Source organism: Pleurodeles waltl, chromosome 4_1 (assembly GCF_031143425.1).
Source record: "Pleurodeles waltl isolate 20211129_DDA chromosome 4_1, aPleWal1.hap1.20221129, whole genome shotgun sequence".
Classification (NCBI taxonomy): domain Eukaryota; kingdom Metazoa; phylum Chordata; class Amphibia; order Caudata; family Salamandridae; genus Pleurodeles; species Pleurodeles waltl.
In genome coordinates this window covers 310,475,414-310,619,592 of record NC_090442.1, presented here as the reverse complement: position 1 = coordinate 310,619,592, position 144,179 = coordinate 310,475,414, and positions in this window count along the sequence as shown.

Genomic DNA, 144,179 nt, shown 5'->3' with positions numbered 1-144,179 from the left:
GTGATGCTCCAAAGTATTGCATTATGCAATACGTTGGAGCATCACTGTTGGAGGAACTTGACAAGAATTGGTTGTTGTCATTCAGACCAGTTCTCTACTGCATGCAGCCTGCCTTCTGTTGTTTATGGGGCCCTTTTGAATGCGCACTGAAAATGTGTCTTGTTTTGCAACTGTGGACATTGAGCTGATGATCTTCTCGATGAGGGTTCATTGCCGGAATTGTCCCATGAGACTGCAGTTGCTCCGTCACACTTCTCATGAGCCACCCTTTGTGGATCTATTGGCTCCTGGTGCCCCAGCATCAGGCACAGCACAGAATCCTACCTCCCCAGCTGTGACTATGGCTGAGACAATGGAGCACGTGCACTCCTTCCACCTTTTTAATGAGGCTTTGGTGGTTTTATATTCTGCCAAAGTGGGGTCTATCCTGGATTCCATCTCCACTGATGTGTTAGAAGACCCCATGTGGATTCTGATGATTTTTAGTTGGCATCTTTTTCTTCACATTCACTTGTTTAAATTTGGCCTTATGCTTTCGCCTAGTCTGCTTGTCAACATGGACATTTGTCCTCTTCAAGTGTATATATTTTATATTACGCTTGCTTTTAGGTGAGCTGTTTCATATTTTTATTCATTTTAGGTCCTGGATCCTACACTCCTGTACTGACCAGAGGAGGGTGTTGTGGGTTCTTTTTAGTGCCTGAGTTAGACACCCCTAATTTCGCATTGGGCCCCTTGTTGGTGCCTCAACACATAGACACATTTTATTCATTTCATATCTTTTTGCACAGCCAGCTTCCAGCTTGTTGCTTTTATATTTTAATCAGCTGCTTCTTTCTGAGAAGACATAGTTGTTAGCACTGCACATTTTATCAGCCCTTTGCACGCATTTCACTTTGTGCCCTGTTCAAGGCTGTCATGTTCGGTACATGATATTCTAACTTGTGTCGCCGCTCCAGGAGCTGGGGAGCCAGTCTCCAATTTTAGATATATTAGCACTTCAGGCCTGTTTTTGGACCACTGTAAGACTTGTTATATAAGCACCACAGAGGCCTAATGGGGGCTGAGGGCATTCCAGTCATGGCCGTCCTGCGACCTCGGCCATTCCATTAACAGCTTTGCTGATCCCGGCGCAGAGTCTTCATCCAACTGAAAGGATTGCCATCCAGACAACAGGCAGACCATTGCCAGCCTTTCCAGGTATGGAGTCATGGTAGTTCTCTTAGACCGGGATAAGCAGAAGGGTTATCACAGCTGTGCTGTCAGATTTTAGACATAGGGTATTCGTATGAATCATTTAGGTTTTTAGGATCCTACAAAGGTGGTGGGATTGTTTATCTTCTTTACCCTAATTGTAATGATGATCACTGTTTTATGTTTCATTTGTTTTATTATCTCCACCCATGCTTTTTATAATCAGGTGCAACTGCTCCAATAAATGTATTGAAATCCATCTTGAAACTTTTATTCTGCTTTGGCATGTGTGAGGCTTTGTAACTGAACGAAAGGGGTATGCTTTGTTCACCATGACTTCCCTGAGGAGTCAGAGTATCATGTTTAAGTTGCCACCAATCACCTTTACTTCCTAGGTTTGGGTGAGGCACTGCGGGATAACCAGGAATCAGGCCAACAGCCTCCAAATGGCATGGGACCAACTCAATCACTCATATGCGGTGGTACTGCCACCCTAAAACATGCAGTCTTGTTACCATAACAGAAACCACATGACAAAGTCACTACTGATCAAAAGTACTGAGGTCGTGAGGGATCAGTGCAAATCCAGAGTTCAGGCTGATTGCGATGGAGGGTAGGCCAGCTACAGAACCCATGCAGGGTCTGCTGAAACAGTCCTTTGATGGAGCAAAGTTTGACGTCACAGTGCATCAGTTTTTGTAGAAATCAGCTGCAGAACCCACTTCTGAGGCTCAGGACTGGAAGGGGCACCTCAGGCAAAGGTACAGCTCACAGGTGGCAGAGTCCAGCAGCACCGTGAGAGTTGCAGGCAGTCTTTGATGTCCCTGAGACTGCGGAGAACAGGGGGCAAGCCAACAAGCCCTAGGAGAATCTTGGGGCCAAGGATGTAGAAAACAGGTCCAGTCCTTCTCACTGCTGGCAAGAAGCAGCAGGCAGCAGGCCAACACAGCAAAGCAAGTAGCAAAGTGGCAGTCCCTTTTACAGCACAGCACACAGCAAGCAGTAGGCCAATACAGCAATGCAGTTGCAGAGTGTCAGTCCCTCCTGGCAGCACAGCAGTTCTTCTTCCTGGCACAGAGTCCTTGGCTCCAGTAGAGTTCTGATTTGGTGGGGTGGAGACTTCCAAGAGGCATTTGAAGATCACAAGGTCCCTGCCCTTCCTTCCCAGGCTCCAGACACTCTGCAGGGGCGTTATGCAGCCCTTTGTGTGGGAAGAGGCACAGCTCTATTCAGGTGTAAGTGAGGCATTGCTAAGTTCTACTCCCCCATCAAGCCAGTTAATGGCCCATTAAGGCCCATTATGTCACACCTACGCTCCCATTGTGTGTGACTGTCTAGAGGGAATGCCCAAAGCCCAGCTGTCACCATCCCCGGACATGTAATTCAGAGACAGGTAGAGGCACAGAATGGTTAAAGTAAGAAAATGGCAACTTTCTAACAATTTTAAATTCTACTTCACCATAAGTTGTGATTTTAAAGTGGGAGCCCAGAGACAGCAGACTCCATATTTCCATATTTTTCCCAATTGAAAGTTACACTTATAGGATGCTTCAAGGTAACCCCATTGTTAACCTATGGGAGTGATAGGCCTTGCAGTAGTGAAAAGTAAATTTAGCAGTTTTTCACTTCCAGGGCATGTTAAACTTAAATGTACATGCCTAACATTTTAAATACACAGCACCCTTCCCTTGGGCTAACTAGGGCCTACCTTAGGGGTGACTTACATGTAATAAGAAGGAAGGATAGGGCCTGGCAAGTGGGTTTAAATGGCAGTTTAAAATTGCACACACAAGCTCTGCAGTGGCAGGCCTGAGATATTTTTGAAAGGTTGCTGTAGTAGGTGGCGCAATAGTAGCATTTAATTTACAGGCCGTGGGTACATATAGGCCCACATTCGGCCGCGGGTGACGAAAGCACCGCCAACAGGCTGGCGGTGCTTCCTTGCCCATTCTGACCACCGCGGTCAGAAAACCGGGTCCGGCGGTTTCCCGCCGGATTTCCCCCGGCTGGGCGAATCCGCCATGGCGGCGCTGCAAGCAGCGCCGCCATGGGGATTCTGACCCCCTTACCGCCAGCCTGTTTCTGGCGGTCTTTACCGCCAGGAACAGGATGGCGGGAACGGGTGTCCTGGGGCCCCTGGGCAGTGCAGGGGCCCCCTAACAGGGCCCCAGCATGCTTTTCACTGTCTGCCTTGCAGACAGTGAAAAGCGCGACGGGTGCAACTGCACCCGTCGCACACCTGCAACACCACCGGCTCCATTCGGAGACGGCTTCAGTGTTGCAGGCCCCTTTCCCGCTGGGCCGGCGGGCGCTACCTTAGGTAGCGCCCGCCGGCCCAGCGGGAAAGTTGGAATGGCCCCAGTGGTCTTTTGACCGTGGGCGGGCAAATGGCGGTTCCCTCCAGGAATAACCCCCATAGTGCACTTTCTAGGCACTTAAAAGTAAGTTAAATATGCCAATTGTGGATAGGCCATGTTAACATATTTTAAAAAGAGAACACAAGCACTTTAGCACTGGTTAGCGGTGGCAAAGTGTACAGAGTCCTAAAGCAAACAGAACAAAAACAAGGTCAGAAAATGAGGAAGGCAAAAAGTCTGCCAGTGACCCTGAACAAAAAAGGGCCATTTCCAACACAGTGCATGATAACACGTTAGTAAAAGTCTTTATTTTTCATCATTGGTAGAGCAGCTAGTGCAGTAGATGTGTTTCAGGATAGTTGTCTTTCATCTGTAGAGAAAAACAAGTTTTTTAGGGGTGCTGGAATTGCTGCTTGCAGTTTTCTCAGCTCTCTGTACTACTCACTGAGTGCAGATGCATCAACCAAAGCCCATCAGCTCAAGTTAGCCTTGTCAAACAATGGGGTAAGGGAGCACACTGCCACACATTTCAGCATTCAGTTTGCTCAGATGCATTATGGTAAATGCAGTGCCGGGGTAACACTTCAGTCAGTTCACTAATATTTGGATAGTTGAGTCATTCACAAACTCTTCCTCTATTTCAGGAAATCAGTGCATACTGTTGCCAAGCACAGATAAATATATTTAGAGGGAACATTGCTAGTGGCTTGTGTTGACTATGTGAACAAGTTTAAGGTAGCCGGGTTACATTCTAATTGTCTTAGAAAATCAGGAGCGACAGTGTTATCGTATTATCTGTTGTTCAGGAAGCACCTGGAGTTACTCCATGCCATGCTTCATGAATAATGAGGGTAGATGTTCGGCCTATGTGACTGAAGTTTATATTTATAAGCAGCAGCCTTTTAAAAGTCTGACGATTCTATACAGTGCAATGGTACTGACGAGTGAACCATAAGAAAACGGTTATATTGAGGAAGACAGATAATACAGCACTGTCTTATAGTTGTCATCCTCCATTAAGCACACTGACCTCAAAATAGAAGAGTTCCTTTTTTATCAGCAACAGAAGGTAAGGAGTTTACATCCAGTAAGTCCTGCCGGCCATAACTTACCAAGAACAAAAGAACGAAATAAAACATTTCAATTATGCAAAAATGGAGATTGATAGAAAGGTGTGTAACTTGTACACGCTTAGACTGCCCCCCGCCCCCCCGCCCCCCTTGCCCTTAACGCACAAACCATGCAGGTCATACTAATGTGCATGAAATGCTATGTTGCGCCATTTTACACATTTTAGGGGCGTACTGTTTTGCTCCACTTCTTTTTTTACGGTACGGTGCTGATTTTAGGTACCAACATCATTTCTGTGTATGTAGGCAAAATACAAATATCTTATTTTTTCCAAAATAAACCCAATGAAGCATAGGGAAATTGAGCATAATATCGTCGGCGTACCATTTAGCACAATGTTAGGTACGGTTGGCTATCAAGATCCATTACATTTTACATCGACTATTGCTGTTTTGCGGCAGGAAGATTCGGTATTTCTATTTTATCGCGGCTGTACTGGTTGGTAAAAAAAAACAAAAAAACACAAGAGCTAAATCACTCATAAGAAGGGCGTTATTACAACTGGGTAGTGAGTTTGACATCTGGGATTGTAAATTTTATAATGAATATCGTAGTCGGAGGCACGCACGCGCATGTGTGTGGGTGGGGGGGGGGGGGGGGGGGGATTGGGTGGGGGAGGGGGGCTAACGTCCCCAAATAAATCATTCTTGTCATTCTTGGCTTGGTAGTTGGGGCTGGCGACCCTGAGCCTGTCTGTGTCGTTTGTCTCTTCCTTCTGATTTCTCCAAGAGTTTTTAACTTTTTGATTTCTTGGGCCATCAACTAAAATATAATTAATAACTGGTTTAGAAAAAAAGCAGCAAATTTGCACCCTTAGAAGTACTCCTGAAATGTATAATAATGTAGATTTTGCTAGTAATTTATGAAGGAAAGTCCTAATTTTATTAAAGACACGGAGGCGAGTATTATGTTTAAGTCTTTTCTTTATTTTTAATAGCAGCCGCAGTCAAGAAGAGAACTACAGAACCCATAAGGCCAACAACAACGGCCAATGAGGATCAAAAGGTAGTTCTAAGAAATGCACCAATCACCAACAAACTAAGCTGATAATACCTATCTTGACTGAGAACAGTCCTCTTTTTTTGTGCGAGCTTAAACCGTAGAAAATAAAGGAACAATAAAACCACAAATACAAATAGCTAAGCCTAGTGCTAAAAGTTCTTGCAAAGAGTAAATCAGTCTTTGAGCCAACTCTGGAAGGGTGCTTTGATTGGACGGTTGGAAGATCGTAGAGGCAGAAGAGGTAAAGAACGAAGTAGCCGAAGAGACAAAGGCAGGAACCTTATGCAGTTGACTGTTGTCCCGATGAAGAAGCTGAAAGGGAGGGAGACAAAATCACAGTGTTAATTTTGTAGCGGCGGGATAATACTCGCCTCCGTGTCTTTAATAAAATTAAGACTTTTCTTCATAAATTACTAGCAAAATCTACATTTTATGTCAAGACCGGAGGTCTAAAGCGTATTAATCACATTGAAAGAGGCATGTTCAATCGGTTTACAATAGAAAACTTTAAAAACATTGTCATTGGACCAGTCAGCCGACCTGAGAATATCCTCTAAGCGGGAACCAGCCCAAAAAGCTTTGGACGCCATGGCCCCCGTAGCCGAATGGGCCCCATAGGCAGAGACATCAATACCAGCTAAAGACATAATCCAGCGGACCCAACGAGATAAAGTTGGAGAGGACACAGGTTTGAAAGGTTTCCTGAAAGATATTAGGAGCTGGGTAGAAGAGGAGTTCCTCAGACCGGCTGTCTTTTGTTCATAAACTTTTAAACATTGACCTACACAAAGTTTAGGGTGATCTGGAAAAAAGGGGTAAAAAACTGATGAAAGGTTAGTTTTTGTACGTCTGACCACATTAAATATAACACCAGACGGAGTGAACTGACGAGCTGTAATTTCCAAAGCTTTAACATCAGATAAACGTTTGAAAGACACCAAACATAAAAGCATGGTTAATTTAGCTGAAAGCTGCTTCAACGATAAAAGGTTATTATCCGGCCATGACACAAACAATTTTAGTGCAGTATTAACATCCCACAATGAACTATATTTTGGTTTTGGAGGATTCGAAAATTTTACTCCCTTTAACAGGCGACAAACCAAGGGGTGTTCACCAATAGGTTTTCCCTGTAGAAACACATGTGAAGAAGAAATAGCCGACCTATACAAGTTAATGGTACGGAAAGATTTACCTTTGGAAGCTTCTGCTGCCAGAAAATTAATAATCATTGTTACATCTGCTGTAAAGGGATCAGCCTGTTTTCCCACACACCAGCTATGCCAGAGATCCCATGCTGATCTATATGCTTTCCTTGTTCCTGGAGCTCTAGCCAGGTCCAAGAAATTTGAAGCTTCTGTCGAAATAGAAGCGCTAGGCTGGGATTTCCTGAGATTTTCCAGGCTGAGAGAGTGAGAGCGTTCTGGAGAATTAGGTTGTGACATAAACCTTGAGGATTGGTTAGAAGGTTTGTGATCGGAGGAAGTAAGAAAGGAGGTTCTATTGATAGTTCTAGGAGAGATGGAAACCACACCTGGGAGTGCCAGGAGGGAACTATGATTACTATTGAAGCCTGTTGGCGCCTGACATGAGCGAGGACTCTGGAAATCAAAATGAAGGGAGGAAAGGCGCAATTGAGGGAAGAGGACCAGTCCTGAGAGAAAGCGTTGAATGCCAGAGCTAGGGGATCCGGATGCCAACTGAATAACTTCGGTAGTTGTGCATTGAGAAGTGATGCAAAGAGATCTATGTCAAAAGGTCCCCACTTGTGAAAAATGTTTTTGAAGACCTGCACATTGAGCATCCAATCGCTGGAATCCTGAAAATGTCGAGAGTACCAGTCCGCTACAACGTTGAGGTTGCCCGGTAGGTACTCCGCTTGAACTGAGATTCTGTTTTGGAGACAAAATTCCCAGAACCCTTTCGCCAATTCCACTAAAGGCTTGGACCTTGTGCCTCCCAAGCGGTTGATGTATCGGACCGCGGAAATGTTGTGCATCCTGAGTAGAACAGAACAGGAAACCTTGTCTCTTGCAAGGCTTCTGATTGCAAAGGAGCCGGCAAGCATCTTTAAACAATTTATGTGCAGTTTTGACTCCTCTCGAGACCATAAGCCTCCAGTCGAGACTGTACCACAACGGGCCCCTGAACCCAGAAGGCTTGCATCTGATTCTAATACAAGATCTGGGGCTGATGCGAAGATGGTCCTGCCGTTCCAGCCAATCTAAATGGTCTATCCACCATTGAAGTTCTGCTCGGGAGTCCTGATCCAGCGTTATGGAATCTGAATAGGCCAACCCTCTTTGAAGGTGGTGTATTTTAAACCGTTGTAAGGCTTGATAATGGAGAGGGCCTGGAAAAATAGCTTGAATTGAGGATGAGAGAAGTCCTACGACTCTTGCAAGGGATCGGAGAGAAAGTCGAGAATTGCGAAGGATGAGAATAATTTCTGACTTGATAGATTTTATCTTTGAAGATGGAAGAAGAAGAGAAGCCGAAACAGAATCCACGAGGAAACCTAGAAATTCGATCTTTTGGGTCGGCTCTAAGGAAGATTTTTCGTAGTTTATGATAAAACCTAGGTCTGAAAGCAGCGTGCAAGAAAGACGGATTTGAGCGAGAAGGGAGGAACTGTTTTGATTCATGATGAGAATGTCATCCAGGTAGATAATTAATCTGACGCCTCGAGCCCTGAGAAAAGCTGCTACTGGTCTTATTAGCTTTGTGAAACACCATGGAGCGGAGGAGAGACCGAAAGGGGGAGAAGTAAACCGGAAAGTCTGACCGGCCCATTAGAATTGAAGGAATTTTTGGAAGTCGGGGTGTATGGGCACGGTTAGATAAGCATCTTTTAGATCTAACCTTACCATCCAATCTCCTTGGAGTAGGGTATCCCTGAGATGTAGGATGGTTTCCATCTTGAAATGTCGATAAAGAACGAACTGGTTGAACTGCCTGAGGTTGATAACCGGTCGCATCTTTTTGTTTTTCTTCTAAACCAGAAAAACCGAACTGAGAAACCCTGAAGGATCTAAGGGACAATGGATTATCGCCTGTTTCTGAAGCAGAGCTTGAATTTCTCAGGAAATTAGGTTTATCATTTGTAGAGAAAAATGAGGGGGAGGAGGAAAAGCAGTTTGAAAAGGCTCTGAGAATAGCTCTATAACATATCCCTGAACGGTATTTAACACCCAAGGATCTGGCGTGAGTTCTTTCCATTTTGCCAGACATGTTGAAATACGACCCCCCCAGAACATGAGAAACAATCGTTTGACTTACCGGCTTGTGCGGAGAACCTGGAGCCTCGGTTCCCTTTGTTCCTGAAACCCCTGTTCCTCTGGGGGTAGAATTGTGGCCTGTAGTCTTGAGGTGTTGTATTGCCGTAGTAGCCCCGGGAACCTTGGTTGGCATAGGTACGTCCGGCAAAGCGGTTCCTGCCTCTGCCGGCCCTGGCAAAAACACGTGCCGAAAACATCTTCTACAGAGATTGTTGGGCTTTATCAAGGGACGAAAAAGTTGCCACATATTTACTCAACTCCTTGATAAAGGAGTCGCCAAAAAGCATGCCTTCTGCTTTGACCCCGGGGTCTGTACCAGCCAGGTTGACCAGCTTCGGGTCAAGTTTGAGAAGGAGACCCTTCCTACGCTCGTGAGTGATGGAAGAGTTGGCGTCCCCCAGTAAGTAAATGGCCCGTTGAGCCCACAAGGAGAGTTCCTCTGGGTCGACCGAAGACTGTTCTAATCGAGCAGATTCTGCCAAGTCGAATATCCGTGTTAGGGGACCCACCACATCTAGCAGTTTGTCTTGGCAAGAAGACCACACTTTATCAACCCCCTTGCGTGGGTCCTTGCCATATTTAGTAAAAAAGGTGATCAGAGAAGTGTCAATAGATGGAGTGGCAGTCATTTTTGAGGAAAGAGCGGGACGCGGACATTACGATCTGAGTTTCGCCCGCACTTGTTTATCAAGGGGGGTACGCAATCTGGCCGTAATATACTCTGCCACATGGTCTGTAGGGAACCATTCCGTCGAGTTAGGATGCTGGATTTTGGAAGGATCGAACATTGGCACCTCTTCAGCATCTAGAATTGTGCAAGATCCCATAAAATCTTGTGAACCACTTTTGGCTTTTTTGGGAGGAGGAGGGGAGAAGACATCTCCAATGTCCCTGTCGGAAGTATCCGAATCCGAATCAAGGTCTTGCACTTCCTCATCGGTGTCCAAAATCTTTGATATACAAATTGGCGAAGAAATATGTTTGGCTTTAACCATGCATTTTTTCGGTGTTTTATTTGACAACCCCTCCTTTGTTGGAGGCCTTTGAGGAGCCACGTCCTCTGCCACATGTGAACTCTTGTCACTTGCCATTAGTGTCGCTTTAATGTTTTTAGAAGGATTGAGACGCTTTCTGCCTTCCCCCGCAGATTGGCCCAGCATGGTTTTTGACACCAGAGAGACTACCGAATTTTCAAGATTTTTTGATAATTTCTGACATGAAACAGACATAGCCTGTTCAACTGAGGACTGAATCAAGTCATTCAGATTTTCCTTGAGGACGTCTTCCTCCTCCTCCTGAGACAGCATTGGGTGGTTAGAGCTGTCCATGGTATAGAAAAAGGAATGAGAGTAAAACTAGAAAAAATTGCCCAAGAAAGGGTTAATATTCTTTTCCCTAAGAGAATTGAACAGAGAGTCCCACCTCTAGGCGGAACCGGCAGGTTGTCAAAAAATAAAACCGAAACCGAAACCTCCACTGAATTTGGAGTCCGGCGCTGATAAAGAAAGAAACAAAATGAAACTAGCCTAAACAGTAATAAAAAATTACTGAGCCGTGAAGAACAGAACCTAAAGCACTTGAAGTGTAGCGGGTAATTAACACCGCGCTGCCGGTGTACAATAATAAGAACCCTGGAGCGCGACAGGGATGAAAGAACTAAAGCGGCCGTCAAAGGAGGAGCGCAGCGGAATTACCTGAGCGCTGCCTAACAGCAAAACAGCCCAGGGAGACGCGCTCAACGAAGCGTTAAATCCAATAACGATTTTCTCCTCAGCGGGCACCGAGATAATGGGGCGCGCCGAGGAAAAGCCGTTATTTGGAACGGACGCGGCTCGCTCTGTCCTGCAAACAAATGCTGCGGCTACAAGCCAACTAGAACACGGAAATGAACACAGTATAGCTGAAATACACAAGTTCCTCACTTTTATCTATAAACATACGTAACAAAGGACATATGAACATACAGTATATAATGGATATGAAAAGTAGCTGTACTTATCTTGACTGCGAGCAGCAAGAAAAGAGGGCTGTTCCCAGTAAAGATAGGTATTATCAGCTTAGTTTGTTGGTGATTGGTGCATTTCTTAGAACTACCTTTTGATCCTCATTGGCCGTTGTTGTTGGCCTTATGGGATCTGTAGTTCTCTTCTTGACTGCGGCTGCTATTAAAAATAAAAAAAAGACTTAAGCATAATAGGAGCCTCCGGTCTTGCCATAAAATTCACTGCTGTTTAGGGTCGAGCGCACAAGCGCTTGGTCCCTGTTGTAAACTCTGTTTGGGCTTGTAACCATGCCCATGTTATGCTTGTCACTTTCATTGCTTCGTGGGCATGCCTTTTAAAATCCACTTGCTTTCATTAGTGAAAGGCATGCATACATCATGCCTTTTCCGGTGTTTAGCCCTCCTCGAGCGCACCGGGCAACTACTGAAAACCTACAAAGCTAGATGTTTTCAGCCTGGTTTCTGCACTACTTTATCTTTTTATTTTCCACGCAGTGCGATAGCGCTGGGTTTTACATAGCGCGATCGCGCTCATTTTTTTTGTTTTCAATTTCAGCACGATAGCGCTGCGTTTTACATAGCGTGCTCATTTTTTTTCTTTCAATTTGTGTGGCGAGAAAAGTCCGGTCAGGAGTTTACAACGCTAATAGCTCTAACTCGAGAAAATGCAAGACCTGTTGCATTGCAAATTTTAGTTAGAATTTGCAAATATTGTCAGTAGTAGACTTGGAAAACTGCACTAGTCTCAGGTTTCCAGGCATACTACTGGCAATAAAACACCCAAATGCTGATGGGAGGAATGCTTGTAAATAGTGTAACCACTGGCAATAGCTCAGGGTAACATTCCAAACCATCTTTTGTTGCCCACTTTGCCATGCTAGACAGAGGAAGTTATTTAGTGTTTGGCAAGTGGAGTAAAGGAAGACGGGGGGGTGGAAGTCTTCATGTCCACTACCCTGCCTATTCCGTCCGCCAAATTTAGAGATATCTGCTGGCCCCACAGGACGGGAGATTGTTTTAGAAAAATGAAAAAAAACGAATGACCTTCACACCATGGAAGTTTTCTCCCATGGTATTGGGGTAATTTTTAGGGTCGATCGCACAAGTGCTCCGTCCCTGTTGTAATCTCTCTTTGGGATTTTAACCATGCCCATGTCACTCCTGTCACTTTCATTGGTTTGTGGGCTTGCCTTATAAAATCCACTTTACTTCATTAGTGAAAGGCATGCACACGTCATGCCTTTTCCAGTGTCTAGCTCTCTTCGAGCGCACTGGCCACCGGCCAACTACTGAAAACATACGAGGCTCCATGTTTTCAGCCTGGTTTCTGCACTGCTTTATCTTTTATTTTCCACGCAGTACGATCGCACTGGGTTTTACATAGGGGCAATCGCACTAGTGTTTTTTTCTTTCAATTTATGTGGTAAGAAATGTCCGGTTAGGAGTTTACTACGCTAATAGCTCTAACTCGAGGAAATGCGAGACTCGTTGCATTGCAAATGCTCGTTCTTTTTTCCATCACTGTCAGGCAGCGATGGACAGTAAAAAATGCCACACGACTGTCTACGCTAAATAAGAAGGACAGTCAGATGACTTGCCTTCAAAGGCACCTTCTACATCAGGCTTTCATATGAAGTTTTACACCAATACAGTACATTTTACAGTGTTGTTATAAAATTTGCAATCCGCCCTTCTCTAAGTTGACTGGGTGGACCTTGAATTTGGCATACAGGTTACCCTGTGGCTGTTGCAATGGGGTGCATGTCCACCAAACTCTGGCCCAGAGGCTCAGCTAATATAAATCAGTACTGACTCTACTTGTGAGAAAAGTTCATACTGAACCTTGGTCATCTCACCCATTCAGCCTACTGGCCACTGGGTTTTAGCTGGGGAGTTCGATATTTACCCCCCACCGCCCCTGGAATCTCAGTGAATGAGCTGTGCCCATCGTCTTAGTCCTAACCCGAGTAAACCTACTGAATTCTACTGACTAAAAAACAAGCTAACTTCTGATTCATGCTGAATTTGTGGGTGGAAAGCTCAAATCCCTATATGCAATTCGATCTTTTCCATGTGAAAACTCAGAATTGGATTCATTTACCACATCCACAAATGTGTTTACTGGTATTTACCCTTCCTAAGCTCATTTGGATTTAGAATGTAGTTAATATAAAGCTAAAAGCACATTGTCAGTAGTGAGCACCCATGTTAGACTTGGCCCTCTTTGCAGGGTCACCCTCAAACTTTTTGCCTTCACCCCGCCTGTTTTCTGAACTCATTTTTGTTGGCTTTTAGGACATTGTCAATTTACCACTACCAACCAGTGCTAACGTGCTTGTGCTCACTCCCTACAACACAGTAAACGTGGCCTACACCTGATTGGCACATTTAATCCACTTGTAAGCCCGTAGTAAAGTGGTACAACATGTAACTAGGCCCTATCAATTAAATGCTACTAGTGGGCTTGCATCACGTATTGTGGCACCCACTTAGGTATCCCCTTATAACATGTCTCAGGCCTGCCATTGCACCCTGTGTGTAGTGCAGGTTGCATTGTATATACAAGGTTTGGCATTTGCTTTCTGTTTTTTACATGTCCTGGTAGTGAAAACCTCACACATTTGTTTTTCATTACTGTGAGGCCTACCTCTCCCATAGGATAACATTAAGTTACTTTATTACATTTAATAAGTGATGACTTTTGTTAGTGAACATGTTGAAATGTCAGGTTTGTGGTCTAAGGAATTGCACTATAAAATCCTCTTTAACGATAAAGTTGGATTTTAAGTCACAATTCCAAAAATGCCACTTTTGGAATGTTGGCATTTTGTTGTCCTAACCATTTGAAGCCGGAAGCGTGTTTCCTGGGTCATTTGACTAAGTGTAGTTGGCCATAGTGTATTTCTTCTAGACAGCCACACAATAGGGGGCGTGGGTGTTGGTAGGATGGGGTCATCCTAGCTGGATGGGAGGGGAGGAGTTGTGCACAGCCCCACTTGCACTTTAAACAAGCTGCCTCAGCCCACAAAAAATAACCTAATACTAGTCCTTTGTGCCCTCAGACATCTTGTGACCAGGACAGGGACAAAAGAGGTTCCAGGACCATCTGTGGGGGAAAACGCTAGAAGTTTCTACCACTTCAAATCTGCCACCAGGTATTAAATTATGACCTTAAGACCCATTCATCAGTTCACTTCTAGTTCTCCAGTGGACTCTCAGAGGAGTGCCATGCTACCTATGACCTGTTGTGTACTTCAGAGGTCTGCTTTTCTGCTCCACGTGGGCTGCCCTGCTGCCTGAAGCTGGCCCTGTGCCCTCAGAGGACTGTCTTGCTGCTCAAGACCTGCCTTTCTGCTTGAACTAAGGAAGTCTAGAGTGACTCCAAGGGCTAGTTTGCTGGCCTCCTGATCAGAGCTGCAGACATAGAAAAGACTCCAACCATCTTGAACCTGCACCTGGACTCAGGGTGGGTGAGTTCTGACTCTCCAAGATGTGCTTTTCCAGTCTTAGCCCCTTCAAGTGGTGCTAACGTTGCCCAGATAGCCCAAATATAAAATGTGCAACCAAAGAAGCGAGAGGAACCCTTGATCTATCAGTTCGCCGATCTGCTCAAGGTGCATTGCTAGTTGGCCAACCTACATGGTAGCTCCCACAATTTTCTTCCCTGCAACAGCAAATCCTGTTCAATGGCTCCTCGCAGAAGGGGGTATCCGCCCTTGTGGAGCCCTCATCTGCTTCAACCTGCAGCTTTGTACCGCTGGAGATTCCAAAAAAGATACTAAGTCCAAACATACATTTTTTACCATGACTTCATCCAGCGGCTCCCCAATGACAATGCCTCAGATACCACAGGCTGCTTTGCCCCCCTGAATGCTCCTTTCTCAAACATTTTCCTTTAAAAATTATTTTAACTCCAAAGGGATGCAAGACGGGGCCCATCCCACTTTATGTATCTGAACCGCGTGTGATCGACCATAACTTTTGACTCTGCCCTGGTCTCGTGCAACCAGGTGGCCATGGCTGCTGCTTCGATCTTTTAGGAGGTAGTTTTCACTTTAAACTTTAATTATTTATAACTCAAGTTGTACTGATGGGATTTTTGTCATTTTAATGTCAAATAATTTATTACGTTACTCTATTTTTCGAAATTGGTGTACAATTTTTCTTTTGTTGTGTTCTTACTTTATTGCTGTTTAAGTGCTGCATAAATACTTTACACATTGCCTCTAAGTTAAGCCTGCTTTTGTGTCAAGCTACGAGAGGGTTAAGCATGTTAAGTTAGTGACTTTTTGCTGTTCACCCTGAGAAGGAGTTTGACTGCTGCTTGAGAATGGCTCGCACCCCCTTAACCAACAACCCAATTTCTCACAGCCCTCTTTCGTTTCATGTAATACTGACCCTAGTAAACATCAGATGAAGCTGAGGTTTTATTTTACCATGTCAGCCATGCTGAATGAGAATTTGATTATTCCATCAAAGTTCACAATTTAATATTGTTGACTGAAATCATGTAAAATTGTGAAGTTCAGAAAGTATATACATTTTTATCATTATTGCCATTTCAAATGTGCTCTGTTCATGAACTTAGATGGAACTTCAAAGCACAAGAAGGATGGCAGAGGAGACCGAAAAGGGAAACATTGGGGAGGGCAATAGGGATTAGAACATGTTGCCAATTACAAATGTCTTCATTTCTTGATTTATAAGTTTGTTAGGATACAACAAAAGCATGTGTTCAGTCCCAATAGCAGGGGAAAAAATTAAATCCAAAAATAACTGATAACATTGACATAATTCCTAAACTAGTGAAGCAGGCATTTTTCTAAACAAAAACAGCAATAAAGTGGTTTACATGGTCCAATTTTATACAAAATGAAATGCAGTATCATGTAGCCAAGCATATCAGTAAAAACAAAGAATAGCCTTTTTCCAGGAGTGTCTGTTGTTTGTGTGGGTATTTGGGATGCCTGTTTGAAGGAAGCTGGCTCTCTATATGGTGATCTAAAAAGAAGTACACTGTGCAAAGAGTCCAGTGGTTCCTCAATTGGTTAGCAGAGACAAACGTATATAGTACTAATGCTCTATTTTGTGGTAATGTAGATGAGCAGTTAGGCTTATCCAAGGGTAGTTCTAAGCATTTGTTGTACTGACAGAGGCAATAAATGAGATAAACACTAATACTTTTGTTTATATATAGTTTAAACCCAAGAACTTCATTACAAGGTAAATATGTTTTCAAGCATAAATACTTTTTTGTTTAAAAATTTTACACACTGCAATTTCAGAGTTCTTCAATGTTAACCTATGGACGGATAAAAAGTTCAGCAAACACACGGTTATCAACGACTTACAAATTTAAGGCCAGTTTAGAAAAATAATACTTTTGTTTATATATAGTTTAAACCCAAGAACTTCATTACAAGGTAAATATGTTTTCAAGCATAAATACTTTTTTGTTTAAAAATTTTACACACTGCAATTTCAGAGTTCTTCAATGTTAACCTATGGACGGATAAAAAGTTCAGCAAACACACGGTTATCAATGACTTACAAGGCCAATCTCAGAGAGTTAAGGAAAGTACTAGGCACTGATCAGAACTACACCAGCTGGTCACTCTGAGCAGCACTGGGGCAGCCAAGTGCAGGGGTGCAGCAAGGCGTCAGGTGCTCAAGGTTTTCTATGTGAAATGGTCCTTGTGAAGACAGGCTGCAGGATCTGGCTAGGAAGTCAGTTGGGGACAACAAACAGATAGGTTGTCGACTTGGGGTGCTCGGGGATGTGGGTGCACCTCTAGTCCTTTTTGCCAGGGCCCAGGGGTGACGTATGCAGGGGTCCCCTTAGGAATTGAGTTTCTCCGTCAGGCAGTTCTCGCGTTCAAGCGTGCCTTTGTGTTGAGGCTACAGGCATCATCAGGGAGTCCAACAGGGGTGAAACCAGGGTGGACTCAAGCTCAGAGAAGCTGTGGGACATCGTTGGCACCAGTGACCCGCCCTCAGATTGGGTCATGGGCAACAGGTGCAGTGGTTGCTGGAGGTGTCGGGTTTTCTTTCACCACAAGGCAGCGGGAGAAGGGGCATGTGTGCAGAGACTGCAGGCAACTTGTGGGAGCCCAAGATGGCTGAGTGGACCCCGACTCTGGACAGCTGGGGAAGCTTGCTGGCACCATTGGTTGGCTTCACCTCGGGTCGTGTACGTCAGGTGAAGAGGTCATTTCGGGTAACAGATCTTTGCTGTTCTGGAGGCTGCAGAGTCCTTTTTTGAGACTTTATTGCAAAACAGATAGCGGGAGTCTGAATCTTTGAGGAAGGCAGGCAGTCTTCCAGGATTTCTTGGAGGCTCAGCTGCAGGACTAGTGGTCTTTTTGGGCAGAGTACCTCAAGGTTAGTAGGCAGGTGGGTGGAGCTGGTGCCAAGTCAGCTGCTTCTTTTTTTCCTTTTCTGCAGGGACGACTCCTCTGTGGCCATTTCTTCTTAGGTCGTCAGTATCTGACTTCTAGGGTTCAGGGGTGCCTCCTAAATATTCAACTTAGGGGCGTTACAGGGAGTGCCAGGGGGTAGCCAGTCAGCTTTAGGGTGACTACACCATTCTTATGGCCACTTCCACTGGAAAGTGGGAATAATCCTAACCCTAGTGGCCTAATTCCTTCCAAACAAGATGGAGGAATTTAAAAAGTAGTGTCCACTTCAGCTTGTCCACCTTAGGAGTGTGACTGGCATGAAGTGGGCACACCTCCTAATCTGACAACGTTTCCTCCCTGTTCTGCCGCCAAAAGTGGGGTTAGCATAGGGGGCTAGAACTTAGAGGCTCCCCACCCTGGAATGTCCATCCTGCCTGAGTAAGGAGCTAACACCCCTCCCAGTGCAGGTTTTTGTCTCTGGCCCTCAGGTGCACTGATCCTCACCTTGGGGAGGGGGGGGGGGCAGAAACGTGTTTAAGGTGGCCGAACTGGTTAACACCAGTCAGTGAACACACTAGTAGCTGGTAGGATTTCAGGGAGCACCTCTAAGGTGTACTTATTAATAAATCCCTCACTGGGTTCAGTGAGGATTTAGTAATCTCAGATGTTTGATACCAAACATCCCTATATTCAGAGAAGCCATCATGTAGTTGGGAAACTCGCAATGACCAGTGTCCAGCACTTGCCAATCGGGAAAAATGACTGTGCAGTTCTGGGGGAAAGAGATCTGTCACTGGGGTCCTGGTTAGCAGGAACCCAGTGCACTTTAAGTCAAAAATACACCAGAAACCAGGCAAAAAGTGTATGTGTGTGTGTGGGGGGGGGACTATGTAAAAAAATGTCACTTTCCTAGACTGTTCTTCAGTAAAGACCACATCAAAGGGAATTTCTGGAGTGTACAAGTCTCCCCCTAGAATCTTATCTTTTTAAAATGATACATAGCGGTGAGATTTTCAAAATCACAAATAATTTTTGATACTTTTGTTTTGGTTATTTGAAAGAGCTGGAAAAATAGCAGAAAGCAGCAGTTTAGAGGATAGCAACTAGTAAAATGTATGGTTTTTGCCAAGGGACATCTGTGATATTTGTGTCAAATAGCAAAAAAGCACATCGGAGCTGTCACTATGGCTTAAACTCTGTGAGAATTAAAGTCAATTTCATGGAGGGTTTGGGAATTGTCCATTGACTGTTTTTTTTTTCTTCTGGAAATTTGTTATTGAATAGTATTTTTGAAGCACATTTGGTCAGGAACACTGGTGAAAACTTTCTTGAATAAAAAAAAAAGTTAGCACTAAGGTTTCTGATTCATAGACCAAATGTACATTTTAAGCCACATTGGACCATTGAACAAAGAAGCTTGAAAGGTTCTCCAAAGACTGTTTGGAAACAATTGGCCAGATGCCAACTTTGAAATCTGATTTAACAAAAATCATCAATTGAAACTAGAAGAGCTCTTATGGAAGGTCTGAGTATACAGGCACATACAAGTAAAAGCATCAACAGCAAGGGCACACATTCGGACATGACCCAATTCTGGAACATTCTATAGTTCCAGCTCCAGGATCAAGAGCAGACCATGAATGATCCTGTACTCCTCCGAGAGCATGGTAACCAAAGCTCAGGCAGTGACCAGCTGTAACCAGACTGTAACTTTGTTCTGGCCTCACACCTCTGTTCTCTACATGACATTTTCACTTTTGGCTTGGTTGGTACAGCATGTTTCTCAAATGAGAATTGACCTTAAAAAAACAAAAGATGAGAGGCATCTGGCAAAACAGGAAAAGGTTTGTTTAATTAAATATTACGGCCAGGAGAGCAGTTACAGAACCGGGGTGTGAGGACTGTCTCACCCGTACATCGGTTGAAGAGAGTTTTGTACATTTCTCTGGGTGTAATAAAGCAATAAATATGCATACAGTTGTCACAAAATCAGAGATACAATTCCAGATAGGGAATGCAGGTGGGTCTGTCGTGGACACAATATGGGCCAGTGAGTATGTGTCCTGATGTCCGGCCTGAGGGGTGCTGTGTCCTGGTTGGCTAGGTGTATCTAACTACATGTGGAATTTAACTTTATGGTGTTTTGGTAGTGTACGCATCCCTCTGGTCATGTGTGCCTTAAGTGTTACTCCACCTGTGACATGTCAGTCATTACCCTTCAGGCCTGGGTTGATCTTGCTGCCATTGACAATCCAAAGATTACCTTGGACTGCCTGCCTGACCAGGTACCTACTTGTTGGGGTTGATGGAGAGTTTGTGATGGGGTGAATCTAGCAGTGGTGATGCAAATGTGTCATTCATGTATAAAAATATCTTGGTGTGGGCATCGTCATTTGATGAATCCAATATCAACAAGCACAATATACTTCAAATGGCAAATAAAATATTACTACAGAGGGAAGAATTCCTCCTGTCCTTCACAGGCAGCAGGCCAAGTATGCCACCCCCTTTTTGATGTCCTCTGGGCAGCTGCCTAACATGTCTGAAAAGACACTGATATATGATGGGAATGAGTAGAGCCTTTAAAAAAAATTATCTACATGTTCTGGAAATTAAAAGCATTTACCACATAAACTCATCATAGTTCGGCAGAGAATAGGCATACCAGGAGAAGCACCACCATATTGTTGCCAGCCCTTCTCAACAAGTTTCATATATTATTTCTTGCCAGCATCAATACTTCTTAGTGGGGTAGCCATACTTTAAAACAAATTGAACATTTCTCATCTGGAATGATATTTTTTTTATGGACCTTGACAACAACTGTAAGCAGTACTGATGGTGACAGTCCAGTAAGAGCCTGGTACCAGTATTTTGCACTAGTTGGAGTCATGAAAAATATTCTAAGACTCAAGTGGAGAGTGTTCCTATGGACCAGGCAAGTGGAAATCACCGCATGGAGCACACTTTGCTGTCTCATTCGTATGCTGGAGTAGTAACATTGAACACTTTCTACAAATCTGGTGAATGAAACAGAACATAGCAGCCACTTTGATTAATGGAAGAGTGAGTCTGATTAGCCTCCAGGATGTATATGTGGTCTGTGAGTTAGCAGCTGGAGAATGCATAGTGTAAAGTTTCTTCTGCAAACTGTGTATTATTTATCAATCAGATAGAAATAGAGTAAATGTAATCCTTGAACTGTCAATGGCATCAAGACTAACCTCAAGCCTTATTATCCTTAAATGCCATCAGCATAAGTGGAGAATGCAAAAACTAAAAATATCTGTAGTGGCTATCAGGGGCTGTATTACAGAATACGGTGCACTCTACTTGTTTGCGCTGGACACACCTTTCAAAAGCTGTGCCTGTGCAAACAAGCAGAGTGTGCCATATGATAGTGAATGCGCTACCCCAAGGGCAGCCACGAACTCGAGCTGCCCTCAGGCAATGCATTAAAGAGAAATACAGAGCAGCTGTTTAAAAGATTCTCCATGTTTCTCTATGCAGGTGGCACCCTGCCTTCGCTTTTAAGGGGAATTAGCGATCCCTTTGCAGGTGGGTGGGGTGAGTGACTGCACCTGCCAGCAAGGGGATGTCAGAGGGGTACAGAGGACCCCTTTTCTCCCCCCAAAGGGCTGCCTGTGGAAGGCGCATTGTCAGTATGCCACCTGTTTGTGGCACACTTTCAGTGTGCCTTCTAACAGCATGTTTGCCTCTACACTCACAAAGGTAATACAGCGTGAGTGCAGCGGCAAAGGGATTTCCTCATTTGTGTGGGGCCATGACCCCATGCAAATGAGGGAATGTCCTCTGGTGACAGCGTTGGTGCTATATGTGCGCGAGCACTATTGGTATTGAAGAAGGGGCTGCACAAGCATCTGCGTCCCCTTCTGTAAAACCAATGTGCCCCGGAGGTGTACAAAGCAGGCACAAACCCCATTTCACCCCCGGGGCACTTTATGTAATTCGGCCATAGGTGTGCCTCATAGATCCTAAACAATTGTAGACTAAGTGGGGAGCCCTTGGAAGCCTGAAAATATGAAAATGTAAAGGATATTTAAAGGATCATAGCCTGACCTTTTTGATAAAAAAAGGCCTTTATTGACAAATGTATTGCATTTAGTAATTGTTGGGCCAATCCTGTATACCTTGAAAGAGGCAATAATTGTTCTCATATTTAAAAAGGGAACCTATATCATCGACATTATGGACTCTCCTATGCCTTTGACATTGTAAACCACATTATTAGGTCCACCGAATTAGGGGACCTGCTAAAAACCATGGGGGTTGAACAAGCACTGCTTGATCTTCTCTGTCGCTTCCACTGGGACACCTTTGTGAAGGTGCATTACTCCCAGGATGGAGACTGTACCTCATGCATCAGATTTTTCTGAGCAGGAGCTAGACAGTAGTGTGTTTTGGTCTGTTTCCTCTTATGTTTTTAAAGAAATGGCCTGCATGATTATTTAGCGATTTGTGGGAGAGATATGCCCCAGATATGGGAGCGAGCCATCCCAGTCCTCTTAACTGCAGACAATGCTGTCATTATCACAAGAACAGCAAATTAGTTACGGATTTTGTTGGATGGATTTGCCTTTCAAAAAATTGATCGGAGTCATGATTGTCAAAATACACTTTTTTTTATTGATTGCCGGAACCTTGATAATTTATCTTGAATTTCGTAGATCTCATATCTGAAACATATTTTCTCTGACATTGGTGTCCCCCAGTATTATGAGATCAGCCCTATGTGTTTCTGCGATGCTAGAACCGTATTTGACCTTAATCAAAGATTTTCAATACAGATTTTATTCTACTCATTTCTGTATTGGGCATTTTTATTGCTTGTCCAAAAAAGGGTCTGTGCTTCACCCGCTCTCTATATGTCATTGCGATCGACCCCAACCTCAAAGCACATGACACTTAATGTTAGTCTGTACAATTTATAGTGTTCCGCGCAGGCATTTTTTGTTCCTCATCTGCGCACCACGAATATTGGATATCATCATGCTGCTTTGGTACACCTACAGAAACTATCTTCACCTGATACATGTTACGCTATTTTAAATTTTATCTAGACTGCACTTATAAGGATGTGCCAAACATACACTTCCTCCAACCTCCACTTCTTTGTCGAATGACCATCTGCAGTCAGGCATGAAGTGGAGTTAGGCATACAACATGCATATTCAGTACCAGGTGTTGGCAAGAAACATATGACCAGACCACGTGCATGTCCTTAAAATGGTAGTGAACAACTATTTCTAACACCATCATCCATTATAATGTTATAAAGCATTTTTGTGGATCAGGATACATACAACACACACTCCCTACTATGTACAAGGGCTCAAAATCCTTCTATGCACATGTGCAAATGTACGTCTACCCACACATATTACCTCAATCCTTCATTCCACCACATTGCATCTACATCATCATGCACTCTACATTTCAAACATTGGTATTGTATTGCACTTGCCTGCTCCTCTGGTGCACCATAGAGCTTCTCATACAGGGGTAGGACCTCCTCCACAAACCTTTCCAGCTCTTCTGGAGAGAAGGCAGGTGCCCTATTACCAGTAGGACGTGGCATGATTACTCCCAGAGGCAGTACACAGCAGCTCAGGTCCTGGAGGTCTTGCAGGCAGCAGTGTCAGGAGTCAAGTGAGGGATTCAGCAGAAGATGGCGGTCACATCTTCCACGTACAGGATCGTCACCGCTGGCAGACGTCACCATTGGCCCAAGTCCGCCAAAGGCAGCAATGTGTTCCAATGACAGTGTGCACTGTGGTTGTGGACTGCCTACCGCCATGACGACATCCTCCGCAGGAATTAGGTCACTTCCTGATGTCCAGCACAGTAAGTCAGGCTGCTGCCATTTTAAGGCTCATATATGTACGTTAAGTTATGAAAGGTGCATCATTTACTATAAATCGTATTTATGATGTGTTAACTGCTGGCTTTATGCAAACATGTAGCAATGTGCATGTAATATGTAGAGGATTTTAAAATGATGTATCCTGAGTTATGTACATGAAACAGTATTGTCAGCAGAGTAATGATAATCTGAACAGAATATTGGTGTATAAATATGTTTCACCTGTGAAGTAAGTTGGTGCCACTTGTATTGTCAGTGACATGTTTCCCCCATCAAAAAAACATGCAAGGGGTTAGGGGATCTGAGTATAGTAATTAGTCAAATGTTGCCTAGGTAGAATTATGCGTGAAGTTGGTGTGATTATACTTATGATGTATAGATTGAGTCATTCGCATACATTCTGAAGTTATCCCACATAGTTACCCAGGCATGAGAAGAGCAAGACAAACTCCAGTGTACTGTCGAGTAGCAGACCTGCATACCATGGAGGAGTGACATGTTATCCAAATATACCATCTGGATAGGCAGACAATCATGGATCTCTGTTGTCAGTTGGAGCCAGATTTGATGCCTGCCATTCGCAATTGCAATAGCATACCTCCCATTGTCCAAGTCATGTCAGTGCTACACTTCCTTGCCACTGGGCCCTTTCAAAACACAGTGGCACTAACTGCAGGGATGTCTCAGCCCATGTTTAGTCTGGTTTTGAAGGCTGTACTGTCTGCATTGTTAAAACACCAGGACAGCTACATCAGATTTCCCTAATGTAAGGATTTGGCCTATGTGAAGGATGAATTGTATGCTTCGGGACACATTTCACATGTTGTTGGAGCCATAGATGGCATCCATGTAGCTTTGGTTCCCCCAAGTGCCAATGAACAGGTATATAGTGTTAGAAATGGGGTATTTGGTTGGCAGTCAGGTTACCCCCTGTCCAAGCAAAGACCCTCACTCTAGTCAGGGTAAGTCACGCACGACCCAAATTATCCTGTGCCCACCCTTTGGTAGCATGGCACTGAGCAGTCAGGCTTAAGTTAGGAGACAATGTGTAAAGTATTATTGCAATAAATCATGCAATAACACAATAGAACACCACACAAATACACCACACAGTGTTTAGAAAAATATATAATATTTATCTGGTAAGATGCAGGTGAAAACAATTAAGCCAAAAGTATATGTTGAAATATCACTGTAAAAATGATATAAAGTGTCTTTAGTCTCTTAAAAAACAACAAGTGTCTCTTGCAAGCACAAAGTACCTAGTTTGCATTAAAATTCTCCATAAGGGACCGCAGAGAAGGAGATGCATGGAAAACGGGAAGGTGTGCGTTGATTTTTCTGGCTCACACAGGCGATGCGTTGTCGAGTTTTCATGCAGGGCAGGCTTTGCGTTGATTTCCGGCGCATAGACTGGGATCCTCTTCGGGTTGCGGGTTTTTCGGACGCCCCAGGGACAATGCGTTGAAATCCGGCACTGGCAGGACGAAGTCACAGGGGCCGCGTCGATCCGGTAGGTGTTGCGTGGTAATTTCTACCGCACCTGCTGCATCGATTCCTCTCAGGAAGTCAGGCTGCGTCGTTCCGGCTCAGCTTTGCATCGATCCAGTGGGCCATGCGTCGAATTTCCAGTCGCTACGCTGACGCTGCGTTGATCTTCTGCTTGCGAAGTCGGGCTGCATTGTTCTGGTTCGGAGTGCAGTGATTTTCTCACCGCAATGCAGGCTGTGCGTCATTTCTGGCAGGCTGTGCATCGATTTTTGCCGCACTGGGAGTTCTTCTTGCAGGAATGAAGTCTTTTTGGCCCTGAGACTTCAGGGAACAGGAGGCAAGCTCTATCCAAGCCCTTGGAGAGCACTTCTCAGCACAGCCAGAGGGCAGCAAGGCAGCAGGGCAACAGCAAGGCAGCAGTCCTTCTCAGAAAGCAGTCAGGTGAGTCCTTTGGGCATCCAGGCAGCTCTTCTTGGCAGGTTGCAGGTTCTGGTTCAGGGTTCTTCTCCAGGAAGTGTCTGAGTTGGTAGGGGCAGAGACACTGTTTAAGTACCCAAATGTTGCCTTTGAAGTGGGGGAGACTTCAAAGAGTGGCTTAGAAGTGCACAAGGTCCCCTGTCAGTTCCATCCTGTCTGCCAGGGTCCCAGTAGGGGGTGTGGCAGTCCTTTGTGTGAGGGGAGGCTACTGACCTTTGACATGTAAGTGTCAGGCCCTCCACTCTCCCAGCCGAGGAAAACCCATTCAATATGAAGAGGTATGCAAGTGTGACTGAGCATCCTGTGTTTGGGGTTTGTCTGAGTGAATGCACAAGGGAGCTGTCAACTAAACCTAGCCAGACGTTGATTGTAAGGCACAGAAGGATTTAAGTGCAGCAAAATGCTCAATTTCTAAAAGGGGCATTTCTAAAATAGTAATATTAAATCCAACTTTACCAGCCAGCAGGATTTTGTATTACCATTCTGGCCATAATAAATATGACCTGGTTACTCTTTTCAGATCAGAAGCTACCACTCAAACAGTATATGAGGGTAGCCTTAATGTTAGCCTTTGAAAGGAGCAGGCCTCACAGCAGTGCAAAACGAATTTAGGAGTTGTACACTACCAGGACATGTAAACTACACAGGTACATGTCTTGCCTTTTGTCTACACAGCACCCTGCCATATAGGTTACCTAGGGCCTACCTTAGGGGTGACTTATATGTAGAAAAGGGGGAGTTTTAGGCTTGGCAAGTACTTTTACATGCCAAGTCGAAGTGGCAGTGAAACTGCACACACAGGCCTTGCAATGGCAGGCCTGAGACATGGTTAAGGGGCTACTTAAGTGGGTGGCACAATCAGTGCTGCAGGCCCACTAGAAGCATTTAATCTACTGGCTCTGGGCACATATAGTGCACTTTACTAGGGAATTATAAGTAAATTAAATAAGCCAATTGGGTATGATCCAAAGTTACCATGTTTTAAGGTAGAGAGCAAATGCACTTTAGCACTGGTTAGCAGTGGTAAAGTGTGCAGAGTCCTAAAACCAGCAAAAACAGTGTCCAGAAAGTGGAGGGAGGCAAGCAAAAGGTTTGGGGTGATCACCCTAAGGCTATCAGGTCTAACATATAGGAACAGGGAAAGCATCCACTCCTTTAACGTCCAAGTGGTCTGTTTGCGTGACCTCTTCATTTCACAAGTTTGTGCTACATATATTGGGCCAGTCCATGATTACTTCATCATGCGGAACAGCAATATCTCACTGCTTATGACACAACAGTCCACAGAGAGGGCCTGGCTGGTTGGTAAGTCATATATGTCAGGTGTGTCTGCGCCTTTTTTCTGCTACCATATATGTGGATGTCCAAGATTAATGTTTGGATTGGTGTAACTATACCTCACAGGGACTCTGGCTACCCAAACCATCTTTGCTTATTGACACCAGTGAGGTACCCAACCACGCCAGGGAAGGTCTGCTTCAATGAGGCCCATGAAAGGACAAGGCGTGTTGTGGACCGGACTTTTGGTGTCCTGAAGGTAAGATTTTGCAGCATTGACCAGTCTGGAGGAGCCCTCTTCTACTCACCCTACAAGGTTTGTCAAATTATTGTTGCCCGCTGCATGCTTCACAACCTTGCCCTGATACGTTAGATACCATTCAGACCAGACGAGGAGCCAGCAGATCCTGTGGGTGGAAATTACGAATTGCCAAGTGAGGATGAGCATGATGAGGATGAAGCTGGAGACATCAGGGCTGATCTCATGAATCATAGTTCAACTGACTCAAAGTATGTGATGTGATGTAAGAAAAAGTGATTCAGTGGGGTATTGGTGAGATTAGGAATGCCAGATAAACTTCTTATTCTGACCCTCAGATAGGTAATAAGTGGCTCTAAACCCCATGACACAGATATGCTTGCAGATTGTTAGATGGATTTGTGCACAGAACAGTTATGTACATAGCCTAATGTTTTCAAATTACACAAAGTGACATGTGTACATATGATTTGGCAGTGTAATGTTCACTTATCAATTTGGCCTATACCCTATGTTTATCAATTACAGATTGCAGATTGACTGTTTGACTCATCGTCATTTGGCAATATCAGAAAGCATCACAGGCGGATGGGATTTGCAGACTGACGTGAAGTTAACATTGATTAAACCAGGTACTGTCTTGTATGAAAGTTGTGTTGTGTGACTTCTATGCCCAGACTGTCAGGACAGTGGGATGGTAGTGTCTGTTTCCACTCTAAAGACCTGGTTTGTATTGGACGTGGGGCCCATGGTGCCATGTGTGTGTTCATATGTCTCTGACACATGTCATAATGTGGTATCCAGACCCTCGAACATCATAGTGGTTTGTGTTGTATGTGAACTAACTTGTACATAGCTGTCAGAGTGTTTCCACCTTGCAGACCAATGTGCATGTGTCTGAAGACTGGCAAGCCTACAGATACCTGACCATGGTAAGTGGAAGGTTCTATGACTGGAGACATAAGTACTGACCTCTGTCTGTTTCATGGGGTATGGTCATTTGGGAGCTATGGCATGGGTATGCGATAAGGCTTTAGCTGATGATACAATATGCTTGTCTCCTGGGATAGTGAAATACTGTCATGTCCCTAACTTCGTAAGTCAATGTGTTGGTAGTGTATGACACTTATGCTAAAACACTGAAGTTAGCAGCAGTACTTCTACTTCTACTATGTGGTAATTGGCATTCTCCCCAGAAATATGTGGGAATGTAAAATGCAAATGATTTGTGTCATGTATATAATACATTGTTAATGCTATATGTATCCTGGTTACACAGTACATGTGTAATGACCATGACAAATGTTTTACATTGGAGATGAACACTTTGGTGCAACAGTTGTCATACATGGCAGTTGTATATGGTTGATGAATCACACTAACACATGATCTGTGGTTAAATAGTATTTATTGGGTGTGCACAGCAAAATAAGTGATAAGAATCTAATTTAACACAAAGTAAACAATGAAGGGTTAAGTCATGGTGGGTGAAATCATTAAGGTAGCTGCTACACCATTTGGCGACACACATCCAGTGCCCTTGTACCATAGGAAAATGGAGATAGGTTTCAGAACAGTCAACAGGGTGTAAATGTGCCATACAAGGGGAACCAATCAGTAGAGATTCACTTCCTGGCAGTGGGTTTGGTTTTGGCATCTGCTCCTCCTGGGTGTCTGGGTGGATGTCTGGATGGACGTCCACATTTGTGGGGGGTTCTTCTGCTACAGAGGGTGGCTTGTCTGATGCATTCCCGTCCCCTGGAAGGGCCTCCATTCCACTAGCAGCCACAGATTTAGAAGGGCCTGATGTTTCATTGCTAGTGGAAGAGGCCTGATGTTGGGTACAAAACCTACTCGGGATGGCATTCAGGTCCACCACAGCAATGGATGCCAGGATGGCATTTTGGGCCTGCCACTGCTGAATAGCTTCCTGGTGGGTGTCCCTATGCAGCTATTGGATCCCCCTATCATGGTCAGTACCTGGCCCATCACCCCTTGTGAATTTTGGTAGGCTCCCATGACTTGGAAGATTGTGTCCTGGTCAGTTGTATCTCTTGGTGCCCCATCCTTTGGCCCAAACCATCCCTCCCACACACCCTACCCCCACATACCTGTGCCACTGGCACAGTGTGCCTACTCCCACTGGTGACAGGATCATCATTGTCATGAGTATCAACAGGAGACTCAGGTACCTGTACTGGGTGGCATACGATGTAAGACACTCTCCTTGGGACACAGGTTTCGGGGCGAATGGTTGCCTGTGAACTGGGTGCAACAGAGCTGGGAGGAGTCATTGTGGGCTGGGTGAGGATGACAGTTGTTGACTGCCCATGTGTCCTTGATGGGCCAGCTTTGTCCTCAGTGTCCAAACATCCAGGGGTGATTTCCTCACTGGGACTTTCATCCAGAGTGGTATTGTCAGTCTCTGGTATCATCTCCATGGTGACAATGGCAAGGTTACCCATATGAGAAGTGGAGCACACAGTTGCTGAAAGTGATGCAACAAGTAATGTTTAACTTTGACAACTAGACATGCTATGTGACATGCTCAAACTGCCTTTACATGATCCCCTGAGAAGACAATGACAGCTGCTTCAAATTCTGGGTAAAAGCAATTTGGGGCACAGAGTTTTGCAATTGTATACAGCAAGCTCCAGAGTCTATGTTGGTATTTTAGATGACTGCTGATACCCTCATATCTTGTCTGAGTAAAGACGTGACATTGTACATTTCTCTCCTAGTAAGGTGTATGACATCATAGATTCAACTGACAGCTGGACAATGCACAATTGTGACAGAGATGGCAAATAGTATGAGAGTTACCATTTGACCTGGGCCTCTGTATGGATGAAACTGAAAGTACATCCAGTTTGCCATATAGTCCCCCCAGGTGAGTACATGACATTGTTTGGAAGGTTTTCTCAAAGGCCAGTTTGGTAGGGGATACAGCTGTAGCTGTGTTTTGCTTGTAGTAGTACTGGAAGTCGGCCATAGCACTGCTGTCCTTTCCATGGACTGTTAAACAGTGGTGCAGTCCGGAGGGGTTACACTGATTGTTAGTTTCACATGCAAGACATTTTCAAATGTTACACTATTGTTTTCTTACAGGTGGAATTGTGACTGCTGGGATTTGTAATGCTGTCAGTGCCAGTATTACCCATGCCATACACAGACACTGTGCCCACAGGTAAGTTTAGTTGACATGTGTCATGCCAGAGAGGGGTATTTAGACATTTGAACACAAGGGTGGTTTGCTCATTGAGGTGGGCAAAATGGGGCTCTGTGAGCAAGCAAGATTAAACTGTTTGGTCACATCAATGGTGTAGTGACTTACCCGACTCCACTCCCCCAGGTATTCCTGTCAAGCCCTCAGGATCCAGGATGTCTAAGAGCTTCTCCTTCCATGAAGTGAAAGTAGGGAAGGAGGTGGGGGGGCCCAACCCCAGCCTTGAGGACCGCCAGCTGGTACCTGGTAACCATGGAACGTACCTTCCACCTCTTCCTGATGTCATCCCTTGTGCGTGGGTAACTACCTACAGAATTCACCCTGTCAACTATCCTTTACCACAACTCAATCTTTCAGGCTATTGATGTTTGCTGGACCTGTGCTCCAAAAGCGTATGGCTCTACACAAATTCATCCACCATGATCATCACTCACCACCACTCTTCATCAGTGAAACGTGGATGTTTTTGTGGGGACATGGTAGTGGTGGAAGACAGTGGCAGTGAGATGGTGCAAAACAGGGAAAAATATTTTTATTGATGAGGTGTGGGTGCATGATGTGAGTGGGTGACGGATGTTGTGTATTGTGTGGGATACTAAATTGTGGGTTGTGTATGTTGTGCAGGTGTAGGATGAGTGCTGAGTGAAATGTGTAGGGGTGCCTATTGTTCATTTTCCAATATCTTTTTGGCTTGTCTCTGATGTGTTTGGCGTTCTGGTTGCTAAAGATTGTGGGTTGTGTAGGGGTGTCTTATATAGCGCTGTGTGTAGGTGTGTTGGGTGTGTGGATGTGTGTCAGGTGTGGAGTATTCAAACTATCCAATGTGGGGTGGTGTTCTGACTGATGTGAGATTTTCCACTATGGAAGAACCGCTCTCGTGATTTGTGGATCATAATACGATGAGAGGCTTTTTTGTCAGGCTGGCAGTGCTGGTGGTGGAACCGCCTCTCTTCCGTCCTCCAGTGTCCTAGCGGTTTTGGATTTTTGGCTGTTTTTTGTCAGACGTCGGTGTGTGACTCTTAATACGACGGTTGGATTACCACCAACATGGAGGTCTTTTGGCAGCCACCACTGCGGCGGTCTTACCGGCAGACTGCCAAACTCGTAATGACCCCCTATGTCTTTAGCTGTCACATCTGTCAACAAATTAAATGCCCCCTGAAGACACCCCTTTTAATATCAAAGAAGCCTATGCAGTGTGTGTACCTGGACCACTGCAGTCCTTTGAATTCAGATGGTGCATTCAAATACAGTCTACAGGCCGTTGAATCTTGCTCCAGATTCCTGTGGGTGTGGCCACAACAATTGGCTGACAATCTCACTGTTATTAAAGATTACAAGTCTTTATCAGAATGTAGGAAAATGGCTCCCTGTTGCAGTTACCCCCCACTTTTTGCCTGATATTGATGCTGACTTGACTGAGAAGTGTGCTGGGACCCTGCTAACCAGGCCCCAGCACCAGTGTTCTTTCACTTAAAAATGTACCATTGTTCCACAATTGGCACACCCCTGGCACACAGATAAGTCCCTTGTAAAAGGTACCAGTGGTACCAATGGCCCTGTGACCAAGGAAGGTCCCTTAGGGCTGCAGCCCATGTTGTGCCACCCTAAGGGACCCCTCACCTAACACATGCATGCTGCCATTTTAGATTTTGTGTGTTGGTGGGGAGGAAAAGGCAAAGTTGACATGGCATCCCCCTCAGGATGGTATCAAACTTCTCAGCATATTAAACCCACACTGATGCCAGTGTTGGATTTATTAACAAATGCACACAGAGGGCATCTTAGAGGTGCCCCCAGTAGTTTACCCAATCCTTCAGTGCAGGACTGACTGGTCTGTGCCAGCCTGCTGCTAAGAGACAAGTTTCTGACCCCATGGGGTGAGGCCCTTAGTGCCCTTTGAGGCCAGAAACAAAGCCTGCTCTGGGTGGAGGTGCTTCCCACCTCCCCCCTGCAGGAACTGTAACACCTAACAGTGAGCCTCAAAGGCTCAGGCTTCATGTTACAATGCCCCAGGGCACTCCAGCTAGTGGAGATGCCCGCCCCCTGGACACAGCCCCCACTTCTGACGGCAAGTCCAAGGGAGATAATGAGAAAAACAAGGAGGAGTCACCCACTAGTCAGGACAGCCCCTAAGGTGTCCTGAGCTGAGGTGACCCCTGCCTTTAGAAATCCTCCATCTTGATTTTGGAGGATTCCCCCAATGGGAATAGGGATGTGCCCCCCTCCCCTCAGGGAGGAGGCACAAAGAGGGTGTAGCCACCCTCCAGGACAGCAGCCATTGTCTACTGCCCCCCCCAGACCTAAACACCCCCCTAAATTTAGTGTTTAGGGGCACCCCATAACCCAGAAAATCAGATTCCTGCAACCTGAAGAAACAAAAAGGACTGCTGACCTACAAGCCTGCAGAGAAGATGGAAGACGACAACTGCTTTGGCCCCAGCCCTACCGGCCTGTCTTCTGACTTGAAAACCTGCAACCAGCGACGCAACCAACAGGGACCAGGGACCAGCGACCTCTGAAGCCTCAGAGGACTGCCCTGGACTAAAGGACCAAGAAACTCCTGTGAGCAGCGGCTCTGCTCAACAACAGCAACTTCTTTGCAACAAAGAAGCAACTTTTAAAGAACTCACGTTTCCTGCCAGAAGCGTGAGACTTCACACTCTGCACCCGACGCCCCCGGCTCGAGATCCAGAGAACAAACACCACAGGGAGGACTCCCCGGCAACTGCGAGCCCAAGATGACCCCCCTGAGCACCCACAGCGACGCCTGCAGAGAGAATCCAGAGGGCTCCCCCTGACCGCGACTGCCTGTAACAAGGGACCCGACAACTGGAACCAGCACTGAACCCGCAGCCCCCAGGACCTGAAGGAACCGAACCTCAGTGCAGGAGTGACCCCCAGGTGACCCTCTGCCTAGCTCAGGTGGTGGCTGTCCCGAGAAGCCCCCCCTGTGCCTGCCTGCACCGCTAGAGTGACCCCTGGTCCCTCCATTGAAACCAATACAAAACCCGACGCCTGCTTTGCATACTGCACCCGGCCGCCCCTGTGCCGCTGAGGGTATGTTTTGTGTGCCAACTTGTGTCCCCCCCAGTGCTCTACAAAACCCCCCTGGTCTGCCCCACGAGGACGCGGGTACTTACCTGCTGGCAGACTGGAACCAGAGCACCCTTGTTCTCCATAGGCGCCTATGTGTTTTGGGCACCTCTTTGACCTCTGCACCTGTCCGGCCCTGAGCTGCTGGTGTGGTAACTTTGGGGTTGCCCTGAACCCCCCACGTGGGCTGCCTATGCCCAGGAACTGAGACTTGTAAGTGTCTTACTTACCTCACAAACTAACCTTTACTTTTCCCCCAGGAACTGTTGATTTTTGCAGTGTCCACTTTTAAAATAGCTTATTGCCATTTGAACAAAGACTGTATATGATATTGCTTTTATTCAAAGTTCCTAACTTACTTGTGTGAAGTATCTTGCATTTTATGTGTTTACTTAAAATCTTGAACCTGTGGTTCTTAAAATAAACTAAGAAAATATATTTTTCTACATAAAAACCTATTGGCCTGGAGTAAGTCTTTGAGTGTGTGTTCCTCATTTATTGCCTGTGTGTGTACAACAAATGCTTAACACTACCCTCTGATAAGCCTACTGCTCGACCATACTACCAGTACTACCAGAAAATAGAGCATTAGAAATATCTAATTTTGTCACTATCTTACCTCTAAGGGGAACCCTTGGACTCTGTGCACACGTTTTCTTACTTTGAAATAGTATATACAGAGCCAACTTCCTATACAGAACATATGCTCTAAGACATCCAGGGATGCCATGGGAAAAATGGGTGTTACGGTGCATTATTCTTCTCCGTACCAGCCTAAGGGAAATTCGGTTGTGGAAAGGAAAAAACTGGGACTTAAAGCAATCCTTAGCAGCTAGAGTACTGTGCTCAGGTCATAGTTGGCTCCATCACGTGTATGGAGTCCAGAGAGCAGAAGAATCCTAGAATGCCTAGAAGATCTTTGGGAGGTTGTATCCCCTATGAACTCCTGGTTGGCTTCTCTATGTAAGTCCCAGATCTTGATGGTCCTGACGCAGTCGCAGCAGCAGAAACACCTTTTGACATAAAGTGTTGGTGTCTTGCAGGAATGATAACAGCTCCGAGATGAACGTTCCACAACACATGCCTCTACTTCGGGAATGTCAGGAATGAGAGATCCACAAAGTGAATTTCAAAAACTGGGGATCTGGTTTGAGAAAAGATACCTGTGAAGAAGGAGTTTGGCTTATTCTACCGGGCAATGGTGTCAGTTCTTGGAATGCAAGGTACCACCACTGCCTTGCTCCAAATACATCAGCTTTGTCTCCATTGATCACACAAAGTTGTGTCATGTGGCTGATCCTGCACAGCAGACTGGGAGGATTCTGGGGTAATTCCCTTACCCCTCTCACTACCATACCTCTTCAAGCATTAAAAACACTGAAATTGTCTCCCTGAGGTTGGAGAGGTGGGGAATGAACTTTTGCTGATTCCAGTAACCACTACAAGTACAAGGAATGTCCAAAATGTTAATCTGTAATTTACAAATGCAACACAAATTGATGGGTTTGTGTACAATGAACCTCCTCTAGATAACTCTACCAGTTCTCTTTCACCTGTACCGACTCAAGTTTTTGCACAAACTGCTTCTGGTTATTTTGCCAACACAGATGATTGTTGTTCAGCATTGACTATTGCATCAGCACGTGGTATACGTAGGCTCTTTAATTGACTTAAACATACTTATGTGATTAGTCCATGGTACTACCTGTGGATTACATTAACATTGCTTGCTTTCCTTCTATAGATTGGATTTATTACATGTGCGCTACCTTCCTGAACGTCCTACTATTGAACTGATGGATGAGGTTTTAAAGCCGTATTTGTCTTCCCACAAAGTGTAAAGAGACTTGTCCCTTGTGAACATTTCTGCTGTTCAGTTCCTGACAGGATTGTTTTGCATAAAGTTCCATATGATATATTTGGCTCTACTGAAATGATGCAGATACCATATGTTTTTAAAATTTCCATGAATTACATTATTACACCTGGGGTTGTTTCTGATTATTGTGATGTTAAAACAGTTGATTCTATGCTTTCTGTGCTTGAATAATACACGGTGTTTGAAAGGGAGGGTATGAACGTGAACACCTCAAATTATGGGGAATGTTCTGTTACCATTATTATGGACATCATTATTTACATAGAGCTAGTACTGCAAGAGTAGTTTTCAATTACACACAACTGGAAACTTGTCCGACTCCACTAGTGGGGAGTTCAAAAATATATGTAGAAAAGTTCACTTATTTTTCTAGGCTTGATACTACACATCCTGAGTCATATTATTTTAAATTACCCACAGCAAAAGCAAGGAAAACACTGCTAACCAACATTAAATTAATGTATTCGTATTCATTTGTTTCTCAGTTGACCATACAAGGCTATCAATATTAGAAAAAAACAGTTGACTTAAAAAAGGTTTGGGGAACAAAAGATTGTCTGGTGCAAGGCATGGAAGCTTTATTAAAAGAAGATTTACTTCCTCTAAGTGTTTGGAAAACGGAAGCAGTGCTGCAGAGTGGCTTATTTTGGCTGTTATTTGATTCAAACTGGAATTAATATACTCTGACCAAAGGAATAATACAAGGGAATATATTGATTGTAGAGCTTGCAGGGGGTGTAATGGGAAACTTCAACCTTCTGCGCAAATAAAAATAGTGATTCCTTGAGGAAGTTCACTGGTGGTGAACAAAACACGTTGGTTGTTGTCTGTTATATTGAAGAGAATAAAATATCCCATTGGAGCACACATTTGGATGATTATTTCCTATATGAACTTTGTCATTGCCCCTCCAATTGCAATTCACATTTACTTCTTTTACAAATTATTTTCTTGGATGACACTGTTCAGCAAACAACTCGTCTAGGGTTAATAAAAGTAAAAGAAATAACATGCCCAGTATTCCTTCAATAGCTAAATTTTACAATCAGCAGAAGGTTGTGAATTTTTCAGAAGACCAGTTCAATGGTATGGTTCAGAACGGTACATTGTAGTAATCACTTCCAGATCCCAATGAGTGGTTATTGCGGTCAGTGGATGCTAATGGTTGCCATGCACACAATATTAACTACATGCAGGTTTTAGAGTAAGTAGACCGGACTCTCGTTACGTCACCACACAACATTCAGATATAATAACCACATATAGCATGGGTAAATTATGCCAACAATGGTTACAACACTCCACTTTAACAGCCATAAAAGTACATCTCTCTCTCCTTTCAGAAGATGTAAACTTACAAGATTTCTTGTTAGGTCTCAGAAAACCACACTCCAAAAGATTTTTATATGCAATGTATAACTAAATATGGAAGCTTCCACAAATGGAAGCTACAGCTCATTTAAGGCGAATGGAACAGGAAAACTTAGAGAAAGCATTAGCCATTGTCGATAAGGAATGAATACACTGTCCACTCGCATATACTCATTAATCAACATGGTGTCTTCTGCTATTGACATTATTCAAAACAGCGTCATTTTTACATCATCGGCAATGTCAGCTTAGGTCCAGTAGTTGAAACACTGTCATCATTGTGGTTAATACATGGGGTGATATCCCTGTCGATATCCAAATTTCAATTCACCTCATGCTTGAATTTGTTTTTTTACATTTTCATATTGGTAGGTTTGAACTTTTAGGAGGGAGTTATATTCATGAGGTGTGGGAATTGCCTCTCGATTTCAAATGTATGAGTAAGGAAAAAGAGGTTTTTCCTAGCGAAAGCTGATGTGAAACTTCTCCCGCATGCAAGGTGTCAGTAGATAACTTAGCCTGCTACTTGAAGGGGATTCCCATCTCTGTGATCCACCCGGTATTTCAGTTACTCTCAAATGGGAGTTACTTGATGCTGAGTGATCAAGGCTGTTGTGGGATGAGAGCAGGTGTCCCATATGTGATTTCTGTTTCTCAATCAGTGACCTGGACACTGGCAGCAGAGTTCTGTATCCGTTGTAGTTTTTTTCATAGTTGATAAAGATAAAAGATGATCCTTGTTAAAGGCCATTGGCTTAATCAAGTTTAGACAGTACAAGATAAATAGTAGCTTGGACCTTGTGTGGAAATCCTAGGTAAGGCAAGATGTGTTGGATAGTTTTCATAGTAATGAAGATCAATCTTGCTAACTTGTCCACTTTGGCATTCAGTCCATAGTAATTCCAAGGTTTTTTACTATTTATGTAAAATTTGAAAAGCAGGGGTGAGATGATAGAACCTTGATGGGCCCCTGCATTTGTGAGGTACAGTTTTGATTACAAAGGAGGTCTATGTAAGACATTTTTCCTCTTTTGAAGGTAGGATGTGATCCAGTCGAGAGCAGTCCCCTGTATGCCGGCCTCAAAGAATCTTTGGGTTACAATGTTGTGGTCATTTGAAAGATACAAGAGAAGTAGTGCAGCAACCCTGTTCTTGTCTACTGTGTTTTTAAGGTCATCCTAGATGGCGAGGGCAGTTTCTGTGCCTCTTCCTGGATGGACTTCTGTTTGGAAATCAGAAAATATAGAGTTATTTTCCCTGAATTGTGACATATGGGTGAATGCTGATATTTCTATCAGTTTGCCCAAGAAAGGTCCTTTTGTAATCGGTCTGTAGTTGTTTGTGTCATGCAAGTCCTGGTTTGATTTCTTTAATAATAGGCATATGTATGCCTTTTTTTAAGTCTTCAGGAAAGATGTCTGTAGTTAAAGACTTATTGATGTTTTTTCTTACTGGTGTGGCAGCAGAGGCACTTAAAAGACCTCAAATCCTCAGAATTTGTGGTGGATAAAGGTCAGAAGGGCAGCTGTTTTCAATGCTAAATTGTTCTAAATTCACAGGATATAATTTCCAAACAAATATGGAAGGTAAGCAGGTATAGAGATGGAAAACCTTCACTGATAAACAGTTGTTAGCAAATATATGTACATACACCACTGTTTAACAGTGAGATGGCTATGCTCAGTGCACAATTGCAGTACTCCACATATACAATACTATGGGATTCAATAAGCATTAGGTGTCCAGTAAGCTGATTTCAATGTAACCTTTTTTATATATGTCTTATTTCCAACATCCTATAGGTTTATGAATTTAAACAGGTAGGAGTGCCTTATGCCTCCTTTTATGTGCCAGGATAGATAGGGAGGTATAGGTGCCTTGAAGAAGGACCAGTGACCAGCCGAATTGGCTGCAACATGTTGGCAGAACAGAGATCCTGGAACCATTGTATTCCAGATAGGCATCCGCGGCCTTTCCTTTAACAATGGTGTGGGCTCCCAATTATGACATTTTTGGGGGGTAACCCTCAACCATTTTTACTTTAACTGGACTTCCAGAATTATCCAGAACAAATGGATTTATAAGAGCTCTCAAATATGGTTGAGCCCTCCCTGGTGGTATTGTTCTACCATGGTGAGAGAAAAAGCTGATGATATCGCATGCTGCAGTTGGTGGGTGAGACATTTCTTCTTAATATTTTAATATTCCTGTAGGGACAGTACAAAAGACTGCCACAGTAAATATTTGAGCTTCTCCATTCTGTGGTATACATACTTGAAAGAGGTAATTTCAGCCCTACAGGCTCCTTCACAGCTCTCTGAATCTTGACAGGCCAGGGAAAACAGCACTATAAGCAGTTAGTATGGGCGCCAATACCAGCTCCATATTGAGAGCCTGACCATGGCTTACCCCTTTAGGGGAAGAAAAAGGAAAATATGTTCCCAGTGGACGTGTCCTTCAGTCTGAGTAGCAGATAGGCAGGGGTGTGGTTATCAACCTCCTTTACTCTGAGGCAGTTTCCAGAGTTAAATGACATCCAAAGACATGAGGCCCAATTGCGAGTTTGGCAGACGGGACAGCCCACCCGCCAAGCTCCAGACAGGGTGGCTGCCGCCGTAGTGGTGACCACTTCGCCTGACCTATTAGCTTTTTCCCGCTATGCTAACGAGCAGAAGCCTTGGTTTCTGCCATCAGCCTAGTGGGAAACATGCGGCAGCATTATCTCTGCCTCGAGATCGAGCCGGCACTAATGCAGATGCAGCAGGGTGCACCAGCACCTTTGTAATGTTCACTGTCTGCACAGTGCTGGACAGGGGGACCCCTGTACTGCTAATGCCAAGTGCATGGGCAGTGCAGGGATCCCCCTGTGGCTCCCTGAAAATGTTCCCTGTCAGCCTTTTCATGGTGGTAAAACCGGCATGAAAAGGCTGGTAGAGAATGAGGCTGTAATCAGCTGGGTGGTACTGCATGAAGTGCTGCCCTGGCTGATTGCGATCGCCAGGCCCTCAGGATCATGGATCCTTTGCTGTGATGGCAGTACCCTGGCGGTCTAACCACCAGACTCTTAATATGGCAGTCGGACCGCCACAGCAGCGGTGGTCTTGACTGCCACTGCGAGTCTGGTGGTCTTAAGACAGCCAGCCTCGTAATGAGGCCCTTTATGTTAGAGTGTACATATTTCAATGGATCCATAGATTGAGGCTTTTTAGGGTCGAGCACTCAAGTGCTCCGTCCCTGTTGTAATCTCTCTTTGGGCTTTTAACCACGCCTGTCACTTTTGTTGGTTCGTGAGCTTGCCTTTTAATAAAATCCACATGATTTCATTACAGAAAGGCATGCATACCTCATGCCTTTTCCGGTGTTTAGCCCTCCTCGAGCGCACTGGCCAACTACTGCAAACATACGAGGCTCCATGTTTTCAGCCTGGTTTCTGCACTACTTTATCTTTTTACTTTCCGTGCAGCACGATCATGCTGGGTTTTACATAGCGTGATCAAGCTTGTTTTTTTATTTCAATTTATGTGGCAAGAAAAGGCTGGTTAGGAGTTTACAATGCTAAACGCTCTAACTCAACCAAATGCGAGACCTGTGGTGTCTGTAAAGCCAGCTTTAGAGTTTAGTGCTCCATTTATGAATGTTAGAGCTTGCATGTTTTTCTTAGGTCATAATACTGTTGTCTGAAACCCCTCCATACTCAAGCATTGTACTTTCCTGTTTCTTGATTTCAGAATCTACCTGGCATACTCTCCGGTTAACCCAGAACATTGCCGTCGATGATGCCGGAACAACATCTCCCCTACACTGTATCAACCTAACTTGCTTCCCATCAATTCCCTAATCAAATCAGGTCAGCTTAATTCCACTCTTTCAGTCAGAGAAAGGCACATTGGATACAAGGCCAGGGGACCCAAAGCTGTGGGGTGGGACTCCTTTTTACTGGCTGACACACGCACCCAAATCTGATGATTTGGTGCCGTAAACTCAGCTAGGGCAAGTGCATACACGCATAATATATCATTTGGTCACTTATGCTAAAGTATTATCACCCACTTATGACTGAAAGCAGGAGATATCTGCTCTTGGCCGAGTAAGTTAGTCAATATGATGCAATCTGCTTTGTGGATCAATCTCCCCATGACATTGTATTTAAGTTCCTGTACTGTTATTAATGTTGACATCACCACGTCCAGTCTGCCTCAAACAAATGTATTCCTATGTTGTAAGTGACGTAACTTACACCACAGCATTGAATATGGTCTCAATAATGCCTATAAACCTAATGAAGAGCAATTTAAAAAATAAAACTCTTTCTGACAGAGATCTATTTTGGTAAATAAAATAAATTAGAATAATAGTAAAAAATAGGTGCAGTCTATTAGTACAAGAAATAAGCCAAAAAAGAGGCTAACTGTCGGCAAGATGGAGTTCAGTATGTCAATTCTTATTGTAGTTTGGTTGCACTCTGTCTTTCCACCTGAGGCCTCGTCGAGGAAGCTACACGTGCATATACTTACTTGTGCCAGCAGATCATTGTGGCTGCGGTATTTCATATGCCAGAGGTCTTTGAAAGCATCCACATGGAATTTTTGTGAATAAGATGGTGTGTTGTGTATTCAAATATGAAGTGGATTCAAAATTATCTATGCTAGCTGCAACATGCGCTTTGTGACTGAGTTGAGCTGCCATCTCCTTGCCTGAAGTTTGAGTGTTGAAATGTTACTTTGTGCCATGAAAAGTAGTCTAGTTTGCGATAAAGTGATGTTCATGGGTCGGTAACTGGCTCTCATTATTTCCTAGCTGAAGAGTTCAGGCCAGATTATGTTTTTTTGGATTCTATGCTTGTTTTTGTTAGTAACACTCTTCTATCATGAAGATACTGCTTCATCAAGCATTTAGCTTTAGTTTTGCTGAGCAGTTTCATTGGTGGTTTCAAATTTAGATCAGAGACAACTGTGCTGACTTGAGCATGATTTCTTTCTTCGGTTTGGTTGCTTCCCTCCATACAATGTCTACCAGATGGCTTCATGTGCTGAACTGTTACTTTATGGCATAGAATAGAGGGGAATGTGTGACTCTTCCTTCCACCTAATTGTACCCTAGATAGTTTTCATGTGCAACAGTTGTGTTTGATTGCAGGAGGACAAGCATTTAATTTCAGCACCCTCTTCAAAGTGAACGGTTGTTGATAGGTCGATCGTGACTCCCTTGATTTCTGCACCATAGTAGATGATGCCTCCCGTTTTGGCTTGACCAACATTTCCAGATAAAGGCTTTCAATCCATGTTGGCCTGTCTCATTACAAATGTTAGCATGTGTTTTGCCTCTCCTGTGGTTTTTCTAAGATATCTGGCTACTCAGTGTCACTCTGAGATCTGTAAATACGCTTGCTTGTTCGATGACTTGATTCTTTAGCAGGTTTGCACAGGGTCCTTTTTTATTTTAGGCCCCATATTATCACCATGGATATTGATGGATCAGTTTAAGGACATTTTTGGTGCCGCAATTTTCCTTAGTATCCTACTGAAGCTGTAGGGCACTTTGTATTTTTAGTAGTGCAGTCAAATCATCTGCAAACAGGAGTACTGGAATGTTTACTTTCTTTAATCATGGAGACATCTTGGGAGGCCAATTATACAAAAAAAGGGGTTTTTAATATGAGGACGGGTCGCTCACTACCATATCGAACCTAAAGTATCCAAAGGACGGTGCTACCCAAGGTTGTTCCCCTAAACACCCTTGAATTGGAAAGCCAGAAGGCCGTCCCTAATCACATATACCAACGGAAGCACACAAGTCCCTATAATAATATTATTAAAAACCAAATTCAAAGTCCATAGTTCCACTTGGAATGTTCATCATCTTCTTTAGTGTTTCTTTTCAACAGCTACAGCCAAGCCAACACGTGTTTCGTCTGGGTAAATATCTCCCCACAGATTTCGTCAGGGCTTCTCTTGACTGTTAACAACATATGGTATATAATTTGTTTTATATTTAAAATCTCATTTTCAAGTTCCAATTTCAAATAAATCCACAATATTATTTTACATTTTCTTCCACTATAAAACACCCAGTGACATACATTTATCTATTATGTGGTGAGGATCTTATTACGTTCATTAATGGTTCATTATAGTAACTAGTCCCCTCTATTGATTAGTATTTAAGATTGCTCTGAAGATTGCTCGACACTTTGACAATTACGGGAGATGCAGATTTGAGGCGACGCGATGACGTACTAGTAGAAGGTTTGTTAGTATTCAGTTGACATTTGATCACAAGAGGTAACCTTAAATTTGAAAGGCGTGGTAGCGCGCAATAAGGCGGCACGTAATTTTGTTTATCTAAGATAGCGTCTCTTTCTCTTTACAGTGAGAAGAAAGAGATATATTCAATAACAATATCTAGCATTAGACACAAGCAACATTATGTAAGTACAGCAGCGGACACAGATAGTATACACCATATAGTATGCTCTAACAACAATATAGGACAAAAGTGCTTGAATCTTAATTCCTCTCGATTTACTTATATCTACAGATACACTGGATTCATGTTGAGATACAAAGATATAAAAGAAGTACACTACACCGGGTAAAACTAATATTTTTTAATTGGATGGATACACATTGGTGTTCCTGATATGGGATGCGGCACTCGGTGCACGTGAGTTGGTTTACATAAAAATCGCCAGTATTTAATTATGACTAAATACTAATCAATAGAGGGGACTAGTTACTATAATGAACCATTAATGAATGTAATAAGATCCTCACCACATAATAGATAAATGTATGTCACTGGGTATTTTATAGTGGAAGAAAATTTAAAATAATATTGTGGATTTATTTGAAATTGGAACTTGAAAATGAGATTTTAAATATAAAACTAATTATATACCATATGTTGTTAACAGTCGAGAGAAGCCCTGACAAAGTCTGTGGGGAGATATTTACCCAGACGAAACACGTGTTGGCTTGGCTGTAGCTGTTGAAAAGAAACAATAAAGAAGATGATGAACATTCCAAGTGGAACTATGGACTTTGAATTTGGTTTTTAATAATATTAGTATAGGGACTTGAGTGCTTCCGTTGGCATATGTCCTCTTGGGAGGCCCCATGCATACCATTTGTGTAGAAGTTAAACAGAAGTATGGCCAGAATGTAGCCCACTTTGACTGCTCCTATTTGTCGTTAACTTTGAGGGTCGAGCGCGCAAGCGCTTTGACCTGTTGTAAGTATTGTGGGCTTTTAACCACACCCACCACACGCCCATCACTTTCACTCGTTTGTGGGCTTGCCTTTCAAAAATCTTTTGTTATCATTCGTGAATGCTTTTTTAATTGCATGATCCCAAATACGTTTGACTGTGAGCGAGTTTAATTTTCCTTTTGTGTCTCTCCTTCGCGCTCATGGCGGCTATCGCACTTTGAAACGGCTGGCCTAGGTCAACTGTTTTACTTTTCATCTCAGTTTATGTGGCAAGAAGAGTCCTGTTAGGAATTTACAACGCTAATAGCTCTAACTCGAGCAAATGCGAGACCCATTACATTGCAAATGCTTGTTACTATGTGGCATTACTTCCCACTGTTTACTCTCCCTTTTGAGGCACAAAGCGAGAGATAACACACAACTTCAGGAATGCACCCTCAGTAAAATGAATTAAATGGTTTTCTAGTTTTCTCCCCCAGGTGTAAGCATGACAGCACTTTGATAGCTTCTTCAGTTCAACAAATTCCTTTTCTTCGTGCGTTATATTAAACACACCTTGAATATCATTTCCAGCTGATCTTTTTGGATGATTAATGCACATTGGACTGCAGTTCTTATGTTGACTGAACATTTCTTAAATAGTAATACTGATGTTACTTGTTTAGGCAAGCTTCCCTTGGGCCATTCACACAGATTCTCATGCAAACTTGCAGCTGTACAGTGTGATTTTATTCTGCATGATCAAATATCCTATGACTATATTCCCACGCTTTGAAAACACGTTGTGTGCGGAAGTAGTACCGCTTATTAGAATGCTGCATTATAGTAAAAAATGCAACATGAACACTTGCTTCGAGGCAAAAAATATCTTTGGGGTTGGTGTCAATAGCGGACAATTTTCTTTGGTAAAATACTGTTTTTTTCTGAGTACCTTAACTTGGTTTCCTGGATAGAAAATGCCACAGCCCTTCAGAAGCAGCCATTTGAATGAGGTGCATTCTAAAAATGTAAGCATTTAAGGGCCCGTTAGCAAAGCGTTTTCTGTGATTAGTTGGCTTCCTTCTGAATTAGTAGCACTTACTCAAGAAAAAAGGTTTTTGTATTTGTACCGTAAATATGATGACATAGCTATGACCGAAGTTAAAGTTGGGCTAATGCTTGGTGGAAGCATTTGAAGTTGATGGCAAGGCATGCTCCTCACATGGTAGCACTACATTATTCTCGAGCTACTGTGGCGGACATTGCAGACCATCGTGATCATCAACAGAGCATGTCTGGAAAAGAGAGCATCACCACTTCACATTTTTGACAGAGATGAGCATGGATGTTGTTACCAAAATGCTAGAGATAGCAGAATTGTCTTCATGCACTCCTTATCCTACGCTAATCTCCTCAATTGCCTCCTATTTGCGGCCGAACGACTAGATGATGGGCATGGGGTCAAAACTTCAGAAATAAAACAGGGTGTCTATACCCACAATTACTTTCCATTCCTGCTGCTAGCTTCAAGACTCCTGAAATCAACCATACCAAGGGCAAAGCCAAGGCCAGCAAAGGCAGGACAGGGTTAGCTGATCCTAACCTTCAACAAGTTATACGTTTTCTTTCCCGTGTTGAAGGTAATTAACAGACAAAGAATATTCAGCATGTCATACAGAGCGTTTCCTATTGAAGATTGTCGAGGTGTGAGAAAGTACGCCTTTTTGAGTAGTGCCTCATTGTTTTGTTTTGGTTTTGCTTCATTGTTGACTCCGGACATTGTGAAACTGCTATTCGGTCTCACAGGGTATATCCTGTGACTTCTAAAATTCTGCAACATTGGATAAACGTTATTAGTTTCATTAAACATTTAAGACCAAAGTAAGTTGGTGTTGGAAAGCAACCCAGGGCGTAACAATTAAATGCCACATCTGGGCTGCAGAGTACATTTAAACTAACCACATGTGTGACTGTAAAATAATCGCCCAGGCTTACCTTTATAGCATGAGTGGAAGACACAGTCCCCACCCTGTGCCATCTTGGGAAGAAGTGGGGTTACAGCTTGCTCCCTGTGTATGAATGAGGGCATGTAACCTGACGTCACAGAGCCATGCGACTCTGTGACGTCAGGTCACATGTATGCTGTAAACAAATACACTGCAAATTGACTATTATATACAGAGCACCTGCACTGATTACCTGCACTTCCAGATCCACACCAATCCAAACACCACCCTCAGAGGGACTCTCATTTACAGACCCCCTGGCCCCCTACAGCAGTTCAGCGACTCCATCTCCAACGTCATCAGCACACATGCCCTCGCATCCAGAGACTACATACTCCTCGGGGACCTGACCTTCCACCTCGAGAACACTAACAACAACAACTCCACCACCCTGCTCGACAACGTCGCCAACCTCGGCCTCAAGCAGCTCATCACGATACCTAACCACTCTGCAGGACACACGCTCGACCCCATTTTCTCCGCCAGCAAACACGTCTCCTTCAGCCACACCACCGAACTCCACTGGACTGACCACCACTGCATCCACGTCTCCTTCGAGAAACCCACAACACACCATCACCCGCAACGGATTCCCCACCGCAGATGGAACAAGGTCACGAAGACCAGCTGATCACCACCCTCTCCCAGAGCCCACCTATCGACACCGCCAACACAGCAGCCTGCAACCTCACCATCCGACCCCTGCCCTAACCACACCTTCAACAAAGCAAGCTCCATCATCGCACCTCAACTCCGGAAGATCATCAATAGTTCCTTCGAGACCGCCACCTTCCTGGAGAGCTGGAAACACACCGAGATCAAGGCTCTCCTCAAGAAACCCAAGGCGGACCCAGAGGACCTCAACAAACGACCCGCCCCCACCCGACGAAAGGAGAAACGATGCAAGGTCTCGTGCATGAGTGAAATCGACACATCGCAAGCCCGTTTTGACGCACACTCGCCGGTGCGGGGTTATTTTTGACACACCCAAGGTAAATTTTTCACGCTAACAGTGTTAGTGTGTGTTTAAAATTACATGAAGACTCTTTTTGCATTTTTAGTGATAACTTGACTTGTGTATTGTGGACTTTTGTCGTTTTGGTCTTGTTTTGGTTAGATAGATATTTTCTATTTTTCGAAACCTGTGTTGTGTCATTTGGTAGTGTTTTCATTGAATTACTGTGTGTGTTGGTACAAATACTTTACACCTAGCACTCTGAAGTTAAGCCTACTGCTGGTGCCAAGCTACCAAGTGGGTAGCAGGGCTTAACTGAGGGTGATTCTCTTTTACCCTGACTAGAGTGAGGGTCCTTGCTTGGACAGGGGGTAACCTGACTGCCAACACAAACTCAATTTCTAACATTGGTGATCAGCGGATGGGATTGGACTTGTATTTGTACTTGACATACAGTAATTAAGTGTACACTACTGTTTGAGTTCTAACCACTACGTGACCACATACTACTTGTCTTGTGACTTTTGCTTTTCTCTATGGGACTTTCTTTTTGTTCTATTTCAAGCTGATCCCTTGACTGTTTTTTTTTTTAAACGTCATTGGGAACTTGTTTTTCTGCCTTTGGAACTTTGCACTTGTTTTTGACTCTTCATCATGTCTCAATCTGGAGATGCATCAGCTAGAGCTGCTTTTGACATAGATAAATTGGGGAGCTACTGTAAGGAAATGCCTTCCTTGGCATGGTTACCCCTGACTTTTTGCCTTTTGTTGATGCTAGTTATGATTGAAAGTGTGCTGGGACCCTGCTAACCAGGCCCCAGCACCAGTGTTCTTTCCCTAAACTGTACCTTTGTTCCCACAATTGGCACAGCCCTGGCACACAGATATGTCCCTTGTAAATGGTACCCCTGGTACCAAGGGCCCTGTTGCCAGGGAAGGTCTCTAAGGGCTGCAGCATGTCTTATGCAACCCTGGGGACCCCTCACACAGCACATGCACACTGCCTCACAGCTTGTGTGTGCTGGGGGGGAGAAAATGACTAAGTCGACATGGCACTCCCCTCAGAGTGCCATGCCCACCTCTCACTGCCTGAAGCATAGGTAAGTCACCCCTCTAGCAGGCCTTACAGCCCACAGGCAGGGTGCACTATACCACAGGTAAGGGCATATGTGCATAAGCACTATGCCCCTACAGTGTCTAAGCAAAACCTTAGACATTGTAAGTGCAGGGTAGCCATAAAGAGTATATGGTCTGGGAGTTTGTCAAACACAAACTCCACAGTTTCATAATGGCTACACTGAAATCTGGAAAGTTTGGTACCAAACGTCTCAGCAAAATAAATGCACACTGATGCCAGTATGGGATTTATTGTAAAATACACCCAGAGGGCATCTTAGAGATGCCCCCTGAATACCAGTCCGACTCCTAGTGCTAGCCTGACCAGTTTCTGCCAGCCTGCCACAACCAGATGAGTTTCTGGCCACATGGGGTGAGTACATTTGTTACTCTGTGGCCAGGAACAAAGCCTGTACTGGGTGGAGGTGCTTCTCACCTCCCCCTGCAGGAACTGTAACACCTGGCGGTGAGCCTCAAAGGCTCATGCCTTTTGTGACAGCACCCCAGGGCATCCCAGCTAGTGGAGATGCCCGCCCCTCTGGCCACTGCCCCCACTTTTGTCAGCAAGGCTGGAGGAGATAATGAGGAAAACAAGGAAGAGCCACCCACCAGTCAGGACAGCCCCTAAGGTGCCCTGAGCTGAGGTGACTCCTGCCTTTAGAAATCCTCCATCTTGAGATTGGAGGATTCCCCCAATAGGAATAGGGATGTGCCCCCGTCCCCTCAGGAAGGAGGCACAAAGAGGGTGTAGCCACCCTCCAGGACAGTAGCCATTGGCTACTGCCCCCTAGACCTAAACACACCCCTAAATTTAGTATTTAGGGGCGACCCTGAACCCAGGAAATCAGATTCCTGCAACCTGAAGAAAGAAGAAGGACTGGTGACCTGAAAGCCCCACAGAGACGATGGAGACACCAACTGACTTGGCCCCAGCCCTACCGGCCTGTCTCCAGACTCAAAGAACCTGCACAGCGACGCATCCGACAGGGACCAGCAGCCTCTGAGGACTAAGAGGACTGCCCTGAACCCGAAGGACCAAGAAACTTCTGAGAACAGCAGAACTGTTCAAAATCAGCAACAACTTTGCAACTTTCTAACAACTTCCAAAGAACTCTCTCTTTCTGCCTGAAGCGTGAGACTTCACACTCTGCACCCGACGCCCAGGGCTCGAGCTCCAGAGAACTAACACCACAGAGAGGACTCCCAGGGGACTACGGCAGCGTGAGTAACGTAAGTCGACCCCCCTGCAGCCCCACAGCGACGCCTGCAGAGAGGATCCAGAGGCTCCCCCTGACGTGACTGCCTGGTAACAAGGAACCCTGCACCTGCAGCCCCCAGGACCAAGAGGAACCACTTTCCAGTGCAGGAGTGACCAGCAGGCGGCCCTCATCCTAGCCCAGTCGGTGGCTGGCCAGAGAAGCCCCCCTTTGTCCTGCCTGCATCGCCTAAGTGACCCACAGGCCCCTCAATTGCTTTCAATAGCAAACCCAACGCCTACTTAGCACACTGCACCCGGCCGCCCCTGTGCGGCTGAGGGTGTGTTTTGTGTGCCTGTTTGTGTCCCCCCCCCAGTGCTCTACAAACCCCCCTGGTCGGCTCCCCGAGAATGCAGGTACTTACCTGCCAGCAGACCGGAACCGGAGCAACCCTGTTCTTCATAGGCGCCTATGTGTTTTGGGCCCTCCTTTGACCTCTGCACCTGACCGGCCCTCTGTTGCTGGTGCGGTGACTTTGGGGGTTGCCTTGAGGCCCCAACGGTGGGCTGCCTATGCCCAGGAGACTGACTGTGTAGGTGCTTTACTTACCTGAGAAACGTAACCAAACGTACCTCCCCCAGGAACTGTTGATTTTTGCAGTGTTCACTTTTGAAATAGCTTATTGCCATTTTAACCTAAACTGTGTGTACTACTGTTTTAACTCAAAGTTCTATACTTACCTGTGTGAAGTACCTTGCATTTTATGTACTCAAATCTTGAATCTTGTGGCTCTAAAATAAATTAAGAAAATATATTTTTCTATATAAAAACTATTGGCCTGGAGTTGAGCCTTTGAGTGTGTGCTCCGCACGTATTGCCTGTGTGTGTACAACAAATGCTTAACACTACCCTCTGATAAGCCTACTGCTCGACCACACTATCACAAAATAGAGCATTAGTATTATCTAATTTTGCCACTATCAACCTCTGAGGGGAACCCTTGGACTCTGTGCACACTATCTTTCACTTTGAGATAGTATATATAGAGCCAACTTCCTACAGCTACACAGTGGCTCAGTTGAAGCAGCTCTGTAAGGATTTGGCATTCCCCATTAAAAGCTCATCCAAGAGAGAGGACCTGCAAAAGGCGCTGAGAGCCTGGGTGGCAGCCAAAGAAGCTGAGGGGTACGCAGAGGAGGAAGAGGAGGAGGAGGAGGTGCAATCCATCCATAATGGTATAGTGGATGGGCCGGTTATGTCCAAGGAGAGAGTCTCGAGGGTAGGTAGCAGTGTGTCATCCAAGGGTCTGACTCCTGAAGAGTTACAGGACAGACAGGCAGAGAGAGAGTACCAATTGGAACTGGAAAAGCTCAAGCTCAAGATGGAGAGGGAAAGGGAGGACAGGAGGATGGCCATTGAGGAAAGGAAGATACTACTGGCTCATGAACTTAGCTCAAAGGAATTAGATCAGAGGAGCCAGTCTAGTAGAGATGGTGGCAGCAACAGCACTGTGCAGCCTGAAAGAAGGGTACACATCCTAAAAGACCTAGTGAATGATTACAAAAGGGAGGATGACATATACTTGTGGTTCATGGGGTATGAGTCTGCTCTCCAATGAATCTGGTCCCTGAAGCTTATTGGGGGGCAGCTCTGTGGAAGCACTTTGAGGTAGAGGGGAGGTATACACTGACAGCCTTAGGGGATGCTCAGAGTCTCACCTACACTATCATGAAGGATGCCCTACTCACAAGATATGGCCTCACCCCTGAGCAGCATAAGGACAAGTTTAGGTCCTCTAAGAAGGAATCCCAAACATGATTTGAATGTGTTGATTTTTATTGCAGGTCACTGGATGGTTGGGTGAAGGGAAGGAAGGTAGCTCCGTATGAGGGGCTTTAAAATCTGATTGCTTGGGAGCACTTGTATAGTTTATGTTTTCCAGAGCTGCGCCAGCACCTGATTCACAGCAAGCTGACTGATCCCAGGAAGCTTGTGAAGGAAGCAGACTGCTCGGAGAGCACCAGGGTCCAAAAGAGATATGGAGGAGACCACACAAAGGGTGGGCAGGGTCCCTCTCAGAAGAAAGGGGGGGTAAGGGTAAACAGGGGGAGTTCTCTAAAGGGCCCCAAACTGATTTCCAAAGTAAGAATTCCCAACCCCCAAGTGAGGTTCTCCAAAGGGAAGCCAGTGGCAGGTGGTCCCCCACGTAAGTGCTATGCATGTGATCAGGTGGGTCATGTGAGGGAGACCCCAAATGCCCAAAAAGTACACTGGCAACCACTGGTGCGCCGTCCCAGGGTTTGGCCAGTGTAGCGCTTGGGGAGGAGTAGGTTCCAGGTGGGTGGTAGCCAGCTGAGATGACCGTTGTCTCACTAGGGGACAGTGAGATGGTCCAGAGAACCCTTGTGCCTGAGAACACTAAGAAGTACAGGCGGTGGGTGACCATCAATGGACAGAGGGTGGAGGCTCTGAGAGACACAGGAGTCAGTGTGACTACAGTGAGGAGTCAACTGGTGTCTGAAGAGCAGATTGATCCCTGGGTACTTCACCAAGTAGTTGCAGTGGACAACTCAGAGCGCCCGTGCAGAGTAGCGCAGGTTCCCTTTGAATGGGGGGGTGGTCTCAGGTTCCTTGAAGGTAGCTGTGAGTCCAATAATGCCTGTTGATGGTTTGCTAGGCAATGACTTGGACGATTCCCCTTGGAAGGAGGTGGAACACAGGTCTCACTTGGAGATGTTGGGTCTGCTTGGGTGGGTATGCGTATCCACCCGGTCAATGGCAGCCGTCAGGGTGGTCAAGAGCCCCTGGAGCCTGAAACAGTGGCCCAGGGGACTGCCGAAAAGAGGAAGGGCATGGGGCGTGGGAAACCGACCCCAGAAGTTTCCATGGTCCGGGTGTAGGCGGAGCCTGAGGGTGACGCCCCGGAGCCTACAGGGGAATAGGTGGCTGAACTGGGTGAGGTCCCTGTGCTGTCGCAGTGGCTACAGGTAGGGGGACCCACCAGGGAGGCATTCTGTGAAGCTCAGAAAACTTGCCATACTCTAGAGTGACTGTGGCAGCAGGCTGCAGCCCAGGCGGCTGGCGAGGAGCCCAGTACTCACCTAATCTATTGGGAGGATGGCCTCCTGTATAGTTAGCCTAAGGTTCCTGAGCCTGGGTCAGCTTGTATGCTGGTGGTACCCCAGTGCTTCAGGGCCTTCCTACTGGGGTTGGCTCATGATGTGCCTTTGGCAGGACATCTGGGGCAGGACAAGACCTAAAAAGAGCCTTGTCTCCCACCTCTATTGGCCCCAGAAGAGCAAGCATTCTGAGCACACTGTAGGTCCTGCCCAACTTGCCAGGCAAGTGGCAAGAGTGTGGGGAAAAGTAAGGCTCCCCTCTAACCTTTACCTGTGGTTAGTACTCCCTTTAAGAGGGTAGGTATTGACATTGTGGGGCCTCTGGACCCCAAGACAGCCTTGGGCAACAGGTTAATCCTGGTCTTGGTGGACCATGCCACCCGGTACCCAGAAGCCATTCCTCTAAGGTCAGACACTTCCCTGGTGGTGGGTCGTGCACTGATGGGGGTTTTTACCCACATGGGATTCCCCAAGGAAGTGGTATCTGATAAGGTTACCAACTTAATATCCACGTATATGAAGTCTCTGTGGAAAGTGTGTGGGGTGACCTACAAGTTCACCACATCTTACCACCCCGAAAGTAATGGTCTGTTGAGAGATTCAACCGCACCTTGAAAGGCATGAGTAAGGGCCTGTCAGAGCCCTTGAGGTGGAAGTGGGACATCCTCTTGCCATGCCTTCTGTTCGCTTACAGGGAAGTGCCTCAAAAGGGACTTGGGTTTAGTCCCTTTGAGCTCATCTATGGCCACCCTGTGAGGAGACCTTTGAGTTTGGTGAAGGAGGCTTTGGCGAAAGCTCCTAGTAAACCCCCCCAGGATGTATTTAGCTACATGCTGGCTTTGGGAAACCAGACTGCACGCTTCAGGAGTCTCACACAGGAGAACCTAGAAGCAAGCCAGGAGGATATGAAACGGTGGTTCGACCGAAATGCCACTCTGGTCGAGTTTCAACCTGGTCAGAAAGTGTGGGTGATAACGCCAGTGGAGCCTAGGGCGGTCCAGGATAAATGGACTGGGCCATTTGAGGTGGTGAAGCGCAAGAGTGAAGTCACCTACCTGGTGGACTTGCAGTCTCCAAGGAACCCTTTAAGGGTCCTGCATGTCAACCGCCTCAAGCCGCACTTTGAGCGGACTGAACTGTCCATGCTCCTTACGACAGATTATGGGGTGGAGGAGGAGAGTGAGCCTCTTCCTGACCTCCTGTCTGCAGTAGAAAAAGATGGGTCTGTAGAAGGAGTGATCCTCTCCCCCTCCCTGACTGAGGAGCAGCAGGGTGACTGTCGCCACGTGATGGGACAGTTTGTCTCACTGTTTTCCCTGATCCCAGGAGTCACACACTTGTGCACACATGATGTGGACACGGGGACAGTACACCCAATAAAACAAAAAGTTTACAGGGTGACTGACAGGGTCAGGGCTTGCACTAAGGATGGCGTATCCAAAATGCTAACCCTAGGGGTTATTGAGCACTCCAGCAGTCCTTGGGCCAGCCCAGTGGTATTGGCAAAACAAGAACGGGAGCACCCTGCTCACACTCCAGCATACAGTCAGACCCAGTGCATCATGGTAAATATTTTTAATCCATAAAGTAAACTAACGTTTTTCACCTTAGTAGGTGCAACAAGTGCTGTAAATCTCTGGACACGTGTTTCTGGGTAATCCCTTCATCAGTAGAGAACAGCTTTGTCTGTGGGGTTGCTGGAAGTGCTGCCAAAAGTCCTTTCAGGTTTGTGTACCACTCACTGGCATGCAGGTGCTTCAACCAGAGCTCGTCAGCTCGTTGGCTCAAGGGAGCCTTCTTAAACAGAAAAACCAGAAAGGGAGCACCCTGCTCACACTCCATCATACAGTCAGCCCCAGCGCATCATGGTAAATGTTTTTAATCCATAGAGTAAACTAAAGCTTTTCACCTTAGTAGGTGCAACAAGTGCTGTAAATCTCTGGACACGTGTTTCTGGGTAATCCCTTCATTAGCAGAGAGCAGTTTTGTCTGTGGGGTTGCTGGAAGTGCTGCAAAAGTCCTTTCAGGTTTGTGTACCACTCACTGGCATGCAGGTGCTTCAACCAGAGCTCGTCAGCTCGTTGGCTCAAGGGAGCCTTCTTAAACAGAAAAACCAGAAAGGGAGCACCCTGCTCACAGTCCATCATACAGTCAGCCCCAGTGCATCATGGTAAATGTTTTTAATCCATAAAGTAAACTAAAGCTTTTCACCTTAGTAGGTGCAACAAGTGCTGCAAATCTCTGGACACATGTTTCTGGGTAATCCCTTCATCAGCAGAGAACAGCTTTGTCTGTGGGGTTGCTGGAAGTGCTGCCAAAAGTCCTCTCAGGTTTGTGTACCTCTCACTGGCACACAGGTGCTTAAACCGAGCTCGTCAGCTCATTGGCTCAAGGGAGCCTTCTTAAACAGAAAAACCAGAAAGGGAGCACCCTGCTCACACACCAGCATACAGTCAGCCCCAGTGCATCATGGTAAATGTTTTTAATCCATAAAGTAAACTAAAGATTTTCACCTTTGTAGGTGCAACAAGTGCTGTAAATCTCTGGACACGTGTTTCTGGGTAATCCTTCATCATCAGCAGCTTTGTCTGTGCGGTAAACCCTCCCAGGATGTATTAAGTTACGTTCTGGCTTTGAGAAACCAGACTGCTCGCTTCAGGAGTCTCGTTCAGGAGAACCTGGAAGCAAGCCAGGAGGACATGAAACACTGGCATGACCAGAATGCCACCCAGGTCGAGTTTCAACCAGGACAAAAGTGTGGGTGATGGCACCAGTGGAGCCTAGGGTGCTCCAGGATAAGTGGACTGGGCCATTTGAGGTAGTGGAGGGAAAGAGTGAAGTCACCTACCTGGTGGACTTGCAATCTCCAAGGAACCCTTTAAGGGTCCTGCATGCCAACCGCCTCTAACCTCACTTTGAGCGGACTGAACTGTCTATGCTCCTTGCGACACATGATGGGGTAGAGGAGGACAGCGAGCCTCTTCCTGACCTCATGTCTCCAGGAGAAAAAGATGGGTCAGTGGAGGGAGTGATCTTCTCCCTCTCCTTGACTGAGGATCAGCAAGGTGACTGTTGCCACGTGTTGGGACAATTTTCCTCACTGTTTTCCCTGATCCCAGGAGCCTCACACACTTGTGCACACATGATGTGGACACTGGGGACAGCACACCTATTAAACAGAAGGTTTACAGGGTGGCGGACAGGGTCAGGGCATGCATTAAGGATGAGGCATCCAAAAGGATGCTTGCTCTAGGGGTTATCGAGCACTCCAACAGTTCTTGGGCCAGCCCAGTGGTATTGGTCCCAAAGGCTGCTGCACCTGGTGCCACCCCAGAACTCAGGTTCTGTGTGGACTACTGGGGACTCAATGCGGTCAGCAAGACTGACGCACACCCCATTCCCGAGCTATGAGCTCATTCACTGGTTGGGAGCTTCCAAGTACCTCAGAACGTTTGATTTAACATCTGGGTACTGGCAAATTGCCTGAACTTAGGGGGCCAAGGAGAGGTCAGCATTCTCTACCCCAGATGGACACTTTCAATTTAAAGTGATGCCATTTGGGATGAAGAATGCCCCTGCCACCTTTCAGAGGTTGGTCAACCAGGTGTTGGCTGGGCTGGATGAGTTCAGTGCCGCCTACCTGGATGACATTGCTGTGTTTAGTTCCACATGGGAGTAATATCTGCAACACCTCTAGAGAGTGTTAGAGGCCCTGCAGAAGGCCGGCCTCACTATTAAGGTGAGCAAGTGCTAAATAGGGCAGGGTTCTGTGGTGTACTTGGGACACTAGGTGGGGAGTGGCCAGGTGGCACCCCTACAGCCAAAGATTGATACCATTCTGGCTTGGGAGCCTCCCAAGACCCAGACTGAAGTGAGAGCCTTCTTAGGTCTCACAGGATACTACAGGAGGTTTGTCAAGGGTTATGATACCATTGTTAGCCCCTTGACTGAGTTGGCTTCTAAGAAGCAGCCCAGGAAGGTGATCTGGACAGACGCTTGCCAGACCGCTTTTGATGCCCTGAAGGCTGCCATGTACACAGCTCCAAGGAGTTTGTTGTGCAAACAGATGCCTCAGAGCATGGTATTGGAGCAGTACTCTCACAGCTTAATGAAGAGGGCCTAGATCAACCCGTAGCCTTCATTAGCAGGAGATTACTTCCCAGGGAATGTAGGTGGAGTGCCATAGAACGTAAACCATTTGCTGTGGCCTGGACGCTGAAGAAGCTAAGTCCCCACTTGTTAGGGACTCACTTCCGAGTTCAGACAGACCACAGGCCCCTCAGATGGTTAATGCAGATGAGGGGTGAGAATCCAAAACTGTTGCAGTGGTCCATTTCCTTACAGGGGATGGAGTTTATGGTGGGACACCGTCCTGGTGCAGAACATGCCAATGCTGATGGTCTGTCCAGGTACTTCCGCCGTAGTGATGAAAACTCCCATGAGGTAGGGTAATTGCTCCCCACTTTCAGCTCTTAGACTTTTCATCCTTGGCGTGGTCTCCCTTAACTTTTTGCCTCTGTTTCCCAGGTTGTTGATGTGTGCTGGACTCTGTTTTTGCTGTTTTTGTTACTCTGTGCACTTTACCATTGCTAAAGTGCAAGTGCTCCTTTACAAAATATGCATGTAATTGGCTTATCCATGAATGGCATATTTGATATACTAGTAAGTCCCTAGTAAAGTGCACTAAAGGTGCCCAGGGCCTATAAATCAAATGCTACTAGTGGGTCTGCAGCACTGATTGTGCCACCCACATAAGTAGCTCTGTAATCATGTCTCAGACCTGCCACTGCGGTGTCTGTGTGCGCAGTTTTAACTGTAAATTGGACTTGGCAAGTGTTCCCACTTGCCAGGCCTAAACCTTCCCTTTTCTTACATGTAAGACACCCCTAAGGTAGGCCCTAGGTAGCCCCAAGGGCAGGGTGCAGTGTATGGTTAAGGTAGGACATATAGGGGGTGATTCTGACCCCGGCGGTACAAGACCGCCGGGGCCAGGGTCGGCGGGAGCACCGCCGACAGGCCAGCGGTGCCCCGCAGGGCATTCTGACCGCGGCGGTTCGGCCGCGGTCAGAAGAGGCAAACCGGCGGTCTCCCGCCGGTTTACCGCTGCCCTTAGAATCCCCCATGGCGGCGCAGCTTGCTGCGCCGCCATGGGGGATTCTGACACCCCCTACCGCCATCCTGTTCCTGGCGGTTCGCCCGCCAGGAACAGGATGGCGGTAGGGGATGCCGTGGGGCCCCTGGGGGCCCCTGCCGTGCCCATGCCAATGGCATGGGCACGGCAGGGGCCCCCGTAAGAGGGCCCCGCAAAGTATTTCAGTGTCTGCTAAGCAGACAATGAAATACGCGACGGGTGCAACTGCACCCGTCGCACCCCTGCAACTCCGCTGGCTCAATTCTGAGCCGGCGTCCTCGTTGCAGGGGCATTTCCTCTGGGCCGGCGGGCACTCTTTTGGAGAGCGCCCGCCGGCCCAGAGGAGATGTCTAAATGGCCGCCGCGGTCTTTTGACCGCAGTGCGGTCATTCAGCGGCGGTACCTTGGAGGACGGCCTCCGCCGTCCGCCAGGGTCATAATCAGGCCCATAGTAATGTGTTTTATATGTCCTGACAGTGAAATATTGCTAAATTCGTTTTTCACTTTTGCAAGGCCTGTCCCTCTCATAGGTTAATGTGGGAACTACCTTTAAATGTGATTAAAGTGTAGATTCCCTTTGGGAGCGGATAGATATGTGGAGTTTGGGGTCTCTGCGCTCACAATTTAAAAATACATCTTTTAGTAAAGTTGATTTTGAGATTTTGTGTTTGAAAATGCCACTTTTAGAGAGTGAGCATTTTCTTGCTTAAACCATTTCTGTGACTCTGCCTGTTTGTGGATTCCCTGTCTGGGTCAGTTGACAGTTGGGCTGGTTGCACCTCACACTAGACAGTGACACAAAGGGAGGTGGGATGTAGTCTGCATTTCCTGATGAGCCATCTGTGCTAGGAGGGAGGGGAGGAGTGGTCACTCACACCTGAAAGGGCTGTGCCTGCCCTCACACAATGCAGTCTCCAACCCCCTGGTGAGTGTCTGTGGCCTGGCCTGGGCAAGGCAGGATTTCACAATCAAAAGAGACTTTGCTTTCAAGTAAGCCTACTTCAAAGGAGAAAATGGGTATAAGAAGGGCACCCAATACCACAGACTTTAGAACACTTCTGGAAACCAAGAGGAACCTCTGCCTGGAGAAGAGCTGACGAGTTGAGGAAGAAAAGCTGCCCTGCCTGTGACTGTGCTTTGTGGAGCTATCCTGCAGTTGCTGCTTCTGCCAGAGTAAGAGGGCAAAGACTGGACTTTGTGTGCCTTCCATCTTGTGAAGATCTCCAAGGGCTTGATTTAGTGCTTGCCTCCTGTTGTTTGAAGTCTCAGGGACAGCAAAGACTTCTCTCTGCCGGCACCTGGAGTCTCTGGAGAGACTCCTGGTCTGCCAAGTGGTGCCAATCCAGTTCCTGGGACCCTGTAAGGAGAAGCTGGCAGCCTAAGAGGAAGAAATCCATGCACTGACCGGTGTGTGGGGAAAAGATCGGCGCAACTCAAATCTGCGGCTAAAAAATTGTCATGTTGCCGGCTTCGTGGCTGAAAATTGACGCTCGCCTGTAACACGACCTGAAGATCGACTCCCGGCGCTGGGGAAACGACATGCAGCATTGCTGACGGAGGCTGGTGAGATCGCAAACCGCGCTGCGAGGTTTTCGGATCATCGTGCGGCTGGATTTCCGACGCAAGTACCGCTGGCCGTGTAAAAACAACGCAAGGCCTGCCCAGACCCAAGAGTGCTGACCGGATCGACGCATTGCTCTCCTGCGGAGAGAAGAAACGATGCGCCCGACCCGACGAAAGGAGAAACGATGCAAGGTCTCGCTTGTGAGTGAAATCGACGCATCGCAAGCCCTTTTTGACACACACTCGCCCGTGTGGGGTTATTTTTGACGCACCAAAGGAACATTTTTCACGCTAACAGTGTAAGTGTGTGTTTAAAAGTACATGAAGACTCTTTTTGCATTTTTAGTGGTGACTTGTGTATTGTGGATTTTTCTCATTTTGGTCTTGTTTTGTTTAGATAAGTATATTTAGATAAATATTTTTTATTTTTCTAAACCTGTGCTGTGTCTGTAGTGTTTTCATTGAATTACCTTGTGTGTTGGTACAAATACTTTACACCTAGCACTCTGAAGATAAGCATACTGCTCTTGCCAAGCTACCAAGGGGGTAAGCAGGGGTTAGCTGGGGGTGATTCTCTTTTACCCTGACTAGAGTGAGGGTCCTTGCTTGGGCAGGGGGTACCCTGACTGCCAACCAAAGACCCAATTTCTAACTATAGGCAATTCCTTCCTACCTTCATGGGGTACTATAACCAAGGTGGTCTCAAACTCAGGCTGAGGGAGATCAAAATAAACAGTACTGAACAGAAGAGGGCTCCAGAACAGTTAAAGATACCTCAATGTGAATCCAAGGGATGTACCTTTATTTCAGGGGACCACTCGGCAGGGTTTAACAAAACAATTGGATGTATCTAGAGATATAGCTCAGTCATCCTTCCGACCAACATATTGCAGTGAAATTACAGTTTTATTGTACATATGGCTGTTAGACCTGACAGCCTTAGGATGGTCACCCCTAACTGCCTGCCTACCTCCACTTTTTGGACACTGTTTTTGCTGGTTTTAAGACTCTGTGCGCTTTACCACTGCTAACCAGTTAAAGTGCATATGCTCTCTCCCCTTAAATGTGGTAACATTGGATCATTACCAATAGGACTATTTAATTTACTTATAAGTCCCTGGTAGAGTGCACTATGTGTGCCCAGGGCCTGTGGATTAAATGCTACTAGTGGGTCTGCAGGACTGATTGTGCCACCCACATAAGTAGCCCCTTACCTTGTCTCAGACCTGCCATTGCAAGGCCTGTATGTGCAGTTTCACTGCCAATTCGACTTGGTATTTAAAAGTACTTGCCAAGCCTAAAACTCCCCTTTTTCTACATATAAGATACCCCTAAGGTATGCCCTAGGTAACTCATAGGGCAGGGTGCTATGTAGGCAGAAGGCAGGACATGTACCTATGTAGTTTACATGTCCTGGTAGAGTGAAACTCCTAAATTCGTTTTTACACTGCTGTGAGGCCTGCTCCCCTCACAGGCTAACATTGGGGCTACCCTCATACATTGTTTGAAAGGTAGCTGCTGATCTGAAAGCAGTAGGAAAGTCATATTTAGTATGGCCAGAATGGTGACATTAAATCCTGCTGACTAGTGAAGTTAGATTTAATATTACTATTTTAGAAATGGCACTTTTAGAAAGTGAGCATTTCTCTGCAGTTAAATATTTCTGTGCCTTACAATCCACGTCTGGCTGGGTTTATTTGATAGGTCCTTGTGTATTCACTCAGACACACCCGAAACACATGATACTCATCCTCACTTGCATACATCTGCATTTTGAAAGGGTCTTCCTGGGCTGGGAGGGTGCAGGACCTGCTCTCACACAAAGGACTGCCACACCCCCTACTGGGGACCCTGGCAGACAGGATTGAACTGAAAGGGGACCTGGTGCACTTCCAAGCGACTCTTTGAAGTCTCCCCCACTTCAAAGGCACATTTGGGTATATAAACAGGGCCTCAACCCCTACCTACACAGACACTTCCTGGAGAAGAAACTTGTAACCAGAACCTGTATCCTGCCAAGAAGAACTGCCTGGTTGCCCAAAGGACTCACCAGACTGCTTTCTGTGAAGGACAACTGTCTTGCTGTTGCTCTGCTGCCATGCTGCCCTCTGGCTGAGGTGTACAAGTGCTCTCCAAGGGCTTGGATAGAGCTTGCCTCCTGTTCCCTGAAGTCTCAGGACCAAAAAGACTTCGGGGGTCATTACGACCGCGGCGGTCTTGCAAAAAGACCGCTGAGGCCGCGGGAGACAGAATACCGCCATTGCCGGCGGTATTCCCGGCTCCCTATTATGACATTTCCGCTGGCCCAGCGGACGGTAACAGTGTTACCGTACGCTGGCCCCGCGGAAATGTCACATCAACATTGCTGCCGGCTCATAATAGAGCCGGCGGCAATGCTGATGTGCAGAGGGTGCAGTAGCACCCGCCGCGCATTTCACTGCCCGAAATTCGGGCAGTGAAATGCGCGACGGGGCAATGCCTGGGGGCCCCTGCACTGCCCATGCCAAGTGCATGGGCAGTGCAGGGGCCCCCAGGGGCACCCCAAGTCCCCTTTCAGCCAGCCTTTCAATGGCAGTGTTTACCGCCACGGACAGGCTGGCGGTCGGGGACTATGACCGCCAGGCGGAATCCTACCGGGATATTGGAGGGGCCGGCGGTATGGCCGTGGCAATTCCGCCACGGTCATAATTGCTGGCGGAACACCGCCAGCCTGTTGGCGGTGTTACCGCCAACTTACCGCCGGCCGCCAGGGTCGTAATGACCCCCTTCATCTCTTCAAGAAGGACTCCTTGTGCGTTGAAATTCGATGCACAGCCTGCCAGAAACGACACACTGCCTGCACCGCTGTGAAAATTTCACTGCATACCAAACCGAAACGACGCAGCCTGACTTTGCAACGAGAAGATCGATGCAGTGCCAATGTAGCGACCAGAAATTCGACGCATGGCCCACTGGATTGACGCACAGCTGAGCCGGAACGACTCAGCCTGACTTCTGGAGAAGAATTGACGCAGCGGCTGCCGTGCGGTAGAAAATTCCACACAATGCCAACCGGATCGGCGCAGCTCCTGTGCCAACGCAGGAAATCCACGCACCGTCCCTGAGGCATCTGAAAACCCCGCAACCCGAAGAGGATCCACGACCGAGTGCTGGAAATTGACGCACAGCCGTCCCTGCGCATCGCCGTGTGCGGCCTGAGAAATCGACACACACCCCTTTGTTTCCACGCTTCTCCTCCTCTGCGGTTCTTTGTGGAGATTTTTCACGCGAACCAAGTACTTTGTGCTTGAAAGAGACTTTGTTTGCTTTTAAAAGACTTAAGACACTTTGGCCCTCATTACAACTTGGGCGGGCTTTGCCAAAGACCGCCAAAGCTGCGGGCGCCAGTATACCAGTATATCTATTTTGACTTTTCCGCTGGGCCAGCAGACGGTAACAGTGCTACCGTCTGCTGGCCCAGCGGAAAAGTCACATCAACATTGCAGCCGGCTCGTAATAGAGCCGGCGGCAATGTTGATGTGCAGCGGGTGCAGTAGCACCCATCGCGCATTTCAGTGCCCGAACTTCGGTCAGTGAAATGCGCGATGGGGCTGTGCCTGGGGGCCCCTGCACTGCCCATGCCAAGTGCAAGGGCAGTGCAGGGCCCCCCATGGGCACCCCAACTCCCCCATACACCAGCCTTTCCATGGCGATGTTTACCGCCGTGGCCAGGCTGGCGGTGGAGGACTCTTAATCCCCAGGGAAACGGTGCTTATGACCGCCAGGCGGAAGCCTGGCAGTATGTTGGAGGGGCCGGCAGCATGGCCGTGGCTATTGCGCCACAGTCATAATAGCTGGCGGAACACCGCCAGCCTGTTGGCTGTGTTACTGCCAGCTTACCGCCGTCTGCCAGGGTCCTAATGAGGCCCTTTATGTCACTTTTCAGTGATATCTCAACATTTACTTGCATCTTTAATAGTTTTGACCTGCATTTATCCAAATACATTTGATATACTTTTCTAAACACTGTGTGGTGTATTTTTGTGGTGCTTTATTGTGTTATTGTATGATTTATTGCACAAATAGTTTACGCATTGCCTTCTAAGTTAAGCCTGACTGCTCAGTGCCAAGCTACCAGAGGGTGGGCACAGGATAATTTGGATTGTGTGTGACTTACCCTGACTAGAGTGAGGGTCCTTGCTTGGACAGAGGGTAACCTGACTGCCCACCAAAGACTCTATTTCTAACAGCTATGATTGCCTAAATCTAGCCCAATGCTAGAGCTCCCATCACTACATGTTGCTCAAATTAGGTTTTTCAAAGTTGCCAGAGTTGCAGTATTGTAATAAGTCGTGTGACCAAAGTAGGGCCTAAGTTATAAGGAAGTATCAATCATAAGAACGCATAGAGCGTGAGCCAAAATCGCAGTAATGTGATAACCCCATAACAAAGTAGGGACTGAGGCCCTCATCACAACCCTGGCGGTAAATCCCGCTTACCGCCGTGCTGACGGCCGTCAAGATACCGTGGCCACAGCAGAAATCCGCTACAGGTATTACGACCCACATCTCGTAATCTGCCACAATACAGACACCCAAACAAGTCCGCCACACCAAAGGTCAGTGATAATCTGGCGATAGCAAAACCTACACCGTCACGCCAACAGGAATACGCCCACAGTATCACGCCTCAACGTGGCAGTCTTTCAACTGTGGTAATCCATTGGCAGTACACACCGCCACGCTCAAAATACAGGGAGTGCAGAATTATTAGGCAAATGAGTATTTTGACCACATCATCCTCTTAATGCATGTTGTCTTACTCCAAGCTGTATAGGCTCGAAAGCCTACTACCAATTAAGCATATTAGGTGATGTGCATCTCTGTAATGAGAAGGGGTGTGGTCTAATGACATCAACACCCTATATCAGGTGTGCATAATTATTAGGCAACTTCCTTTCCTTTGGCAAAATGGGTCAAAAGAAGGACTTGACAGGCTCAGAAAAGTCAAAAATAGTGAGATATCTTGCAGAGGGATGCAGCACTCTTAAAATTGCAAAGCTTCTGAAGCGTGATCATCGAACAATCAAGCGTTTCATTCAAAATAGTCAACAGGGTCGCAAGAAGCGTGTGGAAAAACCAAGGCGCAAAATAACTGCCCATGAACTGAGAAAAGTCAAGCGTGCAGCTGCCACGATGACACTTGCCACCAGTTTGGCCATATTTCAGAGCTGCAACATCACTGGAGTGCCCAAAAGCACAAGGTGTGCAATACTCAGAGACATGGCCAAGGTAAGAAAGGCTGAAAGACGACCACCACTGAACAAGACACACAAGCTGAAACATCAAGACTGGGCCAAGAAATATCTCAAGACTGATTTTTCTAAGGTTTTATGGACTGATGAAATGAGAGTGAGTCTTGATGGGCCAGATGGATGGGCCCGTGGCTGGATTGGTAAAGGGCAGAGAGCTCCAGTCCGACTCAGACACCAGCAAGGTGGAGGTGGAGTACTGGTTTGGGCTGGTATCATCAAAGATGAGCTTGTGGGGCATTTTCGGGTTGAGGATGGAGTCAAGCTCAACTCCCAGTCCTACTGCCAGTTCCTGGAAGACACCTTCTTCAAGCAGTGGTACAGGAAGAAGTCTGCATCCTTCAAGAAAAACATGATTTTCATGCAGGACAATGCTCCATCACACGCGTCCAAGTACTCCACAGCGTGGCTGGCAAGAAAGGGTATAAAAGAAGGAAATCTAATGACATGGCCTCCTTGTTCACCTGATCTGAACCCCATTGAGAACCTGTGGTCCATCATCAAATGTGAGATTTACAAGGAGGGAAAACAGTACACCTCTCTGAACAGTGTCTGGGAGGCTGTGGTTGCTGCTGCACGCAATGTTGATGGTGAACAGATCAAAACACTGACAGAATCCATGGATGGCAGGCTTTTGAGTGTCCTTGCAAAGAAAGGTGGCTATATTGGTCACTGATTTGTTTTTGTTTTGTTTTTGAATGTCAGAAATGTATATTTGTGAATGTTGAGATGTTATATTGGTTTCACTGGTAATGATAAATAATTGAAATGGGTATATATTTGTTTTTGTTAAGTTGCCTAATAATTATGCACAGTGATAGTCACCTGCACACACAGATATCCCCCTAACATAGCTAAAACTAAAAACAAACTAAAAACTACTTCCAAAAATATTCAGTTTTGATATTAATGAGTTTTTTGGGTTCATTGAGAACATGGTTGTTGTTCAATAATAAAATTAATCCTCAAAAATACAACTTGCCTAATAATTCTGCACTCCCTATATATATAAAACACAACCACATTGGACAATTCAAAATACCCACACCTGATACACATACACACACCACACCCACACACTCACACCATTATAAAACACACACCCACATTACCCACAGCCCCTTACAACGACTTTTATGGAATAAGCAGAGAGAGAGAGAATAGCAAACACAACACCAGTATCCACAGGCACACAACACCATCACTCATACAACATCCATGCACCTCAAAGAACACACACCAACACAACACTTCACACAGCACAACAAACATCACCTCACACATCACCCACACCACATTATGGCACCTCAAAGACACCCGAGGTTTTCTGAGGAGGAGCGCATGGTCATGGTGGAGGAAATCATCCAGGTAGAGCCACAGCTATTTGGATCACAGGTGCAGCAGACCTCCATTGCAAGGAAGATGGAGCTATGGTGGAGAATTGTCGACAGGGTCAACGCAGTGGGACAGCACCCAAGAACACGGGATGACATCAGGAAGAGGTGGAACGACCTATGGGGGAAGGTGCGTTCCGTGGTATCAAGACACCAGGTAGCCGTACAGAGGACTGCCGGTGGACTCCCACCTCCTCCCTCACAACTAACAACATGGGAGGAGCAAGTCTTGGCGATCATGCATCCTGAGGGCCCCGCAGGAGTAGCAGGAGGACTGGACTCTGGTAAGGCAAATATTTACTATTATATCCCCCCATCCTACCTGCATGACATCACAAACTCCTACCCTCACACCCATAGCCCCAAAACCTCACAGATACCACACTATCACAACCCACACATCCCAAAACCAAGCCCTGCATGTAACACCAATGCATGGACACCCATTACAGACCTGCATGGACATCCATCACCAAAGCATGTCCAGTAGAGAGACTCACCCAGGCCACAAAATCACCAATCACACAAGGGCCAAGGCAATAATGCAAGCACAGGAGTAGAGGGAAACTCACCCATTGCACAAGATGGCACACACAGATACAATAACAATGAATTTTCACCCCAACAGGACCCCTACCCAACGTCACTGGACAGGAGGTGCCAGCCATATCCAGTCCCCCTAAAGAAGAGTCCCACAGTGACAACAGCAGCCCTGCACGCCTGGATCAAGATGACCAGCCTGGCCCATCAGGGACTTCTGGACATTCGGTTCCCCTGCCACAGTCACAAACCACCACTGAACCTCCCCCTCAGGAAACACCACCACAGCACCCACCCAGCTGGCCCATACCACTGTCCCCAGGACATGTCAATCAGCAGTGTGTCCACCACTACAGGGACCCCAGGCAAACCCACTAACCCAAGACAATCAGGTTCAGGGGCAGAGGCACAGGACAACAGGGAAGCTGGGAGGACTGCTCTGCGACAGGGGGAGGACAGGCCCAGGGAACCCACTCTCCACGAGGCACTCTCCAACATGATGGGCGCATACCACCATTCCCAGGAGACCATGGGCACAGTACTGGCCAAGTTTCAGGAGACCCAGCGGCTGCAGGAGGAACAATAACCTGGGGATCAGGGAGTACTTGAAGTCCATTAACACCACCCTGGTCACCATTGCAGGGGTGCTGGCAGACATGGCCAACACCATGAGGGAGACGGTGGCACACCAACGGGCCCCTGACACTACCCTGAACGATGAACAGCCCTCCATATCTGCCGGCGCTAGTGGACAGGAGGTCCCTCCATAGGACCAACAGGCCACCAGCACCCCACCCCATGCAGAAGAACCACCCCGCAAACGGTCCCTGTGATCCAGGAACAAGACAGAGAACATTGCCAAGACCCCCGCCAGGAAATAAGACTCTCCTGATTGTCACCCTTCTGCCCCGCTATGTCACCCTGACCACCTTGAACTGCCATTACTCCACTTCCTATGCCCCCTTGGACAATGCACCTGTGATACAAAGAGACTGGACTCCACCATGGACATTCCTCCACCATCACCCCAGCCCATTGCACATACCCCTCCACTAAATAGCACTTAAATAAAGACCCTTGAATCACAAAACGATCTGGAGTCAGTCTGTACTTTCACAAGTGTGTTATTACAACCTCTCTGACAAATATCAATGGCAATGTTCATTTGCACATACCAATGTATGACAGTTGTTGGGCAGCAGTAAACATAGCAGAAGGCAGAATGTGGTACCCAGATCTGTGAAAAGTAAAGGCAAAGTGAACTGTCAGGGTTACACACAGAGGTAAAAAGACAGAATCATGCAATGTCCTACAGTAGTCTGATATGAGAGGAGCAGTGCCAGTCTCTTACCTGTGTCTCACTGGAAGTATTGCATGATGATGTTGTTTTGGTTGTCTATATCTTCTTCTTCTGCCTCCACTTCTTCACTGTCCACAGGCTCCACAGTTGCCACAAGACCAACATCAGGGCCATCCTCCTGCAGAAAAGGGACCTGGTGTTGCAAAGCCAGGTTGTGCAACATACAGCATGCCACGATGATCTGGCACACTTTCTTCGGTGAGTAGTATAAGAAGCCACCTGTCAGATAGAGGCACCGGAACCTGGCCTTCAGGAGGCCGAAAGTCCGCTCTATAATCCTTCTAGTTCACCCAGGTGCCTCTTTGCCCTTTGCCCTTGTCCTGGGATTCCTCACTGGGGTCAGTAGCCATGAGAGGTTGGGGTAACCAGAGTCACCTGCAAATATCGAGGGGTATCTGTTAGACACACACCAACCCTTAGGGACTCTCCCATACCCAGACACCTATTCAAACTGTGTGGGGCCCTTGGGCTCACCTATTAGCCACAAACAGTGCCTCTGGAGTTGGCCCATCACATAAGGGATGCTGCTATTCCTCAAAATGTAAGCGTCATGCACTGAGCCAGGATACTTGGCATTCACATGGGAGATGTACTGGTCTGCCAAACACACCATCTGCACATTCATGGAATGGTAGCTTTTGTCGTTTCTGTACACCTGTTCATTCCTGCGGGGTGGGACAAATGCCACATGTGTACCATCAATGGCACCAATGATGTTGGGGATATGTCCCAGGGCATAGAAGTCACCTTTCACTATGGGCAAATCCTCCACCTGGGGGAAAACGATGTAGCTGCGCATGTGTTTCAGCAGGGCAGACAACACTCTGGACAACACGTTAGAGAACATTTGCTGTGTCATCCCTGACGCCATGGCCACTGTTGTTTGAAAGGAAATGGAGCACTGACAGGACCTGCACTAGAGGGGGGATTCCTGTGGGATGGCGGATAGCTAACATCAGGTCTGGGCACACAGTTCATGGATTGTGGCACGATCAAGTCTGTAGGTGATAATGATGTGTCTGTCTTCCATTGTCGACAGGTCTACCAGGGGTCTGTATACTGAAGGATGACGCCATCTCATCATCTGCCCCAACGGATGTGCCTTATGTAGGAGAAGGGTGAGCAAGGGGTAATATACCACATAGGTTGCATAGGGGTGTTTTGCACTATTGTGATGTAATCAGTGTGTGGTGCTGTCTGTCCGTATGCCTGCCCAAAAGTGCTGTGACGCAGTTAGTTGCCCTGCCATGTGGCCCCCTGAAATGGCGGCTGCCTGACCTGCAAGGAGGGACAAGGGGAAATGAGGTAACTCCGTTGATGTTGTGCAGCGTCGTGGTAGGCGGACGAAGACTGCAGCACAATTCAGCATTGGTTATCATTGGGCCCTATGGGTTCCAGGAGCCAATGACGATGTGTGCCGGCGGTGACGGTACGCACCGTTCTGGATGTGACCGCCATTTTCTATCTGTTCACTCACTTGATACCTGACCTTCAACAGGAGAGGACCTATACTGCAAGTGCTGCTGTGACCTGAGTCTGGAGGCGACAATGGCTACAGTGTCTGGGGAAAGGGCCCCTGCCTTCACTGCGGAGGAGTTGGCAACCTGGTGGCTGGGTCCTCCCCCAATACACGCTACTCTGCAGTCTTCCAGACAAACAGGTGAGTAAACTGTGAGCATGATGGATGGGACATGAATGTATGGAGTGGCGTGGATGGAAGATACATGTGGGGAGGGGCTGTGGCCAGCATGTGAGAATGGTCAGTGTATGTGTTTCAGGGCATGGTTGGGAAGTTGTGGCCAATGAGTAAGAATAACCGGACGGGGGAGTAAAATCCATTCTTACTTTATCTTTCCTCTAGGTCAGCGCCCACCAGAAGAAGGGTATTTGGCGTGCCATCGCCAAGGAAGTGCGGACCCTGGGGGTCTACCATGCACGGAGCACCCACTGCTGCAAGAAGACGGTGAAGGCCCAGTTGGGGATATCCTCCCAACGTGGAAGGGGTGCCCGTCGCACCATGACCCCCCTGATGTACCGGATCCTGGCGGTGGCATATCCGGAGTTGGATGGGCGCTTGAGGGCATCACAGCAGCCACAAGGGTGTGAGTACAGTGTCATTCAGCTGACTCTGCGCGCTTTACGAGGTGTCTGGGTGGGGGAAGTGGGCTGTGGGTTCCCCTAGACCAGGGCGAACTTGCTAGGGTAGGTCCCTTGTTAGGCAGGCTCTGTGGCACTCCAACCCCAATAGTGGTAGTGGCCATCTACACCTAGTCAGGCTCCTATGGGTTCCAGGTGTGCAGCAAATGGGCTTAGGCACAGTCCCCCATGGCCAGGTGATTTTCCTAACAACTGTTAGTGCATGACCTAGTGCATAGGGCTGCTCCCTGTGTGTTGTGTCTGCGAACGGTGGTGTTGTTGCTGGCATTGACCATGTGTCTCCTCTGTCTTCCCCCCTTTTTGTTTTGTCACCCTGTCCTTGTGTGCATTAGCATCATCTGGCAGAGGAGCAGTGGCACCGGAGCAGGAGGGAGCTGCAACCCACATGGCCCAGGAGGGTGAATGTACAGAGTCTGAAGGCACCAGTGGAACGGAGGGTGAGGGGAGTTCCACGACGGGGACAGGAGGAGACACCAGCGACAGCGACTCCTCCACTGATGGGAGCTCCCTTGCGGTGGCCACCCCCCCTGCCAGCACTGCCCTCCCAGCAGCTCCTCAGCGTGTTTCCCGTGCCCGCTCACCCAGGAGGGTGGGCATCTCCTTCGCCCCAGGAACCTCAGCCCCTGCCCCAGTCAGCTCTGCTGTCCTCAGTGAGGAGGCTATTAACCTCCTGAGATCCCTCACTGTTGGGCAGTCAACCATTTTGAATGCCATCCAGGGTGTCAAGAGGCATTTGCAACAAACAAATGCATACCTGGAGGGCATTCATTCTGGCGTGGCGACCAAACAGAGCATTTCAGGCTCTGGCCTCAGCACTCATGGAAGCCATTGTCCCTGTGTCCAGCCTCCCCCCTCCAACTTCCACTACCCAGACCCAATCCCATCTACCTTAGCCTATCCCATGCACACCATCAGATCAGCATGCACACACATCAACACACAAAAGTGGCTCAGGCAAACATAAGCACCACACATCCCACAGGCACTCACACAAGCACCATACCCATGCAGACACACCAACATCAACTGCCTCCATTGTGTCCCTCTCCTCCATGTCCTCCACCTCCCTCCCTGTCTCATCTCCACTCACACCTGCATGCACTACATCCTCAGCCACTTTCTCCATCACCAGCAGGCCCATCACCACACACCGCTCACGTGAAATCACCACCCCCACTACCATGCACACGTCCCCTGTGTCCTCTCCCAGTGTGTCTGTGAGCCCTCCTCCCAAACTACACAAACTCAGGCACACACCCACTCAACAGCCATCCACCTTACAACAGCCTCCAGCCCATGCACCTTCACCTAAACTCAGCAGACGTACACCTCCTACAACCACTACCTCTTCCTCCACTCCCAAACCCCCTCCATCTTCCCGTCCCAGTGTGTCTAAAAAACTTTTCCTAGCTTCCATTGACCTCTTCCCTACACCTCCCCTCACCCATCCTTCCCCTAGGGCCAGGATGTCCAGATCCCAGCCCAGCACCTCAGCCACAAAATCCTCGAGCACTGTGGTCCCTGCAAGTTTGGGAAAAGCGAAGGCGGCACCCATCAGGGCTGCCAGTGTGCCACCTAGTGAGGCCAAGGACCACCCTATTCCGCAACCTGCCAAGGTGAAGAAGGGGCCCACATGCCGAAGGGAAAAGCCGCACCAACCACCCAGCAAGGCCTCTTCCAGAACCAAAGAGGACAGTGCCAAGTTCCCAGCAGCGACTTCCAAGGTGGGGAAGGGACACAAGGGCAAAGGGAAGTGAGCTCAGGGCACGGAGCCTCTGGGTGAGGGACTGGTGTCACCCCTTCTGCAAGACAAAACAGCAACCTGTACGGCGGTGGCCACCGCCGCAACGACCGCCACCTGCACCGCCACCTGCACGTCTGCTGCCTCTACTACAGTCCCCAGCATCATCCTCAGTGGGCACCCTTCCGAGGCTGCAGGAGACGGCCTGGTGTCTCCCTCCACCGGTGCTGGCACCTGCACTACCGGCAGCATCTCTGCCGCAGACACCGCCGCAGACACCGCCACCTGCCCCGCGACATGCTCTGCCAGTGCCGCCACAGCGGACATCAGCAGCATCCTCAGTGGGCCCCCTTCCGAGGCTGCAGGAGACGTCCTGGACCCTGCACACACTACATGAGGCACCACAACCAGCACTGCCAGAAGTAGGCAGACTAAGTCGCCGCAGGGTGGAGTGTGTCTCTGCCTCCATGGAATATCATGCTACCTGTTCCCTGAAAGTCTCGTGGCTCACACACCCAGGTGAGGGAATGGGAACTGCCACACCCCAGGTGTAGCACACTGGGCACAAAGCCCCCTACAGAACCAGTGGAGAAAAGCATCCACTACCCCAGTCCTTGGCAGGATGAAGCACTCTGGGCACCATGCCCCCTCCAGAACCAGTGGAGAAAAGCATCCACTACCCCAGAACTTGGCAGGATGAGGTACTCTGGGCGCCATGCCCCCTCCAGAACCAGTGGAGAACAGCATCCTCTACCCCAGTCCTTGGCAGGGTGAAGCACTCTGGGCACCATGCCCCCTCCAGAACCAGTGGAGAAAAGCATCCACTACCCCAGTCCTTGGCAGGATGAAGCACTCTGGGCACCATGCCCCCTCCAGAACCAGTGGAGAAAAGCATCCACTGCCCCAGTCCTTGGCAGGATGAAGCCCTCTGGGCACCATGCCCTCTCCAGAACCAGTGGAGAAAAGCATCCGCTAGAGAGACTGTGGCTTTGCACTCCCCAGGACCAAGCAGTGGGCAAACCACCCACTTGAGAGACTGTGGCTTTGCACTCCCCAGAACCAAGCAGTGGGCAAACTACCCACTTGAGAGACTGTGGGTTTGTACTCCGCAGGACCAAGCAGTGGGCAAACAACCCATTTGAGAGACTGTGGCTTTGTACTTTCCAGGACAAAGCAGTGGACAAACCACCCACTTGATAGAATTGAGAGACTGTGGCTTTGCACTCCCCAGAAGCAAGCAGTGGGCATGGAGCCCCCTCGTGGAGCAGTGGCATCGTCCCATCATCTGTCTGAGGTGCCCCCCTCCCCTTCCCCCTGAGGTGCCCGTGTTTTTTTTTACCTGATGCCCCTGAAGTGTTCTCTCCATTTTGAGGCAGGTGTCATGTGTGGGCTCCGCCCATGCTTTTTGGGACCACTGGTCCACGGACATGTAATGGGACAGTATACGGACTTGTGTACTTGCTGTAAATATTTGTATATACTGATCTTTTAAAGTTATGTTGGCCTATCTGTATTTTCGATGATTACACTTGTTACAATCATTTCATTTGGTCCTTGCGTTCTTCCAGGGGGTGACGTGGTGTATCTGTGATGTATTTGGATGTGTTTGTGGGTCAGTTGTTGTGGGTGAGGGGTGGGGGTGTTGCGTGTTGCATGTGTGTGTCACTCTCTTTTTCCTCCCCCTCCCTTTGTGTGCTAGGTGCAGTACTCACCGTGCTCATCGCCGCCGTCTTTGATGTCCCTGGTAGAAGAGGTTGGTAACACCTGTAACTCGGCCTCCATGGCGTCCTGGTTCCTCGTTGGGTGTCAAGAGGTGAGTGGTTTCCATTCCACAGACTGTTTCCGCTGTGCTTTTGATGGCGTTGGTACCTCCCCGGAAAAGCTGGCGGATTGGTGCCTTGTAATAGTGTGGGTGGTACGTTGTCTTCTGCCTGTCTGTTGGCGGTGACACACCTACGAGACCTCACCTTCTCCCAGCCACTAGTTTGACAAGTGGAGATAAAAAAAAATCTTAAAAGGGGCTTAGAAACTGCCCCTTACTTACCTGAACTTACCATTGGCTTAGTCCAGCGTTGCTCTAATTTACGGGCTTCTGATTGGCCAGCACGTCATCTGCTTTCACTTCCTGCTCTCTGCTGTTTTGCTGTCCTGGCGTCCATGCCATTGGGTGGGTTCTGGACCAAGTAGTCCTTTTGGTTACTGCCACTCGCTAGTGACCAGTCTCCTTGCCCTGGCTACTTCACTTTGAAGGTACTTTTTTATTAACGCGTGAGAATTCAATCAGCACTCCTGCTCTTCTCATACTCTCCCACAGGACAAAATGCTCTTTCCTCCTGTCTTCAGTGTAGCAGTAGAAACATTATTTCAATGTGTGCAAAAACCGCATGAGTGTATACAATAGGTATTTTGATGTTATGGGATCAGAAGTTAACAGAAAAATAAGATGAATCCCTGGCACGAGGCTCCAGTACACTGAAATTATCGACAGTTGGATTCAGATAGTGCACGATTGAGAAGTGAGGTGTGTGCACCACCAGGTATAACCATGATACAAAATGTTGATGTTTTTTTTTTTATTAAAAGATTCGAAGCCTGTCTCGAGCTGTATCTTTTTAAAAATACGGGCATTTGATTTATGTTTTTATATAATATTGCATGCTGCCCAACGGCCAGTGAAAGTACTTCCTGATTCTCAGTTTTTCTGAGTAGGGTAGTGCACTTTATTTGAAAGTTGAAATACCTTCGAGCATCGACAATCTGACATTACCTGCCCATTCACACTTCTATCAACTGCCATTAAGGAGGATCAGGTTTCTTCTGCCCCGCACATAGGCCGTGAAAAACAATTCCTTAACGGAAATACCTTCAACACTAGAAAGTTCCCCAAACGTTTCAAAATACCTCGTGCAAGAAGCAGTGGCATGTGCCAGGAGCTAAACCATAATCTTTGTTCATAGAGAAGACCTAACGGGTATTGTCTTCAAACGCCTTCTATTATTAACTTTGCTTGAAGTGTAAAATAAAAAGTGCCTGTTCACTTTAATCGATATCAGCATCCTGGGGAGTGTTGGTATTCTGAGGCGGGTGCCCTGCACCCTTTTATCTGATTAGATCACAGCCCAAAATATTATCAATATGTTCTGATATGATATGATAGCTTTTTTTTAAATACCACATTAGCATCTTTGCCTTGTTCATACATTTGTCATCACCCCAGCCCTACCTCATTATAGAGGGGAGTCCAACTTAGGCCCAGAAGGAGAGTTGGATCTATGCCAGATTTTCAGGTTATCCACAAAGGAAATATTAACTTTTAATAGCTCCTAATAAAACTCATTTGCACAAGAAGTGGTTATCCTGCATGCATTCGGCCCTTCACGACCTATGTTCGCCATCCATCAGTAGTTAACATTTTAGTTTGACACATTTTCAATGTTTTAAAGGACATAGCAACAAAATAAAAAACCTTTATAGGAAAATAAGTAAAATACATATACACAGTAACATTGTGTCCCCCACCCTTCTGCCTCATGTCCTTTTTACCTCAATTCAAGGACTTTTATTTTCATTTAATTATTTTTTTTGGTGCTGTTATGCGGTGCAAACTCGACCCGAAGGTATTGGAGTGCTTTACATGAGAGCCACTTACATTACAGAGGGACACTTTCATTTTAGGGTTTTTTGATTTTATTGGGGAGCTTAAGTGATTTGCCCAGAATCACAGGATGCTGAGCAAATGTCGATGCTTGAAAGGGTTCCCCAGTAGCAAGGTCAGCAGCTCTGACAGTAGTGCCACATCCTCTCACCGTTTCAATTGAAGCCATGTTGGACAGCAGCTCGAGCTGATGTACATCATGTCTAAAAACCATTGACAAAGCCTGTAGATCTTGTATAGGCAAAACCTATTGGCTTTACCAATACTTGTTTCCCCTTGTCCAAAGACTGCCAGGGTCGTAATGACCACCTCTGTATCATCAATTGGTGATAACTCCCCATTCAGACACATTTCTTTGTCTCACAAGACAATATTTCCCCCTTTGTCCCAGGGTTTCACAACAACATTGTATAAGTTCTTAAATGTTTTCACTGTTGAAAAAGTGCTTGATCTCTGTAATCTATATGATCTATTTTCCTGGTGGATGTCCAGTTTATATGACGCAGTTCTTTAATGAAATTCTCCGAAAAAAAATCAATATTTTCCCTCGATGTTCGCAGGATATATATGGATTTGTGCCGGAAAGGTGTTATTACTCCAGCCTCAGTGTCTATCAAAGCCAGTTCATGATTCAAACATTCTGAGGGTGTCTGCTGATTCGACTTGTTTTAGCCTCTCTTTCTAATGCTATGAGGTCCTCCAATAAGTCAGTGTCTGATACTAATAGACTAGTGTGCATGCCTGCTCTTGTTTGTTCATTTGTATGAATAGTAGCTGGATTCATTTTCATCATTTTATGCATTTTAGTCAACTTCAACTCACGTATATATTTGTACAAATCATTCTACTTTGATCATAGTTGAATTTACTTTTATTGCAATAGGAGTTGACCAAGTTCTTATGTTGAAATATCTTCCTCTGAAAATGGAGCTTGACATTAATTCACTATAGTCCCTGTTTGACTTACTACTTCTGATTCGATCGGGTTGTTCTCCCTGTTATTTCTCCCTGTGTTCCTCTGTCGTCCTTGTCCTCCCCTCCTTCGTTTCCCCTCCCTCGTGGTCTTCCTTGTCCTTGATGAAGCAGAAAATGAAGGTTTTGATTTATTAACGCTTAAACGTAGTGCTGAAATAATCATGTGTGACATTAACCGAATTGATTAAGATTGTACGGGGACAAAATGTGCCCTCAGAGTAGTTTGCCATCATTTATACGCGTGCTTTATATAACGTGGTGTATTAGAATTGCACTAATCCGACATAATCATAAACGTGTGCTACGATTTGCTTGTTTGAAATGTTTTAGCTTAGCATTACTTTAGCGGAGGCTTTGGCCTAGTTGCCTGGTCTCACGGTTTAGATGGTCGTATTTTTCCACTGTGCTAATAAACGTGTATTCTTGCTTGAAGCTGTACTTTTCCACAGAAACTGTTCACATGCTTATCTTAAAGTTAGTGCCAGCCTGGCATATTTTCTCTTTAATTCAAGGTCGACTTGCAGGTGCAGACAATGGAGGCTCTGAGAGTAAGCTAATTGGGAAACAATGTTGCGATTTGCGTACCCATCTCCAAGGATAATGTATGCTTAAGTAAAAGCTTGAGAACTGTCGTTTTTGATTGGTCAATTTGAAGCTAACCTATGAACCCTCCAATGGAGACCCTACTGGACTTGAACTGTTGTCTATAAAAACCAGGTGCACGAGAGGAAAGCTCTCTCTATCATCGGACATCCCGCCATTTTGACTTCGTAGCTATTATGGCCCACTTCGCTGCGACGCCATTTTGAAAGAGACTTTGATTCTTTCTCTAATCGAGAGAAAGAGACTTTAAATGATTCTTGCCCTAGAGACTGTAACTTTGATTTGATCCCTTTGCATGAAGTAATAGTTTTACCTTGCCGCTGTGAGGCAATTGCCCCGTTCACCCCTGCCCCTTTGCCCAGTCCTATGCCGATCGAAACGGTACCCATGATGACCGGAGAACGGTACCTGTGAGACGAAGACTTCCTTGTATGCTGATCGTAATTGGTAAATATGAAAGGAAATTGTAAAAGTGCATTGTGTTTCTTTTAGGTAACCAACTGCTGATTTTTGGTAAGAGCCCTAGTTAGGAGTTTTTCTAAATTAATGTTGCTAAATTGTTTTGCATGAAGTCCCACATGCTGATGCTAATTTGAGGTTAGACGAGGATTCCATGTGTCGCACGGTGCAATTGGAGATCTTGTTATGCTGACTAAATGTATGCCATTAGTTCATTACAGATTATCATATTAGTGCTTTGCATTGCCATTATCGAATGCCTTGTGATTCAAATGTTACATAGATTACACTTGTTTCGACGTTATGGACAGCTATTAATGTTCATATATGTTTATCATTTGGTGTTGAGAAACATTTACATTGTGCTAGCTTTGTTAATATAGGGAAATAAATTCACTAACTTCGCAATAAACTGGTGTGGTTATTCCTGGCTGAAAGGTCAGGGTTCGCCGAAATGTATTCTGGATTAATTGTTAAGTGTTATGTTGTTCAAGGTGTTGCTTATGTTCGTTATTGATTATTGATTTTGATGAGATTGATCGATTACGAGTACAGAGTGTTCCCACTAAGTCAAAAGATTCATCGGCCTAAAGAGCGTCCAAAACAGGTAAAATTATTAGTACGGACCGCTCTATCATCCTCTTAATGTTTTGTGGTCTGATCTCTGATCTAATTGTAACAAATGCAACGTATCCGATACTGTAATGCACGGTGCTCCTTCTTCTCCTCTAACAAGATCTTCCTGATCAATTTCAGACCCCATGTCTGAACTTAATTCACTACAGGAACGATCTTGCTGTGCTTTATTTATATCCTGTATTCGCTGCCTCGTAACAGTGTCAAATCGATTCACAAAGTTATAAAGCTGTCCTCTTTAATAATTCAAATGGTCACGCAAAAATGTATTCACTTTCCCCTCTTTTATTCTCTGTTCATATTTAGATAGTCATTCTTTCAATTCACTTTTAAATTGGGATACTTTCGGTTGGTTTGCGCCTTTTTCCAAAATAATGTTCAGTTCCCTGATTGTCTGTAGAGCTTCCTCTTTTTCATTGTCTGAGTATTTAATCAGTATATTGATCATTCCCATAGAAATTTGGGTATTGTGCTCAGTCCACTCCTTTAAGAGATCTGGGTGGGGATTCTCATGAGACCTGGTAATCATTATCCGCAGCCCCCCCCGGAATGCGACCGACTTGCACATATTGCTTTAACAACACACTCTCCCACCAGCGAGAGGTTTCTCTTTTTAGGGTCGAGCCTACGTTGCATGCGCTCGCGCATGCGCATCGCAGCGAGACGCTTTAGTATTTAGAAAAGGGCTCGGAGCCCTGTCAACTTCACGTCAGTGTTTTTTATTGGTTCGTGGGCTTGCCTAATAAAATCTGCTTGCTTTCATTAGTCAAAGGCACGCATACGTCATGCCTTTTCCGGTGGCTAGCCCTCCTCGAGCGCAGCGACCAAGTACAGAAAACATGCGAGGCTCGCTGCTTTCCATCGGGCTCGTGGACTTCTTTATCTCTAATTTACGAGCGCGATCTCGCTTGGCAGAAGTCGAGCGCTTTACATAGTTAATTTCACTTTTTCGGGTTATATACATAAATGCACTTTTGCCCGATAGGTGAAAAGTCGGGTTAGGAGTTTACAACGCGATCAGCTCTAACATGAGTAAACGCGAGACCCGTTGCATTGTAAATGCTTGTTTCAACTTCTCAAGCAGTTGTTTGATTACCAGAGCTACTTTCTGTAAACAATTTCATTGCCTGCTGCTCCCTCACAGCGCATTCCTCATCGCTCATTTCTTATACTCTTCTTTTATATCTCCACTTCAATAGGCCCATACTGCTTCGCACACCTCTTTATACATTTTCACCTCTGGTGAAAACTGAGAGCGCCGATCCCAGCTCCCACCCTCCATTAGCATGCCGCTTTCCCAAGGAGAAGGGAATCTCGTCCGTCCGGCATCCTCCGACTACCATTCCGTGTCTCCCTTTTCTCCATTCTTCAGGCAGCGTAACACAGAGTAGTATATATATTTTGTTAGTGCATGCCCAAATGTGAGCTAGGCCACTTGTTACTAGCATCAAAATGGAGGTTTGCATTCATAGGCATGATGCAGTGGAGCCAACAGGTCATATATGTGTACATGTATAGCTATCCTCATCCTTAGTGTTAAAATGGACAGCGGGGAATACTGCTTATATGATGGGATCAAAAACTCGCTAAGGTAGCGCAGATAAGGTCCATGGTGATTGTGGCCCTAAACCAATAGGGCCTTTTGATAGGGTGGCTGTTAACCGGACCCACTACATAGGATCATTACCCACAGCAAAGGGGTCATTTAGGTATCAAGTAGGCTGAAAGCACCAATGTAGTTCAAGAGTTGATGCACCCCCACTCTATGTCATCATTAAGTCAATGCGGGCCAATACGGAGTTGTCTGTAATCCCACCTCTGTTCAAAACTGAGAAGAGGTTTTATCATATCCTTTCTTGAGGTTTTTAGTTTTTCAAGGATGTACCATTCCATGTCAACTACACTGGGCTCCTTGACTATATAGGCCCTCATTATGAATTTGGTGGTAATCACCGCTGATCGCCGTGCTGACGGTGAACAGAAGAGCTCCACTGGAGGTAGACTGGACACTGCTGAATAATGATGCCAAAAAGTCAAACCTCCAAAAATCCTGCAACCTCCACCCACCGCCAGGGCCTAGAATGGCAGAAAGGCAGTACACCCCACCCTGCTACTGCCATGCAGATAAATCCTCCGCCCACCAAATAATGAAGCACAAATCAGCATGGCGGATAGTGGATGCCGAACGACCATTGGCGGTACGGACCGCCACGGCCAGCAATGGGACCCACCAACATCAAATGCACACATTGGCAACTTTGAAACCCACACACCTGACACACATCCACAACACTGTAAAACACAAACCAACATACCCCACAATCCTTTGCATTGCCTATAGCATGACAGAGATTGACACAACATGCATACACTGAACACAACATAACACAAGTCACACACACAAATACACCACAAAAACACATACAAACCCAAACACCTTTATAAGCCACACACACATCCACACAACATTACCCTCACCAATACACCCACAACACATCCCATGGCACCCCCGCTTCACAGATAGAGAACTAAGGACCATGGTGGACAAAATACTCAGGGTCGATCCACAACTATTCGGGGCACAGGTGCAGCAGACACCCGTGACCAGGAAGATGGAGCTATGTCAGACAATAGTCATCAAGGTCAACGCAGTGGGAAACCACCCACGCTGAAAGGATGACATCCGGAAGAGTTGGAACGACCTGCACGGGAAGGTTCTGTCAATGCCATCCAGGCACAACATCGCAGTACAAAAGACTGGTGGTGGTCCCCCACCTACATCCCTGAATACACTTACTGGGAGGAGAAGTTCCTGGGTATTCTGCACCCAGAGGGCCTCACTGGACTCACTGGAGGACTGGACTCGGGTAAGCCAACTACAATACCTTAACATTCCCCCCACCTATAATGCATGTATCAACCCACCCATCTCACTCCCACCAGGACCCCAACCCCAGCCAGTCCACAACTCCCACATCCAACTACCCTGCATGCCCACTATCCCACAAACAGACCTCCATCCTGCCCCCTGTGCACAGTCACCTACCCCTGCATGGATTTCCAGTGGCACTACAGCACCCACAATGCACCTCCACCCCCTACATAAAATGCAAAGAAATGTACACAAAGGGACCTTGCATGCCACGACAGGGGAACATAAGCTCAAAATAGGGCAGAGCAGTGCATCAATTGCTGAAAAAGTACCTGGCACCCACATGTCCATTCCCCCCCACAGGCGCCACCACCCATGCCACCCGGACGGAAATGCCAAGGAGTGCCAGCGCCCCACCTGAAGACAGAGGCCCCACTTAGGAGAGTGCAGAGAGATGTCTGGAAATTGAGGAATACCCTGGCCCATCACACAGTCCTGAACTGTTACCCTCCAGCAGCCCCACCCAGTCACCATCATCATCTCTGGCCAAATGACCCCACGCCAGTGTCTCCCGGCCACGGACTGGCAACCCACATGTACAGAGGCCAGAGTCTCCACCCGCCAATAGGCAAGATGATGAAGGGCCTGCGCCCCTGCAGGGGACACAGGCACAGGGTGTTATGCCCAGTGGGAGGGCATCAGTGGCCCAGGGGGGTGGCCAAAGGATGGTTGTAGTAGCCCAGGAGGTGATATCTGAGGTCCTGAGAGCATACCGCCATACCCAGGCAGGATGGGCCAGATCCCGACCATCTTGGAGCAAATCAGAGGCTGCCGATAGCACACCACCAGGAGGCCATGGAGCAATGGAAACAGCTCAATGCCACCAAGGCCTCCATTGCAGGGGAGCTGCAGCACCACTACCAAAGCCAGCCTGAGTCCTTCACCCACCTGCAAGCCCCCACCACTAGCCAGGACACTACCCTGCCATCTACATCTGCAGCAGCTACTGGACTGGTGGCACTGGCAGAGAACACACAGGAAACCAGCATCCCTACTGCTGCAGCCCAGCTCCTGCCACACAAACGTGCCTCCAGACCCAGACATGCCACTGAAACACCAGCCAAGACCAAGACCACCGCTAGGAAGTGACTCTGCCCTGAACCGTCTCCCTTGTGTGCCACTGTGCTCCTTTGTTGACATGCCACTGCCATCACACCATCTACCAATGACCACATGGATCAAAACCCAGTGCTACCATCAGCTGAGCATATGTACCTGCGTATGGATATGCACCATATGCCCCCTCCCTATCACTGTCCCATGAAATATGTATATTTTGACATTTAATAAATACACCTATGCACTCAAATCGTATGTCCCTCTTCAATATGAGATATCAATTGTGAGTGTGTATGTATAAGCCAGTCAATAACATAATCATGCCTTTATTGCAGGAGGGGATCCAACACACTGTAGTGTCTGAAGTATGTCACACTGTACAGAATATTAGGTTACCTGGCACATGCCACTTCAGTCTTCAGTTAACAGTGTCACTGACTTTAGACATCACATTACCAATTAAATGAGTCAGACTGAAAGTATGCAGTGAATACATCAGCATCATTGAACAGTACCTTACAGTTACTGGAAGTATAGGTGGATAAGCTGGTTCCTGGAGTTGATATCTTCCCCCTCTTCTTCCTCACATCACTCTCATCCCCTCTCTGAGGTTGCCGGACTGGTTGTACAGCACCCTCCTCTTCCAGAAGGGGGATAGCTTTCCTCACAGCCAAGTTGTGCAGCATGCAGCAGGCCACTACTATCTTACACACCTTGTCGGGGACATAGCACAGGGATCCCCCAGAGAGATGGAGGCAACAAAATCTAGCCTTCAGGAGACCTATTGTGCGCTCAATCACCCTCCTAGTACGTCCATGGGCCTCATTATAATTCCTCTCTGCATCTGTCCTGGGATTCCTCACAGGTGTCAGGAGCCATTGCAAGTTGGGGTAGCCAGAATCACCTGCAAAAGTGGGTGAAACAGGACCTTAATAAACTGACTTGACATTCACATAGCCTGGCTGTCAGCTATGTACAGATCCAGTGTCATACACACTCACCTGTCAGCCATCCTCTGTCCCCTTGTAGTTGTTCCATCAAGTGTGGTACACTGCTGTTTCTCAGGACAAAGGAGTCATGGACTGAGCCTGGGAACCTGGCATTGACATGTGATATGTACTGCTCAGCAGTACACATCAATTGTATATTCATGGAGTGAAAGTTCTTCCGATTCCTGTACACCTGTTCATTCACTCTTGGGGGTATGAGAGCTATGTGGGTTCCATCATTGGCACCTATCACATGGGGGATGTTAGCAAAAGCATAAAATACAGATTCAATGGCGGGGAGTGCAGCTATTTGGGGAAACTGGACATAGGTTTGCAGGTGTTGGACGAATGTATCCAGGACTATTTATAGGATGAGGCTGAACATTGGCTGTGAGTCCCCTGCACCCATGCCAACTATCACCTGAAATGTAGCCAAAAAATGAAGTACAGATAGCACTTGCACAGTTGTAGGGATGGCATGCTGATTCCAATTATCCGGTTTCAGTACAGGATCCATTAATACACAGGGGTCATGGACAGTAGCTCTATTGAGTCTGTAGGTGACAATGATGTGACGTTCCTCCATAGTTTCCAAATCAACCACGGGTCTGTAAACAGATGGGGCCTTCCCTCACCACATGGGTCTGTACCTATGGGGGAGGAAAGAACACATATTGAGTGTAAACATACACTTGCATCACATGATGTCACTGTATCTTTGTAAGTGCGACACGTAGGTGACACACACAGATGCAAAGTATGAACTACACTGTCAGGCATATGTGTGCTGAGTTATCTCTGTCATAATGGCATCCCAGTATGGACACAATTCCAAAGATGTGAGGATCCTAGACTCATGTCAGCAAGCGACTAAGGGCCAGATGTAGCAAACATTTGCGAGTCGCAAATGGCCCGATTCGCAATTTGCGACCTCACAAAATCCGAAATGGGATGCAAAAATCCCATTTCCGAAGTGCAAATAGCGATACGACCCATTACCGACTCGCAAAATTTGTGATCTGATTTTGCGACCCGCAAATAGGAAGTCGCAAATTGCGAGTCGCAAACCATATGCAAAAGCCAGTCGCAAATTGCGACTAGTCGCAAAAAGCCCATTTTGCACATCCAGATTACCACTGATTCAGAGCGGGTGGTAACCAGAACCAAAGTATAAAAGGAGACCCAGAAGGCATCTGGGTTACTCAAAATGGCTGAACTGTACGTGATAGCATGGAGGAGGAGAGTCCAGGCCGCCCAGCAGAGGAGGAGGAGGAGGCAGAGACAGGAGAGGATATACCGAACCAGGTAGGCCCGATTTCAACAAACTGAGGAGGAGATTTATGACAAATATAGACTGAGCAGTGCAGCAATTTTTGAATTAATTGAACTACTTAATCCTCAGCTTGAACGACAGAAAATGCGCGGCAGCGCCATCCCTACACATGTGCAAGTGCTATGCTCACTGCACCTCTTGGCCTCGGGTAGCTATCAGGGGGTGATTGCTGTAGCAGGTGGGGTATCCCAAAGTTCACTCTCACGATTCTTCAGATCATTCCTAGATGCCATACTCACACACATGTCCAGATATATATACCTACCCAGGAATGAGGCAGAAATTAACAGCACCAAGTTGGATTTCTACAAAATTGCCAACTTCCTCCATGTAATAGGGTGTGTGGACGGGACACATATACAAATCTGCCCTCCTGCAAATCTGGAATATGTGTTCCGCAATAGGAAATGTACTCACTCTCTCAACATCCAGGTGGTATGTGATGCACATAATGTAATTACTGACATTGTAGCTAAATTTCCAGGGAGTACACATGACTCATACATATTCAGGCACAGTGGGATACACCAAAGCCTAGAACATGGGGGATTTGGAGACGGATATCTATTAGGTATTGCTGAATACACCCTGAAGCCTTACATACAGGTCACTGTGGAAACCATTCATGCCCTGCTAAAATTGCTTGTGTCAAACAGGTGACAGTGCATATGCTCTGAGAGTATGGATACTTACCCCGTACCTAACACCTAGCAATGAGAATGAGAGGCGATATAACAGTGCCCATCGGCGGACCAGAACTGTCATTGAGAGGACATTTGGCTTGTTAAAGGCAAGATTCAGGTGCCTCCACAAAAGTGGAGGTGCACTCCAGTATGCCCCAGAAACAGCATGCAAGATTGTCGCCGCCTGTGCAATCCTACACAACATTGCCACCAGACGTGGCCTACATCTCACCCCTGAAGACACAGACACGAAGGATGAGGAGCAGGAGCTACCACACCGACAGCCTGGGGATAGAAGCATCGCAAATCAAGGCAGACAGAGACGGAACCACATTGCAACCCAATACTTTGGCAGGTACGTGGCAACTGTCACCACACTCACTGATGTCAGACACACATAGCCCAGTTGTGTAGTGAAACAAACAAAACCTTTTTATTACTAAACTATATGGGAAAAGAATAGTGCTGTCTGTCACAGTCTGTAATTGTCCAAATGAAATGAAGACACATTATAATTCATGTGCCTCATGTAAAGTGCTGTCTGGTGGCTTACACCCTCCTCCTCGAGCGGCCAGCATGGATCTGTCAACATCAGGACAGTGCACGCTCTACGTGCGTCTAGAATGCAAAAACCCAGCACTCTCAAGTTAATGTAATTTGTGCACTGTGATGATTTGTTATTGTTTAACCTTTTGCATTGCAGAATTCAACCCAGAAGATTAATTCTTAAGGTGCTTATAAATACTGTTCATTTGCAATGTATTGCTGCAGGCTTTCAGAGTGAGTCAGGGTGTGGTCCCTTTCCAGGGCCTTCTAGAAGCTTCCCTGCAGCATGCCTGGGTGTGGTTGTGGGCTGGGCCAATATTCTATAAAAGGGAGCCAGCCCAGCTCCACGTGCTCACTATTCAGAGGTCCCGGTGCAGAGCAGCAGCAACTTCCTGAGCTCCTGTTCCGGTGGCCCACCTTGACCTTCCAGGCCTCTGTGCTTCATACTACAGTGGTGATCCTTAGTCAGGGCGGTAAGGTGGAGGTTGGGCTGGGCCCCCGACCCCGTAGTCAAAGACGCTCAAATTCTTGGGCCTAACTCTTTATGTTAATAACATTTTGCTCTTGAGCGTGTAATTGTGCGTTTAGACTTTTCATAGCATTTGTATGCACGCATTTGAATCGGCAAGACGCGCAATTCTTTCCTTGTGATTAATTAGTGTTATTCATTGTGCGCTACCAATCCTTGACAGTCTCATGGTAGCTTTCGAATCGGCAACACGCGCAATTCTTTCCTGGTGTGTAATTCTTGATATTTACTGTACGCTACCATTTTCTTGGCAGTTTCATGGTGACATTCGAAACAGCAACATGCACAATTCTTTCCTTGTGTGAAATTCTTGATATTCATTGTATGCTACCATTTCCTTGAGTGCTTTTCATGTTATTCATTGTGCGCTACCATTTCTTGGCAGTTTCATGGTGGCATTCGAATCGGCAAGGTGCGGGATTCCTTCCTCTAATTTTAATTCATGTTATTCATAGTGCACTACCATTTTTTGGCAGTTTCATGGTGACATTCAAATCGGCAACACGCACGATTCTTTCCTTGTGTGCGATTCTTGATATTCATTGTACGCTATCATTTCCGAGGCATTTTCATGTTGGCATTCGAATCGGCAAGACGCGCAATTCTTTCCTTGTGGTTAATACATGATATTCATTGCGCGCTACCATTTCTTGGCAGTTTCATGGTGGCGTTCGAATCGGCAAGATGCGCAATTCCTTCCTTATGTTTAATCCATGTTATTCATAGTGCGCTACCATTTTTTGGCAGTTCCATGGTGGCATTCGAATCGGCAAGACGCGCAATTCTTTCCTCGTATATAAATCATGTAAATTACTGTGTGCTACCATTCTAAGACATTTCCTTGATAGCATTTCGAGCTGAGAAGTCGCATGATTTATTCCTTGAATCAACTTTGTGTGATTTCATGGTGCACAATCCTTTATGGTGTTTATTACACATATAAAAACCTGCAATGTGCGCAATTCACTTTCCAATGTTTTGAGAAGAACACAACAAGACCAGAGTTCTAGATGTAATGCTGTGTGTTCCTGATATGTATTCTTAAATGGAGATTCATATGATTGTGTAGAAATTACTCAAAGTGTTTCCTGATTCTCATGCTAAAGAAAGTACTTGAATTTGAAAGTTCTATTTAACTTTTCTTGTTTCCTCCTCAGGTATTCATCATCTAAAGCCTAGTCAGTTTAGGACTATTCTAGGGTTGTTCATGTTTTCAGAATGACGAAGTTTAGAATTATAGGATGGTACTGATTTCATGAGATGTAATTTTGATGTTGTGTGTTTTAACCTTTTGCTTCCTACAGATCTCCTTCCCAGCTGTTCCCTTCCTAATCCCCTTTTCCCCACTTGGACTCTCTTAGACTCTGTGACAAATCTAACCAGAGTATTGGAGCTGTCTTGTGGTGGAAGTGTTGGGAACATGCACAGACCCCGAGGATCTGGTGACTCTGACAGAATAGGGAGCCCACAAATTATTATCCTCCTGGTTTGTGTATGTTCTCAGCATGGCCACACTGGACGAGCTAGTCAAGGCTATCATCAAAAGATTTGACAAATAGCCTAGCTGAGAGAGTGAGTCAGTTACAGGATAAGGTAGAGAAGAAAGAACAAAGTCCCACAGGTGTGTCTTGGCCAGGTACTTCTTCTCAGATTTCTGGAGGTAATCCGACTAACATTTCCCTCAATGTTCCTTCAGCCATTCCTTTAGCTCCCCCAGAACGTTTCTCAGGTGACCCCTTGAAAGTGCAATCTTTCCTGGTTCAAGTGGAACTACATTTCACCTGCAGACCACATACTTTTCCCGATGCCCAGTCCAAAGTGGGTTTTTTGTTGTCATATCTGTCTGGAGATGCAGCTACCTGGGCTATTCCTCTTGTGCGTAAAGATAGTCCCTTGTTGTACAACTGGAGAAATTTTGTTTGTGAGTTTGAGCAAGTTCTTGATCGTAGAACTGTAACACTGTCAGCAGATCGTGAACTATTAGACTTACGTCAGGGGAATCAGGACTTAGGGACAGATGTAGGTAGCTAAAAAATTGCGAGTCGTTGCGACTCGCAATTTCCGACTCGCAAAATGGTATCCAACAAGAAAAAGCAACCTCATTTTGCGACTCGCAAATGAAGTCGCACCGCAGATTGCGAGTCCGCTGTTTGCGAGGTCGCTTTTTGCGACCTCGCTAAAAACAAACATGCAAATTGCGAGTGGGTGTTGCAAATTGCGACTGTGTCGCAAATTGCATGCAGGTGCAGCAGAACACTCTGGAAAACACTTCCTGGCTCTTGATGATGACATCACAGCCAGGAAGTTTACTAATACACCTGGGAGGAGGGAGGACCCCACCCATTTCCAACTGCTGAACAGCCAACAGGAGGAACAGCAGCAAAAATGGAGGAATCAGCCAGAAAGATCAAGTTTTCTGAAAAAGAACTGGAGGTGCTGACGGATGGATGCTGCCAGCACCATGATCAACTCTTTGGGAGAGCAGCCCTCAGTGTGCCAGAGCTGGAGAATAGGAGGATTTGGACTGAAATCCAAGACAAAGTTAATTCAATGGGTGTGAGCCACAGGAGCCTTGAGGAACTTAAAAAAAGGTGGTATGACCTGCGCTCCCGGACCAAGGAGAGGGTGGCAGAGCGCCTCCGGGAGATGAGGGGCACTGGAGGAGGACCATCTACCATACCACCACCCACAGCCTTGGAGGAAAGAGTGGAAGAGACCCTGGAGCCAGAGGCAGTGTCTGGAATAGGAGAGCTGGACACGTCAGCGCCAGGACCATCAACCAGTGAGTACCATGAAACATGCATGTACACCCATATCTGCCATACCCCCACCCACCTAGTACTCAGCAGCATTCACAACCAAAATAGCTCCATTTCAGAGTAGCAACCACCTGAATGGTGCATTATGGGCAATGTAGTCAAGTAGGCAGCTGATAGGCAACAGTTTATTAGGAAGCATATAACAGATGGTAGATACTGACAGTGTGTTCCCTATGTCCCACAGGTCTCCCACAAGACACCACCTCCAGCCACACCGTCCAGGGGCCAGAGGTCAGCCACCAGGCAGCACAGGACCCAGGAGCAGCCACCACAGGGACCTGCACCACCCAACCACAGTTCCCTCCAGATGCACCAGTGGCCATACTGGAGATAGAGGCAGCACCTGGTCCCAGCCACAGTGCCAGCGTACAGGACACAGATCCACCACCGCGTCGCAGGCGACGTGTCAATGTCCCTACAGTGTCACAGGGAGAAGTAGGGGAAGCCTCCATTTCCGCCGCCGAGGCTGCACTCATCCATGGTCAGCACCTGCAGACAAGGCAAATGAGACTGATTTCAGGGGCCATGCGGCGAATGGAAAGGAATCAAACAACAGGGCTGCAACAGGTCCACACAGAGCTACAACACCTGAACAGCAATGTAGGTGACCTTGCGCTCTCAATCAGACAACTAGTGGCTGAACTTGTCACGGAGAGAGAGGGTGCAAGGCGCCGTGACTGGCAGCTAATCCACCGGCTAGACCGCATGGCTGCCTCCATTGTCCGCATGGCTGTAAATACCACAGGGCTGTCACGCTGCACAGTCAGCCTACAGGTGGACATGGGCCACTTTGCCAGCTATGTGGCTCGTGGGCTGGGACGCATAAGCCACGCAGTGGACATGATGGAGGCACGACAGGTGGCTAGGGGCGCGGCAGACACGCCGCAAGACAGTGAGGATGGCTCTACTATAAGTAGTGCATCTGCCACAGACACCAGGGTGTTGCGTAGTGGAAGTGCACGGCAGGGAACTGCAGACGCTCCAGGAACCAGCCATGCTGGGCGTCCCAGGCGTAGGGTGTGATCTACACACTGACATACAATGGAGGCACATGAGGTTAATGTGTCCTCATAGCAGGTGGACTTTTGCAGCCCCTGATCAATAGTTTTAGTAAATAGTTTATTGGTTCACATCATTAAAGTTCTTGTTTGTTCCACTTCACACCTGGGCTCTTTGTGTGTGACATTTGTGTGTGTGGTGACAGTTACCACGTACCTTCCAAAGTATTGGTTTGCAATGTTGTCCCGTCTCTGTCTGCCTTGATTTGCAATGCTTCTATCCCCATGATGGCGATGCGGTAGCTCTTGCTCGTCATCCTCCGAATCTGGGTCTGCAGGGGTGATATGTAGCCCACGTCTGGTGGCAATGTTGTGCAGTATAGCGCATGCGCCAACGATCTTGAATGCTGTTATTGGGGCATACTGGAGGGCACCTCCACTTCTGTGGAGGCATTTGAATCTTGCCTTCAACAGTCCAAAGGTCCTCTCTATAATATTTCGGGTCCTCCTATGTGCACTGTTGTATCGCCTCTCTGTCTCATTGCTGGGTGTTAAGTACGGGGTAAGTATCCATGGTCGTAGTGCATATGCACTGTCACCTGTTTGGCACAAAATGAACAATATTAGCTGGGCATAGATGGGTTCCACATTGACATGTGTGTATGTCTGCAAGGTGTATTCAGCTATACCTAGGAGGTATCCGTCTCCAAACTCCCCACTTTCTATGCGTTTGTGTATCCCACTGTGCCTAAAAATGTAAGAGTCATGTGTACTCCCTGGAAATTTGGCAACCATGTCAGTTATAACATAATGGGCGTCACATACCACCTGGATGTTCAGTGAGTGGGTACACTTCCGGTTGCGGAACAGATATTCCAGATTTGCAGGAGGGCAGATTTGTATATGTGTCCCGTCTACACACCCTATTACATGCAGGAAGTTGGCAATCCTGTAGAATTCCAACTTGGTGCTGTTGATTTCTGCCTCATTCCTGGGTAGGTATATGTATCTGGACATGTGTGTGAGTATGGCATCTAGGAATGCTCTGAAGAACCGTGAGAGTGCACTTTGAGATACCCCACCTGCCACTGCAATGACCCCCTGATAGCTACCCGAGGCCAAGAGGTGCAGTGAGCATAGCACTTGCACATGTGTGGGGATGGCGCTGCCGCGCACTGTCTGGCGTTGAAGCTGCGGATTGAGTAGATCTATTAATTCTAATATTGCTGCACTGCTGAGTCTGTATTTATCATATATCTCCTCCTCAGTTTGTTGGAAAAGTGTCTGACTGGTTCTGTATATCTTCTGCTGTCTCTGGCTCCTCCTCCTCATCTGCTGTGTGGCGTGGGCTCTCCTCCTCCTTGCTATCACATATATCTCCACCATCTTGAGTGACACAGGTGCCTTCTGGGTCCCCTTTTATACTTTGGTTCTGGTTACCACCTGCTCTGAGTTAGTGGTAAATTGGAAGTGCAAAATGGGCTTTTTGCGACTAGTCGCAATTTGCGAGTGGCTATTTCATATGGTTTGCGACTTGCAAATTGCAAAAATCGACCCGCAACCTACAGACTGTCAAGAATTAATAAACCTTGTCTTGAGGCTTGATCATCGTTTAACTGAACAAAGAGGAACGCGTAAAAAGACTGAAAAATATTCCTGGCGTGTTTACGATAACAGAGACTCAAGAAATCCGAAAGAAAGAACGCCTGAACCGATGGAGATTGGAACCATCAGGAGGCCTTTGACCAAAGATGAAAAGGACCTACGCAGAAAAAATGGACAATGTCTCTATTGTGGGCGGAAAGGTCATTTAGTCAAAGACTGTTCAATCAAACCAAAGAACAAGCGAGGTCCAGTTCAGAAGATTGCAGCCAATGCATCAGTTGAGTCGGAAAACTAAAACACTCCAAGTGACATCTACCCTATCTACTAGCCACCATCCTCAAACAGATGGTCAAATGGAGAGACTAAATCAGACTTTGAAGCAATACCTACGTGCTTACGCTGAAAAAGCACTTCATTCTTGGACATCAATGCTCTGGTTAGCTGAGTTAGCCTACAACAACTCCTTCCACACTTCTACTGGCGTCACACCCTTCTTTGGTTTGTTTGGCTATCATCCTGACACCTTGCCCATCACAATTCCTCAAGAAAGTTCTCTCACTCCAGCTGTGTCAGAAACCATTCAACATTTGCATCAAACTCAGAAATCAATTCAACAGCATTTAGAAAAAGCCAAACAAAAATACAAAAGGCATTATAACAAGAAACATTGTGAGGGACCGCAGAATCAACCAGGTGACAAAGTGTGGCTTTCCAAAAAAACATATAGGGGGTCATTACAACCTTGGCGGTCGGTGTTAAAGCGGAGGTAAAACCGCCAACAGGCCGGTGGTAAAAAAATTGGAATTATGACCGTGGCGGAAACCGCCAACAAAGACAGCCACTTTAACACTCCGACCGCCACAGCGGTACAGACAAACAGCACGGCGGTCACTGCCAACAGACAAGCGGAGGACAATGTACCCTTCATTCTTACAACCAGCCCTCTCCACACAGGCATAGCCCATACAACGTGCTCCCTGTGTACTTACCTGTTGGTCTGGAGGACCGTAGAGTAGCGTGTACTGGGGGAGGACCCCGTCCAGGAGCTTCTCCAACTCCTCTGCTTTAAAGGCAGGAGCCCTTTCCCCAGACGCACGAGCCATTGTCTCTTCCAGACCGAGGTCACAGCAGCACTTGCAGTGTAGGTCCTTTCCTGTCGAAGATCAGGTATCGAGTGGTTGAACAGCTAGAAAATGGTGGTCACGTCCGCGGCGGTCACGTCCGCGGCGGTGCGTACCATCACCGCCGGCGTACATCGTCAGTGGCTCCTGGGACCCATAGGATCCAATGTTAACCAATGCAGCATTGCGCTGCGGTCTTCGACTGCCTACTGCGACGGTGTACAACGCCAGCGCAGTTACCTCACATCCCATTGTCCCACTTTAGAGGTCAGGCAGCCGCCATTTCAGGGGCCCACATGGCCTAATTCACAACTGCGTCACACAGACCTAGGCCTTGTCGCACAACACAAATACAGGCCAGATTCTGTATATGAATGGTGTTTTGTGTAGACTGTGGGTACATACCTCTGAGTTGTTTGACTCTGTGCTCGCTGTTGTCCTTCCTAAGCACCGTCCACTGGGACATGTGAGCAGATGGCGGAATCCTCCGGTGTACCGACCGCTGGTGGACCTGTCGATAATGGAGGAGCGACATTTGATCATCACCTACAGGTTTGACCGTGCCACAATCCAAGAACTGTGTGCCCAGTTGGAGCCAGACCTGATGTCAGCAATCCGCCATCCCACAGGAATCCCCCCTCAAGTGCAGGTGCTATCAGTGCTACATTTCCTTGCAAGTGGGTCATTTCAAACAACTGTGGCCATTGCATCAGGGATGTCCCAGCCTATGTTTTCCAACGTGTTGTCCAGAGTGGTGTCTGCCCTGCTGAAACACATGCAGAGCTACATCGTTTTCCCTCAGGTAGAGGATTTCCCTACAGTTAAAGGTGACTTCTCTGACCTTGGACATATCCCCAACATCATAGGTGCCATTGATGGGACCCATGTAGCTCTGCCCCCCCCCCCCACAGGAGTGAACAGGTGTACAGGAACCGGAAGAGTTATCATTCGATGAATGTACAGATGGTATGTTTGGCAGACCAGTACATCTCCCAGTTAAATGCTATGTTCCCTGGCTCTGTGCATGACGCCTACATCCTGCGGAATAGCAGCATCCCTTATGTGATGGGTCAACTCCAGAGGCACCGGGTGTGGCTATTAGGGGACTCTGGTTACCCCAACCTGTCATGGCTACTGACCCCAGTGAGGAATCCCAGGACCAAGGCAGAGGAACGCTACAATGAGGCCCATGGGCGGACTAGGAGGGTGATCGAACACACCTTCGGCCTCCTGAAGGCCAGGTTCAGGTGCCTCCATATGACAGGTGGTTCCCTATTCTACTCACCAAGGAAGGTGTGCCAGATCATCGTGGCCTGCTGTATGCTTCACAACTTGGCTTTGCGACGACAGGTGCCTTTTCTGCAGGAGGAAGGTCCAGATGACGGTGTTGTGGCAGCTGTGGAGCCTGTGGACAGTGATGAGGAGGAAGCAGAGGAAGAAGACATTGACAACAGGGACTCAGTTATCCAGCAATATTTCCAGTGACACACAGGTGAGAACACATTCCTGCCTACTACAAGTACCTTAACACTTCTACCTCTATCCTGTCTGTCGATTTCAACCAGTATATGGTAACTGAGTTGTACATTTCCATAACGGTTTCACAGGTGTGGTTTCCAACGTGTGTCATCTGCTTAGATTCCTCATGGACTTGAGATGTGTGACATAGGTATGTTGACATTACATTTGAGAACGCATTTGTACACTGTCATTGCTAATACACATTTTTGAAATCACAGACTGACTCCAGATTGTTTTGTGCTTCAAGGGTGTTTATTGCAGTGCTCAATATTGGAGGGGGGTTGTAAAATGGTGAGGGGTGATGGTGGAGGAATGTCCATGGCAGAGTCCAGTCTATTAGTCTCACAGGTGCATTGCCCATTTGGGCATAGGAAGTGGAGCTGGGGCAGTTCCAATATGGACAGGGTTACACAGTGGGACAGTAGGATGACAATCAGGGTGGTCTCATTTCTTGGCGGGGGTCTTGGCATCGTGCTCTGTCTTGTTCCTGGATCTCAGGAACCGTTTGCGGGGTGGTTCTCCATCTGCAGGGGGTGGGGTGCTGGTGTGGTGGTCCTGTGGCGGTGCCTCCTGTCCACTAGCGCCGGCGGAGTTGGTGGGCAGTTCATCGTCCATGCTAGTGTCAGGGGCTCCTTGGAGTGCCACAGTGTCGCTCCTGGTGTTAAGTATCTCCTTCAGCACCCCTACGATGGTGCCCAGGGCTGTGCTGATGGTTCTGAGTTCCTCCCTGAACCCCTAATACTGTTCCTCCTGCAGGTGCTGGGTCTCCTGAAACTTGGCCAGGACCGTTGCCATCGTCTCCTGGGAGTGGTGGTATGCTCCCATGATGGAGGAGAGGGCCTCGTGGAGAGTGGGTTCCCTAGGCCTGTCCGCCCCCTGTCGCACAGCAGCCCTCCCAGTTCCCCTGCGTTCATGGGCCTCCGTCCCCTGGACCGCGTGCCCACTACCACTACCCCTAGGTCCCTGTTGTTGTTGGGGTGGTGGGTTAGCCTGGGTTCCCTGTAGTGGTGGACACACAGCTGATTGACGTGTCCTGGGTACGGAGGTATGGGCCCGCTGGGTGGGTGCTGTGCTGGTGTTACCAGAGGGTGGAAGGTCTGTGGTGGCCTGTGACTGGGTGTGGGGAACCGACTGTCCCGAGGCCCACGATGGTCCGGGCTGGTCATCTGGATCCAGTTGGACAGAGCTGCTGTCATCACTGTGGGCCTCTTCTGTGGGTGGGGTGGAGATGTCTGGACCCTCCTGTCTGGTGACGTTGGGTAGTGGTCCTGCAGGGGTGTAAAAGCATGATTATTGCATCTGTGTGTGTCATGGTGTGCAATGGGTGGGTGAACGTGTACCCCAGTGCTAGCACTCCTGTGTGGGGGCTTGTGTGATGATGGTTGAGGGGGGTGTTATGGGTATGTGCAGTGGGCATGCTTTAGTGATGGGTGTCCATGCTTTGTTGTGTCATGCAGGGCTTGGGGTTGGGATGGGTGGTTTGTGTTATTAGTACATTTGTGAGGAGTTGGAGTGATAGGGGAGGGGGCGAGGGTGGGGGTCTGTGATAGCATGCAGGTAGGGTGGGGGATATAATAGTTAAGATTAGACTTACCAGAGTCCATTCCTCCACAGACTCCTCTGAGGCCCTCAGGATGCAGAATAGTCAAGACCTGCTCCTCCTATGTTGTTAGTTGTGGGGGAGGAGGTGGGAGTCCGCCGCCAGTCCGCTGTACCACGATGTTGTGTCTGGAGACCACGGAACGCACCTTCCCCCGTAGGTCGTTCCACCTCTTCCTGATGTCGTCCCGATTTCTTGGGTGCTGTCCCACTGCGTTGACCCTGTCGACTATTCTTCGCCATAGCTCCATCTTCCTAGCTATGGAGGTGTGCTGCACCTGTGATCCAAATAGCTGTGGCTTTACCCGGACAATTTCCTCCACCATGACCCTGAGCTCCTCCTCTGAGAACCTGGGGTGTCTTTGCCGTGCCATGGGGTGGTGTAGGTGATGTGTGGGGTGGTGTATGTGGTGATATTTAGTGGTGTGTGGTGTTTTGTGCGTGGAAGTTGTGTGGGTGATGGTGTTGAGTGCCTGTGGATGCTTTGTAGTTGTTTGTAGTGTCTGTCTCGGTAATTGTGGTCGTAGGGGTTTGTGGGTGATGTGGGTGTGTGTTTTATATTGTAATGGGTGTGTGGGAGTGGTGTGTGTATGTGTATCAGGTGTGTGTATTTCGAATTGTCCAATGTGGCTGTGTTTTGTAAGGTGTGTGTATTTTGAGCACGGCGGTGTGCACCGCCAATGGAATACCGCGGTTGAAAGACCGCCGCGTGGATTCGTGGGTCATGATAGTGTGGGCGTATTTCTGTTGGCGTGACGGTGGAGGATTTGTTTTCGCCAGTTTATCACTGACCTTTGGTGTGGCGGACTTGTGTGGGTGTCTGAATTTTGTCGGATTTCGGGATGTGGGTCATAATAGCTGTGGCGGAATTCCGCGGGCGCGGCGGTGTGTTGGCGGTCTTCTGCACGGCGTTAAGCGGCTTTTACCGCCAATGTTGTAATGACCCCCATAGACTTCAAGAAGAAGCACATGTTCAACCCCAAATTTATAGGTCCTTACACTATTCTTCAGCAAATCAATCCTGTGACCTATAAACTGCAATTGCCAAGATCATTACGGATTCATCCAGTGTTCCATACTTCCCTCTTAAAAAAGGCAGTCCAAAAGGTCAGCCCTCATCCAGCTCCTGTTCTAGTACAGGGGGAAGAAGAATACAAAGTCATGTTGGACTCTAAACTGAGAGGGCGTAACCTATGGTACTTAATCTTATGGAAAGGTTATGGCCCTGAAAGTAATTCATGGGTTTCCGCATCTGATGTTCATGCTCCAGTACTTGTGAGACGCTTTCATCATCTCAATCCAGACAAACCAGGCCCTAGAGCGCGCCTGGGAGAGGGGAGTACTGTCAACATCAGGACAGTGTGCGCTCTACGGGCATCTAGAATGCAAAAACCCAGCACTCTCAAGTTAATGTAATTTATGCATTGTGATGATATGTTATTGTTTAACCTTTTGCATTGCAGAATTCAACCCAGAAGATTCATTCTTAAGGTGCTTATAATTACTGTTAATTTGCAATGTATTGCTGCAGGCTTTCAGAGTGAGTCAGGGTGTGGTTCCTTTCCAGGGCCTTCTAGAAGCTTCCCTGCAGCATGCCTGGGTGTGGATGTGGGCTGGGACAAGACTCTATAAAAGGGAGCCAGCCCAGCTCCACGTGCTCACTATTGTGAGGTCCCGGTGCAGAGCAGCAGCAACTTCCTGAGCTCCTGTTCCAGTGGCCTACCTTGACCTTCCAGGCCTCTGTGCTTCATACTACAGTGGTAATCCTTAGTCAGGGCGGTAAGGCGGAGGTTGGGCTGGGCCCCCGACCCCGTAATCAAAGACGCTCGAATTCTTGGGCCTAACTCTTTATGTTAATAACATTTTACTCTTGCGCGTGTAATTGTGCGTTTAGACTTTTAATGGCATTTGTATCCACGCATTCGAATCGGACAGACGCGCAATTCTTTCCTTGTGATCAATTAGTGTTATTCATTGTGCGCTACCATTCCTTGACGGTCTCATGGTAGCATTCGAATCGCAACACGCGCAATTCTTTCTTGGTGTGTAATTCTTGATATTCACTGTACGCTCCCATTTTCTTGGCAGTTTCATGGTGACATTCGAATTGGCAACATGCGCGATTCTTTCCTTGTGTGAAATTCTTGATATTCATTGTATGCTACCATTTCCGAAGCATTTTCATGGTGGCATTTGAATCGGCAAGACGCGCGATTCTTTCCTTGAGTGCTTTTCATGTTATTCATTGTGCGCTACCATTTCTTGGCATTCATGGTGGCATTCGAATCGGCAAGGTGCGCGATTCCTTCCTCGAGTTTTAATTCATGTTATTCATAGTGCACTACCATTTTTTGGCAGTTTCATGGTGACATTCGAATCAGCAACACGTGCGATTCTTTCCTTATGTGCGATTCTTGATATTCATTGTACGCTATCATTTCCAAGGCATTTTTTTATGTTGGCATTCGAATCGGCAAGACACGCAATTCTTTCCTTGTGGTTAATTCATGATATTCATTGCATGCTACCATTTCTTGGCAGTTTCATGGTGGCGTTCGAATCGGCAAGATGCGCGATTCCTTCCTCGTGTTTAATCCGTGTTATTCATAGTGCGCTACAATTTTTTGGCAGTTCCATGGTGGCATTCGAATCGGCAAGATGCGCAATTCTTTCCTCGTGTATAAATAATGTAAATTAATGTGCGCTACCATTCCAAGACATTTCCTTGATAGCATTTCGAGTTGACAAGTCGCGTGATTTATTCCTTGAATCTACGTTTTGTGATTTCATGGTGCACAATCCTTTATGGTGTTTATCACACATATAAAAACCTGCAATGTGCGCTCTATTTAACTTTTCTTGTTTCCTCCTCAGGTATTCGTCATCTAAAGCCTAGTCAGTTTAGGACTATTTTAGGGTTGTTCATGTTTTCAGAATGACGAAGCTTAGAGTTATAGCATGGTACTGATTTCATGAGATGCAATTTTGATGCTGTGTGTTTTAACCTTTTGCTTCCTACAGGTCTCCTTCCCAGCTGTTCCCTTCCTAATCCCCTTTTCCCCACTTGGACTCTCTTAGACTCTGTGACAAATCTAACCAGAGTATTGGAGCTGTCTTGTGGTGGAAGTGTTGGGAACATGCACAGACCCCGATGATCTGGTGACTCTGACAGGCTCATCCCTGGTGGGTCCCCTAACCCCTGCCGTGTACTCCCACTCCGTAGCACACGGGACTCACTGGCAGACACGCTACTGATGGTTGACCCCTCCTCGCTGTCCTGAGGGCTCTCTTCTGTGCCCTTTGCAACCTGCCTACTAAGTCCTCGCGCCACATCGCCAGCAAAGTGCCCAAGTTCCACCTGTAGGCTGACTGTCTGTCTTGAGAGGCCTGTAGTATTGGTGGCAAGACGCCCAATTGATGCAGCCAGGCGGTCAAAACGTGCCGCTGTGTGGCGCTCCCTGCGCCGTGCATGTCCTCGGTCTGCCACTAATTCAGTCACCAGATGGCGGATGGCCTGTGTCAAATCCCCCAAATGTTCATTCATCCTGGTGAACTGACTGTTCACATCTGCCAGCCCATTGGTCATGCTGCTCTGCATCCTGTTGAGGGTTCTTGTGATTGTCCTTAATTGTCTATTTTGCAGGCGCTGACCATGGATGAGGGATGCCTCCAAGCCCGTGAAGACTGCTTCCCCTACCTCCTCCTGGGGCACCGACTGAACTTTGCGCCAGCGTCTGCGCATTCGTCAAGCTGCTGGCTCTGATTGCCTCTCTGTGGGGCTTGGCCCTGGGGTTGTGTCAGCTGCCCCCATGTCCTGTTGTTGTTCTTCTATGGACCCTGGTGGTGTCCTGCTGGGACCAGCAATTTCACCAGCAGCCTCCTGCAGTGTCTCTGGCCCATGCTTTCCTCCCTGCCTGGTGTTGCTGCTGGGGGTGTCTTGTGGGACACCTGTGGGACATAGGGGATACACTGTGAGTCTCTCACATCTGTTTTATGCCTCATAATAAACATTTGCCTATATTCTGACTACTGTACTACATTGCCCATAATGCACTATTCTAGAGGTTGCTAGACTGGAATGGAGCTAGTCTGGTGGTGCCTGCTGCTGTGTACTGGGAGGGTGTGTATACTGTATTTGTGGGTGTCAAAGAATATCTCATGGTACTCACTTTTGGATGTCCCTGGCGCTGAACTGTCCACTTCTCCCATGCCAATGACGGCCTCTGGCTCCCGGGTCTACTCAACCATGCTTTCCATGGCTGTGGGTGGTGGGATGGTCGATGGGCCTCCTCTGGTGCCACTCATCTCCCTCATGCGCTCTGCAACCCTCTCCTTCATCCTGGAGCGCAGGTCGTACCACCGTTTCCTAATTTCCTCAAGGGTGCGGTGGCTCACCCCTATGGCATTTATCTAGTCCTGGATCTGCTGCCATATCATTTTCTTTTGAGTGTCTGGGACACTCATTGCTGCCTTCCCAAAAAGTTCATCGTGGTGCAGGCAGCATTCTTCAGTCAGCACCTCCAGCTCTTTGTCTGAAAACTTCACTTTCCTTCTCCTGCCAGCACTGCCTGTCTCCTCATTGTTGCAGCAGCTCCTCTCTCCTGGGTGTGGCAGAGCAGTTTGGAAAGGGTGTGGTCCTCCCTCCTCCCAGGTGTATTTGATGACTTCCTTGTTCTGATGGCATCACCAAGAGCCAGGAAGTGGGTTTCCAAACTGTTGTGCAGCACCTGCAGGCAATTTGCGAGTCAGTCGCAATTTGCGACACCCTTCTCGCAATTTGCGACCTCGCATTTAGTGAGGTCGCAAATTGTGACCTCGCTAAAAACGAAGGTCGCAAATTGCTGTGCGACACCTATGCGACTCGCAAATTGGTATCGCAAATATTTCTTGAATTTGATTTTGCGAGTCGGAAATAGCGATTCGCATGGAGTCACTATTTCCAATTCGCAAATTTTTACCTTCCTACATCTGGCCCTATGGGTGGAGATTTTGAGGCCCTGGATGAGGCCCCTGGCCAGGCTATGGTGACTTGGTGGTAGCAAAATGGCAGCCTCCTACCATCCAGGTATGATAGAGTGGAAGTGACTTCATTCCGCTGGCATTAGTCGTCATGGTGGAAGGCGGCGTTCACCGCCGTGCACCCGTTCATTGGATTACATGGTTGTCAATGGGGAACCTGGGCCAATCATGATCGCCGCCGACGGTGACGGAGCACACCGCGGCGGTACCTGTGCCATTTCGTCAGACCCGTGACACTTGACTCCTGATTCCAGTGCGGGCTAGTACTCCACTGCGTGTGCTGCTGTCTCCGGACTCTGGTCCCTGAGATGGCGCAGGTCACAGGAGAACGGGCCCGCCCTTCACCGCAGAGGAACTGGAGAAGCTGGTGGATGGGGTCCTACCCCTGCATGCCAAGTTGTATGGGCGACCAGAGGAGCAGGTGAGTTGGCATCTATCATACTTAGATGTGTGTGATTGTGGCAGATGCCTGTATGCATGTGGGTTCGATGTGTGACTTCCCAACTGTAGACTGCCTGGCATGTACTGTATGTGAGTTGAAACTTGCCTTTCAACAATGGCCGTTCCATAGGGAACGACATGTTATCTGTATTCGGTGCACACATACTGATGTCTGTTTTTTTTGCTCTGTGTGTCCCATGCAGGTCAGCACCCATCAAAAGAAAGGCTTGTGGCAAGCCATCACCAAGGAGGTGCGGACCTTGGGGTCTACAACCGGCAGAGCACCCACTGCAGTAAGCGGTGGGAGGACCTGAGGCGCTGGGCCAGGAAGACCGGAGAGGCCCAGCTGGGGAAGGCCCTCCAACGAGGAAGGGGTGCCTGTCGGACCCTGACCCCCCCAATGGCCCGCATTCTGGTGGTGGCCTATCTGGATTTGGATAGGCGCATGAAGGCAGCACAGCAGCCACATGGGGGTGAGTACCTACACTGTTGTGATACTGCTGAGATGGATATATGTTGGTGCTGTGTTATGTATTCATTCTAGTGCCAGGCACCTGGACAGGTGTGTTCCTGCAGTCCTGCCCCCTCAAAGTCCCTGTAATGGCATGAGGGCTAGTTTGGGCAGTCTCAATACGCCCATGAGGGGTCCCCTTTCTGTCATCTGGTATGCTTTGTGGCCTCATGGACTTGTAAGTGCATTAGCTGGGCATGGTCTCATGGATGTACTCCACACAGTGTATCAGGTCCGAGTTTTATGTGGGTTATGTGGTGAATTCTGGGATAATGGCCACTAGTCAGGGTCACAGTCATGACGTATGTTGTAGGTGCAGCGTGCAGGTGTGTGAGCTGGATGGGAGTGTATGTGGGCCAGAGATGTACATATATTCAGTTTTTGACAAAGTTCTCCCTTGTTTTGTCTCTCCACCCCTGTGCTCTTGTGTCCTTTGTGTATATCAGCATCATCTGGTGAGGGAGCAGTGGCACCAGAGTGGGGATGCAGCAGCCCACGGTTCCAAGGAGGCAGAGTCAAGCGACACCAAGGAGACCAGTGGGTTGAAGGGCGAGGGGAGTACCACGGGGAGGCAACTGCCACTGGAGGTAGTGACTCTGATACCTCCTCCGATGGGAGCTCCCTGGTGGTGGCGGACCCTACTGGGCACACCTATTCTATGCTATCTTCCGCCACCCCATGCCATCACCGCCCTCCCAGTTGCTCCCCACCCAGTTGCCCGTGCCCGCTCACCCAGAAGGGTGGGAGCCTCCTTCACCCCAGGCACCACATCCCCTGGCCCAGTCAGCCCTGCTGCCCTCATGGAGGAGGCTATTGACCTCCTGAGAACCATCTCTGTAGGGCAGACAACCATTGTGAATGCCATCCATGGGCTAGCATCCCAGATGCAGCAATGCAATGCATACCTGGAAGGCATTTACAGTGCCAAGTCTGGCCTACAGAGATCTTTTCAGGCTCTGGCCTCCTCTTTGGCGGCAGCCAGTGTCCCTGGTTTTCCGTCCCTCCTACCACCGTCTCTACCCCTTCCAGAACCCCACTCCCTTCACCCACCCCAAGCACACGTACAGACAGCCAAGCACACAGATCAACACACAAGAAGCACACAGAGAAACACAAGCACCACACTTCCCACCACAGGCAGGCACACACCCAACATACAAAAGCACACACAACAACATCCACTTCCTCCAGTGTGTCAACCTCCCCTGCCACCCTGTCTGTCACCTCACCATGCACACCTACATGCACTGCACCCTCAGTCACTGCTGCTGCCCCCATTCATGCAGTCACCACAACATCTGACATCCAGACATGCTCTCCAGGTACCACACCTGCACTCACCACAATTACATTGGCAGACACTTGCGGCAGACTCACCAGACCTGCAGACACTCATGCAACATCCATGTACACTGGCAGCCTGTCTTGTCCCACTGTGTCCACCCCCCTCCTCCCAAAACACTCAAACATTCGCACACATCCACACAACACACATCCATTACACATAAGCACTATACAGGCACCTGCATCCATATCTGGCACATCTACGACTGATACAAGCACTCCCTTAACCTCCACTCCCAGACCTGCATCCAAATCCCCTCCCACTGCCCCTAAGAAGCTTTTCCTCTCCTGTATTGACCTGTTCGAACCCACTGGCCCACCTCGTCTCGTCCCGAAACGTGCCCATCTCCTTGCCCAGTCCACTCCTTCCACGTCCAAGTCTACCCCAGTCTGCCCTTCCCATTCCCATATCCCTTCTCCAGGGAGGAAGAAGCCCTGTGTTGCCCCAGGTCCCTCTGCCACCCCCTGGTCCAAGCCCACTCCCCCTCCTTCCAAGGGCAAGCCCAAACCCCCTCTACCTCCCAAACCTAAGCCCAAGGCCCCCCCTTCCAGACGTAAGTACCCACCCCCACCACCCCCTCCCCTTGTTCCCTGAGGTGCCTGGCTTCCCCATTGTTGCCACTTTCCAGTGGAGTACCCTTTGCACACGTGGGAGTCAAGTTCGGGCTATAGTGGCCCTTCATGGACTAACCTATGGACTGGCCAATGGCCTTAATTGGACATTAGTTTTGGATTGACAAATAAATATCAGTGCCCAGTAGTGCTGTTGGCAAAATATAGTGTCATTTTTCATTTTTCACGGGGTGTGGTGTGCACATGTATGTTCTTTGGTGCAGGTATTTGTTGGCTTGTACATTTTGTTATGGTATGTTTGGCTTGGGATGTGGGAGGGGTTTGGAGTGCGTTGCTTGGGGTGGGTGTGTAACTGTGCCCTTTCTTCCCATGTGTACTAGGTTGCAGTACTTACCGTCGTCGTCTTTATCAGCGGTCACGGTTCTGGAGGTATATGACAAGGAGTTTCACTGGCATTACTTTCAACTCTCTCTCCATGTCAGCGTTGGCGTGCTCTGTGTGCCTCCAGTGAGTGTGTCCTTTTATATTGTTAGTTTCCGCCACAATTTGCCTGTTGGTGGTTCCCGCCCCGGAACTGCTGGCGTGTAAGAAAGTAGCCTCTTTCTAGCCTTGTTATCCCCACTTTGGTCCTGTTTGTGAGTGTATGTCAGGGTGTTTTCACTGTCTCACTGGTATCCTGCTTGCCAGGGCCCAGTGCTCATAGTGAAAACCCTATGTTTTCAGTATGTTTGTTATGTGTCACTGGGACCCTGCTAGTCAGGACCCCAGTGCTCATAAGTTTGTGGCCTATATGTATGTGTTCCCTGTGTGGTGCCTAACTGTCTCACTGAGGCTCTGCTAACCAGAACCTCAGTGGTTATGCTCTCTCTTTACAAATTGTCAATAACAGGCTAGTGACCAATTTTACCAATTTACATTGGCATACTGGAACACCCTTATAATTCCCTAGTATATGGTACTGAGGTACCCAGGGTATTGGGGTTCCAGGAGATCCCTATGGGCTGCAGCATTTCTTTTGCCACCCATAGGGAGCTCTGACAATTCTTACACAGGCCTGCCACTGCAGCCTGAGTGAAATAACGTCCACGTTATTTCACAGCCATTTTACACTGAACTTAAGTAACTTATAAGTCACCTATATGTCTAACCTTTACCTGGTAAAGGTTAGGTGCAAAGTTACTTAGTGTGAGGGCACCCTGGCACTAGCCAAGGTGTCCCCACATTGTTCAGGGCCAATTCCCCGGACTTTGTGAGTGCGGGGACACCATTACACGCGTGCACTACATATAGGTCACTACCTATATGTAGCTTCACAATGGTAACTCCGAATATGGCCATGTAACATGTCTATGATCATGGAATTGCCCCCTCTATGCCATCCTGGCATAGTTGGCACAATCCCATGATCCCAGTGGTCTGTAGCACAGACCCTGGTACTGCCAAACTGCCTTTCCTGGGGTTTCCCTGCAGCTGCTGCTGCTGCCAACCCCTCAGACAGGCATCTGCCCTCCTGGGGTCCAGCCAGGCCTGGCCCAGGATGACAGAACAAAGGACTTCCTCTGAGAGAGGGTGTTACACCCTCTCCCTTTGGAAAATGGTGTGAAGGCAGGGGAGGAGTAGCCTCCCCCAGCCTCTGGAAATGCTTTCATGGGCACATTTGGTGCCCATTTCTGCATAAGCCAGTCTACACCGGTTCAGGGACCCCTTAGCCCTGCTCTGGCGCGAAACTGGACAAAGGAAAGGGGAGTGACCACTCCCCTGACCTGTACCTCCCCTGGGAGGTGCCCAGAGCTCCTCCAGTGTGCTCCAGACCTCTGCCATCTTGGAAACAGAGGTGCTGCTGGCACACTGGACTGCTCTGAGTGGCCAGTGCCATCAGGTGACGTCAGAGACTCCTCCTGATAGGCTCCTTCAGGTGTTGCTAGCCTATCCTCTCTCCTAGGTAGCCAAACCCTCTTTTCTGGCTATTTAGGGTCTCTGTCTCTTGGGATTCCTTAGATAACGAATGTAAGAGCTCATCCGAGTTCCTCTGCATCCCTCTCTTCACCTTCTGCCAAGGAATCGACTGCTGACCACGCTGGAAGCCTGCAAAACTGCAACATAGTAGCAAAGACGACTACTGCAACTCTGTAACGCTGATCCTGCCGCCTTCTCGACTGTTTTCCTGGTGGTGCATGCTGTGGGGGTAGTCTGCCTCCTCTCTGCACTAGAAGCTCCGAAGAAATCTCCTGTGGGTCGACGGAATCGTCCCCCTGCAACCGCAGGCACCAAAGGACTGCATCACCGGTACCTTGGGTCTCCTCTCAGCACGACGAGCGAGGTCCCTTGAATCCAGCAACTCTGTCAAAGTGACTCCCACAGTCCAGTAACTCTTCAGTCCAAGTTTGGTGGAGGTAAGTCCTTGCCTCCCCACGCCAGACTGCATTGCTGGGAACCGCGACTTTTGCAGCTACTCCGGCCTCCGTGCACTTCTGGCGGAAATCCTTTGTGCACAGTCCAGCCTGGGTCCACGGCACTCTAACCTGCATTGCACGACCTCCTAAGTTGTTCTCCGGCGACGTGGGACTCCTTTGTGCGACTTCCGGTGAGCACCGTTTCACGCATCCTCGTAGTGCCTGTTTCTGGCACTTCTGCGGGTGCTGCCTGCTGCTGAGAGGGCTCCTTGTCTTGCTCGATGCCCCCTCTGTCCCCAGACGCAATTGGCGACATCCTGGTCCCTCCTGGGCCACAGCAGCATCCAAAAACCCTAACCGCACGATTTGCAGCTAGCAAGGCTTGTTGGCGGTCTTTTGGCGGGAAAACACTTCTGCGCGACTCTCCATGGCGTGAGGGATCCGTACTCCAAAGGGGAAGTCTCTAGCCCTTGTCGTTCTTGCAGAAACCTATGCTTCTACTGTCCAGTAGCAGCATCTTTGCACCCACAGCTGGCATTTCCTGGGCATCTGCCCATCTCCGACTTGCTTGTGACTTTTGGACTTGGTCCCCTTGTTCCACAGGTACCCTCGACTGGAAATCCATTGTTGTTGCATTGTTGGTTTGTGTCTTTCCTGCAGAATTCCCCTATCACAACTTCTATGTCCTTTGGGGAACTTTAGTGCACTTCGCACTCACTTTTCAGGGTCTTGGGGTGGGCTATTTTTCTAACCCTTACTATTTTCTAATAGTCCCAGCGACCCTCTACAAGGTCACATAGGTTTGGGGTCCATTCGTGGTTCGCATTCTACTTTTGGAGTATATGGTTTGTGTTGCCCCTATCCCTATGTGTCTCCATTGCATCCTATTGTAACCATACATTGTTTGCACTGTTTTCTAATACTATTACTGCATATTTTGGTATTGTGTACATATATCTTGTGTATATTTGCTATCCTCATACTGAGGGTACTCACTGAGATACTTTTGGCATATTGTCATAAAAATAAAGTACCTTTATTTTTAGTATATCTGTGTATTGTGTTTTCTTATGATATTGTGCATATGACACTAAGTGGTACTGTAGGAGCTTCACTCGTCTCCTAGTTCAGCCTAAGCTGCTCTGCTAAGCTACCATTATCTATCAGCCTATGCTGCTAGACACCCTATACACTAATAAGGGATAACTGGGCCTGGTGCAAGGTGTAAGTACCCCTTGGTACTCACTACAAGCCAGTCCAGCCTCCTACATGGCGGTCTTGTGTTTCATTATTTGGTGGGCGGGTAAGACTTTTCCGCCGGCTTGTGGGCGGCCTCCTCCGTCCTCATCGGGACTACAAAGATGGCGGTGTGTGGATGGACCGCTACTTGTTTCTCATTGGCTTCATTATTTGGCGATCCAGACCACCAGCATGTTGGACGTAGTTACCGCCGCCACCGGCAGGGCGGTGTTTACTGATATGTTAATAATGACCACCATAGTGTATGTGAGCATAGTAGTATTACGTTTGCATCTAATAGTACTGCAATGCTCAGTGATTCTTGTACAACACACCTAGTAGTCATGCTGATGTAGATTAGGTTGCAGGGGCATTTTATAACATACACCAGACTTCTTGGAATGCAGTTTGTAAGACCCTTAAGTTTTCACAGGGTTCTAAGACCCAAGTCTATCTCTTTTGCTCTTTTTGTGAGAGGACATACACTGCATTTCCCCCATGGGGAGTGTCCTACCAGAGATGGTAGTTTCCAGATAGTGGATTGGTTACTTGGCATCTCTGGTTTCTTTGAACAGGAGTCTATCAATATTGATTTGATGTTTCTCGCTCTTTTAAAAGAGTATATTGGTTTGTATAGTCCTAGGCCACATGACTGTAAGATACTCCAGTTCCTATTCACTGATCTTCTGGAAGTTATTCGATAGGGGGTAAAGGTAGTAACACATACGAGTCTGTCCTCGCCCTCTCTGGTAAGTCAAAAGCAGTTGATCAGAAGTATTATTAAGAGCCCTTTTGTTTGATCTATTTTCAAGTGTGGAGGGTAGTTTTTCTCTGATAGTTTATTTGAAAGCCTGCTTGGATGGGATTTGTAATCATTAATTTTGGAGCAGCTGCGCCTCAGGTGTAAGAACTGTCCGACTGGTAAGTTCTCACATAACTACAAAGGGTGAAAGTTGTATTTTTCAGTAGGAGGCAACTGCTTAAACCTTGTACTGCCAGCTTCTTGTATGCAAAACCTTCAGTGATTACAGAATGACATGGATTGGCTCATCTGTCGTCTAAAGAAGCATGTGGTGTAGGAAGTTGGCTCTGTATATACTATCTCAGAGTTAGAGATAGTGAGCACAGAGTCGAAGGGTTCCCCTTAGAGGTTGATAGTGGCAAAATTAGATCATTCTAATGCTCTATTTTGTGGTAGTGTGGTCGAGCAGTAGGCTTATCAGAGGTTAGTGTTAAGCACTTGTACTCACATAGGCAATAAATGAGGAACACACACTCAAAGACTCTTCTCCAGGCCAATAGTTTTTATTTAGAAAAATATTGTTTCCTAATTTATTTTAGAACCACAAGATTTAAGATTTGAAGTAAATACATAAAATGCAAGGTACTCCACACAGGTAAGTAAGGAACTTTGAATTAAAGCAGTAGTACACACAGTATAGGTTAAAATGGCAATAAGCTATTTTAAAAGTGGACACAGTGCAAAAATCAACAGTTCCTGGGGGAGGTAAGTATGGTTAAGTTTCTGAGTTAAGTAACTCACTTACAAGTTCAGTCTGCTGGGCATAGGCAGCCCACCGTTGGGGGTTCAAGGCAACCCCAAAGTCACCGCAACAGCAACACAGGGCCGGTCAGGTGCAGAGGTCAAAGGAGGGCCCAAAACACATGGGTGCCTATGGAGAACAGGGGTGCTTCGGTTCTGGTCTGTTGGCAGGTAAGTACCCAGTCCCCGGGGAACAGACCAGGGAGAATTTGTAGAGCACTACGGGGGACACAAACAGGCACACAAAACACACCTTCAGCAGCACAGGGGCGGTCGGGTGCAGTGTGCAAAGTTGGCGTCGGGTTTGCTATTGAAAGCAGTGGAGGGACACGGGGGTCACTTTGACGATGCAGGCAGGGCACAGGGGGTCTTCTCGGGCCAGCCACTGACTGGGCTAGGCAGAGGGCCACCTAATGGTCACTCCTGCACTGGAGTTTGGTTCCTCTCAGTCCTGGGGGCTGCGGGTACAGTGCTGGGTCCAGGCGTCGGGTTCCTTGTTACCAGGCAGCCGCTGTCAGGGGGATCCTCTGGACCCTCTCTGCAGGTGCCGCTGTGGGGATGCAGGGGGGTCGTCTCAGGTTACTCACGAGGTCGCAGTCCCCTGGGAGTACTCTCTGCAGTGTTGGTTCTCTGGAGCTCGAGCCTGGGGCGTCGGGTGCAGAGTGTGAAGTCTTATGCTTCCGGCGGGAAGAGTGAGTTCCTAAAAAGTTGCTTCTTTGTTGCAAAGATGTTGCTGTTGTTGAACAGTGCCGCTGTTCTCTGGAGTTACTTGGTCCTTCGGGTTCAGGGCAGTCCTCTGAGTCCTCAGAGGTCACTGGTCCCTGTTAGATGCGTCGCTGTGCAGGTTCTTTGAGTCTGGAGACAGGCCGGTAGGGCTGGGGCCAAGTCAGTTGTCGTCTCCGTCGTCTCTGCAGGGCTTTCAGGTCAGCAGTCCTTCTTCTTTGTGTAGGTTGCAGGAATCTGATTTCCTGAGTTCTGGGTCACCCCTAAATACTAGATTTAGGGGTGTGTTTAGGTCAAGGGGGCAGTAGCCAATGGCTACTGTCCTGCAGGGTGGCTACAGCCTCTTTGTGCCTCCTCCCTGAGGGGAGGGGGGCACACCCCTCATCCTTTAGGGGGAATCCTCTAATCTCAAGATGGAGGATTTCTAAAGGCAGGGGTCATCTCAGGTCATGGCACCTTAGGGGCAGTCCTGACTGGTGGGTGACTCCTCCTTGCTTTTCTCATTATCTCCTCCAACCTTGCCGCCAAAAGTGGGGGCAGTGGCCGGAGGGGTGGGTAGCTCCACTAGCTGGGATGCCCTGGGGTGCTGTAAAAAAAGGCATGAGCCTTTGAGGCTCACTGCCAGGTGTTACAGTCCCTGCAGGGGGAGGTGAGAAGCACCTCCACCCAGTACAGGCTTTGTTCCTGGCCACAGAGTGACAAAGGCACTCTCCCCATGTGGCTAGAAACTCGTCTGGTTGTGGCAGGTTGGCAGAAACTGGTCAGCCTAGCACTAGGAGTCGGACTGGTATTCAGGGGGCATCTCTAAGATGCCCTCTGGGTGTATTTTACATTAAATCCCACACTGGCATCAGTGTGCATTTATTGTGCCGAGAAGTTGATACCAAACTTCCCAGATTTCAGTGTAGCCATTATGGAACTGTGGAGTTTGTGTTTGACAAACTCCCAGACCATATACTCTTTATGGTTACCCTGCACTTACAATGTCTAAGGTTTTGCTTAGACACTGTAGGGGCATAATGCTCATGCACATATGCCCTCACCTGTGGTAGAGTACACCCTGCCTTAGGGTTGTAAGGCCTGCTAGAGGGGTGACTTACCTATGCCACAGGCAGTGAGAGGTGGGCATGGCACTCTGATGGGAGTGCCATGTTGACTTAGTCATTTTCTCCTCACCAGCACACACAAGCTGTGAGGCAGTGAGGGGTCCCCAGGGTGGCATAAGACATGCTGCAGCCCTTAGAGACCTTTCCTGGCATCAGGGCCCTTGGTACCAGGGGTACCATTTACAAGGGACTTATCTGTGTACCAGGGCTGTGACAATTGTAGGAACAAAGGTACAGTTTAGGGAAAGAACACTGGTGCTGGGGCCTGGTTAGCAGAGTCCCAGCACACTTTCAATCATAACTGGCATCAACAAAAGGCAAAAAGTGAGGGGGTAACCATGCCAAGGAGGCATTTCCTTACACAACCCCCCAAACGAAAGAGGATGAGACTAACCTTTCGCAAGAGAGTCTTCATTTTCTAAGTGGAAGAACCTGGAAAGGCCTTCAGAATTGGCATGTGCAGTCCTGGGTCTGTGTTCCACTACAAAGTCCATTCCCTGTAGGGATCTGGACCACCTCAACAGTTTAGGGTTTTCTCCTTTCATTTGCATCAGCCATCTGAGAGGACTGTGGTCAGTTTTAACTATGAAGTGAGTACCAAATAGGTATGATCTCAACTTCTTCAGGGACCAAACCACAGCAAAGCCTATCTCTTAATGGCACTCCAACGCTGCTCCCTGGGGAGTAACCTCCTGCTAATAAAAGCAACAGGCTGGTCAAGGCCATCATCATTTGTTTGGGACAGGACTGCTCCTATCCCATGCTCAGAGGCATCTGTCTGCACAATGAACTGCTTAGAGTAATCTGGAGCTTTTAAAACTGGTGCTGTACACATAGCTTGCTTCAGGGTGTCAAAGGCCTTTTGACTGTCCATGGTCCAGTTCACTTTCTTGGGCATTTTCTTGGAGGAAAGTTCTGTGAGGGGTGTCACTATTGATCCATATCCCTTCAGAAAACCTCCTATAGTACCCAGTCAAGCCAAGGAATGCCCTGACTTGAGTCTGGTTTTTGGAGCTACCCAGTCCAGAATACTCTGGATCTTTGGTTGGAGTGGCTGAACTTGGCCTCCACCTACAAGGTTTCCCAAGTAAACCACTGTACCCTGCCCTATCTGACATTTAGATGCCTTGATAGAGAGGCCTGTTGCTTGCAGGGCCTGCAAAACCCTCTTCAGGTGGACCAGGTGATCCTGCCAGTTGGAGCTAAAGACAGCAATATCATCAAGATAAGCTGCACTGAAGGACTCCAAGCCAGCAAGGACTTGATTCACCAACCTTTGGAAGGTGGCAGGGGCATTCTTTAAGGCAAAGGGCATCACAGTAAACTGGTAGCGCCCATCAGGTGTAGAGAATGCTGTTTTTTCTTTTGCTCCAGGTACCATTTTTATGTGTTAGTACCCTGCTGTCAAGTCAAAGGTACTTAAGTATTTGGCAGCACCTTGTTTATCGATGAGCTCATCTGCCCTTGGGATGGAGTGAGCATCTGTCTTCGTGACAGAGTTGAGCCCTCTGTAGTCCACACAAAACCTCATCTCTCTCCTGCCATCTTTTGTGTGAGGTTTGGGGACCAAGACCACTGGGCTAGCCCAGGGACTGTCAGAGTGCTCAATCACTCCCAACTCCAGCATCTTGTGGACTTCCACTTTGATGATTTCCTTAACTTGCTCAGTCTGTCTGAATATTTTATTCTTGACAGGCAACATGTCTCCTGTGCCCACATCATGAGTACACAGATCAGGTGTGTCTGACCAGGGGTCAAAGAAAAGAGCTCAGCAAACTGCTGGAGGACTTGCCTGCAGTCAGCCTGCTGTTGGCCAGAGAGGGTGTCTGAATAGATCACTCCATCTACTGAGCCATCCTTAGGGTCAGTGGAGAGGAGATCAGGGAGAGGTTCACTCTCTGCTTCCTGGTCCTCATCTGTAACCATTAACATGTTTACATCTGCCCTATCATGAGAAAGTTTGAGGCGATTCACATGGCTCACCCTCTTGGGGATCCTGCTAGTGCCTAGGTCCACCAGGTAGGTGACCTGACTCTTTTTCTCAAGAACTGGGTAAGGGCCACTCCATCTGTCCTGAAGTGTCCTGGGGGCCATAGGCTCCAGAACCCAAACGTTCTGCCCTGGCTGGAACTCAACCATAGCAGCCTTTTGGTCATACCACATCTTCTGGAGTTGTTGGCTGGCCTCAAGGTTTTTGCTTGCCTTTTCCATGTACTCTGCCATCCTTGAATGTAGGCCTAGTACATAGTCCAACACATCTTGTTTAGGCTCATGGAGAGGTCTCTCCCAGCCTTCTTTTACAAGTGCCAGTGGTCCCCTAACAGGATGGCCAAACAGAAGCTCAAATGGGCAAATCCCTACTCCCTTCTGTGGCACCTCTCTGTAGGCGAAAAGCAGACATGGCAAGAGTACATCCCATCTTCTTTTGAGTTTTTCAGGGAGCCCCATGATCATGCCCTCCAATGTCTTGTTAAATCTCTCAACAAGACCATTGGTTTGTGGATGGTATGGTGTGGTGAATTTATAAGTCACCCCACACTCATTCCACATGTGTTTTAGGTAAGCTGACATGAAGTTGGTACCTCTGTCAGAAACCACCTCCTTTGGAAATCCCACTCTGGTAAAAATACCAATGAGTGCTTTGGCTACTACAGGGGCAGTAGTGGACCTCAGGGGAATTGCTTCATGGTACCTAGTAGCATGATCCACTGCTACTAGGATATACTGGTTCCCTGATGCTGTGGGAGGTTCAAGTGGACCCACTATGTCCACTCCCACTCTCTCAAATGGGACCCCCACCACTGGAAGTGGAATGAGGGGGGCCTTTGGATGGCCACCTGTCTTACCACTGGCTTGACAGGTGACACAGGAGGTGCAAAACTCCTTTACCTTCTGGGACATATTTGGCCAGTAGAAATGGTTGACTAATCTCTCCCATGTCATGGTTTGTCCCAAATGGCCAGCAAGGGCAATGTCATGGGCTAAGGTCAGAATGAACTCCCTAACCTGCTGAGGCACTACCACTCTCCTAGTGGCACCAGGCTTGGGATCTCTTGCCTCAGTGTAAAGGAGTCCATCTTCCGAATAGACCCTGTGGGTTCCACTGACATTACCTTTTTCTTGCTCAGCTGCTTGCTGTCTTAGGCCTTCAAGAGAGGGACAAGTTTCTTGCCCCTTACACAGCTGTTCCCTTGAGGGTCCCCCTGGGCCCAAGAGCTCAACCTGGTAAGGTTCCAGCTCCATGGACTCAGTTTCCTCAGGGGATAGAACATCTTCCTGGGAAAAGAGGTTTTGTTTCTTGTGCTGTGTTGAAGCTGGTTCCTCAGTCTTCTTTCCCTTTCTCTTGGAAGGTTGGCCCATTATTCCAGACTACAACATCTCTTTTTCACCCTGAGCCCTGCACTGTGCCTTAGTCTTGACACACACCAGTTCAGGGATACCCAGCATGGCTGCATGGGTCTTGAGCTCTACCTCAGCCCATGCTGAGGACTCCAGATCATCCCCTAGCAGACATTCTACTGGAATTGCAGAGGAGACTACCACCTGTTTCAGGCGAGTGACCCCTCCCCGTTCTAAAGTTACCATTGCCATGGGATGGACTTTAGTTTGATTGTCATCATTTGTGACTGGATATGTCTGTCCAGCCAGGTACTGTCCTGGGGAAACCAGTTTGTCTGTCACCATTGTGACACTGGCACCTGTATCCCTTAGGGTTTCTACTCTAGTCCCATTGATAAAGAGCTGCTGCCTGTATTTGTGCATGTTAGGCGGCCAGGTAGCAAGTATGGCTAGGTCCACCTCACCTTTAGAGACTAATGTAGCTTCAGTGTGAACCCTGATTTCCCCTGGGCACACTGCTGATCCCACCTGGAGACTGGCTATTCCAGTGCTAACTGGAGTAGTACTTGTTATGGGACTTTTCCTGGGACAGGCCTTGTCTCCAGTTTGGTGTCCATGCTGAGTACAGATGCGACACCAGGCCTTCTTGGGATCAAAGTTTTTACCCTTATATCCATTTGAGGACTGTGAAGAGACTCGGGGCCCACCCTCCTGAGCAGGTTTTTGGGGTCCTGTAAAAGACTATTTACTTTTTCCCTTGAATGTCTCACCACTCTTCCCCTGGGGAGGCTTTGTGACCCCTTTCTTTTGGTCACCCCCTGTGGAAGTCTTGGCCACCCTAGTCTTGACCCAATGGTCTGCCTTCTTTCCCAATTCTTGGGGAGAAATTGGACCTAGGTCTACCAGATGTTGATGCAGTTTGTCATTGAAACAATTACTTAACAGATGTTCTTTCATAAACAAGTTATACAGCCCATCATAATGATTTACACCACTGCCAGTTATCCAACCATCTAGTGTTTTGACTGAGAAGTCAACAAAATCAAACCAGGTCTGGCTTGAGGATTTGTGAGCCCCCCTGAACCTAATCCTGTACTCCTCAGTTGAGAATCCAAAGTCCTCAATCTGGGTTGCCTTCATGAGGTCATATGATTCTGCATCTTTACCAGAGAGTGTGAGGAGTCTATCCCTATACTTTCCAGTGAACATTTCCCTAAGGAGAGCACCCCAGTGAGATTTGTTTACTTTTCTGGTTGCACAAGCCCTCTCAAAAGCTGTGAACCATTTGGTGATTTCACCACCATCTTCATATTTTGTTACAATCCCTTTGGGGATTTGTAGGATGTTAGTATTCTCTCTGACCCTATTTATGTTGCTGCCACCATTGATGGGAGCTAAACCCATCTCATGTCTTTCCCTTTCTATGGCTAGGAGCTGTCTCTCCAAAGCCAATCTTTTGGCCATCCTGGCTAACAGGAGGTCATCTTCATTGAGGCTGCCCTCAATGCTTCCAGAGCTACTGGTCTCCCCTGTGGAAGAACCTGTCTCTCTGACTATGATTTGTGGAGTCAGGGTTTGAGAAACCCTGTTCTCTCTGGTTACTAATTGCCCCATCTGAAGGAGTATCCTCCGGAACTCTGCCAAAAGCTTCTGGAGCTTTACTTTGGTAGGGTTGGACCTAGTCTTTATCTTTTTTTAGCTTACAGAGAGACCTTAACTCTGACATCCCTAGATGCAGGTAAGGGGCAAGGTTGAGTTCCACCACCATCTCATCTGTGCTAGACATTATCAATCTAAAAGTTGGGATTACTTTTTAAGAATCTAAAAATGACTTCTAGAACTTAAATCCAAACTTTTACAAACGTTTAAACTCTAAAAGAAATGCTAACAGGGACTTACAAAAGGCCCTAGCAGGACTTTTAAAAATTCAGAAGAATAGTTCAAATTTAAAAAATCGGTTTCTAATGACAATTTTTGGAATTTAGTCATGTGATCAGGTATTGGCTGAGTAGTCCAGCAAATGCAAAGTCTTAGATCCCTCCGCTGATCCACCAATGTAGGAAGTTGGCTCTGTATATACTATCTCAAAGTGAGAGATAGTGTGTATAGAGTCCAAGGGTTCCCCTTAGAGGTTGATAGTGGCAAAATTAGATCATTCTAATGCTCTATTTTGTGGTAGTGTGGTCCAGCAGTAGGCTTATCAGAGGGTAGTGTTAAGCACTTGTTGTACTCACACAGGCAATAAATGAGGAACACACACTCAAAGACTTAACTCCAGGCCAATAGTTTTTATATAGAAAAATATATTTTCTTAATTTATTTTAGAACCACAAGATTCAAGATTTGAAGTAAATACATAAAATGAAAGGTACTCCACACAGGTAAGTAAGGAACTTTGAATTAAAGCAGTAGTACACACAGTATAGGTTAAAATGGCAATAATCTATTTTAAAAGTGGACACTGCAAAAATCAACAGTTCCTGGGAGAGGTAAGTATGGTTAAGTTTCTGAGTTAAGTAACTGACTTACAAGTTCAGTTTCCTGGGCACAGGCAGCCCACCGTTGGGGGTTCAAGGCAACCCAAAGTCACCGCACCAGCAACACAGGGCCGTTCAGGTGCAGAGGTCAAAGGAGGGCCCAAAACACATAGGCGCCTATGGAGAACAGGGGCGCTCCAGTTCCGGTCTGCTGGCAGATAAGTACCCGCGTCCTCGGAGAGCATACCAGGGGGGTTTTGTAGAGCACTGGGGGGGGGACACAAACAGGCACACAAAACACACCCTCAGCGGCACAGGGGCAGCCGGGTGCACTGTGCAAAGTTGGCGTCAGGTTTGCTATTGAAAACAATGAAGGGACCCGGGGGTCACTTTGGCAAAGAAAGCAGGGCACAGGGGGGATCCTCGGCCAGCCACCGACTGGGCTAGGCAGAGGGCCGCCTGATGGTCACTCCTGCACTGGAGTTTGGTTCCTCTCGGTCCTGGGGGCTGCGGGTGCAGTGCTGGGTCCAGGCGTCGGGTTCCTTGTTACCAGGCAGTCGCGGTCAGGGGGAGCCTCTGGATCCTCTCTGCAGGCATCGCTGTGGGGCAGCAGGGGGGTCGTCTCAGGTTACTCACGAGGTCGCAGTTACCTGGGAGTCCTGTCTGCAGTGTTGGTTCTCTGGAGCTCAAGCCGGGGTGTCGGGTGCAGAGTGTGAAGTCTCACGCTTCCGGCAGGAAGAGTGAGTTCTTTAAAAGTTGCTTCTTTGTTGCAAAGATGTTGCTGTTGTTGAACCGTGCCGCTGTTCTCGGGGGTTTCTTGGTCCTTTGGGCTTAGGGCAGTCCTCTGAGTCCTCAGAGGTCGCTGGTCCCTGTCGGATGCTTCGCTGTGCAGGTTCTTTCAGTCTAGAGACAGGCCGGTAGGGCTGGGGCCAAGTCAGTTGTCGTCTCCGTTGTCTCTGCAGGGCTTTCAGTTCAGCAGTCCTTCTTCTTTGTGTAGGTTGCAGGAATCTGATTTCCTGAGTTCTGGATCCCCCCTAAATACTAGATTTAGGGGTGTGTTTAGGTCACGAGGGCAGTAGCCAATGGCTACTGTCCTGGAGGGTGGCTACACCCTCTTTGTGCCTCCTCCCTGAGGGGAGGGAGGGCACATCCCTAATACTATTGCGAGAATCCTCCAATCTCAAGATGGGGGATTTCTAAAGGCAGGGGTCACCTCAGGTCATGGCACCTTAGGGGCAGTCCTGACTGTTGGGTGACTCCTCCTTGTTTTTCTCATTATCTCCTCCAGCCTTGTCGCTAAAAGTGGGGGCAGTGGCCGGAGGGGCGGGCATCTCCACTTGCTGGGATGCGCTGGGGTGCTGTAACAAAAGGCATGAGCCTTTGACGCTCACCGCCAGGTGTTACAGTTCCTGCAGGGGGAGGTGAGAAGCACCTCCACCCAGTACAGGCTTTGTTCCTGGCCACAGAGTGACAAAGGCACTCTCCCCATGTGGCCAGAAACTCGTCTGGCAGAAACTGGTCAGCCTAGCACTAGGAGTCGGACTGGTATTCAGGGGACATCTCTAAGATGCCCACTGGGTGTATTTTACAATAAATCCCACACTGGCATCAGTGGACATTTATTGTGCTGAGAAGTAAGTTACCAAACTTCCCAGATTTCAGTGTAGCCATTATGGAACTGTGGAGTTTGTGTTTGACAAACTCCCAGACCATATACTCTTTATGGTTACCTTGCACTTACAATGTCTAAGGTTTTGTGTAAAGAAATGGCTCCCTGTTGCAGTTACCCCCCACTTTTTGCCTGATACTGATGCTGACTTGACTGAGAAGAGTGCTGGGACCCTGCTAACCAGGCCCCAGCACCAGTGTTCCTTCACCTAAAATGTACCATTGTATCCACAATTGGCACACCCTGGCATTCAGATAAGTCCCTTGTAACTGGTACTTCTAGTACCAAGGGCCCTGATGCCAAGGAAGGTCTCTAAGGGCTGCAGCATGTCTTATGCCACCCTAGAGACCCCTCACTCAGCACAGACACACTGCTTACAAGCCTGTGTGTGCTAGTGAGAACAAAATGAGTAAGTCGACATGGCACTCCCCTCAGGGTGCCATGCCAGCCTCTCACTGCCTATGCAGTATAGGTAAGACACCCCTCTAGCAGGCCTTACAGCCCTAAGGCAGGGTGCACTATACCATAGGTGAGGGTACCAGTGCATGAGCACTGTGCCCCTACAGTGTCTAAACAAAACCTTAGACATTGTAAGTGCAGGGTAGCCATAAGAGTATATGGTCTGGGAGTCTGTTTTACACGAACTCCACAGCACCATAATGGCTACACTGAAAACTGGGAAGTTTGGTATCAAACTTCTCAGCACAATAAATGCACACTGATGCCAGTGTACATTTTATTGCAAAACACACCCCAGAGGGCACCTTAGAGGTGCCCCCTGAAACTTAACCGACTGTCTGTGTAGGCTGACTAGTTCCAGCAGCCTGCCACACCAGAGACATGTTGCTGGCCCCATGGGGAGAGTGCCTTTGTCACTCTGAGGCCAGTAACAAAGCCTGCACTGGGTGGAATTGCTAACACCTCCCCCAGGCAGGAGCTGTAACACCTGGCGGTGAGCCTCAAAGGCTCACCCCTTTGTCACAGCCCAGCAGGGCACTGCAGCTTAGTGGAGTTGCCCGCCCCCTCCGGCCACGGCCCCCACTTTTGGCGGCAAGGCTGGAGGGAACAAAGAAAGCAACAAGGAGGAGTCACTGGCCAGTCAGGACAGCCCCTAAGGTGTCCTGAGCTGAAGTGACTCCAACTTTTAGAAATCCTCCATCTTGCAGATGGAGGATTCCCCCAATAGGGTTAGGATTGTGACCCCCTCCCCTTGGGAGGAGGCACAAAGAGGGTGTACCCACCCTCAGGGCTAGTAGCCATTGGCTACTAACCCCCCAGACCTAAACACGCCCTTAAATTTAGTATTTAAGGGCTACCCTGAACCCTAGAAAATTAGATTCCTGCAACTACAAGAAGAAGGACTGCCCAGCTGAAAACCCCTGCAGCGGAAGACCAGAAGACGACAACTGCCTTGGCTCCAGAAACTCACCGGCCTGTCTCCTGCCTTCCAAAGATCCTGCTCCAGCGACGCCTTCCAAAGGGACCAGCGACCTCGACATCCTCTGAGGACTGCCCCTGCTTCGAAAAGACAAGAAACTCCCGAGGACAGCGGACCTGCTCCAAGAAAAGCTGCAACTTTGTTTCCAGCAACTTTAAAGAACCCTGCAAGCTCCCCGCAAGAAGCGTGAGACTTGCAACACTGCACCCGGCGACCCCGACTCGGCTGGTGGCGATCCAACACCTCAGGAGGGACCCCAGGACTACTCTGATACTGTGAGTACCAAATCCTGTCCCCCCTGAGCCCCCACAGCGCCGCCTGCAGAGGGAATCCCGAGGCTTCCCCTGACCGCGACTCTTTGAACCTAAAGTCCCGACGCCTGGGAGAGACCCTGCACCCGCAGCCCCCAGGACCTGAAGGACCGGACTTTCACTGGAGAAGTGACCCCCAGGAGTCCCTCTCCCTTGCCCAAGGGGAGGTTTCCCCGAGGAATCCCCTCCTGGCCTGCCTGCAGCGCTGAAGAGATCCCGAGATCTCTCATAGACTAACATTGCGAACCCGACGCTTGTTTCTACACTGCACCCGGCCGCCCCCGCGCTGCTGAGGGTGAAATTTCTGTGTGGACTTGTGTCCCCCCCGGTGCCCTACAAAACCCCCCTGGTCTGCCCTCCGAAGACGCGGGTACTTACCTGCAAGCAGACCGGAACCGGGGCACCCCCTTCTCTCCATTCTAGCCTATGTGTTTTGGGCACCACTTTGAACTCTGCACCTGACCGGCCCTGAGCTGCTGGTGTGGTGACTTTGGGGTTGCTCTGAACCCCCAACGGTGGGCTACCTTGGACCAAGAACTAAGCCCTGTAAGTGTCTTACTTACCTGGTTAACCTAACAAATACTTACCTCCCCTAGGAACTGTGAAAATTGCACTGTGTCCACTTTTAAAACAGCTATTTGTGAATAACTTGAAAAGTATACAGGCAATTTTGATGATTTGAAGTTCCTAAAGTACTTACCTGCAATACCTTTCGAATGAGATATTACATGTAGAATTTGAACCTGTGGTTCTTAAAATAAACTAAGAAAAGATATTTTTCTATATAAAAACCTATTGGCTGGATTTGTCTCTGAGTGTGTGTACCTCATTTATTGTCTATGTGTATGTACAACAAATGCTTAACACTACTCCTTGGATAAGCCTACTGCTCGACCACACTACCACAAAATAGAGCATTAGTATTATCTATTTTTACCACTATTTTACCTCTAAGGGGAACCCTTGGACTCTGTGCATGCTATTCCTTACTTTGAAATAGCACATACAGAGCCAACTTCCTACATTGGTGGATCAGCGGTGGGGTACAAGACTTTGCATTTGCTGGACTACTCAGCCAATACCTGATCACACGACAAATTCCAAAATTGTCATTAGAAATTGATTTTTGCAATTTGAAAAGTTTTCTAAATTCTTAAAAGACCTGCTAGGGCCTTGTGTTAGATCCTGTTTAGCATTTCTTTTAGAGTTTAAAAGTTTGTAAAAGTTTGAATTAGATTCTAGAACCAGTTGTAGATTCTTAAAAAGTATTCCAACTTTTAGAAGCAAAATGTCTAGCACAGATGTGACTGTGGTGGAACTCGACACCACACCTTACCTCCATCTTAAGATGAGGGAGCTAAGGTCACTCTGTAAAATAAAGAAAATAACAATGGGCCCCAAACCTACCAAAATACAGCTCCAGGAGCTTTTGGCAGAGTTTGAAAAGGCCAACCCCTCTGAGGGTAGCAACTCAGAGGAAGAGGATAGTGACTTGGAGGAAAATTCCCCCCTACCAGTCCTATCTAGGGAGAACAGGGTCCCTCAAACCCTGACTCCAAAAATAATAGTCAGAGATGCTGGTTCCCTCACAGGAGAGACCAACACCTCTGAAATCACTGAGGATAACTCCAGTGAAGATGACCCCCTGTTAGCCAGGATGGTCAAAAGATTGGCTTTGGAAAAGCAGCTCCTAGCCATAGAAAGGGAAAGAAAAGAGATGGGCCTAGGTCCCATCGATGGTGGCAGCAACTTAAATAGGGTCAGAGATTCTCCTGACATCCTAAAAATCCCCAAAGGGATTGTAACAAAATATGAAGATGGTGATGACATCACCAAATGGTTCACAGCTTTTGAGAGGGCTTGTGTAACCAGAAAAGTAAACCGATCTCACTGGGGTGCTCTCCTTTGGGAAATGTTCACTGGAAAGTGTAGGGATAGACTCCTCACACTCTCTGGAAAAGATGCAGAATCTTATGACCTCATGAAGGGTACCCTGATTGAGGGCTTTGGATTCTCCACTGAGGAGTATAGAATTAGATTCAGGGGGGCTCAAAAATCCTCGAGCCAGACCTGGGTTGATTTTGTAGACTACTCAGTAAAAACACTAGATGGTTGGTTAACTGGAAATGAAGTGTGTGACTATGTTGGGCTTTATAATTTGTTTATGAAAGAACACATTCTAAGTAACTGCTTCAATGAAAAGTTGCATCAGTATCTGGTAGACCTAGGTCCAATTTCTCCCCAAGAATTGGGAAAGAAGGCAGACCACTGGGTCAAGACTAGGGTAACCAAAACTTCCACTGGGGGTGACCAAAAGAAAGGGGTTACAAAAACTCCCCAGGAGAAAGTGGGTGACACTAGAAACAAAGAAAAAGAGTCCTCTGTAGGCCCCCAAAAACCAGAACAGGTGGGTGGGCCCCAAGACACAACCCAAAACAAAGGTGGGTACCAGGGTAAGAACTGGGATGCCACTAAGGCATGGTGCCACAACTGTAAACAGTCTGGGCACCACACCAAGGACACTTCTTGTCCCAAAAACAAACCCCAGAACAAAATTCCAGGGGTAACCAGTGTAGCCATGGGAGATGACTCCTCAGATGAGGAGGTCTTAATAGCCTTCAACTGGAAACAGGGCCCAACAGGTGAGTTGGAGATTCCAGAGGGAAGTAGACACTTCCACCACCTACTGGTGAATGGAATCCCAACCACTGCCCTGAGAGACACTTGTGCCAGTCACACTATTGTGCATGACAGGCTGGTGCTCTCAAACCAGTACATCCCAGGTGAGACTGCCAGGGTAAGAGTTAGCCTAGACAGGGTCACTAAGAGGCCTGTGGCTTTAGTGCCCATAGAAGTGGGTGGCACTCTTAGCTGGAGAAGGGTAGTAGTCAGTACAGACCTCCCCCTTGATTGTCTCCTTGGAAATGACTACCCAGAGGTTAGTCAGAGCCCAAGAGGGGAACTGGTCCAGTGCCAGTCCTCTCCCAAGGATTCTGGAAGTCCTGCCTCTGCAGTAAATGCAAGCAGGCCCCAGAAGAAGAAGAAAAGAAAACAGAGTAGGAAGGGTGGACAACCTTTAGCCAAGGTTACAGCAAGCCAAGGAGATTCTGCTCCAGTAGGGGAGAACTCCAAAAATGGCCCTGATAAAGTCCAACCTGACCCACAAGAAGTCCTGGCTAGTCAAGCAACTGTTAAACCTGAGTGGGTGGCTCCTCAGCTAACAGAAGAAAGAGTGGAAGAAGGGTGTTTACTACAAGATGTGGTAACCCCCCACTCTAATACAGCAGACAGGCAACCTGAACCCAAAGAGGCCTGTAACTTAGCCCCTTCCCTTTTAGGTGAAGAGCTAAAGGTGTGGTTCTGGGCACTGACAGCTGTCAGTGGCCTCTGCTGGGTGTTAGCCTTTATGGCTGCACTATCCTTAGCATGGTGGTCTGACCCCATGCCAAATAGCAAGTTAGGCCCCCTGACCCTATTAGTCATGGTGGGGTTACTCCAGCTCTGGGTAACCTCTCTGGGTAAGCTAGGGGTAACCCTGGCCAAGATAAGGTTAGCAGAGGTGGATACCTCTAAGACCAAAATAGAAAGAATGGGTGGAGACATTGAAGAGGCAGACAAGAGGCAATTCAAACTAGGTCCTATCACTGTGGAAGTAGGTCAGTTCCCCAAAGGGAATGACCTGAACAGAAGGATGTAAGGCAGAGTAGGCCCTGCAACTAACCAGCCTATTTCTCCTACTCTTCCTCGCCTGACAGACTAGGAAGACTCTCCCAGCTTGGGCTGAGTCTCCTGGCCTGTGGGCTGGGGGGGGCTTGTGTAAAGAAATGGCTCCCTGTTGCAGTTACCCCCCACTTTTTGCCTGATACTGATGCTGACTTGACTGAGAAGAGTGCTGGGACCCTGCTAACCAGGCCCCAGCACCAGTGTTCCTTCACCTAAAATGTACCATTGTATCCACAATTGGCACACCCTGGCATTCAGATAAGTCCCTTGTAACTGGTACTTCTAGTACCAAGGGCCCTGATGCCAAGGAAGGTCTCTAAGGGCTGCAGCATGTCTTATGCCACCCTAGAGACCCCTCACTCAGCACAGACACACTGCTTACAAGCCTGTGTGTGCTAGTGAGAACAAAATGAGTAAGTCGACATGGCACTCCCCTCAGGGTGCCATGCCAGCCTCTCACTGCCTATGCAGTATAGGTAAGACACCCCTCTAGCAGGCCTTACAGCCCTAAGGCAGGGTGCACTATACCATAGGTGAGGGTACCAGTGCATGAGCACTGTGCCCCTACAGTGTCTAAACAAAACCTTAGACATTGTAAGTGCAGGGTAGCCATAAGAGTATATGGTCTGGGAGTCTGTTTTACACGAACTCCACAGCACCATAATGGCTACACTGAAAACTGGGAAGTTTGGTATCAAACTTCTCAGCACAATAAATGCACACTGATGCCAGTGTACATTTTATTGCAAAACACACCCCAGAGGGCACCTTAGAGGTGCCCCCTGAAACTTAACCGACTGTCTGTGTAGGCTGACTAGTTCCAGCAGCCTGCCACACCAGAGACATGTTGCTGGCCCCATGGGGAGAGTGCCTTTGTCACTCTGAGGCCAGTAACAAAGCCTGCACTGGGTGGAGATGCTAATACCTCCCCCAGGCAGGAGCTGTAACACCTGGCGGTGAGCCTCAAAGGCTCACCCCTTTGTCACAGCCCAGCAGGGCACTGCAGCTTAGTGGAGTTGCCCGCCCCCTCCGGCCACGGCCCCCACTTTTGGCGGCAAGGCTGGAGGGAACAAAGAAAGCAACAAGGAGGAGTCACTGGCCAGTCAGGACAGCCCCTAAGGTGTCCTGAGCTGAAGTGACTCCAACTTTTAGAAATCCTCCATCTTGCAGATGGAGGATTCCCCCAATAGGGTTAGGATTGTGACCCCCTCCCCTTGGGAGGAGGCACAAAGAGGGTGTACCCACCCTCAGGGCTAGTAGCCATTGGCTACTAACCCCCCAGACCTAAACACGCCCTTAAATTTAGTATTTAAGGGCTACCCTGAACCCTAGAAAATTAGATTCCTGCAACTACAAGAAGAAGGACTGCCCAGCTGAAAACCCCTGCAGCGGAAGACCAGAAGACGACAACTGCCTTGGCTCCAGAAACTCACCGGCCTGTCTCCTGCCTTCCAAAGATCCTGCTCCAGCGACGCCTTCCAAAGGGACCAGCGACCTCGACATCCTCTGAGGACTGCCCCTGCTTCGAAAAGACAAGAAACTCCCGAGGACAGCGGACCTGCTCCAAGAAAAGCTGCAACTTTGTTTCCAGCAACTTTAAAGAACCCTGCAAGCTCCCCGCAAGAAGCGTGAGACTTGCAACACTGCACCCGGCGACCCCGACTCGGCTGGTGGCGATCCAACACCTCAGGAGGGACCCCAGGACTACTCTGATACTGTGAGTACCAAATCCTGTCCCCCCTGAGCCCCCACAGCGCCGCCTGCAGAGGGAATCCCGAGGCTTCCCCTGACCGCGACTCTTTGAACCTAAAGTCCCGACGCCTGGGAGAGACCCTGCACCCGCAGCCCCCAGGACCTGAAGGACCGGACTTTCACTGGAGAAGTGACCCCCAGGAGTCCCTCTCCCTTGCCCAAGGGGAGGTTTCCCCGAGGAATCCCCTCCTGGCCTGCCTGCAGCGCTGAAGAGATCCCGAGATCTCTCATAGACTAACATTGCGAACCCGACGCTTGTTTCTACACTGCACCCGGCCGCCCCCGCGCTGCTGAGGGTGAAATTTCTGTGTGGACTTGTGTCCCCCCCGGTGCCCTACAAAACCCCCCTGGTCTGCCCTCCGAAGACGCGGGTACTTACCTGCAAGCAGACCGGAACTGGGGCACCCCCTTCTCTCCATTCTAGCCTATGTGTTTTGGGCACCACTTTGAACTCTGCACCTGACCGGCCCTGAGCTGCTGGTGTGGTGACTTTGGGGTTGCTCTGAACCCCCAACGGTGGGCTACCTTGGACCAAGAACTAAGCCCTGTAAGTGTCTTACTTACCTGGTTAACCTAACAAATACTTACCTCCCCTAGGAACTGTGAAAATTGCACTGTGTCCACTTTTAAAACAGCTATTTGTGAATAACTTGAAAAGTATACAGGCAATTTTGATGATTTGAAGTTCCTAAAGTACTTACCTGCAATACCTTTCGAATGAGATATTACATGTAGAATTTGAACCTGTGGTTCTTAAAATAAACTAAGAAAAGATATTTTTCTATATAAAAACCTATTGGCTGGATTTGTCTCTGAGTGTGTGTACCTCATTTATTGTCTATGTGTATGTACAACAAATGCTTAACACTACTCCTTGGATAAGCCTACTGCTCGACCACACTACCACAAAATAGAGCATTAGTATTATCTATTTTTACCACTATTTTACCTCTAAGGGGAACCCTTGGACTCTGTGCATGCTATTCCTTACTTTGAAATAGCACATACAGAGCCAACTTCCTACATTGGTGGATCAGCGGTGGGGTACAAGACTTTGCATTTGCTGGACTACTCAGCCAATACCTGATCACACGACAAATTCCAAAATTGTCATTAGAAATTGATTTTTGCAATTTGAAAAGTTTTCTAAATTCTTAAAAGACCTGCTAGGGCCTTGTGTTAGATCCTGTTTAGCATTTCTTTTAGAGTTTAAAAGTTTGTAAAAGTTTGAATTAGATTCTAGAACCAGTTGTAGATTCTTAAAAAGTATTCCAACTTTTAGAAGCAAAATGTCTAGCACAGATGTGACTGTGGTGGAACTCGACACCACACCTTACCTCCATCTTAAGATGAGGGAGCTAAGGTCACTCTGTAAAATAAAGAAAATAACAATGGGCCCCAAACCTACCAAAATACAGCTCCAGGAGCTTTTGGCAGAGTTTGAAAAGGCCAACCCCTCTGAGGGTAGCAACTCAGAGGAAGAGGATAGTGACTTGGAGGAAAATTCCCCCCTACCAGTCCTATCTAGGGAGAACAGGGTCCCTCAAACCCTGACTCCAAAAATAATAGTCAGAGATGCTGGTTCCCTCACAGGAGAGACCAACACCTCTGAAATCACTGAGGATAACTCCAGTGAAGATGACCCCCTGTTAGCCAGGATGGTCAAAAGATTGGCTTTGGAAAAGCAGCTCCTAGCCATAGAAAGGGAAAGAAAAGAGATGGGCCTAGGTCCCATCGATGGTGGCAGCAACTTAAATAGGGTCAGAGATTCTCCTGACATCCTAAAAATCCCCAAAGGGATTGTAACAAAATATGAAGATGGTGATGACATCACCAAATGGTTCACAGCTTTTGAGAGGGCTTGTGTAACCAGAAAAGTAAACCGATCTCACTGGGGTGCTCTCCTTTGGGAAATGTTCACTGGAAAGTGTAGGGATAGACTCCTCACACTCTCTGGAAAAGATGCAGAATCTTATGACCTCATGAAGGGTACCCTGATTGAGGGCTTTGGATTCTCCACTGAGGAGTATAGAATTAGATTCAGGGGGGCTCAAAAATCCTCGAGCCAGACCTGGGTTGATTTTGTAGACTACTCAGTAAAAACACTAGATGGTTGGTTAACTGGAAATGAAGTGTGTGACTATGTTGGGCTTTATAATTTGTTTATGAAAGAACACATTCTAAGTAACTGCTTCAATGAAAAGTTGCATCAGTATCTGGTAGACCTAGGTCCAATTTCTCCCCAAGAATTGGGAAAGAAGGCAGACCACTGGGTCAAGACTAGGGTAACCAAAACTTCCACTGGGGGTGACCAAAAGAAAGGGGTTACAAAAACTCCCCAGGAGAAAGTGGGTGACACTAGAAACAAAGAAAAAGAGTCCTCTGTAGGCCCCCAAAAACCAGAACAGGTGGGTGGGCCCCAAGACACAACCCAAAACAAAGGTGGGTACCAGGGTAAGAACTGGGATGCCACTAAGGCATGGTGCCACAACTGTAAACAGTCTGGGCACCACACCAAGGACACTTCTTGTCCCAAAAACAAACCCCAGAACAAAATTCCAGGGGTAACCAGTGTAGCCATGGGAGATGACTCCTCAGATGAGGAGGTCTTAATAGCCTTCAACTGGAAACAGGGCCCAACAGGTGAGTTGGAGATTCCAGAGGGAAGTAGACACTTCCACCACCTACTGGTGAATGGAATCCCAACCACTGCCCTGAGAGACACTTGTGCCAGTCACACTATTGTGCATGACAGGCTGGTGCTCTCAAACCAGTACATCCCAGGTGAGACTGCCAGGGTAAGAGTTAGCCTAGACAGGGTCACTAAGAGGCCTGTGGCTTTAGTGCCCATAGAAGTGGGTGGCACTCTTAGCTGGAGAAGGGTAGTAGTCAGTACAGACCTCCCCCTTGATTGTCTCCTTGGAAATGACTACCCAGAGGTTAGTCAGAGCCCAAGAGGGGAACTGGTCCAGTGCCAGTCCTCTCCCAAGGATTCTGGAAGTCCTGCCTCTGCAGTAAATGCAAGCAGGCCCCAGAAGAAGAAGAAAAGAAAACAGAGTAGGAAGGGTGGACAACCTTTAGCCAAGGTTACAGCAAGCCAAGGAGATTCTGCTCCAGTAGGGGAGAACTCCAAAAATGGCCCTGATAAAGTCCAACCTGACCCACAAGAAGTCCTGGCTAGTCAAGCAACTGTTAAACCTGAGTGGGTGGCTCCTCAGCTAACAGAAGAAAGAGTGGAAGAAGGGTGTTTACTACAAGATGTGGTAACCCCCCACTCTAATACAGCAGACAGGCAACCTGAACCCAAAGAGGCCTGTAACTTAGCCCCTTCCCTTTTAGGTGAAGAGCTAAAGGTGTGGTTCTGGGCACTGACAGCTGTCAGTGGCCTCTGCTGGGTGTTAGCCTTTATGGCTGCACTATCCTTAGCATGGTGGTCTGACCCCATGCCAAATAGCAAGTTAGGCCCCCTGACCCTATTAGTCATGGTGGGGTTACTCCAGCTCTGGGTAACCTCTCTGGGTAAGCTAGGGGTAACCCTGGCCAAGATAAGGTTAGCAGAGGTGGATACCTCTAAGACCAAAATAGAAAGAATGGGTGGAGACATTGAAGAGGCAGACAAGAGGCAATTCAAACTAGGTCCTATCACTGTGGAAGTAGGTCAGTTCCCCAAAGGGAATGACCTGAACAGAAGGATGTAAGGCAGAGTAGGCCCTGCAACTAACCAGCCTATTTCTCCTACTCTTCCTCGCCTGACAGACTAGGAAGACTCTCCCAGCTTGGGCTGAGTCTCCTGGCCTGTGGGCTGGGGGGGGCTTGTGTAAAGAAATGGCTCCCTGTTGCAGTTACCCCCCACTTTTTGCCTGATACTGATGCTGACTTGACTGAGAAGAGTGCTGGGACCCTGCTAACCAGGCCCCAGCACCAGTGTTCCTTCACCTAAAATGTACCATTGTATCCACAATTGGCACACCCTGGCATTCAGATAAGTCCCTTGTAACTGGTACTTCTAGTACCAAGGGCCCTGATGCCAAGGAAGGTCTCTAAGGGCTGCAGCATGTCTTATGCCACCCTAGAGACCCCTCACTCAGCACAGACACACTGCTTACAAGCCTGTGTGTGCTAGTGAGAACAAAATGAGTAAGTCGACATGGCACTCCCCTCAGGGTGCCATGCCAGCCTCTCACTGCCTATGCAGTATAGGTAAGACACCCCTCTAGCAGGCCTTACAGCCCTAAGGCAGGGTGCACTATACCATAGGTGAGGGTACCAGTGCATGAGCACTGTGCCCCTACAGTGTCTAAACAAAACCTTAGACATTGTAAGTGCAGGGTAGCCATAAGAGTATATGGTCTGGGAGTCTGTTTTACACGAACTCCACAGCACCATAATGGCTACACTGAAAACTGGGAAGTTTGGTATCAAACTTCTCAGCACAATAAATGCACACTGATGCCAGTGTACATTTTATTGCAAAACACACCCCAGAGGGCACCTTAGAGGTGCCCCCTGAAACTTAACCGACTGTCTGTGTAGGCTGACTAGTTCCAGCAGCCTGCCACACCAGAGACATGTTGCTGGCCCCATGGGGAGAGTGCCTTTGTCACTCTGAGGCCAGTAACAAAGCCTGCACTGGGTGGAGATGCTAATACCTCCCCCAGGCAGGAGCTGTAACACCTGGCGGTGAGCCTCAAAGGCTCACCCCTTTGTCACAGCCCAGCATGGCACTGCAGCTTAGTGGAGTTGCCCGCCCCCTCCGGCCACGGCCCCCACTTTTGGCGGCAAGGCTGGAGGGAACAAAGAAAGCAACAAGGAGGAGTCACTGGCCAGTCAGGACAGCCCCTAAGGTGTCCTGAGCTGAAGTGACTCCAACTTTTAGAAATCCTCCATCTTGCAGATGGAGGATTCCCCCAATAGGGTTAGGATTGTGACCCCCTCCCCTTGGGAGGAGGCACAAAGAGGGTGTACCCACCCTCAGGGCTAGTAGCCATTGGCTACTAACCCCCCAGACCTAAACACGCCCTTAAATTTAGTATTTAAGGGCTACCCTGAACCCTAGAAAATTAGATTCCTGCAACTACAAGAAGAAGGACTGCCCAGCTGAAAACCCCTGCAGCGGAAGACCAGAAGACGACAACTGCCTTGGCTCCAGAAACTCACCGGCCTGTCTCCTGCCTTCCAAAGATCCTGCTCCAGCGACGCCTTCCAAAGGGACCAGCGACCTCGACATCCTCTGAGGACTGCCCCTGCTTCGAAAAGACAAGAAACTCCCGAGGACAGCGGACCTGCTCCAAGAAAAGCTGCAACTTTGTTTCCAGCAACTTTAAAGAACCCTGCAAGCTCCCCGCAAGAAGCGTGAGACTTGCAACACTGCACCCGGCGACCCCGACTCGGCTGGTGGCGATCCAACACCTCAGGAGGGACCCCAGGACTACTCTGATACTGTGAGTACCAAATCCTGTCCCCCCTGAGCCCCCACAGCGCCGCCTGCAGAGGGAATCCCGAGGCTTCCCCTGACCGCGACTCTTTGAACCTAAAGTCCCGACGCCTGGGAGAGACCCTGCACCCGCAGCCCCCAGGACCTGAAGGACCGGACTTTCACTGGAGAAGTGACCCCCAGGAGTCCCTCTCCCTTGCCCAAGGGGAGGTTTCCCCGAGGAATCCCCTCCTGGCCTGCCTGCAGCGCTGAAGAGATCCCGAGATCTCTCATAGACTAACATTGCGAACCCGACGCTTGTTTCTACACTGCACCCGGCCGCCCCCGCGCTGCTGAGGGTGAAATTTCTGTGTGGACTTGTGTCCCCCCCGGTGCCCTACAAAACCCCCCTGGTCTGCCCTCCGAAGACGCGGGTACTTACCTGCAAGCAGACCGGAACCGGGGCACCCCCTTCTCTCCATTCTAGCCTATGTGTTTTGGGCACCACTTTGAACTCTGCACCTGACCGGCCCTGAGCTGCTGGTGTGGTGACTTTGGGGTTGCTCTGAACCCCCAACGGTGGGCTACCTTGGACCAAGAACTAAGCCCTGTAAGTGTCTTACTTACCTGGTTAACCTAACAAATACTTACCTCCCCTAGGAACTGTGAAAATTGCACTAAGTGTCCACTTTTAAAACAGCTATTTGTGAATAACTTGAAAAGTATACAGGCAATTTTGATGATTTGAAGTTCCTAAAGTACTTACCTGCAATACCTTTCGAATGAGATATTACATGTAGAATTTGAACCTGTGGTTCTTAAAATAAACTAAGAAAATATATTTTTCTATATAAAAACCTATTGGCTGGATTTGTCTCTGAGTGTGTGTACCTCATTTATTGTCTATGTGTATGTACAACAAATGCTTAACACTACTCCTTGGATAAGCCTACTGCTCGACCACACTACCACAAAATAGAGCATTAGTATTATCTATTTTTACCACTATTTTACCTCTAAGGGGAACCCTTGGACTCTGTGCATGCTATTCCTTACTTTGAAATAGCACATACAGAGCCAACTTCCTACATTTTGCTTAGACACTGTAGGGGCATAGTGCTCATGCACATATGCCCTCACCTGTGGTATAGTACACCCTGCCTTAGGGCTGTAAGGCCTGCTAGAGGGGTGACTTACCTATGCCACAGGCAGTGAGAGGTGGGCATGGCACTCTGAGGGGAGTGCCATGTCGACTTAGTCATTTTCTCCTCACCAGCACACATGTGCTGAGTGAGGGGTCCCCAGGGTGGCATAAGACATGTTGCAGCCCTTAGAGACCTTCCCTGGCATCAGGGCCCTTGGTACCAGTGGTACCATTTACAAGGGACAGGGCTGTGCCAATTGTGGGAACAAAGGTACAGTTTAGGGAAAGAACACTGGTGCTGGGGCCTGGTTAGCAGGGTCCCAGCACACTTTCAATCATAACTGGCATCAACAAAAGGCAAAAAGTCAGGGGGTAATCATGCCAAGGAGGCATTTCCTTACATATGGTCATATCTCCGAGTCCTGCAGAAATCTACTTTGGCAGGTGATGAATCCGAGACTCAAGTTCAGCTCTGCTCTACTCCATAAAACTTGCTACCATCTGGAGTAATATTGCTTAAGACACACATTGGGCCTGATTACAGCTTTGGAGGACGGTGTTAATCCGTCCCAAATGTGACGGATATACCACCTACCGTATTACAAGTTCCATAGGATATAATGGACTCGTAATACGGTAGGTGGTATATCCGTCACCTTTGGGACGGATTAACACCGTCCTCCAAAGTTGTAATCAGGCCCATTGTGTCCTCAGTTTCCTCTGAGAAATCTATCCTCAAAAGCCTTGTTATTACTACAAGGATCCTCAGTAAAGCCAATGTTTGTTGGCAGTCAATCATTCTTAGTTCTAAACTATAAAGCCAACTATCATGATTACACCTAAAATATGATGGCCAACAAATTACCTTCAGTAGGGCTCTTAAGACCATGGTGGTCATTACATTCCTGGCGGTCGGTGTTAAAGTGGCGGTTAAACCGCCAACAGGCCAGCTGTAAAAAAATGGAATTACCACCGTGGCGGAAACCGCCAACATAGACAGCCACATTAACACTCCGACTGCCACGGCGGCACAAACAAACACCGCGGCTGTAACCGCCAACAGACAGGCGGGACACAATGTACCGCCCACAGTATTACAACAGGCCAATCCGCCACCTTTTCTGGGGCGGATTCACCGCGAACAAAAACACGGCGGGAACAGGACTTGGAAGGGAAAACGCTCACCTCTACACACCCCACGAGGAACCAGGATGCCATGGAACCGGAACTCCAGATTCTCCCTGCCTTTGTCTTCCTGCTCCTCTACCAGGAGCACGAACGCCGGTGGTGACGACCACGGTGAGTACTGCACCTATGACACAGGGAAGGGGGAGGGAAAAAAGAGTGACACACACATGCAACACCCCCACCCACACCCCCACCCTCACCCACTACAACACCCACACTAATACATATTGATACATTACAGTTACATCCCCCAATCCCCCCGAAGAATGCAAAGACAAAAGGATATTATTAAAATCCAGTACTCAAAAATATATATACACTACAAACAAATATATACACCAAGAATACAAGTCCAGGTATTGCACCATTTAAGTCCGTGGACCACTGGGCCCAAAATGCATGGGCGAGGCCCACACTCAATACCCGATCAAAACGGAGAGAACACTGCAGGGGCATCAGATAGAAATACAACAGGCACCTCAGGGTGAAGGGAAGGGGGGGCACCTCAGCCGGATGAGTGCACGATGCCAGATCCACGAGGGGGCTCCATGCCCACTGCTGTATCCTGGGGAGTGCAAAGCCACAGTCTCACAAGTCTCTCCAGTGGGTGGGTTGCCCACTGCTTTATCCTGGGGAGTGCAAAGTCACAGTCTCACAAGTCTTTTCAGTGGGTGGGTTGCCCACTGCTTTGTCCTGGGGAGTGCAAAGGCACAGTCTCACAAGTCTTTTCAGTGGGTGGGTTGCCCACTGCTTTATCCTGGGGAGTACAAAGTCACAGTCTCACAAGTCTTTTCAGTGGGTGGGTTGCCCACTGCTTTGTCCTGGGGAGTGCAAAGGCACAGTCTCACAAGTCTTTTCAGTGGGTGGGTTGCCCACTGCTTTATCCTGGGGAGTGCAAAGCCACAGTCTCTTAAGTCTTTTCAGTGGGTGGGTTGCCCACTGCCTTATCCTGGGGAGTGCAAAGCCACAGCCTCTCAAGTAGATAACAGTCTCCCCTGGTTCTGGAGGGGGTTTTGTGCCCAGAGTGCTTATCCTGCCAAGGACAGAGGTAGTGGATGTCTTTCTCCACTGGTACTGGAGGGGGCCTTGTGCCCAGAGTGCTTCATCCTCCCAAGGACAGAGGTAGTGGATGTCTTTCTCCACTGGTTCTGGAGGGGGTAGTGGATGTCTTTCTCCACTGGTTCTGGAGGGGGCTTTGTGCCCAGAGTGCTTCATCCTGCCAAGGACAGAGTAGTGGATGTCTTTCTCCACTGGTTCTGGAGGGGGCTTTGTGCCCAGAGTGCTACAACCTGCTCGTGGCGGACTCAGTAGCGTCGGAGGTTTCTGCGCTCATTGGCCTGCGGTGCTGGTGGCGGCGGTGTCCTGTGAAGTGGTGCTGGTGGCGGCGGTGTCCTGTGAAGCGGTGCTGGTGGCGGCGGTGTCCTTGGCAGCAGTGCTGGTGGCGGCGGTGTCCTGTGAAGCGGTGCTGGTGGAGGCGGTGTCCTTGGCAGCAGTGCTGGTGGCGGCGGTGTTGTCAACACCAGGGCAGTGCGCGCTCTACGGGCGACTAGAATGCAAAAACCCAGCACTCTCAAGATAACGTAATTTATGGATTGTGCTGATATGTTGTTGTTTAACCTTTTGCATTGCAGAGTTCAATCCTGAAGACTTATTTTTAAGGTGCTTATAAATACTGTTCATTTGCAATGTATTGCTGCAGGCTTTCAGAGTGTGTCAGAGTGTGGTCCCTTTCCAGGGCCTTCTAGAAGTTTTCCCTGCAGCATGCCTGAGTGTGGTTGTGGGCTGGGCCAAGACTCTATAAAAGGGAGCCAGCCCAGCCCCACATGCTCACTATTCAGAGGTCCCGGTGCAGAGCAGCAGCAACTTCCTGAGCTCCTGTTCGGGTGACCTACTTTGATCTTCCAGGCCTCTGCCCTTCATTCTTCATTGGTGATCCTTATTCAAGGCGGTAAGACGGAGGTTGGGCTGGGCCCCCAACCCCATTATCGAGGACGCTCGAACTCTTGGGCCTGATTCTTGCATGATTAACAAATTACTCTTGTGCGTGTGAATGTGCGCTTGGGCGTTTTGTGGCATTTGCAAGCTGTTACTCGAATCTGCAAGACGCGCAATTCTTTCTCCGTGTTTTAATTCATGTTAATCATTGTGCGCTACCATTTCTTGACAATTACATGGTGGCCTTCAAATCGGCAAGACGCGCAATTCGTTTCTCTTGTGATTTAACCCTTGATATTCATTGTACGCTACCATTCCTTGACTGTTACATGGTGGCCTTCGAATCGGCAAGACGCGTGATTCGTTTTCTTGTGCTTAACCCTTGATATTCATTGTGCGCTACCATTTCTTGGCAGATACATGTTGGCCTTCGAAACGGCAAGACGCGCGATTCGTTTCTCTTGTGATTTAACCCTTGATATTAATTGTACGCTACCATTCCTTGACAGTTACATGGTGGCCTTCGAATCGGCAAGACACGCAATTCGTTTTCTTGTGCTTAACCCTTGATATTCATTGTGCGCTACCATTTCTTGGCATTTACATGGTGTCATTCGAATCGGCAAGACGCACGATTCTTTCCTCGTGCTTAATTCATGTTGTTCATTATGCGCTACCATTCTAAGGCATTTACTTGGTAGTACTCGAGTTGACAAGTCGCATGATGTATTCATGAATCTATGTTGTGTTATTCATGGTGCACAATCCTTCTATGTGTTTACTACATATGTGAAAATCTGCAATGTGCGCAATTCATGTTCCAACATTTTGAGAGAACAAAAAGGCCAGAGTTTTAGATGTAATGCTGTGTGTTCCTAATATGTATTCTCAAAAAGGATTCATATGATGGTTCAGAACTTATTCAGATTGTTTTCCTGATTCTCATGCAAAAGAAAGTACTTGAATTTGAAAGTTTCATTTAATCTCTCTTGATTCCCTCATAGGTATCCAGTCATCTTGAAGCCTAGTCATTTTAAGTCTATTCTTAGGTTGCTCATGTTTTCAAAATGACGATGCTTAGAGTCATAGCCTAATATTGATTTCATGAGATGTAATTTTGATGTTGTATGTTTTAACCTTTTGCTTCCTACAGGTCTCCTTCCCAGCTGTTCCCTTCTTAATCCCCTTTTCCCCACTTGGACTCTCTTGGACTCTGTGACAAATCTAATCAGAGTATTGGAGCTGTCTTGTGGTGGAAGTGTTGGGAACGTGCACAGACCCCGAGGATCTGGTGACTGGCGCTAGGTGTCCTGTGAAGCGGTGCTGGTGGCGGCTGTGTCCTTGGCAGCGGTGCTGGTGGCGGCGGTGTCCTTGGCAGCGGTGCTGGTGGCGGCGGTGTCCTGTGAAGCGGTGCTGGTGGCGGCGGTGTCCTGTGAAGCGGTGGCAGGGGTACTGGTGGCGGCGGTGTCCTTGGCAGGGGTGCTGGTGGCGGCGGTGTCCTGTGAAGCTGTGCTGGTGGCGGCGGTGTCCTGTGAAGCGGTGCTGTTGGCGGCGGTGTTCTTGGCAGCGGTGCTGGTGGCGGCGGTGTCCTGTGAAGCGGTGCTGGTGGAGGCGGTGTCCTGTGAAGCGGTGCTGGTGGGGGCGTGTCCTTGGCAGCGGTGCTGGTGGCGGTCTTGTCTGCCGTGCAGGTTTGCGGCTACTTGCCTTTCTTTCTGTGCCCCTTCCCCACCTTGGATGGTGGCGCAGCTGTCTTCCCACTCCCAACTGTACTCCTGGGAGAGCCTTTGGTGCCACATCTGTTGCCTTTCTCCCGCTGGGCAGTGGCCAACTTTTTATGCTTCTGAGGTGGGGGACTGTCCGTGGTCTGGCTCCTTGGCACACTGGCTGCCCTGCTGCTTGGTGCACTCCAGAAGCCGGTTACTGCTGGCACCACTGTTCCCGGTGATGTGGTGGCTGAGGTGCTGGGTTGGGACCTGGAAAGGTGGGCCCTATGGGACTGAAGGGGTGGGGGAGGTGAGGGAATGAGGTCAAGGTTGGACAGGAAACGTTTTTTGGACACACTGGGACGGGTAGATGGAGGGGTTTGGGAGTGGAGGAAGAGGTAGTGGTTGTAGGAGGTGTACGTTTGCTGACTTTGGGTGAAGGTGCATGGGCTGGAGGCTGTCATGAGGTGGATAGCTGTTGGGTGGGTGTGTGGCTGCGTTTGTGTACCTTGGGAGGTGGGCTCACAGACACACTGGGAGAGGACACAGGGGATGTGGGAATGGTAGTGGGGGTGGTGAGTGCACGTGAGCGGGGTGTGGTGATGGGTGTGCTGGTGATGGACGTAGTGGCTGAAGATGTAGTGCATGCAGGTGTGAGTGGAGACGAGACAGGGAGAGAGGAGGGAGATGAGGAGGAGGGGGACACAGTGGAGGTAGTGGATGTTGGTATGTGTGCATGGGTATGATGCTTGTGTGAGTGCCTGTGGGATGTGTGGTACTTATGTTTGTCAGAGCTTCCCTTGTGTGTTGAGGTGTGTGCATGCTGGTCTGATGGTGTGCTTGGGATAGGCTGAGGTACAGGGGATTGGGGCTGGGTGGAGGAAGTTGGAGGGGGGAGGCTGGACACAGGGACAATGGCTGCCACCAGTGCTGAGGCCAGAGTCTGAAAAGCTTGCTGTTGGGCTGCCTGACCAGAATGAATGCCCTCCAGGTATGCATTGGTCTGTTGCAACTGCCTCTCTACACCCTGGATGGCATTCAAAATGGTAGACTGCCCAACAGTGAGGGATCTGAGGAGGTCAATGGCCTCCTCACTGAGGGCAGCAGGGCTGACAGGGGCAGGGGCTGAGGTGCCTGGGGCGAAGGAGATTCCCACCCTCCTGGGTGAGTGGCCAGGGGGCACACGCTGAGGGGCTGCTGGGAGGGCGGTGTTGGTAGGGGGGGTGGCGGCTGTACCTGTAGATGCGGGGGCCACAGAGGGGCCCGCCAGCACAAGGGAGCTCCCATCAGAGGAGGAGTCCGTGTCGCTGGTCTCAGCTCCCGTCCCCGCTGTGGAGCTCCCCTCGCCCTCCGTCCCACTGGTGGCTTTAGACTCCGTTGTGTCGCCCTTCAGGGCCATGTGGGATGAAGCTCCCTACTGCTCCCGTGGCACAGCTCCTCTGCCTGATGATGCTAATGCACACAAGAACAGGGAGACCACAAAAAGGGGGGGAAGACAGAAGAAAGACATGTTCAGTGCATGCAATACCGCTACTGTTGGCAGACACTACAGACACAGAAGCCCCCTGCACTACGCCGTGCACTTTGAGTACCCTAATTAATCACAGGGACATGGGTTACAAGGCCTATGCCCGATTGCTGCACACATGGAAGTCACAGGAGCCTGACTAGGTGTAGTTGCCTCTGAACACAGGTGGGGGGGTGCCACATGGCCTGCCTTACGAAGGGACCTTGCCTACTAAACACGCCCTGGCCTACGGGAACCCACAGCCCACCTCCCCCACCCAGACACCTCCAATGCATGCTGAATCAGCTGAATGAGAGTGTACTCACCCCCTTGTGGCTGCTGTGATGCCCTCAAGCGCCCATCCAACTCCGGATACGCCACCGCCAGGATCCGGAACATCAGGGGGGTCATGGTGCGACAAGCACCCCTCCCACGTTGGGAGGCCATCCCCAGCTGGGCCTCCGCCATCTTCTTGCTCCAGCGGCGAATGTCCTCCCATCTTTTCCAGAAGTGGGTGCTCCATCTGTGGTGGACCCCCAGGGTCCGGACTTCCTTGGCGATGGCACGCCAAATATCCTTCTTCTGGTGGGCGCTGACCTACAGGAATAGTACAGGGAAAAAGGAGAAGATATAACCGTCAGGCACCGTCACAGTCATTGGCCCGCATCCCTACCCTTGCCATGACGCACATCCACTCACCGTCGCTTCATGCACGCCTCATTCTCCCCCCCCCATCTTCCCTCTACACCACTCCACACAGGTATTGCCCATACAGCATGCTCACAGTGTACTTACCTGTTTGTCTGGAGGACCGTAGAGTAGCGTGTACTGGGGTAGGACCCCATCCACTAGTTTCTCCAACTCCTCCGTGCTGAAGGCAGGGGCCCTTTCCCCAGACACATGAGCCATTGTCTCTTCCAGACTGAGGTCACAGCAGCACTTGCAGTGTAGGTCCTCTCCTGTCGAAGATCAGGTATCAAGTGAGTGAACAGAGAGAAAATGGCAGGCACGTCCGCGGCGGTGCGTACCGTCACCACCGGCGTACATCGTCATTGGCTCCTGGGACCCATAGGGTCCAATGTTAACCAATGCAGAATTGTGCTGCGGTCTTCGACCGCCTACCGCGACAGTGTACAATGCCAGCGCAGTTACCTCATATCCCCTTGTCCCACATTACAGGTCAGGCAGCCGCCATTTCATGGGGCCACATGGCATTAATTTTAAATGCGTCACACATATCTAGGCCTTGCATACACACTAAGGGGGTCATTCTGACCCCGGGCGGCGGCGGAAGCCGCCGGCATGCCTGGGACCGCCAGAATACCGCTGCGCGGTCAAAAGACCGCCGCAGGTATTCTGGGTTTCCCGCTGGGCTGGCGGGCGACCGCCAGAAGGCCGCCCGCCAGCCCAGCGGGAAACACCCTTCCATGAGGATGCCGGCTCCGAATGGAGCCGGCGGAGTGGAAGGGGTGCGACGGGTGCAGTTGCACCCGTCGCGATTTTCAGTGTCTACATGGCAGACACTGAAAATCTTGGTGGGGCCCTGTTACGGGAGCCCCTGCAGTGCCCATGCCATTGGCATGGGCACTGCAGGGGCCCCCAGGGGCCCCACGACACCACATACCGCCATCCTGTGCCTGGCGGCCAAAACCGCCAGGAACAGGATGGCGGTATGGGGGTCGGAATCCCCATGGCGGCGCAGCAAGCTGCGCCGCCATGGAGGATTCCCGAGGGCAGCGGAAAACCGGCGGTACACCGCCGGTTTTCCGTTTCTGACCGTGGCTGTACCGCCGCGGTCAGAATGCCCAAGGGAGCACCGCCAGCCTGTTGGCGGTGCTCCCGCGGTCGTTGGCCCTGGCGGATTTTACAGCCAGGGTCAGAATGACCCCCTAAGACAGGCACATAGCGAATTTAAAAATTTGTGGAATAAAGTTGTGTTTTCGTACCTCAGTGTTGGCTGACTCTCTGCTCGCTGTTCTCCATAGAGCACGCCCGCTGGGGCAGGTGAGGAGATGGCGGCATCCTCCGGTGTACAGACCGCTGGTGAACCTGTCGACAATGGAAGAGCGACATGTAATTGTCACCTACAGACTGGACCGTGCCACAATCCAGGAAATGGGTGCCCAGTTGGAGCCAGACCTGATGTCAGCTATCCGCCATCCCACAGGAATCCCCCCTCTAGTGCAGGTCCTGTCAGTACTCCATTTCCTGGCAAGTGGGTCTTTTCAGACGACAGTGGCCATAGCATCAGGGATGTCCCAGCCAATGTTCTCTAATGTATTGTCCAGAGTGTTGTCTGCCCTGCTGAAACACATGCACAGTTACATCGTTTTCCCTCAGGTGGAGGATTTGCCTACAGTGAAAGGTGACTTCTATGCCCTGGGACATATCCCCAACATCATTGGTGCCATTGATGGGACACATGTGGCCTTGGTCCCCCCCCTGCAGGAGTGAACAGGTGTACAGAAGCCGGAAGAGTTACCATTTGATTAATGTGCAGATGGTGTGTTTGGCCGACCAGTACATCTCCTATGTGAATGCCAAGTTTCCTGGCTCAGTGCATGACGCTTACATTCTGAGGAATAGCAGCATCCCTTATGTGATGGGGCAACTCCAGAGGCACCGTGTGTGGCTATTAGGTGAGGACATGGACCCTATACAGTGTGACTAGGTGTCTGGGGATATCCCTAAGAGTTAGTGCGTGTCTAACAGATTTCCCTCGACATTTGCAGGTGACTCTGGTTACCCCAACCTGTCATGGCTACTGACCCCCAGGAATCCCAGGGCAAGGGCAGAGAAACGCTACAATGAGGCCCATGGGCGAACTAGGAGGGTTATAGAGAGGACCTTCGGCCTCCTGAAGGCCAGGTTCAGGTGCCTCCATCTGACAGGTGGTTCCCTATTCTACTCACCAAAAAAGGTGTGCCAGATCATCGTGGCCTGCTGTATGCTTCACAACTTGGCTTTGCGACGACAGGTGCCTTTTCTGCAGGAGGATGGTCCAGATGGAGGTCTTGTGGCAGCTGTGGAGCCTGTGGACAGTGAAGACGAGGAAGCAGAAGAAGAGGACATAGACAACTGGAACACGGTGATTCATCAATACTTCCAGTGCGACACGGGTAAGAAGACATCACTGCCTGCTACATCTGATACCCTTGTTCTACCTCTCATCTGTCTGTCACTTTCACCCAGTGTATGGACCCTGAGTTGTCACTTTCCCTTTCAATTTCACAAATGTGGGTCCCGCTGTGTGAAATTTGCTTTGTTTCCTCATGGACTAGAGCTGTGTGACATAGGTATGTTGACAATACAATGGATATAGCAGTTTTCCACAGTTATTGCAAATACACATTTTTGAAAGCACAGACTGACTCCAGATAGTTTTGTGTATTAAGGGTGTTTATTTAAGTGCTAAATAGTGAAGGGGGTTGTAAAATGGTCAGGGGTGATGGTGGAGGAATGCCCATGGCAGAGTCCATTCTATTAGTCTCACAGGTGCTTTGTCCAAAGGAGCATAGGAAGTGGAGCTGGGGCAGTTTAAGGATGGACAGGGTGACAAAGTGGGACAGGAGGATGACAATCAGGGTGGTCTCATTTTTTGGCGGGGGTCTTGGCATTGTTCTCTGTCTTTGTCCTGGATCTCAGGGACCGCTTGCGGGGTGGTTCTCCTTCTGCAGGGGGTGGGGTGCTGGTGTTGTGGTCTTGTGGCGGTGCCTCCTGTCCACTAGCGCCGGCGGAGGTGGTGGGCAGTTCAACGTCCAGGCTAGTGTCAGGGGCCCCTTGTTGTGCCACAGTGTCCCTACTGGTGTTGACGAGTTCCTTCGGCACCCCTACAATGGTGCCCATGGTGGCATTGATGTATTTGAGTTCCTCCCTGAACCCCAAATACTGTTCCTCCTGCTGCTGCTGGGTCTCCTGAAACTTGGCCAGTACCGTTGCCATGGTCTCCTGGTAATGGTGGTAGGCTCCCATGATGTCGGAGAGGGCCTCGTGGAGAGTGGGTTCCCTGGGCCTGTCCTCCCCCTGTCGCACAGCAGCCCTCCCAGTTCCCCTGTGTTCCTGTGCCTCTGTCCCCTGAACCGTGTGCCCACTGCCACTGCCCCCAAGTCCCTGGTGTTGTTGGGGTGGTGGGTTAGTCTGGGTTCCCTGTAGTGGTGGACACACTGCTGCTTGACGTGTCCTGGGGACAGAGGTATGGGCCCGCTGGGTGGGTGCTGTGCTTGTGTTTCCAGAGGGGGGAGGCTCTGTTGTGGCTTGTGCCAGTGTGAGGGGAACCGACTGTCCCGAGGTCCCAGATGGGCCGGGCTGGTCATCTAGATCCAGTTGGACAGAGCTGTTGTCATCACTGTGGGCCTCTTCTGTGGGTGGAGTGGACATGTCTGGAACCTCCTGTCGGGTGACGTTGGGCAGGGGTGTAAAGGCATGATTATTGCATCTGTGTGTGCCATGGTGTGCAATGGGTGGGTGACCCTGTACCCCAGTGCTTGCATTCTTGTGTAGGACCTTTTGTGCTAAATGTTTAGGGGTGTGTGTGGGTATGTGCAGTGGCCATGCATTGGTGATGGGTGTCCATGCTTTGTTGTTGCATGCAGGGCTTGGTGTTGGGATGTGTGGTTTGTGATAGTGGGACATGTGTGAAGAGTTGGAGTGATGGGGGTGAGGGCGAGGGTGGGGGTATGTGATAGCATGCAGGTAGGGTGGGGGATGAAGTATTTAAAGATTTGCCTTACCAGAGTCCATTCCTCCAGCTACTCCTGCGAGGCCCTCAGGATGTAGTATAGCCAAGACCTGCTCCTCCCATGTTTTTATGTTGTGGGGGAGGAGGTGGGGGTCCGCCGCCAGTCCTATGAACTGCAATCTGGTGTCTTGAGACCACAGAACGCACCTTCCCCCGTAGGTCGTTCCACCTCTTCCTGATGTTATCCTGTGTTCTTGGGTGCTGTCCCACTGTGTTGACCCTGTCCACGATTCTGCGCCATAGCACCATCTTCCTAGCTATGGTGGTGTACTGCACCTGTGATCCTAATAGCTGTGGCTCTACCTGGATGATTTTCTCCACCATGACCCTGAGCTCCTCAGAAACCTGGGGTGTCTTTGCGGTGCCTTGGGGTGGTGTGGGTGATGTGTGGGGTGGTGTGTTCTGATGTGAGGGGTGATGTTTAGGGGTGTGTGGTGTTTTGTGCGTGGATGTTGTGTGAGTGATGGTGTTGAGTGCCTGTGGATGCTAGTTTGTAGATGGTTGTGTCTCTCTCTGGCCGTCAGTCGCAATTGTGGTCGTAAGGGTTTGTGGGTGATGTGGGTGTGTGTTTTATTTTGTATTGGATGTGTGGGAGTAGTGTGTGTATGTGTATCAGGTGTGTGTATTTGTAATTGTTCAATGTGGTTGTGTTTTGTAAGTGTGTGTGGATTTTGAGCCCAGCGGTGTGTACCGCCAATGGAATACCGCGGTTGAAAGACCGCTGCGTGGATTCGTGGGTCGTCATAGTGTGGGCGTATTCCTGTTGGCGTGATGGTGGAGGTTTTGTTATCGCCAGTTTATCACTGACCTTTGGTGTGGCGGACTTGTGTGGGTGTCTGGATTTTGGCGGACTCCGGGCTGTGGGTCGTAGTAGCTGTGGCGGAATTCCACAGCCGTGGCGGTGTGTTGGCGGTCTTCTGCACGGCGGTAAGCGACATTTACCGCCAATGTTGTAATGACCCCCTTAGTTTTTAATTCTAAAGTTCATGTAACCATGTTGTTATATGTTGTGGTTTACAAGTACTAAAGTCATTATTAATTAGGTATTGTTGGAAATGGCCTCTCTGAACGGTCACCCCAAACTTTTTGGCTTCCTCTTCTTATTTCTGACCTCATTTTTTCTGGCTTTAGGACTCTGGACACTTTACCACTGCTAACCACCGCTAAAGTATATGTGCTCTCTCCCTAAAAACATGGTAACATTGGCTTATACCTATTGGCATATTTAATTTACTTGTAAGTCCCTAATAAAATGCACTACATTGGCCAGGGCCTGTAAATTAAATGCTACTAGTGGGCCTGCAGCACTGATTGTGCCACCCACATTAGTAGTCCCTGAACCATGTCTCAGGCCTGCCATTGCAAGGCCTGTGTGTGCAGTTTCACTGCCACTTCGACTTGGCATTTAAAAGTACTTGCCAAGCCTTAAACTCCCCTTTTCTACATATTATTCACCCCTAAGGTGGGCCCTAGGTAACCCTTAGGGCAGGGTGTAATGTAGGTAAAAGGCCGGACCTGTACATATGTGTTTTATATGTCCTGGTAGTGAAAAACTCCTACATTCATTTTCCACTACTGTGAGGCCTGCTCTTTTCATAGGCTAGCATTAAGACTGCCCTCATATACTTTTAGAGTGGTAGATTCTGAGCTGAAAGGGGTAACCAGGTCATATTTAGTATGGCCAGAATGATAATAGAAAATCCTGCTGATTGATGAGGTTGGATTTTATATTACTGTTTTAGAAATGCCATTTTTAGAATGTGAGCATTTCTCTGCACTCAAACCCATCTTTGCCTTACAGCCTGTCTTC